At 35.3% G+C, this 144,179-nt stretch overlaps 2 long non-coding RNA genes across 11 annotated transcripts; one reads left to right on the forward strand and one right to left on the reverse strand.

Annotated features, from left to right (window-relative positions):
* Positions 1-13,711: 13,711 nt before the first annotated feature.
* On the reverse strand, positions 13,712-34,775 carry LOC112678806 (uncharacterized). Of its 3 annotated transcripts, none has more exons than XR_003147883.2 (5): positions 34,073-34,669; positions 27,833-27,890; positions 26,696-26,736; positions 23,885-24,002; positions 13,712-14,577 (listed from the first exon to the last, which is right to left on the reverse strand). It is a non-coding gene; the product is annotated as an uncharacterized LOC112678806 (long non-coding RNA). The 3 variants fall into 3 exon arrangements; XR_003147884.3 differs by lacking the exons at positions 13,712-14,577; positions 34,073-34,669 and adding exons at positions 22,580-22,780; positions 34,676-34,775; XR_003147882.3 differs by lacking the exon at positions 13,712-14,577 and adding an exon at positions 22,580-22,780.
* Positions 34,776-34,993: 218 nt separating this feature from the next.
* LOC112678744 (uncharacterized) lies at positions 34,994-91,226 on the forward strand. Of its 8 annotated transcripts, XR_004808191.2 has the most exons (8): positions 38,559-38,616; positions 45,360-45,597; positions 48,307-48,443; positions 58,100-58,213; positions 60,310-60,418; positions 60,876-61,059; positions 89,723-89,846; positions 90,961-91,226. It is a non-coding gene; the product is annotated as an uncharacterized LOC112678744 (long non-coding RNA). The 8 variants fall into 8 exon arrangements; XR_004808196.2 differs by lacking the exons at positions 38,559-38,616; positions 45,360-45,597 and adding an exon at positions 34,994-35,146 and having other exon boundaries at positions 48,310-48,443; positions 90,961-91,223; XR_004808193.2 differs by lacking the exons at positions 38,559-38,616; positions 45,360-45,597 and adding an exon at positions 34,996-35,146 and having other exon boundaries at positions 90,961-91,223.
* The last annotated feature ends 52,953 nt before the right edge of the window (positions 91,227-144,179 follow it).

Below are 144,179 nucleotides of genomic sequence, written 5' to 3' on the forward strand. Positions count from 1 at the left end.
CCTACACTGGAGTAGTAGTTCAATTTCCCTTGGAAGTCAGAATCATTCCCCCCAGTCAGTACAGCATCTTCCTTATTTGCCTGATGATTCAGAGGCATGAGAAACTCAAACTGCTTGAGTGGCAGTCTTTACTTTTAGTTTAACAGATTATTTTTGTGTCTCCTGGTAGAAGCATTCCTCCCCCTAGGACTAAGACTTTTGGGACAGCAGAACATAAATTCGTGAGAAAAGCAAAAATTTTTGCTGCTTCAGGATGGTGGGGAACATGATGAGACCGGTGAATTCCATGAGCCATGTGGCAGCACATATTTTGTGGTGAAGTGAGTTCTCATGGTTAAGCATTCAGTCTCTACTAAGACCCAATAGCAGGCAAAAGCTATTCCTCAAAAGTAGAATAGTTATTTGCTGAGGATGACAGTTTTACTTCAAAATCCTAAGGGTCTGTCTTGCAATGCACTTAAAACAGCGTGCCAAGGGCTTCAAAAGCATTTCTATCTGCCACCAATTCTTAAAGCACCATAGAACTGCTGGATCCTATGACCCAAACTACAGAAAATCTTGTTCTGTTGCAAAGCCTTCTCTTTTTCTGGGTCCCACTCGAAACTATGAGATTTTCAGGTCCTTTGGTAAATGCACCGGAGTAACACATCCAAATGAGGAATATGTTGCCTCCAAAATCCAAAGAGCTCCACTAGGCATTGTGTTTCCTTTTTGGTTGTAGGAGGGACCAGGTGCAACAACCTATCCTTCATTTTAGAAGAGATATCTCAACATCACCCATACCAGAGGGCTCTTGAAAATTTCACTGAGGCAAAAGTTCCCTGAACTTCTATTGGATTTTTCACCCTTGATATGCAAATATATCACTATTAAGTCTAGAGTAGTCGCTCCTTCTTGCTCACTAGCTGCAGTCAGCATGTCATCAGTGTAGTGCACTAGTGTGACATTTTGTGGAAGAGAGAGGTGATCAAAATCTCTGTGAACTACATAATGACATAGGGCTAGTGATTTGACCTAATCCTGAGGTAAGACAGTGAAGGTGTATTGCTGGCCTTGTCAGCTAAAAACAACTGCTTTTGGTGGACCTTACAGAAAAGGTAGAGAAAAAGGCATTTGTCAGATCAATAACTGCATACTAGGTACCATGGGATGTGTTAATTTGCTTAAGCAATTAAACTGCATCTGGTACAGAAGCTTCAATTTGAGTCTCCACCTGGTTTAGTTTACAGTAATCCAATGCCAATCTCCAAGATCCATCTGTCTTCCACACAGGCTAATTAGGAGAGCTGAGTGAGGATGTAGTGGGAATCACCACCATCTTTTAAGTCCTTGACGGTGGCACTAATCTCTGTAATGGCCCTGGGAATGGAGCATTGCTTCTGTGAAGGCTGAGAATTCCCATAATCTGCTGTCTGGAAACTGGAGGCCCAATAAAGCCAGTAGTATAATTCTAGTCTGAGTCCAAAGGCCTAAGGACTATGGGAACAAAGGGTTTTATCCAAGTCCAAGAGCAGAAAACTAATGTCCCATCTCAAGCAGGCAGGCAAGAAGGAATCATGCCCATCCGTAGTGCTGGGGAGGCATTACGGAGTTCAGCTGTTCAAATGTTAGTCTCATCCAGAAATACCCACACAGACAACTCAGAAATAATCTTTAAACTGTGTACCCTGTGACCCAATCACACTGACACACAAAATTAACTATCACAGTATTTTAATGGCTATACAAATGCATAATTTAACCAGTTTTCCCAGCATTTAGGGGGAAAATGTATTTAACCAATGTCTAAAATAACTGTACCCTTGAAGTGGAACCATACTAAGACATTACCTGAAATGGTTACATGTCATTTTGCAATTGCACATAAAATCATATTTCTTAAGTGTCTTGTCTAAATTCAGTATTTGAACGTGCCACCCTCACCCTTGAAATAAGCTATACTCTGACTAATGGAGACACAGTAGCCATCACACAGACAGGCTTTTCAAATGAGGCTCATGTCCCTGCAAGTTTGAACAGCTCCAGTGTGTACAACGAAAGGCTTGTGACCTTTGCTATTGGGGAAAAAAAAAAAATGTCTGTTGACTCTTGTGCTCATTATTTCACACATACAGCCAGTTGGATTAAGGTTTCCTAGAATGGAAATACCAGTTTTCAACACAAAGTGATTTTTTTTCTGTTGCAGAAATGTGCTCTTTCTCTTACTGAGAGCCATTTTTTTTTAACTTCTGTGTAATAAACTTCAAAACTACAATGTATCTTCAGAAATAGGAATAGATAATTCAGCTTATCAAATCATATTTTTCTATGACTTCCAGGTCAGATAGTAATGAGAGAAATCAGCAGGTTCATAAAAATAATTTTACTTCACTTATTCTAAAATTTGTTTTAAATCTCTATAAAAATCCTGTGCTGCTCTTTTCAAATATACATACTTGAAATATACATATGTATTTAACATATACACTTTATGTTTTTTTCTGATAATTCTCATTGTTTTTAAAATGTATATTTTCTGTTTCCCTTTGTTTACAAAATGCATACTGTATTGATTCCCAAATGAATAGTACAGTTTTTTTCTTGTGGGAATCCTAGAGATTCTTTCCCCTGTGGATCTTAAAACATTTTCTGAAACATCCGAGGGGAGATGTTTCATCCTGGATTATACAAATATATAAGAGAAAACCTATAAATCGTATTTATGAACTGATGATAAAGAGGCATCCAGTTGACTGCAAAGATACCCTTAATTTCTTTCTACATGCAGATTGAAAAAAAAAAAAAAACAATGCCAATATTGTATACAAAAAAAAAAAAAAAAGGAATCCTAGCATGTGGTATTATTTCCAAAATAGCAGCTGCTTGAACAGAGGTATCCAGTTCTCTTATTCCAAGATCTCTGTTGAAATACCAAATGTAATTTTCCAAGAAAACAAGAAAAATCCCATTTCAGCCATAGAAACAGAAGAAAAGTTTGTCTCATATCCCAAAACCTTTGGGCTTGAAATGAAAATGATAGCAGAGAAAATACTGGGGAGAGGACTCACTCTCCTGACATAAGCACCAGAGAGGAATCATGGAAAATGAGGGAAGAAAAGAGGAGGCTTTTGTGCAACTTCAGGTTCACCACTTTTTCAGTTGAAATCTACATACACACACCCTTGATTTGGAAGGAAAAGCTCAGGGAAGTGGTCCAGGTATAAGGAATGAATCTCTTGGGATCTCAGTGTGCAGAAACAGCTTTTCTTGCAGGTCTACATTTTGTGTGGTGGCTATCACGTTCAGGAAGCTGGTAGATTTTGTCCAGAGCTACCTCTTGATGTAGTGGCCTTGTTCTGTTAGCCTAATCAAGAAGGAGCCTGGATGTGGCCAAAAATGAAGAGGCTAGGACAAAGGATGGTGAAATATCTAACGTTTCCTGGCTCTCTCACTTCACCAAACAGAAATAAAGATTTTTATGCTGTTTGGAAAGCTCATGGCCCTAAACCATTCTCCTCAATGTTTAATTTACAACAAGTAAACCATTCAGCTTAATGCCTATGTCTACATTTCTGAGAACAGTTAGGTAAAAAGGGAGAGGACAAGAGGGAAATAATTCATCATATTGATGAGTTAGAATCAGGTCTGAAGAGTATATTCTTTGTTTAAACATGAGTAAGCAAAAAGAATAAGTAAAGAGAAAGTGGAACCAGTGAATCATGAGAGTGGAGTCTCAAGGAAGCTAAGGAAAAAGTGTTTCAAGAAGAAAACTTTTCCTGGCCTGCATGGGTGGCTCAGTGGTTGAGCGTCTGCCTTTGGCTCACATCGTGATCCTGGGGTCCTGGAATCGAGTCCCACATCAGGTTCCCCGCAGGGAGCCTGCTTCTCCCTCTGCCTATGTCTCTGCCTCTCTCTCTTTCTGTGTTTCTCATGAATAAATAAAATATATTTTTTTTTTAAAAAAAGAAGAAAACTTTTCTTCTTACAAAGAGTTGTCAACTGATTCAGATACTGGGAAGGATATAAGGACTAAACACATTTGTGCATTTAGGGGAACCAGATCCATGGTAATTTATTCAGGGGGGGTTTTAGTGGAGTGATAGGAGCAGAAGCTAGGTTAGAGAGAATTAAGGAGTTGGTGGGAGGTATGCTGGGGGTTAAAAAGTGCTTCTCTCCAAGATGTCCTGAGATTAGAGATTTCTACCATTTGGAAATGTACTGTTTTGTTAAAGGGGGATAGCTCACAATGTATACATATGTTGAATGATCCCATTGCACACTTTAAATATCTTAAAATGTTATTTGTCAGTTGTACCTCAGTAAACCAATAAAAAAGAGGAATAACTGTTGGGTGACCAGAGATATATGTGGTTATGAATACATGAGTGCATATATGCATATAATTATATGTGAAAATATAAACATGTATAAAAATCTAAATTGTTTTAGTGGAACACTTATTTCCTTGAACGTGCTTTAGTAAAAAAATCTTTTTCATCTATGCTTTAGAATAACAACCAACAAAGAATAAAAGTAATCTGCTCAGTTATATATAGTCATAAAAATGAAACTAAAGCTACTAAACCCCTCTTCTACTTACTTCTCATGGTGTAAGGCTCTCAATTAGTGGAAAATCCACCATATGCTTATATCCTTCATTTGAGCTTAACTCCTATTGTGTCAAATTTATAAAATAAATTTAATTTAAAATTTACAGACCATATGTTGAGTTAAACTTGAAATCTCCTAGGACGCCTACAATAAGATAAATATTCAAATTGGTGAAGTAAGTTTCCACAGCATAACCCCTACTTCTCCTTATTGCATATCCAACCATTTTTATCCAAGCTGCAGTGCATAAAATAGACATCATATCATCCTAGGCCTGCCAATCATTTTGCTCTAATTGTTGCAGAAAACTTAATGTGAATTTACCTCTGCTAAAATTGTTACTCCACAAAGAGTTTCTCAAAGTACTTTATCAAGATTCTGTGGTATAGAACTTGACGATGTAAAATGACATTCTAAAATAGAGTCACTTCCTGAAGAAGCAGAGCTTTCACCCTCGTTTGAGTTATCATCACTCAAAGTTGAGAGAGAAAAGCAAAAGAAATAATTATCTTGCATGAATGAGCAGATTTCTCTTATTTAGCAAACTCTATTGGTGACCTCAGTTTGCCTACATTTTGCACACAAATGAGCTGAGTACCTTCTTGCAGGGAGGTGTTGGGAAAGTAATAAGAAATAAACGACTGAGGGGATCTCGGGGTGGCTCAGTGGTTTAGCATCTGTCTTTGGCCAGGGTGTGACCCCGGGGTCCTAGGATCCCGGGATCGAGTCCCACATTGGACTCCCTGCGTGGAGCCTGCTTTTCCCTCTGCTTGTGTCTCTGTCTCTCTCTTTCTCTCTCTGTGTCTCTCATGGTGAAATAAATAAAATCTTAAAAAAAAAAGAAATAAACAACTGAGGGTTAGGGTAAAGAGAACTAGAGGTGGAGGTAAAGAAAAACTCCCTCTTTAGACTTCGTAGAAAAAAAAATCTTAAACCAATCTGATACCTTTTTCTGATGAAAATAATATATTTCTTTGAATATAGAAGCTGTTACAGTTGCTAAGAGAACACACTTGTATTGTTTTTGAAAGAATACAGGAAGTATCTGTGTGAGGTCTTTCTTCAGCCAATCCAAGCTGCAGGCAAACTGGCCTATCACTTGAGTTTTATGTACTGGAATTTTCTGGAATATATGGGTATTACAGGAGCCCCTGACAAATCTCAATATGATAATCACAGTGCAGATGTCTTGGACTTTGGGATAAGGCCATGTCCTCCTCAGGAGATGCTATTCCATGGTTGAAAAGCAGCTCCATGCTTGCAATGGGGCCTCGACAGAGCCTAAATGCTGGACCATGGGCCACTACACAATGACAATATCCAAACAGCCCACGGTGGTCCTGGTATTATCTGATTTTACAAATTTGAAAAATAAATAAAAAACAATGAGAGTATCAACTGTTTTTTCGCTAAAAGGATAATCAATGTTTTCCACTGAGTGCTGCATTTCCTCTCACTCTGCCTATTTTCCCCGTTTCTATCCTACAAAAGAGTGTATCAATGGCAGCCAATGTTTCAATTTAGGTGTTGGGGTAGGATTGTGGTTCCATTGACATCAACCAGGTATAACATGATGACTAATATACAAAGAAATGTGTATCCTGAGGGGCAAAAGGAAGAATTGTACTTACCTATTCTTATTTTCCATTCCAGATCCACTCTCCATTGTTCTCCACAACTTTCTTGGCTCCTAGAAGTGTCCTCTATCTATAGATTCAAATGAGTTCCCTTACCTTATAACCGGATGGATTCAGAACTCCGCTCTAGCTATACTCTCTGAGTTTAGAGCTGTGGTGGCCACAGCTTTGCATGGCTGCTTCTTGTGGAATGTTCCAGCAGGCCATGTCTTTCCTTTAACCCTGCCTAAATATGTGTGAAAGCTCCTTTCTTAAACTCTCCTTAATTACCTTTTGAGGGTACCATCTGTTTTCTGATGGTCTCTAACAGAAGCAGCTGTTTTGATACAGCTGTAACAAAATGGCTGGTAAAAAATGTAAAGAAATTGTTCTTATGAATTACATCAGATACAAACTGCACATCCCCTTAACTTCATGGTATCTCCAAGCCTTGCCCTACTTCTTACACTCCACTTCTTCTCAGACCGTTGGCCCACATCTCTCCACACTATAAGCTGTCAAGAATTCTCATTGCATCCTTGATCCCAGTGTTTCTGAGAGTTAGGGACGTGATGAACATGTAGTGAGGGGAAATTCAGGAGTGCAGTGAGGATGTCTGTTATGTACATGACATGGCCACTTAAAAAAACTAAAAAACTAAAAAAAACTTAATTTTTCAAGGTCTAAGCAGAATAATTCCAAGCCAAAGTTGTCGCTGTGCCAAAACAGCGACATCCAAATGTCACATACTATACTTAGAAGTGTTTCAAGATATTATTATCCAGGAACATAAATAGATAGACTAACTTCTATTAAACATACTATGAAATCAAGAAAAGGGAAGTTTCAGCCTTCAATTATGGCATGTAAGCTTCTAAAGAAGAGTAGGATTGTGAAAGGGTCTTGTCTGATGAGAATACATTTTCTTCGCGGATTTTTGCTGGGATACAAATCCACCATAACACCTTGATAGTATTAGAAATGCCTTTATTTACTTTTCAATGTTTATTTGATCCTGACTGCTTAAAAATTCATATGCACTTGGTCAAGCATATGCAAGAAAAAAAAAAAACAAGTTTAGAATAGGTGAGTAAACACGGAGCATGTGAACTTTTATAAAGCAGAAGATGTGTTGAATTTAGATCAACTCTATTTTTGTAAAAGTTTATAACTATTTGCCAGCTTCTTTAAAAGCAAACACAAGCAAACATACATTTTCCATAGTTCTTATTAAACTTTGCTTGTACCTTTCAGGTGAGTTTATCATTTTTGTTTCTGACAGGTGGTATCTGTGGAACCATGATTTAATTGCATGCTTTTTAAACTGACAACCGATGGGCTGAAAGTTAGGGCTTGATAATACAGAAAGATCTTTGCACTCACTTTGCTCTGAATACCAACCTAACTTTTCTTTCTTTACATACTTTAAGCTCTTTCACTATACAATTCCAGTTTTGTGGCACAGAGCAATAAAACCATTATAGGCATATCTGCTTTCTTGGAATCTTTTTGTTAGAGTATTTGAGGCAAAATTTTTTTTTCCACACATGCCATTAAAATCAATTCATGTTTCTGTGTACGGTTGAAATTGGACCTCAATCGACTCTAAATAACAGTGAAATGGAAAGCTGATCTCCATCCACCATTTTAAACTTAATCTTTTTAATGGGGTCTTTGATCTCCTTTTGATCTTATTTTTTTTTTAGAGTTCTGCATTTGTAAACCACTTTCCTCAGTGCTTGATTTGACATATTTATAAAGCTGAAAAAAAATAAGTGCTGCGATAGAGAAATAATTGCCAGTAGCTTAACTTTTTTCTCCTCAAGTTTGTCATGCTTTTCCTCTCTCAATCCAAACTTACCCTCCTAGGCTTGCTCTCTCTCTCTTCTCTCCCTTCCTCCTTCCTGCCCGTAACTCACTCAATGTTACTCTTACTCTCTCTGTTACTTGAGTAAAATTTCACTTGTATGAGGATCCAACTAATACTATAGTGGTTGAGTCTGATGCAAACATGAGACATATATTTCAGGTACCTGGATCACACTCCCTCCTCCATAGTCTTCTAGTTCAGTGAAATTTAGAGGAAATTACTAAACTGATATTCACATATAATTCAATACACATCTAAAATAGATTGAAGAACTATTTACAAATGGCTCTTTTTCCTCTTACCACAGTTGTTTTAGTTTGAAGACTAGTCCTATAGAGTTCACGGTTAAACGTTCTTAGGACCATGCCACATTTTGAGGAATTTTTACCTGTGATTAATTTTTATGTAATTGTTCAACAGATAGGAGTCCTCCAAAAAAATGTTTTTATATGTAATTATATGCATAACTGTATTAATTATAGCACATAATAGATGCATAATAATGTATACACTTATTATAGATAATTAAATTACTGATTAAGCACATCATTGTATCTCTAGCGATCTCAAAATAAAATTCACTTTTATTATTAAACGATTCTAGGGATGCCTGGGTGGCTCAGTGGTTGAGCATCTGCTTTCAGCTCAGGGCATGATCCTGGAGTCCCAGGATCAAGTCCCACATCAGATTCCCTACTTTTCCCTCTGCTTGTGTCTCTGCCTTTCTTTCTATGTCTCTCATGAATAAATAAATAAAATCTTTATAAATAATAAATAAATAAATAAATAATAAATAAATAAATAAATAAATAAATTTAGTCACGTACAAATTAACCAGCAGTGTGGCTTTTAACAATTGATAATTCTCTTACCTTCTCAGGGTTTCCTGATTTGTCAACAGGGAATAATGTGGGTCCTATGAATTTATTCGCTGAATTTAAATACAGAATATATGTGGCCAATTTTTGCAAAACGTCTGCACAGCTGAGCACAAACTAAGTGGTGGTGGCGGTGGTGATGGTGGTGGTGGCAGTGTATGTTGTCCTGATTTTGGCTCTCCATCTTTCCAGCAACTCCCCAAGGTAATTTAGAACTGAAGAGATGGATGTTTCCAATTGCTGCTGTAATAAGTGACCACAAACTTACTGGCTTAAAACCATTCAACTTTATTATCTGTAAGCTCTGAATGTTAGCAATCTAAACTGGGCCGTAATTGGACTAAAATCAAGATGTCAGACTTTTATTCATTCTGGAGGCTGGAGGGGAGAATCTGTCCCCTTGCCTTTTCCAGCCTGTAGGGGCCGCCTGCATCACTTTACGCATGTCGCTATGCTCCATCTTCAGGCCAACACACCTGGATCTCTCTATGCCTTTCTTCCAGACTCATACCTTCCTCTGACTCTCTCTTCTGCTTCCCTCTTCCACTTTAAGGACTCTGATTACATTAAGTCCACCTGAAGAATTCGGAATAATGTCTGATCTCCAGTCCTTTTACTTAATCACATTGGCAAAGTCCCTTTACTATGTGAGGTAATATCTTCACAGGTCGCAGGGATTATGAATAGGTGTTTTTGAGGGATCATTTTGTCCCAAGAGACCTCTCCCAGCTTACAAAAACTTCAGCTGCATCTTACATTGTAAGATGTAAGAAATGTAGAAATTTCATTTCCTATGAAATGCCTGTTTTTATGTTTTGCTTGATATGTCTATTTTTCTTATTTATTCAATTATTTATAAATTCTGGATAGTAATCTTATTCCAGTTACAACTGCTTAAATGTGTGTTCCTAGTTTGAAACTGATCTTTCAATTATCTTCCTTGACAAAAGATTGTGAAGTCATTCTCCTGTATTTTCTTGTATTTTAAACTTTTGCCTTCATTATTTAAGTTTTTGCCTTCCACTCAAACCTACAAAGACAAGATAAACACTACAAAATATCTCTCTAATCATGCTGCCAGAAGAACCTTAGTCTTCCAGACTTGCATACAAATTTGTTTTGTGGAAGATAATGAAATGAAGATCCCTGATTGGAAATGAACCTAAACATTCTACTTCCTGTTTTTTTTTTTTCTTTTTCTATAGAGGGGCATACAGAATACCATACTACTGATGTATTGAGTGAGTCAGATGACCTGAATGAGTGACAGGTGCTACAAAGACTGTCGAGGTAGCCATCAGCACACGGGTTAAGATGTCCTGTAAATAGATGAGTTCATCAAGGAAAATCGCGAGAAGGCTGAGAAGGAGCAATCAAAGAAGGCGTAAGAGAAGATCCAGAAGAGCTTAACATTGAGAATGCTAAGGAAATTTTGGGTTCAAGGAAGAGGTTGTGGTGTACAATATTAAACACTCCCTGGAGACTTGACAAATGAAAACTCAGAATTCATTGCATATAGCAACAAAAATTTAGTACTAGTCTTCCCAAAAGCTCATTCAGTGAATGACTATGAGATGACATTGATATTGCCATGATCTGTACAATAAATGGAAAAAGAGGAAGCAGATATAGGGACTTGGATGTCTTTTTCAAGTAGCTTGGCAGTGCCAGGGAGTAGAGAGGGAAATAAAACTGGAGAAAGCTTGAAGTATAAAAACAAATGGAAAAGATATTAGGAGTTTGCAAAAATGCAAGTAGATAAAGAGAGAACTTATGGGAAAAAATAGGAGAAGTTCTAATAACTGGAATGAAATTCTTGAGGTAGCATTTATGGGATCTAGAGAACAAGTGGAGGAGTTAGCTTTAGTCAAATGAGACATTTACTATCACAAAGAGGGAAGTTAGTTATAATTCACCATCACTTTTACAGATGGGGTGTCAGAAATTTGAAGGAGTTCTTATCTGAGTGTTTCTATATTTCTGTGAAGTGGGAGACAAGATTTTCTGCTGAGAATGAGTGGGAAGGTATTAGGTTAGGACGGTTGAGGAGATAAGAAATGGTTTGATCAGATATTATGGAAAATGGAGAAAAACCTTATCAGAACAGAGAATTGGTGAGCCGGGTAAATGGCCCTATTGAGCTCAGAGAACATTAATTTATAGAGGCAATTTTCTGAGGATTTTGTGATTTTCTCCAGTTGGATTCAACTGCCCAGGTATAGGAACAAAGAAATCAGTCTGTTGGATTGCTTCAGCTTTGGTTTGTTAGGTGGGTTCCAAAATGGAAATTGAAAATGGAATTGAAAATATTAACAAAGATGTGGTTGAAGAAATTAATCAGAGTGTATAGGCTTACAAGGAAGAAAGTAAAGCTGACATATAAGATAGACAGTATATCACAGAAGTGAATCCAAATTAACCTGATTGAATAAAAATAATGCTTGTTTTGGATACACTTACTCCCCTTGGTCTATTTCTAGAAACATTAGAAAATTAGGGAATACTGAAGACACATGTATGCCTTCTCTATCAATTTCTTTGATTTGTTTAGTCATGTTCTTCCTAATGTCCTTCTGATGAGAGAATGTGAGTACATATTTACAAAAAGCATCATGACATATTTTCTAAACTATTAGTTCCTTTTCCCTGGATCACTAATCAATGCTATATTGTCCTTAGATCTTCCTTCAGCAAGTTTCTTGTGTGACACTTTTAATCTGGCGTTCAAGCTCATGTAACCAAGAATACATATTAAGGGGTAACATAATTTTAGAAAATCATTACCCCCTTGATCGACAAAATCTCATAACTTTAAATCAGATTAATGTCACTTCTGACATTTCTTTGTGAGATCAAATGTATTTTGGTCATTTATTCTCATTCAGTATATATTCTTACTCTCCTATAAACCCTTGCTGAAGTTTAGTTGATTAAGGTAGTGATTCAGAACTCACTGTAAGACACAGGTAAGTGTTGGAGGCTTCACATAAGATCCTTAAATTGGCTTGCACAGCAGTGGGAAGCTTGCTAGGACAGGACTCAGCTTACTGTGCGGCTGAGAAATGGTGCAAGAACAGAGGATTTTACTAACATTGCCCTTCAAAATCCTTACCAAGGTGTTAAATTACTACTTCTAAGGAAGTACCTTTGCTGTTGTACAGGCAATATCTTCAGATTGTGATCTGTCCTTCTGATTCCTGTGATGTTATTATACATTAACCAAACCAATTCTGATTTTATTTGCACGCTCTTGCACAGATTCCATCCCACCAGTATAAACAGAGAAGCCTAATGAAAACTGTATGATTTACTCTGGAGTTGAAAATATCCTCGCCCTCACATTTTGTATCTTCATCCTTCTTACAGATTATGAAATATTCAGTATTTTTATCCTGAGACACATTGCTCTTAACATATTTGGCACAGAAGGTTATCTTTAAAATCCCCTCTAAATCTCCCAAATTAATGTTCTGTGTAGTGAGCACCTGCCAGCTTTGATACAGTTATGGGATTAGACATTTTTGAATGATTTTTGACTCTGAAGGTTGTTTGCATGCTGTTACCAAATCTGGCTGTGTTTCAGCTCCAGTATCTTCTGTTTCATAAAGGATTTTCTGTGAACCTAATAAATGTTTTCATCTAATTTTATAATTATCATACCTAGGAAGTGCCTTTATTAGAGCTCGACACTTTCCTGCATATAAACTGTGGCCCCTGTAATTGACTTTAACCAAGTAAGTACTAATCCACAGTATTTCCTTGGAGGTGGGCTTGGTGGCTGGGGATGCTCTTTATTAAACCTCTTTTTCTCAAATAAAATAAATAAAAGTTTATTTAACTTCTATATATCAAAGTAGATGTCATAATGAGACAAAGTTAATTCAGCATCCATATGCTGTAACAGGTTATAATAATATTATTAAATGGGGAACTAAAACTGTTCAGAGAGAAAAATGTTAAGAAAAAAACACTAAGTCTGATGACAACAATACATTGTGTGTAACTTGCACATCACCATTCAAAGACTCTCAGGCCCATGTAGGCATATGGCTCATTCATCTTGCTCTATTTCCTAAACTAATGAAAGAATGTATTTTACTTTCTGAGACAAATTTTATCTCAAATAATCTGTATAAATTCGTTTCATGGGGTTTCTGGATCCTCTTGTAACATGGAAGAATTGTTCATCTGAAGACGAGTGCTCTCACAGTCAATCTGCATAATATTTTCTTAATAAACATTGAATATATTGAAATGAATATGTATGTTATATGATAACCAAAGAAAAAAAGAAAAAACTCATTTAGCTCCTTGTAAAAAAGCTAACATTAAAATATATGTAAGTAGAAATTGAGAATGAACATTAAAATTTTATTTGTAGACTCTATTTCTTGTATATCTAAAAAATATATTCAAAAATATTCCCAACTCCTTTATCAAAGCAGGTGGTTAGACCAGAGAGAGTATATCTCTCTCACATCTCCATTTAACTTAGTGGGACTAATTTCCCCCAATTTTATTTCATCAAGATTCCATTATCTTTAACTTATGGCAACAAGTTTTTAGTTTTGATTCTTAAACTATGGATACTGAGCTCTCCTCAAAATTGGTACCTGCAATTGAAGCTACCATATATGGAGTAAGTAAAATAACTAATTAAAATTTAATAAAACCAATGTCGTAAATTCAAGTAGGGTATCCCTGAATATCTGGGACAAATAAGTGAACTGGCAATTGCACTATAATCTACAATAAACAATGAGTATAATGGGGGTAAATAATGTGATGCTATTAGAGCATAAGAGATTTTCAACCCACGGTACAGGGATCAGAGGCAGATTAGTGAGGAGGTGGAGTCTTTGCTGAATTCTGTAGTAGTTGTCCAGGTGAGGGGCGGCCAATTCTGATCAATAGAACACGCCGAATGATCACATGACAAGAAAATCAGCTTTGTGCAACAAGATAGTTCGTAGATGCACCTTTCATTGAGATGGGAATCGATACACGGTAGCATGAAAAGTGTGTGAATTTCCTTAAACTATTTTAGCCTGTAAACATTTAGAATGTGGGAATCATTGGGTCTCAAATCCCATGATGCTACATCTGAACTAGAAAAAGAAATGACTGCAAAGTAATATTTGTTACCAACATACCCATTTAAATTAACGATGTGTTGTTGTTTTCCCATCATACCAATTTCTTCCCTGCCCCTCACGGAACAGTTATCTCAATCTGTATTTATTTTGCTCACGCTACTTCCTAGAAATGATCACCCCTTCTGAACTTGTGCAAAATGATGCATATGCATACACACGGTTCCTGTTAGACTCGAGTCCAGTTCTAATGCAGCCATTAACGAATCTTCAATTCTCACAGGTGAGAGCTTTGTTCCCCCCAACCCCACTCTTCTATTTCTCTCTTGCCTAGTGAAAGAGGACAGCATTTGAGCCATGCTACCACTCCATAGGTGATGCTAGACTCTGATGACACAGAGTAGAAAACCAAAAAACCTCACTCTCCCACATGGTTCCTTTTGGCCATGAGGTGTGCCATGAGGGGTCCATCCAAGTCGCTGGAGAGCTTTCCAGAACTCTCATGCTTCAAGCCCCAGGCCTGGGAATGTCTGTTAAGAAATAGGGTGGAAATTTGAAAATAAATAAATAAATAAATAAAAGTTCTCCAAGTTATGTTAATGTATTCTCCTTCAGTTAAGCTCCTTCTAACAGTTTAAGAGCCACTGGTTCTGAGCTGCAGAAACATTTGGAGAGCTACGCGTCAAGGGTCATAAACTTAGACGGTAAATAAGAAGGAGAAACCACAATTTGGAGTAAACATTCAAAGGTCATAATCTAACATTTATTTTTGGATCAAAGTGTAGTAGGGACTCATTAGAAGTCTGCAAAGAAAGAGGCAACATGAATAGCCATTTTAGGGACGTGGTGTAAAATGTCATAAGCAAAGAGAAAGCTATAGTTTTGAAAGCTTATTATAAGGCAGAGATGGACCTCACCCTGGGGAAAATGCTGTCAAGTCAGGAACTTTACAATACCATAGTAGGTATATGAAAATAGTAGGAGATGAGTTTGTTTCCAAAAAGATTTGAATTTGAAGCCCGGTCCCTTTGTTTATATGCCGTGTGACCATGAACTAACTACTTTCCTACTCTGAGCTTGCCTTATAACAGGTTAGACATATTTAAATACACGTCACAATACTAAAATCAGATCATGCATATTCAAGAAATGGGAGTTTTTGTTAAAAGCTTTATTTTCAATATCCTGTGAAAAATAACAATAGGGCCATACTAGGAACATTGGACGATAGAAAAGTCATAAAGGGTATGCTTCATTTTGCACAACTTAAAATCTCTATGTGGGGACTCAACACAGACAAAACATCTAATCCTGTTTTTAAAATATGTTGAAATACGCAGTGCTCTCAGGTGTCACTGCCAGCACCAAAGCCATACAAACAATTATTTCAGGTATGGATCATGGTGGAAAAGGATGGGCAGTGAAGGCAGATGGTCTCTGGTTCAGATCCCAGACTCCCAGCTTAGTGGTTGTGTGGCCAGATGCAAAACGCTTCTTCTCTTTGCACTTGGTTTTCTCCCCAGTGGAGAAGGGAAGATGCTCCTTTTCGGATTGCTATAGGTTATAGAGAAGTCAAATACTTAATCTTTCCTGTCTACTCTATTCCCACCTAAGTTTAGCCCTTATTTTCTTTCAAATTATTTATTATAAGACACTTTCTTTTTTTTTTTCCATGAGAGATACAGAGAGAGAGAGAGAGAGGCAGAGACACAGGCAGAGGGAGAAGCAGACTCCCCACAAGGAGCCTGATGTGGGACTCAATCCCAGGACCCCAGGATCCCACCTTGAGCCAAAGGCAGATGCTCAACTGCTGAGCCACCCAGACATGCCTACAAAACACTTTCTAATTAGTCTCTCCAAACCTCTAGTTTTATGTCCATTTGCTTCTTCCTATACCTATGTATTGAGTAACTACTACATGCCTGGCACTGTTTAGGTACAGAGGATACAGAAGTTGCTCTATCTTTTTGTTGTTGGGGCAGCCAGTCTAGCAGAGGAGACACAGCAAGCACATAAGCAAATGTGAAGTACATGGATGTACAGTATCTAGTCTAGGATGATAAGAGTGATAAATACAAATTGAGCAGGGTAGGAGGATTGAAAGTTAGAAGTTACCATGGAGTGATTATTTATAATAAAGTTAGGGGAATTGGAACAGACACTTGAGAGAAGTGAGGAAGTGAGCCATGCTTAATTCCAGGGAGCCAGTGTTCCCTCCAGCAGGAATAGCAGGACAGCATGTATGTGTGCTCTGGGTGCTAAAGGAGCAGTGTGGGTGGAGCAGAATTTTTGAGAGGGGATGGGGGAACAAATGACAAAGATCAGGAGATAATAGGGACTAGACCTGGAGTCTTAAAGGCCAGAAGAAGGATTTTGGCTTTTACTCTGAGTTGAGAAGCCACTGCAAAGTATTAATTAGAGAAATGACACCATCCAGCCTCTACTTTAGAAAAACAAAAAACAAAAAAACAAACAAACAAACAAAAAAAAAACACCAGTCTATGCTGTTTTTAAATGAAATGTTTCTAGCTTCCTTTCCAAGATACAACATCAATGAAGCTTCTTTCTTACTCATAACCCAACAGTACCTCATCCTCCCAGCCCACTGGTTTCAGCTTCTTTGTAGTAGTGGCAATTGTGTCAGTGGTGATAGTGGTCAGAATAACAGTTCCCACTCCATGACCACTAGCCCTATTGATCTCTTGATCTACAGAGTTTTTGGTCTTTCACAAATGTCATTCTTCTGGAGAATCCTCTATTTCTAATGGAATATCCATTTTCATCTCAATAGACACTGATTGTTCTTCTACACAATAGTTTTGGAAATCCTGTTCTGCAGAGTTAAGATAAAACTCTTGGCATTCATCCTGTTTTCGTTCCTTTTGTTTTTCTCCCAGGGGATGGACTTCTTTTTATCCAGATCCTATAACTAAGTTCTTTCGTTCTTCAAATTGCTCAAATTCTACTCTATCTAGGAAGAGTTACTTGATTTTTCTTCTTGAAAGTAATCACTTTCTCTTGTGATCTCCCATGATACAGATTCATACACTTTTTTTTTTTTTAGCTTAGTCTTACATCCTCTATGGGGGTTAAATTCATGACCCTGAAATCAACAGTTGCATGGTCTACTGACTGAGCCAGCCAGGTGCCCCTTGTACCTTTTTATATGCCACTTAATACTGGTTATATTCTGTCCTGCACAAGATCATCCACATCTTATTTCTAGAGCAAGGATCCATAGGGGAAGGCTGTGTGCCTAATTCATCTTTATTCCTAATACAGTGTCTTAAACTCAACAGGAAAGAGATGACTATGTCAACAGTCAGTTAAGTCTTAATGTGATCATATCTATTCTGATTGTGTTTATCATTTATCTCCATGATTCAGTTGTAACCTCTTTTAAGTAAGAACGTACATTTGTCCCTTTCATATGTTCCTCATGTGCTCCATGTGGACATCTGTTGCTTTCCTTCAAGTCTTCAAAAGTTTATCAACTGAATAGTCAATTAATCCTCCAGGATGGAGAAATTTGCCAGCGCATTAAAAGATTTAAATCATCCCTAGAGCTCCATGCTGAAAGAGAGACTTCTTAGTTTCCAAATGTTTGTGGAATGCCTCGTGCACTGAAGAGAGAGAGCCAGATAGTGAGAACAGGTTCAAAGGCGTTCTCCAGTGGCTCTCTAAAAAGCTGAGATGCCACAATTGGGGTCAGAAACCTTAATCTTTGCTATCAGAGTTTTTATTGCTCTGGCGTGTTTTGATGCACTCCAGAGGGAACTGTCATCTTGCTTATTCCACAGGTTGGGAAACAGGCTTGTAGAGAGTATGTTGAAATAAGAGAAAGAGGTGAAATGAAATCTTGATTTTATTCAGTCTTAGAATATCATATGAAAGTGTAATACCTGGATTATTCAATTTTAGAGGTGTAGGTAAGTTGCAGAAAAAATCAATTAATTATGATATATAAATATATTTTTAGCTTTGATATTTTTACATTTCGTGTACAAACTAATGCTGTGTATCAAATAAGTTTAGCATAAAACTAAATAAAGGGAAGCCCCAGTGGCTCAGAGGTTTAGCACCACCTTCAGCCCAGGGTGTGATCCTGGAGACCTGGGATGGAGTCCCAGGTCAGGCTCCCTGCATGGAACCTGCTTCTCCCTCTGCCTCTGTCTCTGCCTCTCTCTCCTTCTGTGTCTCTCATGAATTAGTAAATAAAAAAATATTTTAAAAAAATAAATAAATAAAACTAAATAAATACAAAGTAACGTTTTCCTAAGACATTACATCAAATAATTAAGAACAAAACCTACATCTCCATAATGAAGTTACTGCCAACCTGCAAATAAACACAGGTAAATGATAATGAAAATGAAAATGAAAATGAAAAATGTCAGTTCGTGGTTTAGGTAGACCACAGCCTAATCATTTTATGTACAAATATTAGCTTTACTATTTAAGTCATACATTACTATAGTCTTATTATTTGCTCATCTACTGCCATACATCTCCACTTGACCACTTAAGCCTTGTTTGAGATTCAGCCAAAGGGATGCTAAATGATTCACTGTCAGGTTTCCTGCATCCAGGAAAAAGTCAAAAGGTGGGATAGAAGGCAGATGTAAATTTGGAAAAGATTGAGAGATTCAAGAGTTCAGTCTAGATCATGGAAGTAAGAGCACAGATGAGAAAGGAAAATTTATTCAAAGATGCTTAGAGCAAGTGAGAATGATGCAATTTTTGGTCCAAGTGGTAAAATTATATGTCCTAGCAATGTCGGTCTGCCAAAATATTAGAAGTTTAGAAGTACTGTACTTTTTTTCTCCTTTAGAATCATTTGGGTTTACAATTCCATTAAGAGAATCATTTGGGTTTACAATTCCAATAAGAGAAAAATAGGAGTTTATTGAAAATTTGAATGGCGTAACTTAGTTCTTTTATAATCTAAGGGAGATAGCAATGATTTTTTTGGAGCAGAAAGAAAGGATAAAATGTATTTCATTTGATGGAAGTAAACTTAGAAAGGAATAACTTTACTAGAGTTATAAGAGAGAAGAAATTGGCTTATACTTAGCACAGAAAATAATGGGAGTATTAAAATACTTTTTTTTTTAAGAGAATGAAGGAAACACTAAATCTCTTTGAATACTTACCTTTGGATTTATTTATCTGATCTATAATGAGGCTTCATCTTGAACTTGTTTCTCCTAATCTGGTAGTCTTTTTTCACTTAACATGCTGGTATCTTGTTATCTATAATTCATTAAACTACTGCTGTGTAAATATTAACTAACTTTTTTTGAAAGCCCTAGAAAACAGAAATAATTCTTCCTTATAATAAAATTCATTGGCTGCTGCTTTTTACTTTTTTCCTACTGTGTTCTTTCAGTTCTGAAAAAAATTAAATAAATACATAAATAAAGTGCCAGCGTATCTCAGGGTAATGTGGGAAGAATAAAAGACAACTGAACGCTCTGCTTTTTCTTGTCCCTTGTATGAAATGCAAATTTGTCCCATTTATCCTTGTAATTTTAGAAGACTAAATGTTACTTCGGTATTCCCCATTGAAACTTTTTATAAAATAGCTTTTTTTTTTCTTAATATTATGGTTTAGAGATTTGCATCTGGTTCTAGAAAGGCAGCATGACATTCATCTTGCATTCTTTAAGGTTTAGGGTACTCCTAATTTAAAAGGAGACTGAAGTAAGGTAGAAACAGGGGTATCGATATTTTTTAAATTTTTCTAACTTGGCAATTATTCAATAATGGTTATTCCCTTATCTGTAATTTTGAAATAAAATAGGAAAAGAAAATAAGTTTAAAAATAATTTAAAATGATGTGTTACTGGAAATTATTTTTTGTCAGTAATATAAATACATTCTTTACACTAAGTTAGGTTTTTATCAGATAAGACAGGCACTTTTTTTTTTTATCTCAGCAGTAACCAGACAATTGTTATCTACAGCAGTAACAATTGTCTGGCCTTGAAATAAATTCATGGTAACTACAGAGCATTACAGATGATTGCATATTCCTAGGGTTGGATGTGAGTCCTGGGCTGGAGAAGCTTAGATTAGAAACATTTCTCCAGAAGTGCGAGAGTGCAAAGTGGGAGGATTCGAGTCTTCATAGGTTGTGCTGGTTTAACGTGAAGGCTTTTTCATCCTGAGCTTATGAAACTGTGTACTAAGAATTGAAATTTCTTGAAATGTAAGGAGGCTAGGTTGGTTATGAGATTTTGAGCCTATGAAAGTTCAGATAAATATAGGAGATAAGTTCAAGCCAGCCAATAACAGATACATACTTAATGATTGAGCTTCTCTTTAGGCAAAGTCCTGTGCAAGGTGCTGGAGACCATCACAGATGAATGGACCATTTTCCTTCTTAGAAAGCTTTAAAATTGTTGAGGGAGACAACTCGGAAGGCATCAAAACCCAAAAGAGGGTGCATAGTAAAGATGCACTTAAAAGGCATATACAATCCATTTTTGCATATAAGCAGTCTTAAACAATATATCATTCAGTAGCGTCTTCTGAAGTAAAAGGAATGTCAAGTATAATTCTAAACACCTAGAATTTTAACTTTAAATTCTTTTTTTGTGTGTATGGAATAAAAAAAAAAAAAACTGCCCTCTAGATTTTTAACATCCTATCATTTTTTAGTGTTGTCCTTATCATCATCCATTTGTTTCCCCTTCTATTTACTAGGCTTCTCTGATTCTCAAGTCCCTACAGGAAAAATGAGGAGATGATTATGCTATTTGTAACACTTCGACAGTGACAGGGTAACTAATGGCACGAAAGAGTTAATTAATCGTGTTCTCTGATGTGCCTTCTGATTTCGAAAGTGTTGTTTCGGATTTAATTATTTCCCATTATGTGATTTCATTCATTTAGGGAATAAGTTGAGAAGACTCATGCTTAAAATCTATTTACATAGACATGTATGAAGGGAAAAAAACAACGCAAGAAAGGGCCTGATTAAGCACAAAAGAAATAATGAAGACCATTGAGAACAAAGACTTCCAAACCTTTCGCATCATGGAATCTTTTCAAATACCTATCACATCATCTGTGAAAATTGTAAGTAGAAATTCCTTCGCTTGTATCCAGAAATATGGACAGACTTCAGATAGAAATAGAATAAATTGAGTGAGTTGGAGAGCTAACTCTCTCACTCCTCTCTCATCTTGTATGACAAGGGACAATGATCTTTTATACCTTGTCATACAAGAGCTTTTAAATGATCTTATAGCAGATCATTTTAATTTCTCTCTCTCTCTCTATTCACCACTATAACATTTGGTATTTTATGTGGTTCAGTTTCAAACAACCTCTATGTAGGGAAAAGGCTAAAGGCATTTTACTGGAGAAGCACAGGTGGTCTTTATGCTTTCATTCGCTAGCTTTCAGGGAATCCTAAATTCTGTTGAAAAGCATTTTACGATGAGGGGTGCTCTTTGGGAAATAAGTTTTCTTGAGGGACACAGCTGATTTTGAAAAAAAATATTATTTAGCCCATAAAATTAAGTATAGATCAAGTGTTATGCCAACAATGGATCTACCCTCTGCGGGTTTTTTTGTTTGTTTTTGGTTTTGGTTTTTTTTTTTTTTTTTTTTTTGCTATGAAGTCTTTAATTCTGTGTTTCATGTGTCTAAACCCAGAGAGACACATTGGGCCAGAATATCAGTTATCATTTGCAGTTAGTGTGATTTTAAAAGAGAGTCAAGAAAATCAAATTCTTTAGAATGTGCATGTAATTTTATTTTATTTTTTTAAGATTTTATTTATTTATTCATGAGAGACCCAGAGAGACAGAGACAACGGCAGAGGGAGAAGCAGGCTCCCCATGAAGAGCCCAATGTGACACTTGATCCCAGGACCATGGGATTACGCCCTGAGCCAAAGGCAGATGCTCAACCACTAAACCACCAGACATCCCTGTACATGTAATTTTAGACTAAAACAATTTTACTCACTTTCATCGTCTACCTTGTTAAATGTGTTAGGGCACAATTAACTTTTGAATTCTTCAACATTTTAAATGTTTATTCAGAAGGCAAAATATGATCAATAAAGGTTTGTTTTACTTTGAAACCAGAATGTTTGGCTGCTGCTTCTTCTTCTTCTTTTTTTTTTTTTTTTACTTTTTATTTAAATTTCCATTAGTTAACTAACAGTGTAATATTAGTTTCAGGTATTCAGTATAGTGATTTAACACTTCCATATGTCACCCGGTGCTCATCACAACAAGTGCACTCCTTAATCCCCAATCATCAATTTCACTCATTCCTCTGACCACCACCCCTCTGGTAACCATCAACTTATTCTCTATTGTTAAGAGTCTGTTTCTTGGTTTGTCTCTCTCTTTCTCCCTCTCTCTCCTTTCCCCTTTGCTTGTTTGTTTTGTTTCCTAACTTCCACACAGGAGTGCAGTCATAATGGTATTTGAATGGCTTTAAATCTCAGCTATTCCATGTTCTGTAAATTCAGGCAATTATTTTTTTTAAGATTTTATTTATTTACTCATGTAGACAGAGAGAGAGAGAGAGAGAGAGGCAGAGACATAGGCAGAGGGAGAAGCAGGCTCCGTGCCAGGAGCCCTATGTGGGCCTCAATCCCAGGTCTCCATGATCACACCCTGGGCCAAAGGCAGGCGCTGAACTGCTGAGCCACCCAGGGATCCCCGAACTCAGGCAATTATCCTAAATATCTGTGATTCAGCTCTGTGCCTGAAAAAAAGATATTGGAAAGAATAATAATAATACCTATCTCACACTTTGAAGATGAAATTAGTGTGATTGTGTGTGAGCAAGAAAGAGAAAATACATGTATATGTGTATCAGTATATTTGAGGGAGACAGAGAATGAGAAAAAGAATTTACAAGAATACAGACACAGAATGAGCTCTAATTTTCATTGAAACTCTGTAAAAAAAAAAAAAAAAAAAGCCCTAAAAACAAACAAACAAACAAAACAAAAAGCCCTGCTTTTTTTAAAAAAAATGCAAATTAAATACACGAATTGATATTGGCAGTCATTCTCTAAAAGAGGCTTATTCTGGTCATTTTAGTAATCTAATAATGTAATCTCTCATTCTATAAATTTATAAGAATCTTTTTATCCTTTCCTACCAGAAATATGTTGAAGGATCTACATTATGTTTATATGGACATATACATAAACATATACATACTATTATTCTTTTTACAAAAATGAAGCCCTTTCTGGCATAAACCTGTATATTGATACCTATATCTACTAATATCCACATTTCAATATCTCTATACATATTTTTCCTACTGCTGGATAACAAATTACCACATGTTTATCAGTTTAAATGTAACACGTTATCACAATGTGTAGATCAGGAGTCTATGCATGGCTTAGATGAGCCCTCTGCTCCCGGGAGTAAACAAGGTGCTGATGGGGGCTAGGGTCTCATGTGACACTCAAGATTGTCTTTCAAGCTCGTGTACTTGTTAGTAGAATTCAGTCCTTGCTGCTAGATATCTCATGGTGGCTTGTTTCTTCAAGACTGACAAGAAAGTCTGATTTTTGATCTTTTCACCCTCTTTTAAGGGTTTTGCCTGATTAAGTCAGGCCCACCAGGGATAATCCTTTGATTGTGTTAAAGTCAATTAATCAGGGATTTGACTTACATCGAAAATTTTTTTCAGCTTTGCCATCTGATGTATCATAATCATGGCAGTAATAGCCCATCACCTTTGCCCATATGATATTGGTTATCAGTAATTGAAAGTTTCTACCTACACTCATGGGGAATGGGATTATACGAGGTCGTGGATCATTGAGGATCTTAGAATTATGCCTACCAGAACTTTTCCGCCACCTGGATTAGCATATTTGAACTTCTTGTTGCTTCACTGGTTATTGAGTTTGTCACTCTGTTCTGACTCAGCTTTCTTCTTTCTTTTCCAATTTTGATTTAGGCTTTAAAAAAAAAAAGATTTTATTTATCGACTCATTTATTCATTCATTCATTTATTTGAGAGAGAGAGATAAAGACAGAGAGCAAGTGTAGGGTGTAGGGCGACGGGGTGAGGAGCAGAGGGAAAGGAACAAGCAGACTCCTTGCTGAGCATGGATCCCCACCAGGAGCCAATCCCACAACCTGAGACCACCACCTGAGCCAAAATCAAGAGTCAGATGCTTAACTGACTGAGTGACCTGAGCATCCCTGACTTAGGCTTTTGAACGAACATATAAAAATGGGATCCCTGGGTGGCGCAGCAGTTTGGCACCTGCCTTTGGCCCAGGGCGCGATCCTGGAGACCCGGGATCGAATCCCATGACGGGCTCCCTGCATGGAGCCTGCTTCTTCCTCTGCCTGTCTCTCTTTCTCTCTCTTTCTCTCTCTCTCTGTGACTATCATGAATAAATAAATAAAATCTTTAAAAAATAATAATAAATAAATAAAATTACATAAGTAAGAATCCTATTATAACATATGTGCACCATATGAAATGTTTGAAATGTTAGGCAAGACTCAGCTATGTGTGTCTGTTTTACATGTGCTTATCATGGAGTAGAAGTCGTACAGTAACATGTAAAAGTAAAACAGATTATGTCACTTTCATATTAGATAATTTTAACAATGATTGTAAACTTTTGGTGCTTTTTGTCTGACTTTTTTGGTAAATAATGAAATCAGTTGTGAGGTATTATTAGTGATTTAATTACTTAGAGGCAAGCATTTGTTGCTATCCTCTCAAGCATCTAGACCAGTTTAATTGAAGAATATATTCAGTTTTCAATGAGTCCTGATAAAAAGAAATACCATTTGAAACTACTTATCTCTGTGAATCAGATTTCTCAAAACTGCAGTTCAAACAAGACCTAGAAATGTCTGACCTATCAGCAACAATAGTTCGCGAACGCTAGGTCCCTGACGTGGCCATTATTTTCTAGTTATATTATTCACTACAAGGATTATAAGTATAACCTTAAAGGTAAATATATGATCATAAGATTTGGCATATATCAACGGCAGGGGCAGTGAATGAGATGTATATTTTGAATGAGATATCAGTTGATTAAAGGGTCTATTGCTTTAAAAATGTTTGAAAGCCATAAAAGAGTTTGAACAATGATAGTATTAGAAAGACAGGATCCATAGCTAGTAAACAAATCTAGGAAAGTCAGGGGTTCTCATCAAATAATAATTAAATTCAAATATCTCTTTGATGGGACTTATGAAAGCTATTTTATAATCTGACCATGTCCATCCAATCAGATAAAAGGACTACTGATATCATCTTACTCCAGCTAAGGGCTTCATGGCACAATTAAGGCCCTGTTGGTACTCATGCTCTCCTACAATGATGTATGATCACGTATCTTGTGTAGCTGAGTAATCCATATATCTAAATAAATAACTCTCCTACCACCAAGATCAGACTGTATGCATTTTATCAGGCAAGGTCAGGTCTTTCAGCTGTAGTTTCCAGTCAGCATAGGGTTTGTGATATGATTTTCCAAACACAGCAAATCACTTAGTATATGCTTCATAAGTGACAAATACTCCTGCCCTGGAACAGAGCCAGTAAAGCACCTACATCTAAACATCCTAAAGTTGTTAGGTTTCTTACTGTGCTTCTGTTTTTCAGTCTTATTGAAGCACACTAAATCACACACATTTAGAGAGTACAGTTTGATCAGGCTTGACCTATGTACATTCCACAACCAAGAACACAAATATATCTAGCAGCCTCAAAAATTTTCTTGAACCCTTGGTAATAGCTCAACCCACCTCCTCACAGAGCTACTGATCTATTTTCTTTCATCATAAATATTAATGATTAACATTTCTGGACATTTATATAAATGAATCATAGCATATGTGCTTTTTCCGTGCCCAGCTTCTTTCACTCAGCTGCTTATTTTAAGATTCATCCACATTGTGGTAAGCATCAATAGTTCATTCCTCTTTATTGCTGAGTGGTACTCCACTGAATGGATATAAAACATGTTTTACTATTTTTTAGGATATATCTTATAGATATATTTTAATGTAAACATCCAGAAAGCTACCTGATTATTTTGTAATGGATGCAGAGTATTAAATAGCATGAAGATACCCATTGTAATCCCTTGGTGCTGCAATAAACTTATTAGTACACAAATCTTTGGTGCATGTGGACATTTCCATAGAACAAATGTCAGGGGGTGGATGGGTTATCTCAAATGGTATGCCCAATTGAATTTAGATAGATCATGTAATACGACTTCAAAAAAAAAAACGTGTACTATAAAAAATTCTGTATGTACTCTTGTCTCTAAAGGAATAATAACCAGAGTTTTAATAGTCATGCAAATGCATTCATGACACTGTATGGCATGGGATCAAATGAAATGCAATCCGAAGGATGAGACAGGGGAGTATTTTCTTTCTTTTAAAAAGATTGAAGTGGAAGCTCTAATGAAATACAATGGAACTCTAGCACAGTGATGATCAATAGCAATTATGTTTATAAAATGGCCCTAAAGTACTAAGAAGTTCTCTCAAGTGTCTTCTGAATATTCAAAGGCATTTAATAATAATTTAACTTAGTTTTAATATTCATTGCATTTCAAATATTTTTAGAATTCTTTTGGAATTTTATTATTTAAAATAATTGACTCACGAGACTTTCTGGTTAATCTCTTGCCGTTGGTCAACAGCCAACTGTTTGGAAAAAAAGATAGAAAAAAAAAAAGCAAACAAATAATATGAGAGGTTTTTCAATTTGGCTATATTTTACCAAGTTGGGACTATTTGATTTTGGGTGATTTCTTGTACTGTTTTTTCTAGTCTCATGAACCAATACAACTGCATAAGGTCAAAGTCAGATTTATTTAAATTACTTGGGTTAGTCAAACTTATTTGTCCATCTAGTGAAATAATTGTTTTTGACACACTTTTTTTTTTTTAATTTGAGACAGAAAGGGAGAGCAAGTGGGGCGGGGGGAGCAGAGGGAGAGGGAGAAGCAGACTCCTCATCACACATGGGGCCAGACGGGGGGCTCCATCCCGCAACCCTGAGGTCCCTCACTGGGCTGAAACCAAGAGTGTGTCACTTAACCGACTGAGCCATCCAACATATTCTTAGTAATTCTTCCTATGTGTTTTTTATTAGGCCTATCTCTGTCTCTATCTCTTTGTATCTATCTCTGAATCTCTGTCTCTCTGTCTCTCTCTCTCTCTCTCTGTCTTTCTCTCACACACGTTAGGACCATGTGTTAGTCCTCTGTCCAGTGGATGAGTATTCTAAGACTTTTGTTTAGTCCAATGGGGTTGACAATGTCCCACCCCTCTTTGAAAACAAAATGACATCCTAATTAAAACTCCAGAATAAAAAAAGCATTCACTTCTTATATTTCTCTTTTTCTGTTGATACAGGAAAGAGACAGTTTTCCAGTATACTATCCTCTGTAGCATTTGGGTGGGCAAGCAATCAGTGGTCTTTGTTTTGTATTTTTTGACAGCAAGGCATTATATGGGGGAGATAGACTCCATTCTAATTCCTTACCCTTTCTCCAAGTTTTATAACTAAATAACCTTTTTAAATAAAATATTGCAACAGTCCTGCATTTTGAGGATGAAAGTGCTGTTTTCTAAAAGGTCAATTCAATCTGGGAAATGTTTTCGGTTTAGACAATACATTATACACTGCAGAAACCCGTGGCAATTTTCAGCACCACTAACAACGGGAAGTAAACTTCAGTCATTCACAGTAAGATGGCAATGTGGTGACATTTGAAGCCTGGACGTGGCTTCTTACATTCATTGTAGGTGACTGATGCTCTGTGGCAGAGGCCTTTTCCAACGGCAGATGAATTCTAGATATAAATGAAAAAAGATGATCAGAACAATTTACAAAATGAGTGAGACCCCATCATCTGAGTGACAATATTCTTCCTTTACAGCAGGCAAGGATTAAAATACATCAAATTAATAAATCCCTAGGAAACCAATAATCTCACATTTGCTGAACAATTGTATCTTCTAGTAGTTATTATCTTTGAATTACAGTGAGCCACTATCTTTGTTTCATTTTCCAGATATATGTCCTTGTCCATCAAAAACTATGGCAGTTGTACTACACAGCTAGGCAATAAATTTATGAAACATCTCTCTGAAGTGCATGCTTGTTTCATAATCCTGATTCCATATCTTTATTTACTTCAAAATATATGGAACTGTCAGCATGAGGGTCAGAAGATTACAGCACTTTCTTTGTTTCTTTGCTAGTGTTTTTTATTTAACTTGAAAAATAAGCTGCAGCACCAAGGGAGTGATGAAATAAAGGATATATAGAGTCACAATGGCATAAAAACGGTAAACACACAACTGCAGATAAACCGTAAGAAAGATCATTGTATCAAATCATAAAAAAAAAAAAACATGTTTACTTCAGTAACTCACACAAAGAACTCATAGAGGTAACTCACACACCACTTTTTTTAAATTCATAGAAAATAGGAAATGATATATAAGAGCTTTAACATGAACAGACAAAGCTTTCTCTTTTTTCTCATGGTATTGCCTGGCTTCGATCTTAAGACATTGTGAATAGGATTCTCTTTGATATTTGGTGATGGCCTAATTTAGCATTTAATCTACCTGGGCTTAGAAACAGCAACACTCATAAATTAGCACATCACTTAAATAACATGAAAAAATTATCAATAACTAAGTAGGCAATTTTAAATTCAGGAGCAATTCCTTGTGAAACCAACAGAAGTGGGCATACAGATGGGCACCAACAACACATTCTTACTATAGAGTGCTTTGATTTGGAACTACTTACCATTTTAGAGTTCAAAATATCCTTTAGCTTAATTCTACCAATTAAGAAAGCAGGCTTTTTTTTTAATCTTCTTGACATATATGATATTGCATGAATTAAATATGTTGAAATCAATTTTATTACATGGTAAATTTCCCGAGGTGATGGAAACATATCAACTCTACACTGCTATGATTAATTTCTATAAATATTTGATGGAGTGTGTGTGGGGGGGGGAGACCGGGGAATATTTGTTATTGTTTTATGTCATTTGATTTTTAAAATACTGCTGTCATTATCCATAATTTACTAATACACAATTATGACTTCTGATTTTTCATCCAATCTGTATACATCCAAATCTGTGTAACATTTTGCCAATCTTTGATTCATCTATACAATTTTTAAAAGATACTGGCTTTTACAATTTGCCAAGGATTTCCATAACAAGAGTAAATACATTAAACATCCTTCAGGCTCCTCTGATAATTTATCAGCATTTCCCTAGGACCGAGGAGAGTTATTCAATTTCTTGGAGCCTTGGTTTGTAAAGAGTCTGGTTCACAACCTTATTATCTGGTTTCACCACTTACATTATGTTCCGCGTCTTTGGGGAAGCTATGTTGGGCATTCAATACACTTAGAGGTGAGTATAATTTTCATTCACAAGCAAAGCACAAATACGAAATGCCTGGAGGCTCTTTGTTCTCCATACTTAGAACTAAGTAAAGTGTTCAGAGAGTCTTAAGAGACTTTCAGGTCAAAGCTTCACTGATAATATTTTCTGAGCAAAATGCAATTGGTTTAGGAGCAGTTACCACTGCTACTAATTAATAATGACCTTTTGCTCCATTTTTTTTTTTTCTAATCGGTTATATTATTCTCCGGAGCTTAGTCCTACCATTTTAACGTTCCTAGTTTGCAATGGTCTCAATGTTTGTGTACTCCCAAAATTTATGTTAAAATCTAATACCCAAGGTGAGGATGTCAGAAGGTGGAGCTTTTGGGAAGTGATTAGATCATGAGAGTCCAGCCCTCATGAATGGTATTAGTATCCTTTTTAAAGAGGCTCTCCTTATTAAAGAAAAGGTCCCTTGCCCCTTCTATCACCTAAGAACACAAGAATTCTGCAACCTGGAAGAGGTCCCTCACTAGGCCATGCTGGTGCTCTGAGCTTGGGTTTTCAGCTTTCAGAACTGTGAGAAATAAATTTCTGCTATTGATAAGCTATTCTGTTACTTTGTTGTAGCAGCCTGAACAGACTAAGACAGTTGGATAACTAACTAGCATTTGAGACATAATGAAATGCAAAGAAAACTAATGACTCTTACTTCCCCTCCCCTATGTCCATCTCCTATCTCCTGACCTTTCACAATCTCAGTAAGTGGCATCACCTTTATTTACCAGATCATTTTTATTCTGCCCTTTGTCTCATATCCCATACCCAGTTCAACAGTATATTCTTTGGAATTTATTTCCAAAATAGGTCTTAAATTTTATTGTTACCACTGTCCTGTTCAAGACACCACCATCTCTCTTCTAAATGTCTGCAATGGTCTCCTGACTGGTTTCCCTTTGTCCATTCTTGCTCTCTTCTGGTCCCTCTGCTCTGTCTGTAGATTAAACCCTACCATGCCATCCTTCAATTTAAAACTCTCTAGCAGATCTTCATTATTACGAAAATAAAATCCAAAGCATTTATGGTGCCAAGTATCTCTTTTACCTCTCTCCTCCATCTCCCATTCACTGTATTCTGGCCATGGGGCCTCTTTTGTGCTTACACACATGGAGTAGGGCCCCCCTTACAGGACATTTGTAATTGTTGTCCTTTTTAGAGCAGCTTTAGAATTCACTCTCTCACATTACATTTCATCTTATTAGCATATATCTGCACTTAGTGCTATGTCTTATTAGACTATTTAAAAGATATGTAAACTCCTTGAAATCATCTATCACACTCTACATTGTTTATATAAAACTTAGAAGATGTTGAGTAAATATTTGTTGACTGAATGATTAACTCACAAAATTCATCTTGGGGCCATTTGGGAAAAGAAACATTGTCTTTCAAAACATTGCACGTGTTCTATTTCGGGAAACTAATAGATTTAAGGGAAAGCCTATTGAATTGAGAAATGTATTATGTTGGCAGAGTTGCATATACATCTCTATAGAAAAACTACTTTGTAATAAAAGGAACCAAAAGTATTAAATTGTTAATTCCACTCTCAAAATTATATTACTGTTTGCAGCAATGCATTTGAGTTTTTAAAATAATAAACATAGTAAAATATCTTGTTCAGTAGAAAATAAGTGTTTTCTTATGGAATATGTTAAATTGAACAAACAGGAAAACCATCTTTATGTCTTGCATCTGGGCTAAAGAATATATTGACACTTGTAACTTGTATAAGCTATTGTTTTGGTTTTGGTGGGGTTTTTTTTGGGGGGGAGGATTTTATTTATTTATTCATGAGAGACACAGAGAGAGGCAGAGACATAGGCAGAGGGAGAAGCAAGTTCCCTGTAGGGAGCCTAATGTAGACTCGATCCCAGGACCCCAGGATCATGACCTGAGCCAAAGGCAGATGCTCAACCACTGAGCCACCCAGGCGTCCCAAACCATTGTTTTTTAATTTCCGATTTTGTCAATAACATGATTAACCATACAGTCTTAAGTTAATGCTGGATCAACACTTATCTATTTAAACTTGCTAGTTTTTAAAAAATAAAGAATATTGCTACTGAAGGAAATATTTCCAAAGAAAAAAATACAATTATTATATAAATGTATCAGCACAAAAGGGTGTGCCTTGGCTCTTGGCACCTACATAATAAAGAATTAGAGATCTCTGCCCAGAGCAAAAGTAGAAGACAGTTTTATTAAAGACAGGATACTCTCAAGGTGGGAAAATGGACAGGCCCAGAGGTGGATCTTTTCCTTTTATGTGAGTGGGGGTCTTGTGTCATGGACAGGTTGGTCTCTAATGGAGGCAGCTTCCAATCTTTTGGGGGAGTCCTCCTACAAGTTGGGAGGGGGACTTTTTGACCCTACACAGTTTGTACAGGAATCATCATGGTAGCCTTCTTCCATGGTGCGGGGGGGAAGGGCTATGACCTCAAGCAATGATTATAGTGAGTGTAGGGGTTACCCTGAGACAGAGGTGGAAAAGGAGAAAGCATACTCTGGACCTGTGGCTATTGTCCTGTTAGCCCCAGTGTCTTGGAAGCCACAAGGTCAGAATGTTATAAGTCACAAAGTCAGGGTGTTGTGCTCTCAGGCTTCTGATGAGATACCTATACATCACCATCCTTGCTTCCAGCTGGTGTCTAACCACCTACTTTACTGTCCCCCCCTCAAGAATTTAGGACTCTATAATCTCCCTGGTCAAGAGATGAAGGTTTCTTAGGACTTTCCTTCCACTGCTCATACCTAGCTTCTTCTACCTAACAAACATAGTATATACTAGATAAAATGCATTGTTGAATTTTGTGCCTAAGATATCTATTTCTCATAACTTCATTATGAATCTCTTTTGAAGCATAACTTTTTTGCTTATCTTCACGAAATTTTTCATTTATCTCTAAAGCAAATCATGCTATACTGAGGATTTTAAGATGGGCAATATGATGAGAATATCTAATCCATGTTTATAACACCATATGTATAATACCATATATGTATTGCATATAGACAGTACGTCTATCACATATACAATGGTATTATGTAGGTAAATAATATGTATAAAAATCTTTCTACATAGAAGAATAACTGAACTCAAAACACACTAATCTCTGTACTGAAATGAAGCATTTCATTTTAACATAAATAAAAATCATACTTAAGGAGAAAGTTCCAGCTAGATGAATTTAAAGTGCTGAATATGTTCAATTCAAAATAATATCTGGATTTGAGCCTAAAGCATTTTCAGCAGATCACATATTGGACAAAATTCTATAATCACCATACCAATGCTTCTTGGTATTTTGTTCATCTAAGAGGGGGTGACATATATTGATAGTGTCTATCAAATTGTCACCATTAACCAAATAATTAAATTCGATCGTATTTTTGTTTTTAAAAATTTCTGCTAGCTAACCCATTATTATTTAGTAGCCATATAAGAAGTGTTAATCATAAGCTATATTGTTTCTCATACTGTCAGCTCAAAACCTGTTTCTGTTATAAAATAATCCAGACATTTTCCTTTACCCGATGAAGCCTTACCCTGACCTCACCCTAAGCCTCAGGTCACTTTCTGAATTTGCTACTTTTTGCTTTGAGGACTCTGTGACAATGAGCTAGTGAAGGGTTTCAATTGTCCATTATAGAAACTGACATCAACCTTTACTCAGCAGCTACCAGTTTTTTTTATTAGACAAGTTGAGTACCAACCGATTTGGCCATTCATCTGTCTTGACCTTAGGAATCCCATGATCTATTAGACATTGCCACAGAACTCTGTAGCTGTAGACACTGATTGCTCTTGTGGTTTTAATGCCTATTATAGTATAGCAATTATGTCCCTTTTGTCTCTAATAGGAATTCTAGGGAGTTTGTGTTTTGTTTTCTAACATCTATGAAAGGTAACTCCAGCTTACTAAGGTCACTTACCACAGTGCTTCTCAAAAATGCCAGTTCCTCTATTCCCTCTGTTGGTACAATTGATATGAGATTTCTGCAGGGAGATGGTCTGATCCTTCACAAGAGAACCTACTTATATGGCACATTTTGGGATCTTTCATAAAAAATCAATTCTGATTCTGATATATATATTTTTTTCTGATATATATTTTTTCTGATATATATATATATATATATATATATATATATATATATATATATCTTGATATAAGCTATTTGCCCAACATGGGGCTTGAACTCATGACCCCAGAGATCAAGAGTTACATGCTCTACTGACCAAACCAGTCAAGCACCCCCAATTCTAACAATCTTATATTCTTGAGACTCCCTATACATCTTATAACTTGCCAAAAATATCTGGATCTCTCTCCTAACTCACTATGGCTCATTGTCCCTCTGAGGTTTCAGAGAGCCATCCAACAAAATCTTGAGACCAATTTAGGTCCCCATGCTAAAACTCTAATTTCTGAATCGTGTTTACATGCTCCCAAATTTGTAAAACTTCTATCAAGACTTAAATTCTTTGTGACTTGGTAAAACATCCTGTGATCCAATACCAAATATATTTACAGGGTTACTAACATTACCTTTTGGTTAGGTCCTGAAATTCTTTCAGCATGTGGGCTATTCCTCTCAGAGCTCCGGTTCTGCAAAGACTTTGCTGTGGTTACCAAGCTGGAAACACTAGGGGTAAAAATTTAGAATCCAAAGAGAACAAGAATCTCCAGTAAGGGTACGCCTTTAGGAGAAAAGAGGCCACTCTGCTCACTCAAAGTGAAGAGGACTGTTCTTCCTGGCCAGGAAGATTCAGATGATGTAAGGAGCACATGAGTTTCAGGCTCAGCCAGTCAAATATTCCTACATAGAAGATAGAAATCTCCAGGATCTTTTTTTTTTTTCCTAGTAGAGCCCTGACTTAGACAGTGGAGGCTTTTCAAAGCTATATATTCCGTTTCCTTTGAGGCTCTTTGTAGCTGTGTAAATAATGGGTTCAATTTTAAGCAGTTTGGCCTGTGCTTGCAAGAAATGAGTTTCTCCTTCAGAATTGCCCGTTTTCACAGAATATCTTCCTTAGCAGTTGGCTTTCCTGACCATCATATTCTTTTTCAAAACCTCCTAATACTGTCATAAGAATAGAGCACAATTTATAAATAACCATTGTCTCCATATCATTTAATCACCACAGTTACCTTTCATGATGCTTCCTCTGTCACCTGCAACTCATTGCAATTAACCTCAGGCAAAAGCATAGTAATTATGATGTCACTGCATGTCAGGTCTTATCACAACCTCACTGACCACCAGCAATTAAGTCTTTATTGCCATTGCATTGGTGGGCAGTCTAACTTCGATATGGTTCTATGTCAGCAATTATCATCAGTGCTAAGTAGAATCTCTCATTATCATAAACAGAGAAGCCTGAGAATGGGAGACACAGGGTGAGAGCATAATGTGAGGCATTGTGAGTTTGTACTTGCACAGTTAATCAGGGCCCTTACATTTGTGAAACAAATACAGTTGAGGCAGATAGAATATGAAGTGGTGCAAAAGAGGCACCTGATTCAGTTAGTATCTCAAAAATGTCTCGTGAGTGTATTTGAGGAGACATGATAATAATATGAGGGATTTTTCATCTTATAATGTCAAGTGAGGAAAAGCAGGTATGAAATTTCATGTACATTTAATATATATTGGAAATACTAACTGCTATTTTTGTTCCTACCAAAATGACCTCATTGTACCTTCACTATCAAAACCGTTTCTTGAGCTCATTCTTTCATCGAATTAAAAGCATTCAATACCAAAAGATAATGTAAAATAATCTTTACAGACATAGCAGGGTCACATTTTTTGAAAGCTGAGATTTCTGAATAGCTACCATAGGTATTTGAAAATGAAAATAGCTAAACCCTGGAGGAAGCTAAATGTAGATTTCAAGCAATTAATAATAAATATGAGAGAAACTCATATTCCTCATTTTGGACTTGACCAGCTTTTTCTGAGCTGGAGAAGAAGGAGCTTTGAAGTGGTAGAAGGAAGTAAAGACATAAAAATATGCAAAGAAAAGAGATACCTAGAATCATCAGAGTGATTCCACCAAGAAGACATCTATCCTCAAAGGTGTGGCCAAACTTTCAAGTTTTGCAATCAGAAAGTAGAAAGTAGCTAGCTATTTCTATTTCAGCCTGAGTCAGGCTGAAACTCTAGGAAGCAGCATACCTGAGGCTATGGTTTATAAGTAGCATGTTCTATCTGAAGTTAAAAGAAGGTACCAACTACTGGCAACAACTGCATATCACCTCCATATTACCATATTACCTTTCAACAAAGCAGAATACAGTGGCCAGGTACCACTTTGTATGTATCTGGGGCTGTCTTATGGAAAGTCCCTTCAACTGAGATTGAGAAGCAACGAGTTGTTTTTTCCTATTCACTTTAAAATTGAATGGGAGGGAGGTGGGCGAGGGGTGGGGGTGACTGGGTGACGGCACTGAGGGTGGCACTTAATGGGATGAGCACTGGGTGTTATGCTATTATGTTGGCAAATTGAACTCCAATAAAAATAAATAAATAAATAAATAAATAAATAAATAAATAAATAAATAAGAAAAAAATTAAAAGCCAAAACAAACAAACAAACAAAAAAAACCCTAAAAAGTCTGGAGACAAGACTAGATATACTGCCTTTGAGAAGTAAAAGTTTGAGCACGAATAGAGGCTGGCATTTAAGGTTTGATGGGGAGGTAGTGGTGGCAATGGCCTGGGGAACAGCCACCATGAGGCTGGAAAAGCCAGTAGGTGACACATTGCCTGCCCAGGGTCTTGCATGCTCTTTTTGTAGGAATCTGGGCTTCAGCTTAAGGGCTGCACAGACTCCCTGAAGAAATTTCTATTCTGTTTAATTTTTAAAAATATTTTAATAGCTTTTGTTAGGTAAAATTGATGTATGATAAACTGTACATACTTAAGTGTACAATTTGATACATTTTGTCATGTGTATACACCAATGAAGCTGTCACCTCTATCAGTAATGAGTATATCCATCACTCTCCCCCAAAATAAATAATAAAATAAAATAAAATGAAATAAAATAAAATGGAATGGGTATGATTCTAATATATTATTAAACTTAACAGAGTCTTTCCCCTGGTGAAACAAGACCTAAGACAGAACGGCTATGTCTTAATAGTTTTCTAGGGAAGTTATAGACACACCCACTAGTTCTAACCAAACCAATAGCTTGGAGGGCCAAGGGAAGTTAGATGCCAGCCTACTGAAAAAGAAACTTGGATTGACTTGTCTTACCCAAAAGGGACCAAGTACAAGCCTGAAATAAATACATCAAATTCTCTGTCATCAGGCAGGACAGAGGCTAGAGTTAGAAGTGCAAGTCTGTTAAGGAGAAATAAAAAAAAATACAATTATTTCACACTTGAGTTCGCATGAATGTAAAATTCATATTTGCTACATTTAGTGAGATGTCAACTATGGAAAAACATGCATATTAAGATATAGGAGAAACTACAACTGAAATCAAGAGGTTGCATTTATCTTCCAAATTTTTTAACGCAAATACATTCATTTTATTATCAGAAGAAGGTTTTGTAAAGAACTTTGAATATGATTTTATTTTTTTCTTTGAAATATTAAAATGCCTGAGGAATTCAGCGTGGTTATAGACTGTGCTAGTTATTTTGGTGCTCCACAAAAAAAAATCTAACATTGGAGGGCACAAGTAAGTTTAACTTTACACAATTTCAGGACATAAAAATCATGTAAAATTTACTAAGCAAGGCCATGGAAGTCCCCACTGGCATGATGGATTTTTATAATGATATAATCTTTAATGAATTATACTTCCAGTTAACAAAATTTTAATAAGAAATTTCTTTTGCTTGCATTGTTATTAATTCTCTCATCTGAATTGCCTTGGGCATGTCTGCCGTAAAATTGTTCAACGTAATATTTCTTTCTGTGTCAATCATACAGTACATGCAAATCTCCCAACCATGAATAAAACAAACTTCATTTTCTTCAAAACACATACCTAGCTTTCAGAAAAATATTTACATTGAAAATTAAGATGTGCCGAAAGAAAACCATGACTCGTGTTTAATGGACTAATAGAGTTCTAACCACAAACGCATTACCTTATACTACTTTCTGCTACTTTTTAGAAATGAACATAGATGGAATCTACATTTTACTTTTCACATTAACTCCCTTTTTCGATCATGCATTTGTTAGCTTTAATTTAGTTCATACTTCTATGAAAGCATTTGTGTAGCTTCCATTTCCATCAATGACTAAAATAGACCACAGAAGATTGTAGAACACCTGCCAATAACAAAAATAGTGATGGGAGAAAAATTCAGGAATTGTTCATTATCGTCTATTTTCTGAGTCCTAACACTTTAATTTACGATTCCCTGTCAAAAGTTCATATCAAACAGAAGCAAAACCAGCGAATCACTTAAGTAGTAATTAGTGAAAGCTTATTGCACACACACCAAAAGACAGCTTGCAAACTGGGAACACTCAAACCAAAAAAATGAATGAGGCGCAGAGGTATATTGTTATAAGGCAGTTTTATAGTGTGAAGGCAGTGAGTGTTTAATTTTTTCGGTGATTGGTTACAATATTAGAATTTTCTGACATGAAAGAGAGTCAATTAGTGGTGACTTCATATCAATTTGGAGGACCTATTTAAGTTTTGCTAATGATTGTCAGACACATAAGCAAGAAGAGACTCAGGTCAAGTTGACTTCATTTGTCTTATAAAATAAGTGGAATTATACTTCACTTATATGACTAACTGGTTTTGTGTGCATAGGGAATTTTTAAGTATGCTTTTCATTTGTATTTAACTTTAACAGTGTCCTCGTTTTGGTCAAGTTCTCAGCAGGCTGAGAGCATGATCAACCAGTAGCATTGCTCTCAGTTACCCAGTTGGTGTAGTCTGGGTGAAGACTCATGTATTAGCTGTTGCCATGAGATGAGCTGGAGGCTTAGGTGGGAGGGTCACGTATGCAGTCACCATCTTCATTGTTTATGTGGTGAATGTCGACTTCATCCAGTTGCCTGATCCCTATGGACAGATGCCATTTGGTGTGTGAGTGGCTACCAACAGGTATTTAAAAAACCCTCCAGAATGCACAAAGGAGAGGTTAATATGAGGTCTATAAGGAGAACACTTGCCAAGAATTTAAAAATTCCCCAGAGCAGAGGTTACCAGGAGCCAAGGTTGGACAAATTGAACTAGATCTATAGAAGAGGTATCATTTATCTGATGAAAAAAATTTTCTAGTCTTTAAGATGCTTTAGATTTCGGATAACAATTGTGATAAATGATTTGTCAACATAGAAACCTTTTTCACCAATTATAGCACACACATCTCTTTGTTGAGCAGTAAGGACATCAAGGACTCTCCTGTTTCAGAATATCACTGAAGATAAACCATTTATTTCAGTTTGTACTGCTTGGAGAGCATTTAGGGGATTGTTGAAGGTTTTTTCAGTAGTTGCAGAAATATTAATAAGTGGCGTTTCTAATTCATCACCTTCTAATTGAGGAAAAAGCCTTCCGGCAAATGTGTAGAAACCAGAGCTTTTTTGAATAACAGGGTTTGGAAGCTCATGAGACTCTCACTTATGAGGAGTCATTTTATATACAAATGATCCTGAGTTTAGAACCTGGCCAGCATTTACGGATTCATCTCTAGTCATTTGAGGTGCAAGATAACCTAAATCACAGTGTCCACTTGAATAGGAAAACTGTGTATCTAATTACCACTGAGGATGAATAATCCAGTACTGTTAAGAGAGACCATTAGCATGGATCCCGTGACCCGCTAATCAGAGAAGAGGTGGAGGTCATAGCTATTCTTTGTCATATAGGTATCAGCACACTCCCATCTTAAAGGGCTGGTGTTTAAATTTTAATTGAAACAAGAACAGCAAAAAATTCCTATGAATTTGGTCTAGCAGTCCATTGTCATATAATTGTTTATAAATGATTGATTTTGTTTCTAATGGTGCCCTCAATATTGGTCTCTCTAAAAAGTGATTATTACTTATACTATAAGTGATTATTACTTATACTTATTACTTATAATTACTCTTATTACTTTATATAATGGAGGCATTATGGAAGCATTCCATTTATCTAGTGATTTTTCATTGAACCAGTGTATAGCTTCACTAATTTCCTTGAAAATTTAATTAAAGGTATATTGTTGTCATTATCTAATTGTAAATATGTTCCATTGTATATAGGAATCTAGTCTTCTTCATCTGAATCAAACTATGGGGTTTGGTTACAGAGTGAGTGTGGAACATGCTCCAGATCAGTTCCGGTACCATTAAGGTTTTCTATTAATAAGGACAGGATACAAGCAATGAATTTAACAGTGGTTATGGCCCATGCCTTGACTTCTGAGGCTTCTTCCCAATATCAGATTAGTCAACCATAAAGTTGCATGGCCAAGAAAAGTATATTGGACCTTTTCATAAAGCTGTATTCCTGAATTAGTCATCCAAATATATATAGGAGCTTGTTATAATATTAATTGGGATTTAAACAGCTACAAGACCAACAATCATTTTAACTAGTAGAAAAGCTACTCCTTGACTGGTAAACCTCAGTGGGCATTCAGTCTAAGTGGGAAGAGTTCTCAACATAAAGAAAAGCATAAATTTAAACATTTTGAGTTACTTTGCAAGGCAGTAATAACATAATAATCACTGTAAAATTAAGTCCTGGAAAAAAAAAAGGAATTTTACAGAAACTTGTTCCATGATCTTGGACAGAAGCTGTCTATATTATGTTATTATTTTTTTAATCCTTAATTTCAAGTCAGCTGTAAGGTGGCAAATCCAAAGTCCAGGGACGCTCTCTTTAATTGAGCGATATGGACAAAGTTAGATGGACCCGATAATTCACTATGTGACAAGTTAAGAAAAAAACTAGTAGGGCCCTTGCCACCAAGACTCAAGTGCTATTTTTCATTGATGTCTCTTCCAGAATAGCCACCCTCCAGGTTTCAGTGTACACAGTATGAAGTCCCCAACATGTGGGGATCTTTGAAAGCCTCTAAGACCTATTAAAAACAGGAGATCCCCCAGGTGGCTCAGTGGTTAGCACCTTCAGCATGGGGCGTGATCCTGGAGTCTCAGGACTGAGTCCCACATCAGGCTCCCTGCATGGGGCCTGCTTCTTCCTCTATCTGTCTCTGCCTCTCTCTCTCTCTGTCTCTCATGAATAAATAAAATCATAAATAAATAAATAAATAAATAAATAAATAAATAAATAAATAAATACAAACAGTATAGTGCTTTATAGTATTTGGGTCAAATCAGAATTCACAAGAACAGGTTGTATATGGGTTCTATCATTAAGGACACTGGTCCCCAGTGATGATCTCATATAGTGTCAATTTATGTTTCCCAAAAGGTGCTGACCTTAAAGTCATAAGGGCTAATAATAACACTTCAAACCATGGTGATTCTGTGGTTTCAGTTGGTTTGCTGATTTCAGTTTCAAAATACCATTGGTTCAATTTCCCCTGAAGACTGAGGATGACAGGGACAATGATAGTGCCACAGTGTCTGAATAACCTTGTTCAACTGTTTTATGTCCTGTTCAGTAAAGTGAGTGCTTCAATCACTTGAAATTTTGCATGGAGTTCCCCATAGTGGGAAAACATTTTCTAATTTCTTTGCTATGGTAGCAGCATCAGCTTTCTGACAGGAAAAGCTTCTACCCATCTAGAAAATAGACACAACATTATAAGTACATGCTGATATCTTATATTAGGAGGCAATTGAATGAATTTCAATGGTAAATGTTCAGATGGTCCTGATAGGGAGGGACCAATGCCCGGAGGTACTTCAATAGTTTTATGTGGGTTTGTGGCTGACAGGTTGACTGATTATAAACCTGTCATGCCAGATTAAAACAATCACCCCACAATTGTTTTATATATAAAACAATCATCTCTCTACTGATAGATATATTTAAATATATAAATTAAGTAGGCTCCACGCTGGGTTTGGAGCTTGAATGTGAGGCCTGAACTCACAACTCTGAGATCAAGACCTGAGCTGAGATCAAGAGTGGAATGCTCAACCAACTGAGCCACCGAGCCACCAATATTTTCTATAATTTGGGTCATATTGTTAATTACATGGTGGGTTGTCATGTGAAATGCTCATAAGAGTGGCAATGTGAGAGATTCGGGAAGCAACAGACAGCGCTTTTTTCATTAAATTTGCAGCCTTCTGGGTGCCATTTTTGTTTTTCGATATCTGACACAATTTTTCATCTGTTACACAAGTTGTCAGAGTAACCTGATTTGGATCTATCTTATGAAGTTCAGTTAAATTACAGAGTTTGGGTGCATCAAAAATGTCTCAGCAGCCTTCCCATGAAAGTCAGCCATAGCATTTGCCTGATACTCTGACCAGCATGCATGAACCTCAATTTTGATAACAGCAATTTGTGAAGGTAATAACAATGCAGAGAGGAGATCAGCAACCTAAGATCCATTTTGATAGGTGCACCATTTGATGTTTAAAATCCTTTCTGTTTCCAGAGGCATACCAAAGTCATAGACCACTCTGAAAGCATACCTGCTGTGAGTGTAAACACTTGAAGCTTTGTCTTTTGCTAATTCATGCTTGAGTGATGGCAAAGAATTCTGCAGGCTGAGCTGAGTTAAACTTTCTAATAATTCATATTTAGTAGTTCTAGCATATGCAGCTTGATATTTCCCTTCAGGATTTTTGGCCTAAGAGCCATCACTATAGATTACTAAGTCTGGATTAGCTAAAGGAGTTTTTTGTAAGTCTAATAGAGGAGTCCGATTTGGGGAGACCAATTCAACAGTTCCTGATTTAGAAAGCAGATTTCTTCAGAGGAATTTGCAGGAGCAGTGTCACCCAAGAGAAAGGCAGGGTTTTCAGAAAAAGGGCTGAGGACAGAGGTTATAGGTTCTGATAAGGGGATGCTTTAAACTCGATTGGCTGGTCCCACCACTGAAAGATTTTTATTACTCCCAGGAAACTCTTGATATATCATGGTGAGTTTTTAAAGTGGAAAGAATCACTCTCGGACCTACTAACACAGTGCAGGCCTCTATATGTTTCAAATTCCATCCCATTCTCTTTCCCACTTTGGCTATTCCACAACTTTATCATTCTTCTTATGTTTTCCTTCATTGCAGCAGACAACAGTGTTTTCTTCATAGAGCTATTAAATTTTTCAAAAAAAGTAATTTCCTGTGTTTCCACTTTCAAGTGAACCAATAAAAATAATGATAAAATCCTTACTTTTCTTCCAGTTTCACCAGTATTTTCCTTTTTCTGTTCCTGGCCAAGGAGTTCTTCTAACCAGATTTTAATTTCCTTCCCCTCCTGTCACAATTGTGTTTTTTCTTCCCCTGAGTTAAATCCTTTTTATTTAAATGTACAACTCTGATACATACTACCCTTCAAGTTAAATATTTCTCAAACTTTTATAGAAAACAAGTTAAATGCACCATTCCTTATTTTCAGATAGCTCTTTAGTTAGTTACTGCCCCAAATCTCTTCCTCCTGTTCAACCAATGTACTTGATACGCATAGTGTGTTTACTATAAACTTCTCTTTATCCACAAAGAAGCCCTCTGCTACCTTATTGAACTACACAGTCAGTTTTCCACCCTTACTGCTGTATCTGTTTGTGATTGACTCACACTGTCCTCTCTGCTCAAAATGCTCTCACTTCCTTTCTCAGCCTGGCTAATTTCTTGGTAACCTAGATATCCATCTGGCAAACACTTACTTGGCATGCCTTGGGGGGTAATCTACTACATTCCAGACCTGTCTTTCTTTGGTTGCTGTCCTTATGAGAGTCATTTAAAAATCTATAGTACCTGGGACATATATGACAGTTAATAAATATTTTTAAATGAATGGAGGGAAATGCAATTCTGATACAAACTATGAATATCCGTGAAAACATTTTGGGGGAAATGACATCTAAATTGAGACCTGAGGCTTGAATGGGAATTCATAGATGTAAGGAAGAGTTTGGACAGAAAAAGTTTCAGAGGGAAAGCATGTTTGTGGGGCCTGGAAAAGAGAATAATAAAAGTGATGTGTTCAAGAAATTGAGCTAGATAAAGCCAATTGTCAAGAGCTGTTTAAAGGAGACAAATAAGAGTTGTCTTTGACAGGGTGTTGGGAGCGAATAGAGGGCTGAGTCAAATAGGTTTGAAGATAGAGAAATGATTCATTCAGTTTTAAACATTCTCAGTTTATGGAAAATATGCATTAGAGATGTAGAAGAGGCAATTGGAACTATGGACATGCAGCTCTAAAAAGATGCTTGAGCTATTGATCTAAATTCGGAAGCCATAGGCTTATGCTTAGAGGGAAAGAAATTTCCAGTAATGAGGAGATCAAGGGTGTGGCCAAAATGTCATGTATAGGAGAAAAGAGGAGCAATTCTTCCAGCTTTTCAGAATCTCTTTTACTAATGGAAGGATCAGAAGCCTTAGTGAGAGTATGACTTTTTTACTTTTACCCAGATAATGCTGGGCTAAAGTGAGAACTTTCAAAACTTTGATGATGATGACAATGATGATGATGATCTCAATGATGATTTCTTACTCTAACTTCTACATATCACAATCAAGATTTTTTCAAGCTTCATATTTTTATTATCAGTCACAAAGAAGTCTAACAACGAAGAGACCAATGAGCCACATGGGTCAGCTACCTGGTTACTGAAGTTGTTCATCAAAAGATTAGACTCAAACATCATTTATCAAACAAATTCTTCTCTGTAATCCCTGGTATTAAATAGGTATCCTTTCCTCAGGCAACATTATTATTCTCTGCTGGCCATTGCCAGAGTGTTGGCTACTTTTTATTCTAATTACTCCTCATTGATGAGGGATCCTCCCAGACTCTGTGAAGGCAGGGACTCTGGTTTTCTCCTTACCATCCAGCCAAATGGTTGGCACTAGGTAAACTCTTATTAAACCGATTAATTTTAGCTCTTGATGTCCAGCATATCCTAATGCAAACAGAATCAGCCACCATCAGCCACCCGTCTTAAGATATTTATTTATTTGTCCTCCATATTTTTGCCTTTTAGGTCTTCCATTGAATTTTCAATCCAGTGCTATCACTTCCCAAGACTTCAAAAATTTTGTTTTTCCATGTAATCTTTGGGTCTTTTAGTTTCTTAAGCATATATTTTTTCTTAGTTAATATAAATCATTCCATGATAAAAGACAATTTTTTTACAATAAGGTGAGGTAGTATCAGAATGAAGAAGAGTAAGAAGAAGGGAAACCCCAAAGGCAGAAGGGATAGCTACCTTCCTCAGTCCTGCAGTAGGGTAAACATGCTCTATCTAGTGGGCTGAAGCAAAGCGTTCCTCCAATTTTAGGCAGATTTTCCAATCAGAGAAAAGTTCCTCTATCAGAGGAACTGGGTTGAACAATATAAAGCAATAGGAGGGAGTTACTGGGAACGCTAGGTGGCCCCAAGGTCCAAAAGATCTTAAGTGAAGGAAGCCAGGTGACATGATTTTCTCTGCCACAAAGAATGAGCAGCTGCCAGAGAAGCCAGTGGCAGGAGGAGAAATTTGAAATGTAGGCATTGTAGACCTAGAGTCCTGACACCAACACCTACCAGATTGTGACGTTAGTAAATAATTTAATCTCTGTAAACCTCTGTTGAGGTTTACTGAGGTGATCATTTTATTTTTGCAATAAATAATGTTTGCATTAAATGTTTGGCTACTATTAGCATTGATAATATGATGACTAACATTTACATGATGAAAAAATAGAGCTTTCTGTCTCCCTTCTTCTTTTCCAGCCACCAAGATTGGAATCATGGAAGAGTAATTTCAAATTCTATTTGCTAATACAAAGAAAAGTTATGATATTCCTGTTGAACACTGTTCTCATGGAATTTGGCATAGTATGGAGTCCTGTGTTGGTGTCAGTACAGTCACCACCAGGAGCTAGGAAGAGGTCAGCTCTGACAAGTAACTGAGATTGCAAGGACACTGCCTTCACCCTCCCCACCAAATGCCCTTATTAACATGCACAAGGTCTGCAAATTCTTTCATAGAAATTACATTACATTAGCGGCACCTTGCGGATTTTTTTTTCCTACTCTAAAAGCACAAGTAACTAATCTTATATGATTTTCAGTTTGTCTTGTTTTTTCCTCCCTCGCCAGCAAACATTATTTTATCCTGTTTGTTTATGGCTACTTTTCCAAACTTTTGAAGTTATTTTGATGTCTGATATGGTGCTGTCTTTCCAAAGTGTTACCCATTTCACCCAACTTGAGCTAATCAACACTTTGTAAGCATATGTTTTTTATGAAATCTTGTTACAACAAAGAAGAAAGTGAGAAGACTGAAAAAGGTTTCTGAACATCAGACAGATATATAATCATAAATAAAATTCTGCAGCACTGTTTCAAAAATATATCAGTTTCTTTAGAATAGTGGAACATTAAGCACTCTTGTGGCATTGTGAGATATCTACTTTTGTCCAAGCAAAACAGTATATAATCAAGTAAACACCTACACTCAGCTGCAAGTATTTTAATGCTTGATTCAAAGTATCAATATTTAAAAATCCAACTTTCTTTTTTAGTATATGTGCTGCCAAAGTGAGCTCTAAAAATCCAACGCTTAATAATTATGTGTATATAGACACACACATACACAAATACTTACAGATATATAAAATTTTCAATTCAACATTAAAAGAATGTGTGTGTGTTTTACTCTAGTGTTTAAGCATTCCCCCAAAATTAAAATGCTCATTTTCATACCTTATTCCTATCTCTCTTTGACTTACAAGATAGAGGAAGAAAAATATAAGGAGAGAGCATACCAAATTTGGTCTCAAACACGCTTGCCTTTAAATACTGGCTTTAGCACTTAGCTGAATGACCTTTTTCAAATTACTTAACCTCTCTTATCTTCAGTTTTCTCATCCACATGTGGGGATAGTAATACCTTTCTCATAGGGTTTCTGAAAAATTAATTAGATAGTCTATCCACAGTGCCTGCCACATAATAGGTACTTACGACATGGAAACTATAATTATTATTAGAAAAAAGACTTCTGGAGAATTTGCATAAGCAAGCCATTTGGCAACAATACAATTTCATGGTCTTATAAAACTTATCACAACAGTTATCAGCTAGACAAAAACAAAGTCAACCCTAGTCAATCAATTTTCTGACATAACACTTTATTCAAAATGAAGAAAATAGAGAATGAGTCTACAATTGGAATATTTTCCTGCTTTGCTCTCTCCCCATAAACAATGATAATTATTTTGATTACATTTCCGTATAGTAGGTGATTGTTATTTTGGCATGATTTTAGGCTCAAAATCCTTCCTGACCCAAAAGATTTTCTTCTACTTAAAATTTTCTTTTTTTCTTTTTTTTAAGATTTTTTATTTTTATTTATTCATGAGAGACACAGAGGGAGAGAGAGAGAGGCAGAGACATAGGCAGAGGGAGAAGCAGGCTCCACGCAGGGAGCCCAATGTGGGACTTGATCCTGGGACTCCAGGATCACACCCTGGGCCGAAGGCAGGCGCTAAACCACTGAGCCACCCAGGAATCCCCAAAATTTTCAACCATTGTATTATTGTTTGTGATTAAGGATTACTTCAGATGAAATTTAATATGTAAAATACATTATAAAAAGCTAGAATTATGACCAGGATCCATAATAATATATGCATAGAATTAGATGAACAGATTTTTTGAAAATGTTTCCTAGGGCAGACAAATTATGGTGACGGGGTAAAGATGATTTTTATTGTTGGGGGAGGGGATAATGGAGGAGGAATTGATATTCACAATCAATAATCACACCAAGGGAGGATGGTTAACTATATGTTCCAAAATTATGAATAACAAACTGGCCTAAGAAAACCACTAAGAATTCAGACTGAATCCTTTACCTCCATATACATAAAACCTCCAGATGACCCTGTTAATTATAATGAGATACCAAGAAGATAAATTTCCAATTACACCAACAAGCTAGGTCCATATATCATAATGACAGAACCAAAGACTTGGTACTTTTGGCTATGTAAAACTTAAAAACAAGCATTTTGATGTAAAACATCAGATATCAAAATATGAAAATAAACTTTATTATAAAAATGGCAGCATATCCTATACAAGAGGTAAAACTATTGACTTGACTAATGAACTCAGCTTGAGTAATTTATGAATAAATGCAATTGGAATACCTTATGCCCTGATAAAGAATAGACGAGATAGCCTAGATCCTACAACCTTAACAGATATGAGATGGCTGTATTTTTACCTGGATCCATAGAGTGAGGATTAATTTGTAAAGTTATTGTTTCATTGTTAGGACAAATCTATGAAGACATAAGTAAGAATTAAAATTAGACTAACAATCAGAATTAGAGTAAGGATGAAACAAAATATCTAACTTAAATCTATGATGTCAGCTTTTTTAAAAACTCACTTTAATATGAAGGTAAAAATCAGCTTTAATTAGTATATAGTGATGTTTCTATATTTTTTAAAAGATTTTATTTATTTATTCATGAAAGACAAAGAGAAAGAGTCAAAGACACAGGCAGAGGGAGAAGCAGGCTCCATGCAGGAGCCCAATGCAAGATTCGATCCCGGAACCCCAGGATCATGCCCTGAGCCGAAGGCAGAGAGGCTCAACCACTGAGCCACCCAGGTGTCCCATAATGTTTCTATTTTGAGTGCAATTGATTTTTTTTTTTTTTTAAGAAGGCTCCACACCCAGCATGGAGCCCAACACAGGACCTGAACTCATGACCGTGAGATGAACAATGTATCTGGAATCAACAACAGACACTTAATTGACTGAGGCAACCAAGCACCCCAAGTACAATTGATTATTTAAGGTATCGAAAATGTTTAGTGTTTAGTACTACTTAATGCTAATAAATTGTACATTAAACAAAGTACAGAAGAAAAAAAAAGAAAAGAAAAAAACAATTGAGTATCTACTTCTTATCATAAAGACTTGGAAATTAAAAAACATATGTTCAATCATTATAACTTACAACATGACTAAGTTATATGTACAAAAATTTCTACCTGTAGAATTATTTCCATAGAATAAATTATCAGATAGAGGTATAAGCCAAAGATATGATCAGTATTGGAGTTTTTGTTTTATATTGCTAAATAGTTCTCCAAAAATCATGTTTTCATGTGTAATCTCCCAGCTGTATGTAAACCTACCTAATTTACACTTAGCTTATTCCTGACCCTTACTAGAACTTACTTTTTTGGAGGTGGGGGGCTTCTACATCGGTAATCTCCTCTCTCCTGGCCCCTTTCTCTGTTAGCAACCATCCTTAAGTCTTTCCATCTTGAAAAGGGAATCCTTGTCAGACCACCTGTTTCTCCCTTTCAGAGTTGGCAAATGCATCTTTGTTCACTGTCTCTACTTCCTTACTTCCCTCAATTCTCTATTCAAACCATCACTATGCCAGTGAAATACCCTGAATGCTCTGGGACATTTTTGTCAAGTTTGGTTTGACTTCTTAGTGACTATAGGCTCCCTTAACCATTTCTCTCTACTTGAAATGCCACCTCACTTTTGTTCTGTGATGTCTTTTTTCTCCTGGTTTAAGAAGAAATGCTTGAGGAATGTTTGTCAAAAGATCAAAAAGGTCTTAATTTACTAATTTCTTAAAATTAGTATTTTAAGCTTCACTTACAGATACTTAATCCCAGTTATCTTGTCAAAATTGGAATAGTGAGTACCTAACTATTTATATAAGTGATTTGCAAATAGTAAATGCTGAAGTGTTGCAGCATCAAAGTTTCTCAAACTGTGTGCTGCGGAAAATGAAATGAATAATCCATGCTACATTAGATGATGTCTTATAAAGGACATTGTTATAAAATAAGTTTACGGAATGTTGAGTTAAACAAGTAAGAGCAGATTTCTTTTTCTTTAGGAGTGAACTGAGCCTTTAATATGCAAACACCCAATTTACTATTCAGCTTTTTTGTTCCCCTAAACTAATTTAAAAGTGCAACCCTTATTGCATGAAACTCATTGTAATTATCTAGTTAGTAATGACCCAGGAAACCAAGTTCTGCAAACGTTGATCTAGAAGAAAGAAGAAATTGTGTACACGTAGGTTCATATCCTAACTTAGCCTATTTTTCTGGCTTTGTGATCTTTGGTAAATATATTTAACTGCTTAAAGTTTCAAGTTCATTATCTCTGAAGGAAGGCTAATAAGGGATAGATTAAAAGACTGTAGTGAGGGTTAAATTTGTTAATATAATGAGACTTGGATATAATTATAGTGCAAAGAAATTAGTTTCTTTCTCTCTTCTCCACACTATGAAATGGAAAATTTTTGAAAATAGGTTTAACATTTGACAAATTTGATAAGAAAGTAAGCTGATTTTATATTTTGTTTACCCTTTCTATTTCATTTACCCCTCACTCTATATATTTCAACCCCAGTCTAAGCACAACTATTCTTAAAAAAAAAAAAAAAAAAAAAAGATAAAATGTAGTATTTAATCTCAGGACAAATTTATAATGATGTATTCCCTTCTCTAGAATGATGAAGTATTTAATTTTGTTCAATTTGTTATAACATCTCTTGTGCAAGACTTTCACAGACCCTTTGGCAGACACCAGGTAAGAAAAAAAAATCAAAGTGAGTGAGCCCTCACGCGTCAGGAACAATAATCAAAAATATAAATTAAAAGATCGATTCCCTTTAAGAGAATAAGAAGTAGTCTTTTGATGGAGCAGAGAACATGAGATTCATTTTTCCTGGTCATCTTAGTACAGGATTATGGAACAAGTAGAAGAAAAAGGGAAATGGAGAAATGTATAGACTACCACCGTCCTCACATTCCTGCAACGCTGGCGACTTGCCCCCATTAACAAAGCAATGGTTTTCACAACTGCTTTAGTAATTGCAGAATTTTTTTTTTTTTTAGTAATTGCAGAATTTCTGATTGAAAATAGTCTTATCTCTATAAGGAAAAGGCAATGCTGATCTGATTAAAACAGCAATGGGGTGCCTATAGCCAGGCCTACTTGCCTTCCCAGTCTGAAATACATGGCCTGAAGAACAAAACTAAAACTCCATAGTATTCAAGGTTCCTTCACAATCTTTCCAGTCTATACATTTAGGCTTATCCCCACTCTCCTCCTCCATTATGGCTTTTAAAAAGCCAGCTGTATTGAGGTGTAAATGGCATGCAATAAACTACACACATTTTAAGGACACCATTTGGTCATTTCTGATTTGTTGCATGTATGAAACATGGGTTCTTTTATTGCTGAATAATATTCCACTATATGGACATATTGTATTTTGCATCTTTATTCATCTGTTGATGGGCATTTGGGTGTCAAGTTAGGTTTTAGTTATTAACATAAACGTATATGGACCTTTTAATTTAAAATAGATCTTTTCAGAATAACATATTATGGAACTGTGTTTCCAATTTTTTGTACCTGTTCTTTGCTCCCTTGTTTCTCTTTTCCTGCCTCCTTTTGCATACTTTTCAATCCTATTTTATTGCATTTGTTGGCCTATTCATTATAACTCTCTGTTGTATTATTTTAGTGGTTGCTTTAGGGCTTAGAGTATATATCCATAATTTATCACAATCTACCTTCAAGTGATGTTATATTACTTAAACTGATATGGTTTTATCCCCTCCCAAGCATGGTATACTTGGTGTCATACATTTTATTTCAACATATATTTTATAGTACCTAATATATTTTAATAATTTTTAAACAGTTGACCATTTCAAGTTGATTTTAGTAATAAGAAAAAAATGTGTTTGTGCACATTGTTACAATCTCTAGTGCATTCTATTTCTATTTGTAGATCTAGAACTATCTCTGCTATAGTTTTGCTTCTGTCTGAAGGACCTACTGCTACATTTCTTGTTGTGTAAGCATGCTAATTATTTGAGCTTTTGTATGTTTGAAAATTTCTATTTTTCTCCCCTGGGCAAAAATATCACTATATTGACAGTTTGAGTTTTGAAGTTTTTTGTTGTTTTTGTGTTAGTTTTTTTTTTTTTTTTAACCTTTTCATACTTTAAAGATGTTGCTCCACTGTCTTCTAGCTCATATTATTTTGAATGAGAAATATGAAATATGTTCCCATCCTCATCTTTTTCCTTTGTGTGTAATATGTCTCTTTTTCCTTTGGCTGGTTTTAAATTTTTTTACAAATGTGTATAATTGCTGATTTAAAGCAATCTTTTTATGATGTAACTGTATAATTTTCTTCATGTATCTAGTTACTGGGAGTTTTAGAGCTTCTCAGATCAGTGCTTTTATAGTTTTTATTAATTTGGGAACTTTTCTGCCTTTATTTCTTAAAACACATTTTCAGTTTGCCCCTATTTCTTCCAACCATGCTGCGTGAAGTGGTCCCACAACTCACTAAAGCCCTGTTCACTTATTAACACTTTTTTTTCCCTCTGGGTTTTATTTTGGATAGGTTCTACAAGTTCACTCGTTTTTCTCTCTGCCATGTCTATTCAAGCACAAATTCTATCCAGTATATTTTTCATTCCAGATATTGTAGCTTTCAGGTCTAGAATTTTGTTGTGGAACTTTTTATACCTTCCATGTCACAATTGAACATATTCAATCTTTCCCCTAGCTTCCAGAACAGGCAAAATTGTTACATGAGTTAATGTCCTTGTCTACTACTAATCCTTTCATCCATGCTGAAGGGGTACAGGATGAGATACCCCCAAATGTGCCATTTAAGCACATAAATTGTTTCAAATTAAAAGTAATTAAAACCCAGAAGACAGAAAAGGCTCTCTGCCTCCCCTGTAACTGCCTGAATTTACATTGGAAAGGAGAGCCTGTACTGGAAGAGAGCTATTAGTAGATGCTCCCCTTTACCTAAGAAACTTACATTAAAAATTTAAAAAAAATGGGGATCCCTGGGTGGCTCAGTGGTTTAGTGCCTGCCTTCAGTCCAGGGCATGATCCTGGAGTCCTGGGATCGAGTCCCACATCAGGCTCCCAGCATGGAGCCTGCTTCTCCCTCTGCCTGTGTCTCTGCCTCTCTCTCTGTGTCTCTGTTTCTCTGTCTCTGTGTGTGTGTGTCTCTCATAAGTAAATAAAATCTTAAAAAAAATAAAAATAAAAATAAAAAAATGATAAAAAAAAGAGGGCGGCCTTTGTTTTTCAAAACATCTTTCATCTTCCTGCTAATGGCCTTCCTCCCCTCTTATCCTCAGACCCTCCCCATCTCTTTAGCTCCTATAAGCTTTCTGTTGCCTCACTGTCTTTGGAATTTCTGGCCTGTGAGAATTCCCCAATTGTACATCTATTAAATTTGACTTTTTCCTATTCATTTGTCTCATGTCAATTTGATTCTAAATCCAACCCTAAGAAGGACCTTAGGGCAGAGGAAGCCTTCCTCCCTGGTAATGTCAATCCTGAGTCAGTATCAATTGACTGATTTTTCTCCTCATTACAGATAATAATTTCCTTCTCTGCATGTCTTCTAATTTTTGATTGGATACTAGCAATAGGGACTTTGTTGTATACTGGACATTTTTGTATTCCTAAAATTATATGTATATATGTAGTCAAGTTACTTGGAAACAGTTTGAAAATACATTGATGTCTGAGAGTTTAATCCTTCAGAGTCTTGCTTTTAAATTTTGCTATTTAAGAGAATGAGTCTTGGTCTAAAATGAATTTTCCCCACTAGTTAAGCAATAGAAGTCTGATGACACATTACCCTGAGAATTACAAGGTTTTCTACACAGGCCAGAGAAAATAGACACTATTCCCCAGTACAATGTAAGTGCCAGAAACTGTGACTTCTAATCCTTGTGGTTTATTCCTCCTACCCACCCCCCACCCCCAACCTCAGACAATTTCTTCACTTCCTGTAGTGATCAGTACTGTGCGAAATCCTCAAAGGGAGCTTGATGGAGTTCCATCCCTCTATTCCCTGAACCAGCAGGGTTCTGCTTGGGTTGCTCCTTCCTGCACTACAGTCTGGGATTATAAATTGCCAACTGGGACAACACTGAATTTCACCACATTTATTTTATGTCTCTCAGGCATCGTGTACTTTGTTGTTTTATGTTTAGTGCCTTTAAAAACTTATTTTCATTATATATTTTGTCCCTTCTTTTTAGTTTTTTCAAGCTATAGGATAATTTCTGTCCTTGAAAATTCATTTTTTTCCAGAAGTGTAGGTCTCCTTTGCAGCCTAAAATCTAGTCAAAACAAACTTTTAGCCCACTAAATCTACCTTGTTCTTATACCCGCAGAAACCAGCATACACCCTGTGCCCCTCACCACTCCCTCTCATACACCCTTGCTCCTCTCTCTGGATTAACATCAACTGAATTTTCAAACTGCACTCCAATTCTCTGATTAGTTTTTCTAAATGCTCTCAGGCACAGTTATTCCTTCTTTCCCTGCTCACACTGCACTTTACCCATTATTTTTTTAGCCCCAAGAACAGTTTTATAATTATTTATTTAGTTTTCTTCTCTTCATTCAATTAAACCATATTATACTGTCTTATGTATTCAGAATATAGCACAATGTCTGGCTCATTAACAGAACCTAGTAAAATTTGTTGACTAAATAATACATCCAAAGCGTTGCATCTTTCCTCTGTGATCAGGAGCTCAAATAGCATAAAAAAAAAGGAGAAACTGAAGCAAGATGTGTACATTTTTCATGACTCCTTTAAGTTTCAGTTTGTTATAAAATATTCATTTATTGGTAAATAGTAGTCAAATATATGTGCCTATTGTCTAGGAAAAAAATAATTGTTCACTTAGATTTTCTTTTTAAAAATTGTGTCCTGTTTCCATATATTTTTTTGATTTCTGGTATACAGAAAATTTGCATAAATTTATACAAACACCAACATAATATATCCTTCTGATTTATTAAAGCTATCACAGGCTGAAATATAAATATACTATCACGCTATATCATACTATACATAATAAAATATTTGATTAATGATCAAAAAGTACTTGGAGAAATATGTCAGTTGCCAGATAAATAAAAGCAGTTTTTAAGAGCATGATATTCTAGTACCATGACAAAATAAAGGGGAGGGAATATTTGATGAAACTCCCACAGAAAAGTAAGAAATGTGCCCTGGCATATTATTTGAGTGTCTCTGCTCAATATTACAACACTGAGCTAATCATTCCAAATCACTCAGATCAGTATTCATATTTACCTATATCTTGAACTATAAGCTATCTGTAGGTGTTCACTATCAACCATGCCTTTGTTCTTTGATTTACATTTTTTCCAATATCTTCAAGTAAAAAAATAGAATCCTCTACTTCCCCACCACCCATTCATATTCAGTATGTTTATTTTGGGATCTAAAAATCTGTTTTCAAAAGCACCATAAACAATTCTGATACAGATAATCTGGAAATAAGTGTCTGGAAACACTGTCTGCCTGAGGTTGATAATTTTAGAGTAAGTCCTACAAAGGCCACACGGCAATATTTGGGGAACTTACCCTCTAAGAGCAGTGAGAAAGGGTCTTGATTGAATTGTTAATTTAAAATTAAGTGATTGCTTATTTCTGCATTCTTCCTAACTTATGTCTCCATTACTGAATATTTTGTTTATGTGGGGTTGATTGAAACCTACAGGAAGAGAGTATTTCTATTAGAGGACTTCCTAGATATGAGGACCACAACATGAGTATGTGAGAAAGGGCATTTCGTGCTTAGAGATGATATCCTCTATAAGCTTTGAGTCACAACCATATGTATACATCCAAGATTGGAAAAGAACTCACAAAACTAAAAAAAAAAAAAAAAAAAAAAAAAAAGAATTCACAAAACTAAAACTTTCACAAGATGACAATTTAATGATTTAACATTGCCATTATCACTCACTAAAATTTGCCCAATTCTTGCCTACGTGATTCTAGACCATCTCTGATTTTACCACAGATTGTTTTCTCTTCAAAGAAGAGTTTACATCTCTCATTGCTGAAAATCTCCATATTCTGTACTGGTGATATTTCCTGTCCATGTCTGTCATTCAAAAAGTTTTAGATGGTCGGGCAGATTCTGTTATATATATTCCATTAAAATCCCCAAATGTTAGTCAAATATATGTCAACTTGGATTCTCAACAGCCTTTTGAGAGATTTTGGTCAGAAGACTAATTTCTAAAAAGTAAAAATATTGTGTAAAACTACTTGCCCTTCATTCTTCCTCTTGGCTGGAATGTGGATATAGTAGCTGAAGCTCCAGTGGCTATTTTGTACTTTGCAGAAAATGACCATAGCTGAATAGTGAAACTAAAAGTTGTAATGAGTCAAGTTTCTTGCAACTTTGTGAAACTTATATAAGTCCTTGATTGCTGATCTTTGACCATATTATATGAAATAATAAAGTCTTGTGTGTTTAGGCCATGGCTAACTTGAATCTACTTTTGTCTATAGCTGAACCTAATCGTAACTGATACCCTGGGGTACCATATCATTTTACCTTTGGTCAAATCTTAAGTCTTTATAAGGAACAAGATACTCTAGCGCATAGACTCTGTCAAATAATTGGTGATTATTGTGCAGATATTTTACTATTATTACATCAATTACTGTTACTATTACCATTACATGGATTGACTTTAGCTGCTTTCACTAATGTAATCACTAATATATATATGAATATATTTGAATATATTATATATATTATATTATATTGGATATTTCTGCTTTTGTGTTGACATTGGAAAACACAAGTAGTTAATTCAGTATAAAAAGCCATAATATTATATTATATATTATATATATGAATATATTATATATATTATATATAATATATTATATATAATATATTACCTTGTATTGCATTTCCAATTTGTATTGCATTTCTCTGCATTTCCAGGCAGAGATGTGGTGGGATAGGCGTGAGGCTCAGATAAACAAACAGAAGAGGGATATGAGCTCAGTGGAAATATTCTCAGGACATAAGGCTGGGTGGGGATGGGCAATTATTTTAATTTGCTAAGAAAAAATAAGGAAGTCCCCAGAAGGAAATGAAATAGTTATAAACCACAAAATTTGTCTGATATCTCACCGGATTCCTGATATTCCATGCATCCTCTCGGGTTCAAAGCAGATTCCAGGCATGGGTGTTGGTTTGGGGGCTTCCTAGCCCTTTGGTGACAAAGAGGCCAGAGCTGGAGGTGCTGGCTATGATATCAGGTCTTATGGAAGCTTTTTCTAGAATCCTAATCCTATCCTTTTTCCAGAATCCTTGAATTCAGTGAACTATCTAGCTAGTTTTTCATTTATAACTGGAACGCTGATCATTGCTACAAATACAGCTAAGGAAACAACATTCAACAATGCAACATATACTGGACACATCATGTGGTCCAGGATGCAAGTTACAGGTCAATACAAAAAGGAAAGACACTTGGAGGACCAGATAGTGTTTGTATAAATAGCCAGAGACTTGTGACCACATAGCTAATCATATTCTAATCATAGCTGTGTGTATTTAACAATACATGATCAATGAAAAGAACTTCATGCTAGAAAGTAGAAGACAATGTCCTAGTACTTTCTCTGTCATTATCTTAAGATAGAATTGTTTTTAAAGATTTTATTTATTTATTCATGAGACAGAGAGAGAGAGAGAGAGGCAGAGACACAGGCAGAGGGAGAAGCAGGCTCCATGCCCGGAACCCAATGTGGGACTTGATCCTAGAACTCCAGGATCATGCCCTGAGCCAAAGATAGATGCTCAACCACTGAGCCACCCAGGCATCCCAAGATAGAACGTTAAAATTACTTAGCATCTTCAGGCATTGCTCTCCTCATCTGCATGTCAAATGTGTCACACTAGATTATGACTGAGGTCCATTTTTCCTCTGAAACATTTCTAGTATAGAGAGTTTAGATAATGATTTACTTTCTGCTTTTGTGTTGACATTGGAAAACACAAGTAGTTAATTCAGTACAAACAGCCAAATCTTGTATACACAGCCGGAATGGGATGTCCATTCCAGAAACAGGTTTTGATAGGCTTAGTATGGCTATTCCATATAATGAAATAGTTCAAGGCTTCAAATTCAAGCACCCCAGCAGGAAGATGCAAGTATCGTAATCACATACATCTTGACCTTATGAGAGGAGGAGGTGGAGGTTGAAAACCAAACTAAAGTGACTCTACAAGTCAGGAGGCATTACTGAGTCATTTTCTGCAATGGCCATCAGAAATTGCTAAGCAGAGTTCCTATTGTACTTGAACAGTTTCCAGCATAATGCATAGAGATTTTAAATGAAAATGTACCAGGCTTCATAAATGAATAGTAGCTAGGCTAAAATCACTAACAGCATATTTTTCTTGAGCTGTCAATAGGAACAATCATCAACATTGATTTTATTTGTCTTCAAATGATTTCCACCTTCCTAAATTCTTATTATTAGCTGGTAAATTACTAACAATATGGTTTAAATGCCATAGGCAACTAGAAGTCATTTGTATCTCTTGTATATCTCAATGACAGGAATGTCAACAACCTTGATTTCTTTCCTGAACCTATGGAGCAACAGTAACAATCTCTGATTCACTTAAAGGCACTTGCAGATTTTTCCCTTCTTCAGCAACCTATAAGCAGCAGGTGGGTTTCATCATTTATTCACAACTTTCTTTGCATCCCATGAGCAATCTCAATTAAGACTGTGGAGAATCTATTCCTAGAATAGATACTAGAAATTGGGCGAATGTTCTTAAAGGACAGATCTTGATCACCAGCAGACTTAAATGGTGTGCATGGGCAGGCTATTGATGACAAGATTTAGGTCATGAGTTTCTACTTGTAAGTTTTAAAATCTAGTGCAGAATTTTATCCCTTAAGGTATAAGTCTGTTGCTTTAGTAATCTTTGTTTGTTTATTTATTTTAGTTCACCTCCAGAGAATACAATGGCATATCATCTCCAGTCTGGTTTCGAAAAATCAAAGTAGATTTATTTAGTCTTTTTCATTGGAACACTTTATGTTATCTATAGTTAATACTATCTTTCAGGTACAAAAGAATTTTTATTTTACTTTTGTTTTCTGAATTCAATTATGTTTGGCTTTTCTTGAAATTCAGTTAATAAATAAATGTCTTGGGAATCCAAAGCAAGTTGGGAGAAAATCAAAGAAATAGACATAGTTTCTTTTCTCAAGAACTTTGCAAACTTATGGAGATCTATCTATCTACATAGGGAGATATAAAGATAGATATAAACACATATACATATATATACAGCTATAACATATAATAACATCACAAATACATTGGCCAAAAGAGACATTATATTACTCAAGGTTTACATTTTTTTAAAGATTTTTACATTTATTTATTCATGAGAGACACTCACAGAGAGAGGCAGAGACACAGTCAGAGAGAGGAGCAGCCTCCATGCAGGGAGCCCGATGCGGGACTCAATCCTGGAACTCCAGGATCACGCCCTGGGCTGAAGGTGGGTGCCCAACTGCTAAGCCCCCCAGGTGTCCCTAGGTTTACATTTCAGAGTCCTAATTTCACTATTTACTAGCTGTATGAGCATGAGAGAATTATTCCATTACTCAATTCCCCCTCTGTGAATGGAAACTCGGTAGATATTTCATAGGATGATAGGAGAATTGACTAAATAGGAATGAAGCAGCTAGCGTAGTATTTGAATATAACAACTTTTCTCTGTCAATTACAATTATATAGATAATCTATACATGAGAGGAGAGGACTATGGGTTAAAAGGTTAACACAAACTAATTTAGATTAGCTATGGGAGAAAGCAATACATTCAGATTTTGATCCTCAAGCATTAGAGAATAGGACACATCCTTCTTCTTTTGCAAGTGACAAGAATAAAGAAAAATAAACCAAAGGCCAAGGAGGCATTGTAGCAATTATGACATTGACATTCTAAATACCTACCTTAGGCATATGCAATAGACCCTGAAGTGACCACTCAAAAGAACCTTTGGGGTTACAAGGACACCCCAAAGTTTAATCACATTTCTAAGATCCCATAGCTCCTCCCATAGATCAAACACTAATGCCTTCACAAATCACATCTCTGTCAGGTTTGATTCAAATATACATGTCTTCTATGTCCTACCCTTCCAGATAACATTTCCAGGAAAATGCCTTATCAGCCCTTTTTCTCCCTCTTTTCTTGAACCAACTTCCCTTGCAAGTATTTTGTTATGTGCTTCTTTAGCAACCTGGTCTTTCCTGTGAAATAGCACCTATTACTGTGCACTATGTTTCTCAACTCATAGTTTGTTTCTCCAATAAACTATAATCCCCTTGAAGCCAAGGATAATATTTTGTCATCATAGTGCACACCTAGCACATAGTTAATTCTTAATATTTGTGTAAAAGAAAATAGCATCTTCACTTTCTCATCATTTACATCGGTATTCTGTTCATAGAGGAACAGGTCCCTTAGTTTTAACATTCTAATAAGATACTAGTCACAGTCATAATAATATCTTAAATTAATGTAGACATTCTTTTGGTTTTACTTTTCAAAAATGCAATCATAGCTAAAATCTGTGTTCCTGCAACATGGCCTATTATAATGAAAAGTAGAAAAAAATCACAAGAAGATTTAAGAAGACTGGAGACACATTAGAAACTTTTAAATTACTTTCTGTCTCAGATTCTAAGAACATGTATTTTATTACTTTAACACTGCTGATATTTGAAACTAATTCCACAGATATGGATGATATACATGACATCATTTTCTGTATTATCTACTGAAAACACAAAATGTCCTTTGGTTTCCAGAAGCAGACTAAGGGAAATTACACTAATTATCCTAAAGGGTAAGTACTTGCTTCTCATTTATTGGGTTTGCTTCATGTTACATATGTTATATTTGGCATAAAAGAAAGAATCTTAACCTGAAGGCATCTCTGTGATTGATACAAAAATAGAAGTTCACATTAGCCTTCACAAAGTATTTAAGCTTTATTGTGTACTGAAAATTCTTCCCAGATCAAACAGAAAATATTTTTACTGAGACATTATGTCAAATGTTTACAAATAATATCAATTTGTTTATTTAAACTCTGTTCTTTAAGGTTGGTATTTAAATATGTCACGTTTCATATATGTCTTCCTATATATGAAATAAGTGCAGTTGAATATCTTGGAAATTATGGGATGTGCTCAGTGGATTTTGAAGTGTATTTTTAATACTCCAGAGCAGCACTATCCAATACAAATGTAATAGAAGCCACAGATAATTTTAAATTTTCTAGTAACCACATTTTTTTTTAGCAGACAGAAGGAGAAAGAGAGAAGAGAGAGAGTTGGGAGGGGCAGAGAGAGAGAGGATCTTAAGCAGGATCCATACCCAGTGGGCAGCCTGACACAGAGCTCAATCACAACCCTGAGATCATGACCTAAGCTGAAATCAAGACTGAGCAATCTAGGTGCCCCTCTAGTAACCACGTTTAAAAAGGTAAAAATGATCAAATGACATAATACATTATCAATCCAATAGGTGAACAATAAAAAATATTTGTGATATCATAAATTCTTTTTTTCCTACTTAACTCATTGAAATCCAGTGGGCATTTTATCCTGACAGTACATCTCAATTCAGATGACCCCCATTTCAAATATTTAAAAATGCATGTAGCTAGTGGCTACCATATTGGAAGTAAGTGTAGAGCACAATTCTATATATATCTATATAGTAGCAGTTTACAACCTATTTTCCAAATATCTAGCTATCATCCATGTGTCTATATACTATAGTATGTACAGTGGAAGCATGAAAAGTGACATTAAGAAACTATATTTTCAGAAGGAAATGTTATCAGTGACATTGAAATTTTACAATTTCTAAGTATATTTTCTTTACACTTGAAAATGACAATGCATTTTCTTTACAATGAAAATACACTAATTTTTTAAATAAGGTGATAGGTAATTAAGGTAATAAGACTTACAATTAAGACTATAAGATAATAAGATTTATAGTTTTGGCCCCTCTTTACATCAGTATTTTTACAAAATCATCAAACACTTCTAGAATATATGAAATTCACACTGGATGAGCATGTGGAAAATATGATATCCTGATTCAACTATATATGTCATCCATTAACTGGTTTGGTTGATTTAATTATGTCTTTAGAAAAGCTGCCATTCTTTTCCTCTCTCCTTGGCTCAAGGAAAATAGCACTTGCTTAAAGAAAAATATTTTCCAGTGAAAATGGGAAATGTGTTCTTACTCAAAGAAATAATATCAAATGTTTACATAAAATAATAATGTGGGTTTTTTGCAATGTGTTTTTGAAGTATTTAAATATGTTTTGAAATTCAGAGGAGTTACTGGCTTCATGCCAAAGACAGTATTTATTCACATGCCAAGAAACACACTGACAAATCTATAAATACCAAAATGATAACTTTTAAATTGTATTGAGATACACTGTAAAGTTCAATAGCCATTAGGCACATGTGTCTAATATGACTGATAATTTACTTTTTTTGTTTTAAGTAACTTGAATGAATTTTTTTCCTAGCTTCATTGAGATATAGCTGACATAGAACATCCTGTAAGTTTAAAGTGTACAGTGTGATGATTAAATACGTGTATATGTTGCAAAATTATTACCACTGGTAATAATTAGTTTATACTAATTATAATGGTAATGGTTAGTTTATACTTCCACCACCTCACATAATTAGCATCATATTTATTTATTTGTGGTGAGAACATAAAAGATCTACTCTTGTTGTAATTTTCAAGTACATGATACATTATTATTAACCAAAGTCACTGTGCTATACATTAGATCCCCAAAAGTTACCCATCTTCAACTGGAAGTTTGTACCCTTTGACCAACTTCCGACCAATTTCCCAACCAGCTGCTACTGGCAAGCACAATTCTACTGTGTGTTTCTGTGAGTTCAGTTTTTTTTTTAGATTCCACATATAAGTGATATCAGACATCTGCCTTTTTCTATTTGTCTATTTGTCTATTTCTATTTGTTTTTTTGTTTGCTATTCAGTTTAAGAGTATCTTATATGCTTTGGATATTAACCCCCTTATCAGATAGATGGTTTGCAAAGATTTTTACTTACATTTTAAAACTAATCCTCCATTCAGTTTGATTGCTGGAAAACTTTTAAATATTTAAGGAGAATTTTTAGCATATGAATCTACTTCTTCACTCTAAATTTTATGAAACCTAAGTACAGATCAAGTATTTCCAATGAAAATGTCATGTATAAATTGAGATGTGTTATAAGTATAAAATATACACTTAGTACAATGAAAATTGTTTATAGGCTCATTAAAGACTTTTATACTGATTACATGTTGACAATATTTTGGGTTTATTGGGTTAAATACAATGTGTTATTATAATTATTTTTTTCTGGTTTCTTTACTTTGCTTAATGTGGCTTCTAGGATAGTTAAAATTATATGTGGCTCCCATTATGGCTCTGTTAGACAGCACTGGCATAGGGCATCACTATCCTTTCCATAGATATTCATTATCTCAACAAACAATGATAGACTTCATGAAGAGAAGGGTGATTTTTCCAAGACAGAATTATCTTCAAAGGGCACTAATTCAGGGCACTATTATGTGTTAAATTATTCAGTAAAATGGAAATAAGAAAAAAACAATTCTATAAAATAGTGTCATGTAATTAACATAAAGAAAAATCAGGTTACAGCTAATGGCTGACGATTACAACACAGTTAAGCAATAAAATCAGAAGTCACTGCTCACCATTGTAGCCTTATTAGAAAAGAAAAGAAAGCATAACGTGTCATCAATCAAAGCATCTTTTATCCACAGCTATTATTAAAATGTTTCATGCCTATTTATTGTTTATTTTCAAGGGAAAGAAAAACATACAAAATCATACTATTTTAAAGATAATATGTAGCTTACAACATGTAACCACATAGTATGATAATGATACTTTGACACCAAATATAACATAAGAAACATCAATATTTGGCATTTATTTAAAACTACCAAAATCCTATTATGTGCAAAGCATTGCAGTAGACACTTCGGAAAGTTAAAAAAAAGGAAAGGCCAGACTTCTGGAAGATAAAGACAATTAAAGCCAAAATAATTTTGCATGTTGTGTTGGAGGTGTTGTATTTTGGGAAATATTTTGAGCTAGAAGAATTGAAGACGGAGTCAAAACTAAAGTGACTTCTTTAGTTGCATCTTACTCTTAGCATATTCTATGTCTGCAAGATAACTTTTATAAATTAAATGTAGTGTCATATTTAATGTGGAGATGTATTCAACGCTTTAATCAATTCTTCTCCAAGTGTGCGTGTCCCCCAAAGGCTCTTTCATATGGTCCCTAAGGTCCTCCTTTTCCTCATTTACATATCTGCATAAGCCTTGATTTTCATCAGTTACAGAACCTGAAATGGCATACGATACAGGTCGTATCCAGGACCTGATATGAGGACCCAACTGTGTTCCATCAAAGGAGATGTTAGAAACATCTTTTCATTTTTGGGAGTGGTTGTGGTGGTGGTAAAACAATACCTCTTTTTCTGATTATTTATTTATTCAATTTATTTAGTTGGCTTGGAAATGTTTTTCATAAAAATGTATTATTTATGTTAATGTAGTGACTTTAGTATTTTTTTTAACAAATAAACATCTTTTAAATTCTAACAGGAAATTTTGACAGATATAATCCATGTAAAGATAAGCTCTTAGAGGTTCCTTATCATTTGTTTAAGTTTACAAAGGTCCAGGATGAAAGTGATTCACAACTGCTGCTTTCAGATGATTCTGTTTTTACTATGTGGTTATCGGGGTGGCAGAAGCCATGGAGGTCCACTGCTCCGATCTCCTTTCAAGACAATTTGCTGCAAAAGGGTGGGTGCCAGCCAGCTAGCCTCCAGCTGCTGCGTACCTTTGGATCATCCACAGCACTCATGCCAAGGCAAAACCTCTCTGGGCCCCAGGCAGTGAATGTCCAATGCGGTACTCAACACATGTGGATATTCTTTGCTTAGGCTCTTGCTAAGACTTTCTCAAAATTAAACTGCAGTCTGGACCCCCAAACCTTCTCCTTTTTCCTTTTATAGACATCAGGCTGGCCTCATGGTCTAACGATTCCCTCACCTACATCCTCCTTACCCTTCTATTGTTCATAGACATCCTACCACTAAGTGTCTTGCACATTGAATTTCATCCTGTCTGCCTCTTGAAGACCTTGAACTGATATATAAGGTTGGAAGGGAAGCTACTTATAATTAATGATTTTACAATTTTTACATACTAAGAGTGTAATATTATTTATGTAAGATAACTGTTCTCCACTTTTGCCATCTAGGATTTCTTGTATATTTATATGGAATATATGATTGAAAGTAGAAAACATTTCACTTCTTATAGGCTATAGCTTATTTACTTTGTATCCAAACACTATCTCATTATCTATGCCTCAATGAAGTAGTTTCATATTGTTTTACTTTTATTTGTTTATGTTCGGGGCTTCTGAGATGCATCTTCAGGAGTGACCATTGTTGAAAAAAATAAATAATGAAAGAACAAGACCTTAGTACGACAGTTCCATACTTCCTTTTCCAGTCCAACCAAAGTGGCTCTTCTTTATAGAATTCATAAATTTGAATTTGAGGAAAGATTTCATTTTAGGTGTGCAAATGCTAAGAAATGAATGAGTAAAAACACTGCCAGCTTGATGCGAATTGTACATTTTTAATAAATACCTAATATTGGTCTTTACTTTTTTAGACCACAGTAGCAAAATGTCAAACCTACAAACACAATTTAATTCCATTATGATTTGATTCATGGAAGACTGTATAATTATATCCATTGCCTTTTGGCCTGAATATGAAACATTCTCATCATTAGGATGAAAGTGTGCTCCTAAGTGATGCATAATGTACAGCCGGAAGAAAACTTTCTCCATGTGTGCAAGAAGTGAAAGAAATAATTTGTGTCATTTGACAAGATTGTCAAAATCGTTTAGTATTTTTTTCTTAGATGGCAGTGTGGCAGTTAATACCAAAAATCAAAGGATAAGCACAGGGAAAAGTGCTAGATCCTTGAGTTTAACTAAAATTCAATATCCTGACTAAAATTGGAGATGCAGAACGACATTGGTGGTTTTTCTTTTCCATCGTCTTTGATAAATGCATCTGAAATCTACTTCAGACTTAAAATTTTTGCGAGAATTTCAATCAAGTTAGAAACCTGTGTAGTTAATTTCCTGGAAACTTAATGAGCAGAGGCCTCTCGGTGAGGGCCTTATTTGTACACAGAACATATGTGCAACTTCTAATGATATTATTGCAAAAATACAAGTGGTTATATGATAGATTTTTAGTATTATAAAGATATCAATGCAGGGATTCATACTTAGTAGATGATCAAGAATGACACAAAGCAAGAAAAAAAGGAAAGATTACAATATGCAGGAAAATTAGACAAAACACATTTACTGATGATTCTTTTTGGTACATGTGTATCAAGTGGTTAATTGCTCAATGTGAAAACTTTCTATTCTTGTATCCAGGAGATAATTTGTCAATCTTCATCTGACCCACTGGTTACTGTTTAAAACCACTGCCTGATAATGCAGAAATATCTGTTTATTTCTAGTTATCCACAACAGAGAATCATAAACAAAAAACCACAGCTATTAGAATGTTAAAGGGACCTGGGATTGGAGCATCTGACTGTGGGGCAGCAAATGAATATGCAGTAGACCTGGCCATTGTGAGGTGGATGCTCTCAAGATCACCAAGTTGCAATAAGAATGAATGAATCAGCAGCTATTATCATGAAAAAGAATGAGTAAATATGGCACACAAATATAGGAAATACTGTTTAGCCACAGTACTAATCAAGTAAATGCAATTTAAAAGAACACGGCAACATTATATCTTTTCAGCAAAATTCACAATCATATGCATAGACATGAAATAGGTAATCTGAATACATTACTATTGATTGCTTAGATTTGGATGTCATTTCTGAAGGACATTTGAAAATTGGTATTAAAATTCTAAAAATCGATCGGTGCTACAATTTCATTTCTTGGAATGTATGTTAAGGAAATTATTTTTAAAAAATGGTTTGAATGAATAAATGCAAAAATATTCACATGGCACATATTTGATAGGAAACACTCTGTACAATTTAAAGTTCCAAGAAAAGGGTCAGAATTTGGGGCACTGAATTTGATTTTCCTCCTGGCATATGCATTCTTCCTAAATGTCTTGATTCTTTTGTATTACTTCTGTGATTGTGTTCTCTACCTCCCATTCACCTTACAACCCACTCTACCATGACTTCTGGTTTCACAACCTTCCCAAAACAGCCCTCCTGTCTTCATTAACAAGTATTATTTGTCATGTAAAGAGTAATACCAACCTCACTTGCAGGTTCTGACCATTACTTTTCTCTCCTGCCTTGTCTCACCCATCCCAAAGAGCTTTTATCTCCATCTGGCTCTCCTGCTCACCATCCACTGTAGTTCATTTGCTTAAGAAATCTCTTTCAGGGGCACTTGGATGGCTCAGTTGGTTAGCATCAGACACTTGATTTCATCTCAGGCCATGATCTCAGGGTCGTAGAATAGAGCCCTATATCCAGCTCGGCACTCAGAGGGGAGTCTTCTTAAGATTCTCTCTCTCAAAAAAAAAAAAAAAAAGGTTCTCTCTCTCTCTCACTCTCTCCTCCCTCTGCTCCCTCTCTCAAATAAAGAAACATATCTTAAAAAGAGAAATATCTTCTATATCTAGGCGTGTTTGTATCTAAGTTTGATTTACAGGGCTCTAACACAAGAGTATTTTCCATTGGACTTCAGATAAAGCACAGCATCCTTAAACTGATTGGCAGGACCCTTCCATAGCATGATCTCTTCCTGCTTATCCGATATCTTCCAGTCACTTTCTTTTACTTTCCCATAATAGCTATCCTTCAGTTTCTGGAACATGCCCTTTTCCTATCAATATGGATCTTCTTCACACACTCATTCCTTCCTTGTGAAGCTTAATTTTAGGTCATCCATTTGATCAGTGATCTCCTTCTTTTGCTGTGAACAGCAGCTAAATTCTGATTTATTTTTAATGCATTTCCTGATCCTCCAAACTAGGTCAATTTTCTTAGTTACACTCAATAGAATCATGTTTTCTGTTCCTCTTTGCCCTACCTTTTCTGGGAAGTAGCTCACTTCATAATTTTACAATAAGCCTTGGATTAATTGATTAAAATCTATTTAAATTATATATTTAAATATGTCTAAATTTTTACGCATATGGTTATTTGATTAAAATCTAACAGAACTAGAATTACTGTTAGAACTGATGTTTTATTTTTATTCAACATTTTATTCCTAGTGCCAAACACATAGTAGGGGAACAAAAAATATTTTTGAGTATCTTTTCCTTAGTTAGTAAGCTATGGACTTTGTTCCATGCACCAATGAAAAATAACTGCTTTTGAGGCTTTCTTTTGGTAAATTGGAAACATGCTCAGTTATCAATATAAGGACTATTGTAATTTATTGTCATGATTATAGCTGAGGGCACTAGCAGAAAGTATATAGAGATTTATTTTTATTTTTAATTTTATTTTTAGTTATTCGTGGGAGGCCTAGAGAGAGAGAGAGAGAGAGAGAAGCAGAGACATAGGCAGAGGGAGAAGCAAGCTTCCTGCAAGGAGCCCAATACAGGACTCGATCCCAGACCCCAGGATCATGCCCTGAAGACAGATGTTCAACCACTGAGCATCCCGAATATAGGGATTTATATAGGGGTTGATAATTTTGTGATTTTCTTCCAATTCTCCGTGTCCTAACTAAACTTAGTACTGCCATGGTCATTCCTTGACTGAGAAGATAAAAACTTTACCAAACTCTTACAGTGTTATGCCTACCAATATTATCAAGATCTCCTAAAGAAATAAGAGACTAATAATGTGAAACACTACCCTAAATGTTCACTAGTGTGTAAGAGTTTGTGTGTGAATGTGTGCTCCTGTTTTACTTCATCTTTTCTTTCTTTCATACTATTGCCTCCTGGAATAAAACTTTTTTAAAAAAAAAAAGATTTTATTTATTTATTCATGAAAGACACAGAGAGAGAGGCAGAGACACAGGCAGAGGGAGAAGCAGGCTTCATGCAGGGAGCCGGACATGGGACTCAATCCTGGGTCTCCAGGACCAGACCCTGGGCTGAAGGTGGCGCTAAACCGCTGAGCTACCTGGGCTGCCCAAATAAGACTTTTATAGAAATCACTTCTTTTTTTTCTTTTTTTAATGTTGTTGTTTATCTTTTATTCCTGTGATGCAATTAAAAAACCAAGGAGGTGAAACACTTTAGGGCCATAGAGACATCTTCAAAAGAGACAAAGACAAATGGAAAACTGATTTGTTTTCATGAGTTTCAAATGGTTGGGGAATATGATAAAAGTGCAAATTTGATAAAATGTACATTTACAGATAATTTAAAGTATGTTCACATTAACAGCATGAGCTTTATCAGAATCTTAGTGCTTCCTCTGATTTCCTGAATTTTAACAAGCATAAATTATATTTTCATTTGATCACTATCACAGGCACAAAGTTTTTTTAAAAAAAATCTTCACGGACTTCAGCACATTCAGAAATTTCACATCAGCTCTTGGGTAAAGCTGACTATCCAAGCTAGAGTCCCCATATGCAGGTCTTCATTGCTGCTCAACGTGTCACAAATATTTAATAAAACCTTTCAGAAAGAGCTAACTGCATGTGTAAGGAGAACCCGAAAATGCTCAGCACTTAAAACATCTGAAAGTTTATGGATATGAAAAAAATATATATCTCCTAGGAAATATGTCCCCTACATAGGGAGGTTTTAACTTAAGCAGTTAAACGTTATAAACAGATGGGATCACAGTGGCTTCTGTTTCAGGACACCGTGTCATTCTGAATGTGTCACTGTGCTACAGCATTTTCTTCCCACTAGCCCACTCATGCCAGTCATTCACCTTCTGCTACATCAGGGTTTCATTAGCTCATAACTGCCTGACCTTGTGTCGGGCACAAGTCGACAGGTAGTTCATAACCCTTTGCTGTCAGAATTAGCATTCATGATACTTCTTAAACTGTGGTGCAAATTTAGAGTTCATTATTAAATGATGCATATGTTACTACACTTATAACTGATTCCGTCTAGTTATTTTTAGTTTGACCTTTTCTGTATTCATCAAATCAGTTTTGAAATAGACATCGAGGTACCCTTTACAGTTCGTTATAAAAATTTCTATGGCTGATATTTTAGATAGAGTTTTCCAGATTCTCAATGGCTCCATAATAAATGTTAGACTTCAATGTTAGTTTAAATAAAAGTGAAGTAAGCATGGATCCCCAGGATATTAATGATCTTTTTCTCAGCCCTAGAACAGCTTCACTCTCCAAGTATAACTGGATTTGAAAGAATATACCTTCCCTTAAGTATTAAAAGTGACAAAAGTAGAACTAAAAAAAACAATTTATGATATGGATTATTATAAATTATTAATTCTTTCCTGACTTTCTCTACCTTTCCCTCATTAAGCTAACATTGAAAAATATCAAACCCAAAGAGACAGATAATATTCGGCACAAGGTATTACAATTCTTCTTCTTAACCATGGCTAAACCACATCTTAATATTTTAATTAGGAATTTCAAAAGGATGATTCCTAGAAATTATTCCTGGAGCCAGAAAACAGGACTGCAAGGAGCTCTGTTTCATCAAGGATGGAGTCTAAGAACCATAGGAATAAAAGCCAATGACAAGGGAGAAGGGGACCCAAGTGCACAATACAGGAGAAAGACAAGATATTATGATAAACGTGAAGCAGAAGATACAAATCTTAAAGGGTGCCTTTGGCCTTCCCCTATTTTTAGTGAAATTAGTTACAGATGCTATAGGGAAAGTGTCGAATTTTGCACCGATTCCCTACTTTATCAATTGTATGGATTTACACTCGCTTAGTAGCAGATCATATGTAATAGAAGTTGCATGCACCTAATTATTTTACTACTTTTTTCCTTCTTTACTATTATTGTACAGCAATTTAAATATGATTATGTGGATTTTATTATGCTTGTTACTAAATGAAACTAAAGGTGATGTTTGCAGCCTAGGGAAGTTCAGACAGCCCCAGGAAGTATTTTTAGATGCTGTAGGTGAATTCTTCAAGAAATAAGCAGATGGAGAGAATACTTCAAAAGGCAACTTTTCAGATAATAACATGACTCGATCTCAGTGCCAGCTTACTGAAGTAGGATCACAAGAGAAATGTTACTAAGGGGTCAGTAACAGGCCTTGGCTTTTTCTTCACTTGCAAAGTTACCAGTAAAGGACAGAATATTTGTTTTTAAACTTGCAAGATTTTCTTGCATTTCAGATAATGCATTGTCCATTAAGTTGGACACAGACACATAAGAAGGGCTTACTAATTCCTTATCAGTTCAGATGCTTTAAAATACACTGTGTTTGGAAAAGGAGTAACAGTGAAACTAAAATGGCAAGAACTGGGCGTCTCTTGTGAACCTGATTTGAAAGGGTGAAAGGGTCTATCGAAGTGGTTTAAATCTTCCTGCTTTTAAGGGTATGTACATTTTCTCACTACTCAGTTCTCCATGTTTGTTTCTCTTTGTAATGTTCATTGTCTAATATTTCTTTTCACATTATCCTTCCTGCTTATTCATGATGCAAAATGCCACAGCTTCACAAACACTGAAATCTAATACGAATAGTTTCGCTCTTCAAAATGCTGCACATTTGCAATTGTTGTATTTCCTTACCCTCTTGGGAAGGTTACTTTCACTTCAAGCTCTTAGTCCTTTTAACATCACTCTGAAACAGAAATTATTTTTTGCCATAACCCAAGAATTTATAGGGTGCACTGGGAATTGGTTTAAGGTTATCATGAGCCGTTTTACTTTAACCTTGCAAGAGGCTCAAAAACAACTTCTTAAGTATCAGCTAGATACAGTGCACACAAAATAGGGTAATTCAAATGCCACAAAGATGAGGTGCACTGTACAGTTTAAAATACTAAAATCTATTATGTTCTGAGATGATTTTTTAGGGAGCTAATGTTTTAATAATTTCTTCAGAGACAGAGATATTTCTAAACTGATAGTAAACTTCTCCATACCTGCCTAATCTATGCTTCAAGCCCAGGATGACATTATGGAATATGTTTCTTGACCATGTATCACTAAAGTCAATTTACTCTACTCAAAAATTAAGAATAATAGGGACACCTAGGTGGCTCAGCAGTTGAGCATCAGCTTTCAACTCAAGGCGTGATCCTGGGGTCCTGGGATCTAGTCCCACGTCGGGCTCCCTGCAAGGCTCCTGCTTCTCCCTCTGCCTATGTCTCTGCCTCTCTCTGTGTCTCTCAGGAATAAATAAATAAGTAATCTTTTTTAAAAAATTAATAATAATAAATGATTTATTTTTTATAGATGCCTGATAGTCTCCCATTCCCTCTATTTACATTACCTACAAATTACATGTAAAATGAAGCTGATGTTCTTTTTCATATAGAAATATGTAATAAATAGACTTTAATATTAAAATATATCCTATTGAATCATATTTTGATATTAAGTTGGCATTTTTATATTGGCAGAGAGACTCTAAAATCTCCAGTATTCCCTGTTTACATAAAACTTTAGAGAATTGATAATCACCACCTTTGTTTATTCCAGAAGTGATGATTCAGAGAAGTTTGCCAAATTCCTAGCAATTTACAAATCTTCTGTTACTCATTTGATACATGACAAAGATCCTGCATTGTTAAAATATATTCTTTCTTGAACACCCATGCTCATTGTAGTATTCTTCACAATAGTCGAAATGTGGAAGCAACCTAAATGTCCATTGATGGATGAATGGATAAAGGAATTGTTATATATATATGGAATATTATTCAGCCTTAGAAAAAAGGAAATCCTGTCACATAATACAACATGGACGAAACTTGAGGATATTACCCTAAGTAAAATAAGCTAATTATAAAAATCTATTTTTATTTTTAAATAAATTATTACTGTAATAGATCAAGGTAATCTGGCTCATTGACTCTATTTATATTCTATGAGAAATAAATTAATTGAACAATCAAATTTCAAAAGTATGACATAATATCAACATGTGACACCTTGGCCTAGAAATTGAGATTTTTGCCAAACTTACCCAAATGCCAACACATACATACACACACAACTTGTTTTTACCTGTTTATCCCCATCATCTGACTAGAAATCTTTTCCTAAGCACCATTATCTTTGATTCTTTTCAGCTAATCTGATTTTAATCACAAAAATTTTAAATGCAAGAAAATAACCTAAGTGTTTTTAATATTGTAAAATATAAAATAATAAATATTTAGCTGCATAATAAAAAAAGAAAAACTGGCCAATTTTGTACATATGAAATGATTATTTTAGCTTGTATTACTGAAGCAACAATAATGATAATATCAATAAAGCTGGTGATGTTTATTTTTAACTCCTTCCCAATTCCTCTTTACTCAATTTACCTATTTTTTGTGTAAAGCAAGTTGAAGGCTTTGTAAAAATTGTAGAATAATTTGTGTATTTGATGTAGAAAAGAAAAACTTCAAATAAAATCTATAATGTGTTTTAATTCAGAGACTAATTATGAAAAATGTGCATTTTTTATTAGATCTATTACCATGGCTAAGTTATAACTGTTATGATCCTTCCTACCTCTCAAGTTAAAAAGGGAATGATACTAAACTTAAAGGGCTTTTATGAAGTTTAAATGAGATCCTAGTTACATGTGTAACATGAAGTTTGTTTTTGTTTCTTTATTTCTTTTCCAAAAGTGAATATTAGATTTGATGATTTGAAACTTGGAGTATAGTTGCTTATATAAGATGCAGAATAAATATTTTATATTATAATAAATATTTATAATATAATAAATAGATACTTTTTATTTCAGATCTTCACAAAAGTAAAAGATCATGAAAAGATACCTATTATAATTATACAAACCACTATATAAAAACCACTGCTATGGAAAATCATTTCCAATTCATATATAGGACACTAGATATTTTTGTTTATGTATTATTTGTAGTTCTATTTAGATCACTGTCTATATGATGTGGTAGTAGATAAATACTTATAAATATTAATAAATCATTAATTCTATACATTTGCAAAAGCAGACTTCTTAATCAAATCTTAAGTTCAAATTCAATAATTATTTAACTCAAAAAAAAAGAAAAACAAAAAAAGACCTCAGACTCTGATTCTTAAGATACCCTTTTCCTCACACAGATTGATGCTAAATCCAGGGCTGTGAGTCAAGAGCAAGCTGTACATGAAATTGCAATTATGACCATGAATCAATTTACCAGGTCATTAAGCCTAATAATCACAGCTTCACTTTTTATTATTATTATAATATAATTATTAATATGATTCTTAAATAATGTTAAATATTATCATTAATAATTCCAGGTAACAACGCAATAGAATGTGAGTTGTGGTGTAGCCCTTTGCTGATTTGAAACAATTTGGAGAATGCTAAGGATTGTGAAATAGAAAGAACTTGAGTCACTGACCGCATTCATAAGCCACTAGATCCTTCCTAGAATGCCTCCTCCCAGAACTTCTCACATACATAAACACACATACACTTCCAGCATGCCATGCCAAACTGTACTTCCCCTTGGAATTCCATATTTCAAAATTATCTACCTCTACTTTAGTCACAATTTTTTAATGTATTCAAGCAGTATATCAGTAGTTATTGCCAAAGAAACAAACCCTATATTCAATGACTTGAAAGAATGAATCACTTATTCTCACTCATCTGCATATTTGCATGGGATTGGCTAATCCAGCCTGGCTAACCTGATGGCTCTCTTGATCTCACCTACACTTCTTTTGCTTTTGGGGAGTTGGCTGTCTTCAGCCAACTTGTTTCTGTTCTTCCCACAAAGATAGTAGAGGCTGCAAAAGAACAAGACGAATTGTGCAAGCGCATTTCAAATATCTCCTTGTAATAGGTCTATTAACATCCTGTTTGTGTTACAGAAAATCATAAGCTTAATCCATCATCAAAAAAAGTGAGAAAGTTTCATTTCCCAGGGTACTGAAGGGAAGAAAGTGAATATTTCTGAGCAATAATCTAATCCTTCTTTAGCATCTTCACATTAATATAAGAAGTGGTTAAATTTGTAATATGTATGTAATAAAGAGAGCATTAGACCTCCAGGTATTTCCAGTAGGATCTCTGCTCTGGCTTCCATACATCTAGGAGGAAAAATGGGGCCCTAAGCCATTCTGTGATCTTAGCCATAACTCCTTACCACTTGCTTGTACCTGGGTAACAGTCATCTGTTTAACTATCACAATCTGCTTGAGATCCCAAGGATTAACTTCATTTTGCCCTTTGTTGGAAGATTCCCCATAGGCCTTTTGCCTTTCCAAACATCTTGTGAGTAGAGTCACTGATTGCATTTGTTATAGATTTTAGTTACCTTTTCTTTTTTGCAATCATTTTTCAGTGAGGTTCACTTTCCCTCAATCACTGTAGGTTTTAGATTCTTACTAATTATAATTTTACTGAAAACTCTTTCTGCCATTATGCTTGGTGTTTGCAAAAAAAACACATAGATGCTTTTTTAACTAATGTGATCTCTCAGTAACTAGACCTCTATTTCGCTAACAACTTTCATAAATTCAATTCTATGAATCTGACTTTTTTTTTCATTTCCACTCTATCCCAGTTTCCTACCGGGCTCCAAACTGCTATTTTTTATTCCATCTAAACCTTTTCCCTTTTATGCTCCTCATTTCCTTCAGGTATTCATTTGCATCCTTAACTAGCTTCAATTCCTCAGTTCATAATTTAATCTGTGTTTTCAGCATCAATTCCCTCATCATGACTATGCTTCCTTTTATACTTATCCATTGTTAGAGCCAATTCTTTACCTACTCTTGAAGTTTTAACTGCTGCTGAAGAAAATCAAGTCCTGTTTAGTGGCTTTATTTTAATTTCGTGACTATTAACATCAAGTGGGCCCTTAGTGCTGCCAGGGGGACCTCCTACATTTCTCTAGGCATTCATTAGCCTGCTATTTCCCATCTTGTCCTAACCACCTCATAATTCCAACTAGTTTCTGCCCCATTCTCACCACTAGCTGATGATTTCACTTCTGAGAAAGAAGCAATCACAAATGGTATTTTTCTCACCATGCATATGAGCCGTATGTTCTGTGTTCCCATCTATGGTCAGGGATGAAAAGTCTGTAATCTTTCTGAAAAATTACTCCTCCACTTAAGTACTACACTCCACCCCTTTCTAAGATTACAATTCCATCCGTTTCTCCCTGTCTTCACTATCATTTCTCTCCTGGACTCCTTCAATCAATTCCATTAGCATACAATAATGCTATACATCCCCTTCAAAAATACAAAACAAACAAATAAAAATCTTTTGATCCACATATTGCTATAGCTACCGTCTTTTTACATAAACCTTGTAAAAGAGTTACCCACACTCATTGGTTGCAGTTCTTTTCTTTCTTAACCACTTCACTGAAGCTTTTCCCTTTACTGCTCTTCCAAAAATGTAAGTCTTTATCTCTGGTGATCTACACATTACTAAATCCAACAATCATGTCTTTGTCAGTGGTGTGCTGGTTGATATTAACAACGACTCTTAGTGGGAGAAAAATTCTCTAGTTCTGAGTCTGCTGATGCTCATGGTATAAATACTCCAACCAGGCCAATTTCAAGCTTCTAACATGAGGCTGATGAACACAGCATGAAGAAACATACAGGATTGGCTCTCATTTGCTAGTAGAGTAGGTTCCACTACCCAATGGGTTGATCTTAATGAATGTTACCTTACCTGCAATATTTCATGCAAAAAAAAATCACTCAAGACTTTTTGACTCAATACTACACACATTCCTGGAAAACTACTTTCTCCTCCTATTACTCTTATATTGTGGTTTACCTCTATACAGGGTCTTTTGTGGAACATGTTCATACCCTTGACCTCTAGATGTTGGAATTCTCCATTGCTATATATTGCTAACTGTTTTCTTTTTCTTTTCTTTTTAGTTTTTTTTTTTAAGATTTATTTTATTTATTCATGAAAGACACAGAGAGAGGCAGAGACACAGGGAAAAGGAAGCTCCTTGTGGGGAGCCTGATGCAGGACTCGATCCCAGGACCTCAGGATCATGACCTGAGCCAAAGGCAGACGCTCAACCACTGAGCCACCCAGGTGCCCCTCTTTTCTTTTTCATTTACAAACTAACTTGAAGATCTTCCTCCAGGCCTTGAAATTAAATAGCCCCAATATATCCAAATATCTTGTCCAGATTTATCTCAAATTATCTGAATTCATATTTTGAATTATGAACTCAATATATTCACTTGGATATTGAGAAATTAAACATGTCTACTATTAAACTCAAGGCATTCTTTTCCCAAACCTGCTCGAACCACAATATTTTCCATTCTTCCAGTTGCTCAGTCCAAATTTCTGAATGGCCTTCTTGACTCCTCTTTTATTCTCACATCTATATGTCAATCTTGAAATCTTTGTTTTCAAGCAATATTCAGAATTAGCTGCATCTCAGCATCTCTATTATAACCACTTTGCTCCACATCGTCATCATGTTTCATACACATTTCAATTTGTCTTCTAGTCTCCCTGCTTCCACCCTTTCCTATATATTCTAAAAACAGAAACAAAAACCAGCATTCTTTTGAATAATATGTCCTATTATACCACTGTTTCGTTCAATCTTTACAATGGTTTTGTAGCTCACTCAATGTTACATCTTTACATTGCCCTAGAAATTTCCATGTGGTCTGACCCTCCCGATCTTGATAAGCCTCATTTGCCATCACTCTCTTTTTTCACTTATGCAGCCTCAGTTAATCCGGTGCTGTGGTGCTCAAAGCATGCTCTCTTTCAAGTACCTGAAATGTTTTTCCCTATATATCCACATGGTTCATGCACTCGCTTCCTTAAGATGCTTGCTCAAGTGTCAAATTCTCAGTGACACATTCCCTGACCACAATTTAAAATTGTCACACATCCATCCCAAGCCACTTGTCATCTTTTAATATAGCAAAAACACAAACATGTACAACATACACACAAACAACATAGATGATAGATGGATGATAGATAGGATGGAGATATATATATATATATAATTTTTAATCTGAGCCTACTGGACTCTAAATCCTATGACATTAGGTACTTTTTATATTATTACTATTATTTTGTCTACTGATGTATCTCAAACATCTAGAAAAGCACCTGGACATAACATAAATAGGAACTATAAGAACTGTATTGAAAACATTTTAAAGAATAATTTAACAATGTTTCATGCACTATGATAAATGCTGTTGCTATGTCATCTTACATACCTCTCACCAATAAAGAAGGTAGGGTGCACTACTGAAATTTAATGTTAGTTCTGCCTTCCAATCCACAAGTGTGTAATAAAAATGTGGTCCTTGATCGTCCATGACTCTTTGTGTTAGCACATTCAGCAGTTCATACAAATGTGTCTTTATGTGTATGTGATTATGACTGTTTTCTTTTACTGTGTATTCTGCAAACATATCAACTAAATATTTTTATATTCTGCAAGCACAACAACTAAATATTTTTTATTCTGGACCTAATAAGCCAAACTATTAGGATTAGATTGTCATATGGTCTAATCAACTTTTATCAAATCAATATGCTTTTCCCCAAAACATCCCTCCATACAGGCAAGAATATTTTGGATTCAGTAACCCCATAGTTTAACATTTTAACACCAAGCATTGATTGGGATTCATAGGCTCATGTATCATAGAGAGGTTGTTATTTGCTTAAACTTACCATCTTCTAATTCAGAATTTCATCCCAATTATCCTTTACAGTAAAAATAAGAAAAAGACTTGCCCCAGTCCACCATACCATGATTTCTTTCCTTTTTTTTTTTTTTAAATTTTTTTTTAATTTTATTTATTTATGATAGTCACATAGAGAGAGAGAGAGAGGCAGAGACATAGGCAGAGGGAGAAGCAGGCTCCATGCACCGGGAGCCTGACGTGGGATTCGATCCGGGGTCTCCAGGATCGCGCCCTGGGCCAAAGGCAGGCGCCAAACCGCTGCGCCACCCAGGGATCCCCCATGATTTCTTTCTGAGAAGATTACAAATCTGGGGATCATTTTCATTTCCTTTTAATTGGTATTTATCTGTGAACTTGATCTCATTTTCATTAGCTTCTCTGAATGTATGTTGAGGAGGAATGTGCTGAGAGGAGATAATGTTCACGTTTATAAATCCCTACAGCTATATGGATATGGAAGACCTTATGATCTACCATTGCATAAAAGCTCTGGTTCCTTGAATGTAAGGTTAAACAAAGTTTAATGGGAAATATAGACTATTGTTGTTTTCATGGCTCAAAAGTTATGGTTTTTAATTATAATCATTTATGCTATGGAGAAAAATATGGTTTAATAAAAAAAAAAGGTTTTTGTTTTGTTTTGTTGTTTAATCATCAGGTTGTCCAGGAACCTATATTACCTCCTGAGAGCAAAATAGGTCCTTAGAGAAATGAATTGACTCTTTCAGTCTACTAAGATACAGCTTTGTAACACTGTTGAGCATTCTATTAGCAGGCCAGAGGAGGAAACTGATATATAAATACAGAGAAAGGAAATTAATATGGAAGAGAATATAGAGACAGAAGGAGGAAGTCTGAATGTAATTAGGGAAAATGTAAATGAGATATAGGACCAAGGGTTGTGATCTCAATAACATATTTCTGTCTAATTCTCTCCTTTTTTGAATCTATGTTTTTTCTACGCATAGCTTTTTTTTTAAAGATTTTATTTATTTATTCATGAGAGACACTGAGAGAGAGAGAGGCAGAGACACAGGCAGAGGGAGAAGCAGGCTCCACACAGGGAGCCTGATGCAGGACTCTATCCCAGGACCCCGGGATCAGCACCAGAGCCAAAGGCAGATGCTCAACCATGGAGCCACCCAGGTGCCCTTTCTACACCTAGCTTTTGACCATAATAGGATGGTACAAAATACATTTCTAAGAAACTGACATCAGTTAAACCCTATTCTGCAAAATCCAAGCTAAAAATAAGGACAATAACATATGGACTTCTATAACAAATGAGCTTGCGTGATTATTGTTTTATATTCTCTCACTGTGAATGAACAAAGAGCAGAGAAACATCCATGGGCAATGGTGTATAAACAGAGGTGATGCAGAGTAGACTAGATCATACAGATGCAGCTGGAAGAAAATGCAATAAATTAAGCATGAGTCCACAGATCATGGTATGCAACAGGGAACAGAGGAATGATTTATTGAAATGTTATGATTTGGCAAATGTTATTAAGCCACAAGTCAACGTTTTGTATAAGATTATCTTGAAAGTTAAGCTGGCTCTCACTTCCTCATGTACTATAAAAGAAATTCATTTTAATTAAATTTGGTTGATTCATTGACTCACTCTACACTCATTCATTCATTCATTCATTATTAATTAATTCAAAGTATATTCATTAAAAAACTACTATAAGCCAGATACTTTGCTAGATATGGGGAGACATGAATGGAAAAGCGGAATAGGTTCCTGCCCTAATGTAAAGACATAAATAAGATGATTTCAGATAGCCATAAAAGTTATGAAGAAATGAATTATGTGCTGAGATAGAGAGAAATGAGAAAGGTATGCCACTTTTTTTTTTAAGATTTTATTTATTTATTTATGAGAGACACACAGAGAGAGAGAGAGAGGCAGAGACAGCCAGAGAGAGGGAGAAACAGGATCCATGCAGGAAGCCTGACATGGGACTCGATCCCAGGTCTCCAGGATCACGACCTGGACTGAAGGCAACGCTAAAACACTGAGCCACCTGGGCTGCCCGAAAGTATGCCTCTTTAATTAAGACAGTCTGGAAAGCCATAAGTGCTGGACTTTTTTAACATCAGCTTGCTTATCCAGGACCTTTAATAAATGGTAATTGTGAATGTGCCAGAAAAACAAAAACAAAAGATAAACATGAGGAAAACGATTTAGGTCAATATTAATCTAAGTGTAACAATTTTTATGACACAGCACTTGCAGTTGGATAGAGAGTATTGGCCACCTGTACTCGAACTACTTGTGACAACTATGCAAAATTATTTAGAACCATAACTCAGAGACGTAAAATTACCTTGAATATGTTTCTTAACAGGTCTTTGTAGAGCCTAAGCTCCTCAGTTTTTAAATTGTATCATGTGTGTTAATTTCACTTGGAGCCCTCATTATAAAAGAAAATGTTGGTAATTTTATTGTTGCTTGGATTCTAACATGATCATAATACCATGTTTTTAAATCCTAGAAATCTCTCAAAGAGGAATTTTATAAGACGTATAATTTCTACAGTGTGAAGACATAAAAAGGTGACATTGGAAAATTATGCCAAAGAAGGGAAAAAAGAGGGAGGCATCTTCAGATTCACATGTTTAGGTTACAAAGGAAAATCAATTATGTAGAAGGGGAGAATTTTGAACCAAGTGTTGGTATAATTTGTAATGCTATGCAGGCCTTAGACTTAAAAAAGAAATAGTCAACCTATCATTGTTTCTAAGTCTTCTCAGCTTACTTTATTATTGTTGTTGTTATAAATGACTACCTTAACCTCCCCTTTCTTTTAATATCTAGGTTAAGAATCATTGCCCATATGTGTTCTTTAAAGTCATCCCACTTTTGTCTTGCTGTCCTTTTCATAGCTGTATTTCCCATTTGAATTCACATAAGTGTTATCTATTTGCTCTCTGATTTCTAAACTTACTCTTTGGATGACTTACTATATTTCTATAATAAAGCCCTGACTGTTTACTGTTGTTTGTGCCAAAAATTCTGTTAATGATGCTGATGGTGCTGATGACGTGTGTGTTAAATCTTTACCAAGAGAAGAAACAGGATGGATAGTACTTAGTGATTTAAGGTGTCTACTATTCAGATAAGTGATGAATTCCTGGCACTCATTTATTAGGATTTATTTGTTAGGACGAGTGAGCCCTTTATTGTCTTTCATAGAAGTTGAAAGAATGAGAGGAGGAACTGCTTATGGAAAGTTTGACTTGCTACAGATGGTTATTGGCTGAATTGGACAAGTTTTGGAGAAGAAGATACAGATAGAGATACAGGAATATGTTTTTCCTTCTTACAATGCTTTTACACATTTTTAAATTTAAAAAAAGATTGATTTGGAACATTTGGGTGCATTTTGAATAATGGCTATTGCTATGGATAGGGCAACAGATGGTCAGAATAGGATGAGGCATCTATGTGCCAGGGGAGGTGGTTTGTGGTAAGATCAATTTCTAGCTAAAAAGAAAGAAATGAATAAAAATGCACTTAAACTTGGAGATGAGTGGATTCTCCTGAATCTAATAGCCTATCTGCAATCTAATAGGCCAAATCCTAAATATTCGTTTTAAAAGTGAGAGATTCCCAAATAAAACGTTTTACGTAATGGAGATCTGGATACTTCTTTGGATTTTTCAAAACTACCCAGATACTTCAACAAATCTATATAGGTTGCTAGGTAATTTCACGTGTATTTTTCTTTTTATCTCTTCTTTCCTCATCTCTTCTTCCTGAGCGTAGTAATTCAGAACCAAAATGAATTAAATAAATCTCCTGGTATTGTCCAAGTTTTGACAGAGACACTGGCTTCTCTAGAGTTGGTTTTTGTTTTCTGTAGAAGGAGGAACATTTCTGCAAGGAAGATACTGAGGTTATTTTCATAGAAGGAATACAATTTAAATCAATATTGATAGTCTGTGTAGTGGCACTGGGTGCTTTAAATTCTACTTTCTGTACCCTGTCTTTGCAAGTCTACTTTTACTTTTAAGAAATGATTAGATCTAAGGCAGTCCTGTATCCATTTGGAGATAGATCTATATGTATCCTGAGGGCTGAACTGCGGTCTATAGAAATCATACCTTCAACCCAAGGTATGATGCCTTTTGTGACAGGTTCTTTGAAGTCTTTCTTCAATCTTTCTTTAAAGAGAAAAAAAATAGTTCAAACACACTTTTTTTTTTTTTTAAATTCAGAGTTAGGTTTAAAAGTTTACCTGATCATAAGATGGGGGGAAGGAGGAAAAATTATTTTTTCTTAATGACATTGGTTTCTCTTTGAAGTCCAGCTTCTAGACAAGTCACATCAATATCAAAGAATCCATAAGCAGATTCAGAAAAGCTCAGATTGGAAATATCAGGATAAGTCAGTTTTCTGTCTCTGAGCTTATAAAACTTTACAAAATCCTGAAGGTTTTTGGTATTTTAATTAACAATAGATGAATAATATTTTTATATTAACATCATTAAATAAATATTTTATAGATGAAAATACTTGGCTGAAAAACACAGATTACCACATAAATTAAAGCTTTTGATCCTTGGCTTCTCCTCTTCCTTTAGTAAAGCCTGCTGAAGTGAGTCAAACTCTTCTCCTTTTAAGAAACACGGAATCTAGATGCAGAAAACAGATTTAGGATTCTAATGCCAAATTGTTCTATCATATCTTACTACTAATCAGTTTATCTATATTTGAAAAATCCAAAACAAAAGTTCAACTTATTAAAATTCTAAAACCCCTTATTTAAGGTTTGTAGCAATTTTTTAGAAGGTATTATTACTAAGCCCATTAGGTAAGGGAAAACCTATGTGCATCATTGATTACAAAGAAAATGTCAAAGTCTTAGAGTTATTAACTGGAATTTGAACCAAAGATAGTTTAACTCCAATGCACATGCTATTTCCAGAATACAATGACTTTCTCAAGCATATTTAGTTTTCTTACCATGTGTAGTCTTCCAGTTTCCCCAACCTATCTTACTGACATTTTCTCCATGTTGATGTGATATAGCAAAAAACTTTAAAGTTGGATTAAAAATTAAAAGTTAGAGTATTGGCACGAAGTATTTCGAGAATGGTGAAATAAAGATGTGTGAATGTCTGTACCTCAATAAAAGCAATGACAACAGTGGTGAAACAGTCAAAATTAACATTTCCAAAACTCACTTATTTAACCAAAAGCTTGCAACAATTCTTGGACAATCAATCCAAGATAAATAGCTAAAGCAGGGTAAGAATTTAAGTGCTCTGGCATTAATGCTCTCCCTATTGCCATCTCCCCTGTTCCCAACAGGCTCTGTGGCAGCCTTATAACACCTGCAGCCTAGAAAACACAATAACTGTTAAAACCAGCAGACAGAATGTTTTTGGAGTTCCCCCAAAAGCCTAATCCCCTGAAATATCTCACTATTTAATCTGTCTGGCAGTTCCCTGGAAAAGCCCCCATTCACAGGGTTTTGCTTGGAGATGACTCAGAGGTCAGTAAATGAAGAAAACCCTTATCCCCAGGGCATATATGAGTGGAAATTGCCTAACATTGCAGTGTGTATATGATGCAGCACTACTAGAAGGGACAAACTTTTAACCATTCTATAGTCAAAATCGTAAAAGGAAAACCTTGAAAATGAAATGTCCATAGAAGGCTTTGAAAGATATATAAGGCCATACACATATGCAGAGCTGTGCATATTCTCAGGAAAGACTGGAGAACGCCAGAACTGCTTACCACTGACTGATTTTAAGGATGCGTGCAAGCAGAAAGTCACAACTAAGACAGAGATGTAAACTGCCTGCCTGAGCCTTGAACACATGGGGCCCTTCATCAAACAGTGGGAGATTTACTAGGTCCAGGAACCTAAAGGAAGATCTGCCCAATCATTAGTGGACAAGTAGGCTAACTGGACAGGGACTTCAGAGGCCACTCTCAAACAAGAATAAACTTTATAGAATTAGTCTAGGAAAGACAATAAACAAAATAAAACAACATATGGGAAAAAACAGCTAACCTCAGCTAGGGTAAAATGTGATTCTCAGAATTGCCAGATTTTTATTGTTTAAAATGTCCAGTTTTTACAGAAAAATATTTATGAAAACTTAAAAGAAATATCAAAGTATGTTCCATACACAGGGAAAAAAAAGTGCAGTCATTAGAAACTGACACTGAGGAAACTCAGATGTTGGGCTTGCTAGACAAATACTTTAAACAGCTGCTATAAATGTGTTCAAAGAATTAAAGGAAACCTTACCTAAATAATTAAATTAAGTAGAAAACTATGTCATGCCAAATAGAGAATATCTATAGATAGATAAAAGTCATATGAAAAATAGATATTCTGGAGTTGAAAAGTAGACTTGAACAGACAGAAAAAAGAATACTTGAAGATAGTTAATTTATGTTATTCAGTCTCAGAAACTGCATAATAAAAGCATAAGAATCTGCATAAGAGAAACATAAGAGAAAAAGGGGAAACATGAACATTTCTCAAAAAAAGCGAATTATGATTAAATGTATGTACATCATCAAGAGAGTTTCAGAAGGAAAAGGGAGAGAGGAAAGAGTGGAGACAATGTTTAAAGAAAGAGTGGCCTAAACTTCCTAAATTTAATGGAAAGCATTAATCTACACATCCAGGAAGCTCAACAAACTCCAAATAGAAGAACTCAAAGAGATCCATAACTAGCCACATCATAAACTCTCAATAGCCAAAAACAATGAGAGAATCTTAAAAGTAGCAAGTGATAAATAACTTATCAAAAGGGATCTCCAGCAAGAATATAAGCTGACTTATCATCAGAAAGCACAGATGCCAAAGGCGGTGAGATACCATATTCAAAGTGCTGAAATAAAAGGACTATCAAGCAAAACTTTTGTATAGAGCAAAACTATCTTTCAAAGAGGATGGCTAATTAAGACAATTACAAATAAACTTAAAAAAAAAAAAGCAAGAGAATGAATGTAAAAAAGACTAACAATGCAATCAGTAATGAAAAGAAAGCATGAACTGCTGCGCTAATATCAGGCAAAATAGACTTTAATATAAAAATTGTTACTAGAACTAAAGAAGGGTGGTTTATAATCATGAAAAGATCAATCTATCCTGAAAATGTAATAATGATAAGCACATATTCACCTTTCAGTACAAACCCTAAATTCATGAATCAAAACCTGACAATTGAAAAGAAAAATAGACAATTCAACAATAATTGTTGAATTCAATGCACTTCTCCCAATAATGCATAACATAACTAGACAAAAAGCTAAGGAAAGAGAAGACTTGAACAGCACTATCAACTAACTTGACAAAACAGGTGTGTAGAACACATCAGCCAACACCCGAATACACATTCATCTCAAGAGTACATGAAACATTCTCCAGAATAAACCATGTTAGGCAATACAAAATGCCTAAAGAATTATACAAAGATCAAAATTATACAAAATATGTTTTCTGACAAAAACATAATTAAATAGGAAATATATAAGAGAAAGAAATTCAGGAAACTTATAAATATGTAGATATTAAACAATACACTCCTCAATCAATTAGTTTTGCAGGAGCTAGTGGGAATAGGGAACGACTGCTAAGGGGCATGGAATTTCTTTTTTAGCAGATGAAAATATTCTAAAATTAGGTAATGATGATTGTACAACCATGAATATTCTAAAATATTCTATTCTATCAATATCTGAATATTCTAAAAACCATGAATTATATAAATCAAAAGCTTATGTTTATAGTTAAACTATATCTCAGTAAGCTAGATAGATCATAGAGAGCTAGAGAAAAAAATAGGTAGATGATAGATGATAGATAGATAGATAGATAGATGATAGACTGACATTTGTGAACTATGGAATTCTGAAACTCAACCTGTCTGAAATTCTTAGCTGTAAAGTGGAAACATGAATGCCTTCTATTAACTCAGAGACTTAAGTGTCATGATAGTTAAAAATCTATGCAAATATGCTTTGCAAATTGTGGCACCTTCTTACAAAAAATTTAAGCTATTATTATGTTTGACCAACCTACCATATAAATACTCTTGTATTCTCATTTGCATGCTTAAATTTCTTGTGGAATGAATTTGTTCATGTATCATTTATTTATCTTAGAAAAGCATAAACAAATTTCTTTGGACTTTCATGAAACTGAAAGTCATATATATGTGAAGCCTTTTTGAGTCGATATCTTGATTAAAAGATATTTATTGAGTTTCTGTCTCAGACAATATGTAAGAACTGTACTCCTTGGTGGTTATAAGTGAGTTCAAATACAAAATATTAGACATACATATATATCTTTATACATATGTTTATACATACCTATAAATACAGATAATAGATAAATGAGAAGCACAAAATTAGTACCAAGCCACTCAAAAAACTTATGTGAAAACTCTTATGAATATTTAAGAGGTTGTTTTGTGGGGGGGGGGGGATTACAGGCAGAGACACTTTATGACTTATTAAACTTTCTAATTTTCCATCCATTTGATTGACCTAACAATAAAAAGCTAAAACAAGTAAGTACTGATAATTATATTGAACATTGGAAAATCATAAACTCTATTGGTAAGTATATGGTTTTGTACAACTACTTTGAAAAAAATTTTTGCTTTATCTATTAAATTGTTTATCTATGCCCTATGATGTTGCAAGTCTCAAGAAATAGGATATACATTCTTTATATATCCTAGAGAAACTCTTCATAGCAAAATAAAATTACTTGTACAAAAGTTTTTATAGTGATATTATGTATAAGAACAAAATATTAATAAACCACCTACATGAGTTTCAAGGATTGGACTCAAATTGGTGGTGTGGGAAATAGGCATATTTGAGCACTCATAAGTCTCAGAATTTAAAAGGGGAAATTTGGAGGGATGGTGGTAGTGCAATAACAGGGTATATAAAGGTGCTGTAACAGGTATATATAACAGGGTATTTAACAGGGAATATAAGGTGTCTATAATGGGGATATATAAGATATATAACAGGGCAGCACCTTGGTGAGAGTTTTCAAAATATAATGTCTCCCAAGGCACAGCTGGATGTATGTGACTGATAGTAGTTATTCCTTCTGTCTTCAGACTCTGCTGTGTTGACAACCTTTAAGTCTCAAACTCTTATAAAGAAGTAGCGGACGCTTGAATGGTGATGGGCAAGTAGAATGTTGAATGTATGGAATTAGATTTCAGGATCAATCTCAACCAACGTTTGTGGATCTGCAATTGCTTTAGTCCTTAGTCCTGACAGTGCCCAAACCTCTATTTTTGTACTCCTCAACTTTCTTCCGTGGTTTCAGAGGGTCCCAATTACTTACTGCCTTTTTTTTTTTTTATGTCAAAGTTAATTCAGTTAGAACTGTTGAATTAGGCCTTATTTCAGTCAGGTTCATTTATTTCTAAATTCTACTCATCAGAAATATGGGCTCTTTTTTTATTCATTCAACTAATTTACTGTGATCCCAAAAGTATGATATTATCCTTAAAAATATAGGTTGAAATAATATAAATTTCTCCAATGCAGTGACTTGAAACTATTCTTCTTGATTTGGCTTGATCTTGACAATCATCTTTCAAAAGACATAGGGATCCCTGGGTGGCGCAGCGGTTTAGCGCCTGCCTTTGGCCCAGGGCGCGATCCTGGAGACCCGGGATCGAATCCCACGTCGGGCTCCTGGTGCATGGAGCCTGCTTGTGTCTCTGCCTCTCTCTCTCTCTCTCTCTCTCTCTCTCTCTCTCTTTCTCTCTGTGACTATCATAAAATAAATAAAAATTAAAAAAAAAAAAAGACATGTATCCCATAAAGGCCTGTGGACTTCTCAGGTGTGCTATTTATGATAATTATTCTGTAACTCTTTGTTAATTGTTTATCTGAATTATATTTAATACAGAGGCTCTGAATAATGTTCATGCTTTTGAGAAATACATAATTTACAGCATCTGAATGCAGGTCAGGATATGCCTTTGCAAATTCTTCACATTATTTCATAAAGATTAGTTTTTTAAAATGTGAAAATAAAAGTGATTGGACTATTTTTTTTACCAAAGAATATATAGAGATATATATTATATATATGTATAATTTATTTCCCTTAAATCAAATAAAGAGCTACTGAAGAACAGGCTTTGGATTTTTGTTTTGTCTGACTTCTTGAAGTCTTTTCTGTGAGTTTATTTCAAAATAATGCAATCTTCAACCTCATTTGTTGTTCCCACCTTGTCTCATAATATACCTAACTATATGAGTCGACTTTTCCCATAGCATGTCTGTATAAATGTGACATTCCTTAATCTCTTTGTCCCACAGTGAATTTTGGAGATTAAAGAAATAAATGGGATGCAGTTTAGAGATTATTTTATTGTGATTGTATGCACACCCTAGTACACTCTATGAAAGCAGAAGAGTGTATTTTTAAGCATTCTTTGAACTACCTGTCAAAGTTAATTTGTGTCAATTATACTGCTGTTGATATACACTTTCAAGGTGGAGAATCATACAGCATATTTTAGTTTTTCAGGACTTACTTTTTTTCAAGGAAAAGTATTTTTCTAGCTTATTTGTTTTTTAACTACTGAAAGTTGTCATACCTTGATCCACACACCATGTGAATATAAATGCAGATTTTAACGTATAATTACTTCCCAGTACCTTGTCTTTGTAGCCTCTTTGTGTCCTCAGGATATAGTGCTCAAAAGGTTGTTTTTTTTTCCTCAGCATAGCATCCCCAATTCTGAAAAGAGGCAGAATTTCTGAGAAGGAAGAGATATCACTCTCTACGAAAAACACTTGATAAGAACTCCTCGCATTCGAGGTTGGGAAAAGAAAAAGCATTATTTTTGGTCTGAAATATCACCCATTCACAACGTGTCAAAAGAGACCACTGCTGTCTGCATTAGTCAATTTTTTGGAGCCATCTGCCCTCACTGTGGGATATAGTATAGCCAGAATGAGCACTGCAGGTACCTGAGAAAATGCCAGAAGTGGTCTCAGTCAAGATAATTCATTGGCTAGTAGAGAGAGAATTCCCTGGCTTTAAGGAGATAGAGATTGAAAACTAAGAAAAAGTTGCCCTTTAAAAGAGTGTAGTGTATCCCAGAGTTCCTGTACTTGTCTTTTGGCTCATAAGATTTGCAATTCTCTCTCTTCAAAGTGTCAATAAGGCCGTGGAAAGAATAAAACATACTATTTGGTGGAAAGAGCTAACTATCCTGCTGCAAATGAACACCCTATGTATCTCTGACTAAATTGACTACATAATAAAAGCAAAGCAAATGGTGAGGAAAAGCACATTATATCTCTTTCAGGCTTGTTGCCTGATTTTACTAACTACAATATGTTTCCTTTTAATCTTTTAGTATATGTATTTATTTTTAGAATACTCAAAGAAACATTTATGTCAACCAATTAAAAATATTATTAGCAGGGAAACCTCTATATATTGGTTTCTTGACAAGTAGATAGCCCCAACTACGTCCTACATTTTAGTTACAAAACACTCCTGAAAAGAAATGTATGTTAATATGTTTACGCAGTTGTCCCCCATAATTAATTATTCCAGGTTATTTAATAGCTTGGAGGGATATCTTGTTTCATTAATTTACATTAAATTAGTTTAACAAGTATATCATGTCAATCTGAGCCATATGCTTTATTACTATCTTGGTATTAGAGAAGTAGATAAACTATTTCTGAGCTCAGTGAAATATAGTACATTATATTAGGTATTAGAGGTATTAGATATCTGTTTGTTAAGTGATTTACTCCCTTCCTGATGCTTTTAGAGGTAAGAATTTTATTGCTTTGTTTTTGTTTTTGTTATTATTTACTTTGTCTCTGTAGTGCTTTGGGAACTAAAAGGAATGCATATAGAAAACATAAAACATTATTCTCTAGATCTTACCACTTTATTACTGCATTGAATGGTCTAAAATAATATACTAAAATATTATAGAAGTTTGAAGTTTGTAAAAAATAAATATAAATTAATATTTAATATTATATACTTGTACTATGGGTTATCATTTCTATATAAGAAAAGGGAGATCATTCCTAGCAAAGAAAATATAAGATGATTTTCTTGGTAAATGGGCAACTGCTCTGAACTTTCACTCTAACAAAATAGTGTACATTTAATGTTAAATATGTAGTTTGTCACAGTTTTTCTGTGATAAATTACTCAAGATGTTTTTAGCTACAGGGTTATATAAATCAATAGATATTTGACTTTTTTCAAATCTTTGTATAAATGTATTAAATCTAGATATATAAATATTCTATATTCTACATCATACATTATATAACATAGAGTCTGTGTGGGTGTTATGTATGTATCATCTATTGCTTGAAAACATACTTTGCAAAGGATCCTGATCATTTTATTTTTCTTAGTTGACAGATATTGGCTGGAAAATATGTCACGTAGAAAGGGGATTTCAATGTGCTTCACTACTGAAAATATTTTGCTGGATTTTGAACCAAGAATAAGCTAAGTCTGAATGATCTATTCAATTGTATCAAGCCCATCAATTTCAGAAAACTTGCTCTATTTCTATTGTTGGCAATTGCCAACACTAAACTCCTAAACTCACAAACTCACAAAAATTAAAGAGATAACCTTTCTCACACAATTCCTTTAATTAATATAACTGTAAAGATATTGGCCCCAAGGAATAAATGTTATTTCCTTACATACACTCTACCTGGGCCTAACAGAGGGTATGGTATCTCAATTTTGGTAATTAGGAAGTAATACCCACAATGTTGACATCATTCTTTCTTCTTTTTTCTTTTATCAAGTTTGATATGGAAAAAACATTTTTATCAAAACAATGGCAAAGATAATAGTTGGTTACAAGTGCCTAATGGGTTGAATAATGTTTTTCTAAATTCATGTCCTACTTAGAATCTCCAGTGTAACCTTATTTGGAAATAGGGTCTATGCAGATATAATGAAGATAAGGTTTCATGAGGGCCCAAAATCCAATGTCAGTGCTCTTATAAGAGAGAGAAAAGGACACACAGAAACAAAGAAGACTATGTGGAGGCGAAGATTATACAGTGATGAAGCTACAAACCAATGTACACCAAAGATTACTGAGGGGTCACCCAATGCAAGGGAGAGGCAAGGAAGTATTATCCCAGGAAGAATTTTTCCCCAGGGACTTTATAGGAACACAACCCTGACAATACCTGGATTTCAGACCTCTAGCCTCCAGAACTGTGAGAAAATAAATTTCTGTTGCCGTAAGCTACCAAATTGCAGTAATTTGGTATAACGGCTGGAGGAAACTAAGAGTGACCTATTTGGCATTGTGGGGGTTTTGATGTCCCATTATCTGAATCTAATCATCTTTTATGGTTGAACTATATAGTTTTATCTACTGCTCCACCTGTGTGCCCAGTCCTATTTCCATTAGTCTCTATAAGAACAGGGTTCCAGCAACCTCCTTGCTTTTACTGAGCTTTCCTATCTACAGGACCCATCTCCTTAACTATAATACATCCTAAGAAAAAAATGGAAAATACTAAACCCATCTTTTGATTTCACATTGCTTTCCAGCTAATATTTCTTCTTTCTGCTCCTTTTATATAAAATTGCATCTATATCCATTGTCTGTAGTTTTCTTCTTCCCATTTTCCCTTGAGTGACTTTAATAGTTAAAATAGGTAAGCTTGTCCACAACATTCTAGTAAAAAGATCCTTTGTCAGGGTAATTACCACATTGTCAAGCCCCCTGGTGAATTCTCAGTACTTCTCTTTTGCTCTCTCAACACCATTTAGTACATTTGAATGCCACTTTGAAAACATTTTTCACTTTGTTTTGAGGAATCACACTCTCCATGTTCTTTTTATTTGGCTATCTTCTCACTAGCCAGAAATCTCATCTCTTGACCCCTAAATGGTCAAACTTCAGTCCCTATATCTTTTTTTTTTTTTTTCATGGTAATTCCATTCAGTGTCAAGACCTCTAAATATCTTCCATATGGGGGTGCCTGGGTGGCTTAGGTTGGTTTCACCTCAGATAGTGATCTCATGGTGGTGGGACGGAGCCCTTCACTGGGCTCTGTGCTCATCAGGGAGTCTGCTTGAAGATCCTCTCTCTCTGTCCCTCCCCCCATTCTTGTGAATGCACTTTCTCTTTCTCTAAAATAAATAAATAAATCTTAAATAAATAAATATCCTCTATATGCTAATATTTCTGAAATTTAAATAGCTAGCATAAATGGAACTAACTATAAATGAATAACCAAATAAGTGAGTAACAAATGAATTTTGGGGGTATAACCTAATTAAAACATTATAAGTTATATTGAAACTATAAATTCAGGTTTCTAGCTAAGTTTGTAATGACATGCCTGACCATAATTTGTTAAATTCTTTCACTTACTTATGGAGATTGATGTGATGAAAGGAAATGGAAAAGGGTTCTGGGATTTCATAGTTCTTAGAGATTTTAATTATAACAGACTGCAGAATTCTTGTTTTTCTACTCAGTGAAGGAACTTTATTTTTGTTTTCAGGTTTAATGCAAATAATGCAAATAACTGTTACAAGAATACATTTCCCAATCTTCTAGAATGTACATATGACAAGTGACTATGAAGGCCAGTGAAATATAGCTAACTTCTGTATAAAAGAAAGAATAAATCATTTCTCTTTTCTTCATCATTTCTGCTGCCTTGAATATAGATAAAATGCCTGAAAGATTAGCATCTGTCTTAGCTCAGGAAGAGCCATGAGGATGAAGGTCATGGATAGCTCACCAAAAAGAAATAGAGGGAAGTAGTGACTGTGATAAACTCAAGGAGTCCCTATGCCAGCCTTGAACTACTTCCTTGCCTGGTATGTCTGTATTACTGTCCTTAAGTCTCTATTACTTTAATCCAAACCTAATATTAACTGGCACTTTACTTATATTTGCAAGTAAAGTGCTTGAGTGTAAAAATACTAAAAATTCAGTTTGGTTAAATAAAGGACTTGAGACATTGGGAGATTATAGGACAAAAAGCTGGGAAGCTTTACCAATCTGTGATAGAACATTCTACAAGTAACTTACTATATACTATTTCTAAGAGCAATGATTGAAGAAATAATGAAATTTGGTGTATGTTTGCACTTCTTTATCAATAAAAATCTATGAGATAGATAAAATCAGATTGAAGCCAGAAGGTCTTCAACAAAGATGGATAAACTAAGTTAAGCCTATTTATAGCATGCAAAGTAAGTTAACTGAATATTCTATAATTGGGAATTCTGAAGGCTGAAAAAGTCATCAGTTCCTTAAATTAAAAGTGTTATAATGGATGGAGGTAAAATCACAGCCTTTGAAGATGTGAATGACATCCAATCATATAAAGGTCTGAGAAAGAAAATGGTAGCTGTGTTGGCTTTGCATTCAAACTATTATTTTAAAGGTCTCAACACAGCTACACCTTTTTTGAGAACTAGATTGAAGCAGAATATACAGACAACTAATACAAAATAATGATGTTCAAGATTAAAACCTGTGAGCGTGTAGAGAAAATATGTTTCATGATTCTGCACAGTGATTGCTTTTGGAGCAAATTTTACTGAAACTTAAGTTTCCTGGAACTTTTATCTATGACTGATTAGCAAATGGGGACTCCAAAGAGATTTACTTTCTTAGATTTCTTTCCTTAGAGAGATATTTCAAGAGAGGATAAGATTTGGGACTATGAGACACTATAGATTACAAAGCTGGAGACACTTATCTCTTCTTAGGAAAAATTTACTTATAATCCAAAGGATCACAGTAACAACTCAGAATTATCCCCATTGTGTTTCTAAAGAGACTCTCAGTTAAGGAGAAAGAACAATTGACCCTTTTTTCTTTATAAACACCTAGATTCATTTTATTGATATTCATTGCCTATAGTAATGAACCCATACATGGAGAGTGACAGCTGTCTTTCATTGCCTCGGGATAAGAATTTGGGCACAGAAGAACCACATAGTTATTATTTGTATTCAGCAAATAATAACCTATTCTACACCAAAAACCTTGTGTGTACACTTAGGATATTACCAATAAATAAAGATACTAAAAATGTAAAACAAATATCTTACAAAAGGTTTGATTGTCAAATTTTCCTGTGGAACTTATAAACAGCAAACAGGTTAGAAATTGGTTGGGTTTTTGATGGAATTATAGTGTCAGAGAAACCGAAGGCTGCCCTGAAACAGACCAAGACTATTCAATGTTTAACAGAGCACAAGATCTCTTTCTCCTATTAAGAAGTTTGCTGTTAGAGCTTTGAGGCCCCCAGGTAGCATATACTCTCTAAACCCAATCCAGATAAGGGCACAGAAAATAAAGGACAGGTAAATCCTTCCCAGTAAATGAAGTAAAGGCTGCAAAGAAAGTAGGAAAGATCAATGAAATGAAATATAAAAATCATATGATTATCTCAATAAATGCAGAAAAAAGCATTTGACAAAATTCAATACCCATTGATATGCCATGATAAAAATTCTCAACAAACTGGGTATAGAGGGAACATGTCTCAACATAATAAAAGCCATATATGGCAAGCCCACAGCTATTACCATACTCAATAGTGAAAAATTGAAACATTTTCTCTGAAATTAGAAACAATACAAAGGTGTACATTTCTTGTAACTTCTCTTCCACATTATACTGGAAATCTAAGTCATAACAATTAAAGAAAGGAAAAAAAGATTCAAATTGGAAAGAAGGAAGAATTGTCTCTGTTTGCAGATGACATGATTGTATATACTGAAAATTCCAAAGACTTTACTGAAAACAAAACAAAACAAAACAAAATGAAAAACCCAAAACCTGTTAGAACTAATAATTTGATTCAGGAAGTTTCAAGAGACAAATCAACACACAAAAATAAGTTGCATTTCTATATACTAATAACAAAATCTCTGAAAAAGAAACTAAGAAAATAGTGTCATTTATAATACCATTTAAAATAATTAAATACTTAAGAATAAATTTAATAAGGTAGAAGATCTGTGCACTGAAAACTATAAAATTTTGATGAAAGAAATTGAAGAAGACACAAATAAATGGAAAGGAATTCCATTTTTACAGATTGGAAGAATTAATAATATTAAAGTAATACTAACCAAAGAGATCTACAGATTCAGTGAAATTCCTACCAAAATCCCAATGGGATTTTTCACAAAAAAGGGAAAAATAATCTTAAAATTAGAATGAAACAACAAAAGATTCCAAAAAGTTAAAGTAATCTTGAGCAAGAAGAATAAAGTCATAGACATTATACTTTCTGATTAAAACTATATTTCAAAGCTATAGTAATCAAAACAGTATAATAAAATAATATAATATAAAATCAAAACAGAGACACCTGGGTGGCTCAGCAGTTGAGTGTCTGCCTTTGGCTCAGGGTGTGATCCCAGGGTCCCAAGATTGAGTCCCACATTGGGCTTCCTGCATGAAGCCTGCTTCTCCCTCTGCCTATGTCTCTGTCTCTGTCTCTCTCTCTCTGTGTGTGTCTCTCATGAATAAATAAATAAAATCTAATTTTTTATATTTATATTATATATATATATTTAAATCAAAACAGACACATAGATCAGTGGAACATAATAGCCCAGAAAGAAACACACATCTATGGTGAAATAATTTTTTAGAAAGCCACCAAGAATATATAATGGAGAAAGAATTGTCTCTTCAATAAATGGTGTTTAGAAAACTTTATATCCAATATTGGAGCACCATGATTTGCATATTCAATAGAGTACCACTGGATCATGCAAAAGAAGAAATTGGACCCTATCATTCATACATAAAAATCAATTCAAAATTGATTAAAGACTTAAAAATGAGATATGAATATGAAAACTTGTAGAAGAGAACAGTGAAAACCACATTGACATTGGTTTTGACAACGATTTTATGAATTTGACACCAAAAGCAAAGGCAACAAAAGTAAAAATAAAAAAGTAGGGCTATGCCAAACTGAAAATTTCTGCACAGCAAAGGAAACAATCAACAAAATGAAAAGGCAGTCATAGAATAGAAGAAAATATTTGCAAACCATATAGTCAGTAAGAGGTTAATATCCAAGATATATATAATGAGCACTTACAACTGAACAGCAAAAAAAAAAAAAAAAAAAAAAAAGTCAAATTTTTAGACAAACAGAGAATTCAGCTAAGCACCTATCCATATTGAATTTGTCAATGGACATGTAATTGACTTGAACAGAGGTTGCATCTTGGTTAATTTTAACAAATTTATTTAGAACAAGTAAATGAGAGCATGAGGGAAATTGTATTTATTTCCAGTTGGTCTATTATAGTTTCTTAGTTGGGAAAATTACACATATCATTTAAGTAATAAAGCAACATATTTTTCCCCTCCTCCCAGTATATTTTCTATGCTGTAGTCAAAATTTTATTTTTAAAGTTGAATTTAATCTTGTCCTACTTCTACTTAATGCCATTCAATGTCATCCAATTGCACTTAGGATATACTTTTAAACTGTTAATGAAATCTATTAAGGATTTTGCCTTTCATATAAATCTGGCCATAGCTTCTCCTTAGCCTCATATCTTACTCCTATCTCCTTTGCACTACGTACTGCAGCAGTTTAAATATCTTTCAATTTCAAAACACACTACTGTATTTTTCTTCTTATCCATTGCACATTACTCTTTTCCACTTGTTCGTTGGCTAATTCATACACATTTTTCAACATCAGTTTAGATGTCATTTACTCTGGGCAGGCTTTTCTGACCCTAAAGTCAACATTATGTCATTCTTTTCATATACTGTTATAATTGCCTGTCCATTTTCCCTCTAGATTGTAAACACCATATCTTATTTTCTCCCTGTGCTTGTTTCCATATGAATAATTGAGGATCAGAAAGGTTAAGGTAATTGATCTAGTTCACACAGATAATCAGTGGCAGAGTCTGGCCCTTTCACAGATTATTTAATATATATATATATATATATATATATATATATATATATATATAACTGTTAAACCTCTCCTAGTTTGTACACAATTTTTCTTGTATTTCTGATAGCTAAATATATCATTTGCTCTACATGTTTTACAGTGTATTTTATGAATATGTGTTTTTCACACTTGTCTTATGATCATGATTTTAAGTATATGGCCAAGAAATTTATCATTACATTAAATAAAATGCTATTTTTATGAGAATTTTTATAAAAAATATAGAGCTCTTTATCTTATCATGAAATCATTTGTGTTTTCCTAAATACATTATAGCTAATTTTCCATAAATAAATATTAATTACACATTCATTGAATTGGTTAGGAAAATTGAACTCTAACATATATGTTAAATTTGAAAAATCAGAATTTTTAATAGGTTGTTTAAATAACTTTTATTGTGAATTCATTTTTCTTAATTTATTCAATATATAGTAACATTAGCTTCAGCAAAATATGTCACTTACTCCTTAAGTTTTTGTCTTTTTTAATATTTTTTGTAAATGTAGTGTTTAGAATATAATAAACCTGCATATGATCCCAATTTTGGCATTTAATGACTAATATTATTTATTGACAAGAAATTCCATGTATTAGAGCCTCAGTTTCTCCAAATGTAAACTAGTGACATATTGTTTAATTGAAAATTTATTTGAAAATTATTTGAAGATTAGTAAGCACATAAATTTGTAAGCTATACATAATAATGGGCCATAGATAACACCTATTCAATTAAAGTTATCTATATTTAGAAAAAATAAAATAAGATATATAGATTTCTATTTCCTTTTTTTTTAATTTATTTTTTATTGGTGTTCAATTTACTAACATACAGAATAACCCCCAGTGCCCGTCACCCATTCACTCCCACCCCCCGCCCTCCTCCCCTTCTACCACCCCTAGTTCGTTTCCCAGAGTTAGCAGTCTTTACGTTCTGTCTCCCTTTCTGATATTTCCCACACATTTCTTCCCCCTTCCCTTATATTCCCTTTCACTATTATTTATATTCCCCAAATGAATGAGAACATATAATGTTTGTCCTTCTCCGACTGACTTACTTCACTCAGCATAATACCCTCCAGTTCCATCCATGTGGAAGCAAATGGTGGGTATTTGTCATTTCTAATAGCTGAGTAATATTCCATTGTATACATAAACCACATCTTCTTTATCCATTCATCTTTCATTGGACACCGAGGCTCCTTCCACAGTTTGGCTATCGTGGCCATTGCTGCTATAAACATCGGGGTGCAGGTGTCCTGGCGTTTCATTGCATTTGTATCTTTGGGGTAAATCCCCAACAGTGCAATTGCTGGGTCATAGGGCAGGTATATTTTTAACTGAGGAACCTCCACACAGTTTTCCAGAGTGGCTGCACCAGTTCACATTCCCACCAACAGTGTAAGAGGGTTCCCTTTTCTCCGCATCCTCTCCAACATTTGTTGTTTCCTGCCTTGTTAATTTTCCCCATTCTCACTGGTGTGAGGTGGTATCTCATTGTGGTTTTGATTTGTATTTCCCTGATGGCAAGTGATGCAGAGCATTTTCTCATGTGCATGTTGGCCATGGCTATGTCTTCCTCTGTGAGATTTCTCTTCATGTCTTTTGCCCATGTCATGATTGGATTGTTTGTTTCTTTACTGTTGAGTTTAATAAGTTCTTTATATATCTTGGAAACTAGCCCTTTATCTGATATGTCATTTGCAAATATCTTCTCCCATTCTGTAGGTTGCCTTTGAGTTTTGTTGACTGTATCCTTTGCTGTGCAAAAGCTTCTTATCTTGATGAAGTCCCAATAGTTCATTTTTGCTTTTGTTTCTTTTGCCTTCGTGGATGTATCTTGCAAGAAGTTACTATGGCCGAGTTCAAAAAGGGTGTTGCCTGTGTTCTTCTCTAGGATTTTGATGGAATCTTGTCTCACATTTAGATCTTTCATCCATTTTGAGTTTATCTTTGTGTATGGTGAAAGAGAGTGGTCTAGTTTCATTCTTCTGCATGTGGATGTCCTATTTTCCCAGCACCATTTATTGAAGAGACTGTCTTTCTTCCAATGGATAGTCTTTCCTCCTTTATCGAATATTAGTTGCCTATAAAGTTCAGGGTCCACTTCTGGATTCTCTATTCTGTTCCACTGATCTATGTGTCTGTTTTTGTGCCAGTACCACACTGTCTTGATGACCACAGCTTTGTAGTACAACCTGATGAACATGGATGCAAAAATTCTCAACAAGATACTGGCCAATAGGATCCAACAGTACATTAAGAAAATTATTCACCATGACCAAGTAGGATTTATCCCTGGGACACAAGGCTGGTTCAACACCCGTAAAACAATCAATGTGATTCATCATATCAGCAAGAGAAAAACCAAGAACCATATGATCCTCTCATTGGATGCAGAGAAAGCATTTGACAAAATACAGCATCCATTCCTGATCAAAACTCTTCAGAGTGTAGGGATAGAGGGAACATTCCTCGACATCTTAAAAGCCATCTATGAAAAGCCCACAGCAAATATCATTCTCAATGGGGAAGCACTGGGAGCCTTTCCCCTAAGATCAGGAACAAGACAGGGATGTCCACTCTCACCACTGCTGTTCAACATAGTACTGGAAGTCCTAGCCTCAGCAATCAGACAACAAAAAGACATTAAAGGCATTCAAATTGGCAAAGAAGAAATCAAACGCTCCCTCTTCGCCGATGACATGATACTCTACATAGAAAACCCAAAAGTCTCCACCCCAAGATTGCTAGAACTCATACAGCAATTCGGTAGCGTGGCAGGATACAAAATCAATGCCCAGAAGTCAGTGGCATTTCTATACACTAACAATGAGACTGAAGAAAGAGAAATTAAAGAGTCAATCCCATTTACAATTGCACCCAAAAGCATAAGATACCTAGGAATAAACCTAACCAAAGATGTAAAGGATCTATACCCTAAAAACTATAGAACACTTCTGAAAGAAATTGAGGAAGACACAAAGAGATGGAAAAATATTCCATGCTCATGGATTGGAAGAATTAATATTGTGAAAATGTCAATGTTACCCAGGGCAATATACACGTTTAATGCAATCCCTATCAAAATACCATGGACTTTCTTCAGAGAGTTAGAACAAATTATTTTAAGATTTGTGTGGAATCAGAAAAGACCCCGAATAGCCAGGGGAATTTTAAAATAGATTTCTATTTCCAATAATGGCAGAGTAGCTTTTACTGGATTAACTTTCCTACTAGGACAATTCCAAACACTGGCAAACACATTTTATTTTTATTTTTTTAAGATTTTATTTATTTATTCATGAGAGAGAGAAAGAGAGGCAGAGACACAGGCAAAGGGAAAAGCAGGCTCCATGCAGGGAGCCCGACATGGGACTCGATTCAGGGTCTCCAGGATCAGACCCTGGGCTGAAGGCGGCGCTAAACCGCTGAGCCACCTGGGCTGCCCAGCAAACACATTTTAAAAACTAATAGTTTTGAGGTCTTTGTGAGTGACCAAAATCAGACAGAAGCTCCACTAATTTAGCCATAAAGGGCAAACAAACAAAAAGCCCCACTTCACTTGATAAAATGATGACTTTGTCCCGAGGACACTCCCAAATTTGAACAGTTAACAAAATCTGGTTTTATAACCATTAAAGCAAAATCAAATTGGCCTGAATAGTCAAAGGATGAGTCAGGATTGCAAAAGAAGCTGTAAATTGGAAACCCAAGAAATGAGAGAGCTACAGAGGATGAAGACCCCAAATCTTTCTTAACTCTTCCCAAATGCTTGGATGAACCTTGAAATGTTAATGAAAGGGCAGGGGTCCAGAGACTACAGGGAAAAATGAGAAGAACAGGGAAGCTATTTCAGTCACTGCTAAATCAGAAAAGACATTCAGTATCACCAAGTAAAGGTGACTTTGCAAATAACTTAGGTTTTCTATGAAAACAACACCAGTTCTATGCCTTTAAGGTAAAGATCATCTGCAAGCACTAAGGGATTTGGCCAAGGAAAAAAAATCAATTTTAAGGTGCTCTGCTAGTATTTTAATTAGTTACCGGATAGAATAATACTTAGTAGTATTAAGAGACAAATATTAAATGCATGAACGTAATGTCCAGAGCATAATAAAGATTATTAGGCACACAAAGAAAAATATGAACTATAGTTAGGAAAAGTTAGCAGACCAAGAGTTAAATATATATTGGAGATTCTAGAGAAGAAATAAAGGATATAATGTGTAAGGTAATGATCAATTTCAGGAAAGATTTGGTTCAAAAAGAACCAAATGGAAACGGTAGAAATGAAAATATAATATCTGCAATTAAAAGCATTTTATAGGCATTAATATCAGCCTGGACACAGCAGAAAATATAATTAGTAATAACTGAAAACAGATCAATGGACATTATCTGCATAAAAACACAGAGAGAAGAAAGATGAAAATAAATGATTCTACACTAACAGTAGTAGAGCGTAACTTCACACTCTTGAATTGAACACTTGATACAATGACTTTGTGCTCCAAGACTACAGTACCTGCAGGAGGTAGGCAAAATGGTGAACAAGGTTAACATCATCAGCCACATGTGATAAATAAATAAATATGTGTGTGTGTGTGTGTGTGTACCTTTGATATAATACAGTGAGAATGGCACCTTACCTTTGTGGACTTTCTTCCAAAATTTCATAACTCTAGTCAAAAAATAAGGAAAACAAACAAAAAATAAGGAAAACAACTGTCAATCCCAATGGAGGGATATTGCGCAAAAATCTGACCAGACCTCCTTAAAACTGTGTAGGGCATCAGAAACAAGGAAAGCCTGGAAGCTGTCACAGTCTGGAAAAGCCTAGGAGGCCAAAGACTAACTATACTATAATATCCTGCATAGAATTCTGGAAGAGCAAAAGGACATTCATTTAAAAATAAGACAATCTGGGTAAAGAGTAGACTTTAACTGATAAGTCAATAGGAAAAGAGTGCTAAGATGTTAGCAAAAGGGAGACAGGGTCTGAGGTGTACAAGAACACTATGTGCTACCTCTGCAGCTCTTTTGTAAATGTAATAATATCCTAAAATAAAAAGTTTATTTTAAAAAGCAAATGAAGAAAGCCAGTGCCTTGTGAGATAGAACAGAGAGAAAATAGGGCACCAAAGTGGTTTATTGTAATATTGGCTTCAGACTTGCCAAATATGAACAAAAACATTAACTTCAATATCTCATACACCGAGCAGGTTAAATAAAAAACAAAATAAATTTTGAAAACCTAGGGCCATGCTGTTCAAACTGCTAAAAACACAAAGATAACAAAAAAAAAAAAAAAATTTAAAGCAGCAAGAAAAAAAAAAAGCTGTGTGTTCCGGGAAACAATGATAAGTGACTTAATGTCACTTAAACATAGCTGACTCCTTTCTAGAAACAGGAGAAGCTAAAACACCATGGATTGGCATATTTAAAATGCTTGGGGGAAAACAGAATAAAAAATCAAAGCAAAATAAGGCATTTCCAAATATACAAAAACAGAGAATTTACCATTAGCATCCACACATTAGACAAGAAAGGAAAAAATAGATTCTTCGTTAAGTCCTTCCTATGCCATGGAAATGATATGATGGAAATTTGGACTTATAGAGAGAAAGAAAGAACTAGATAAGATGAGTAAGCGGATAGTAAATATAATAGACTCTTTTCTTTCTTTTATTAAATTTATAAAACTACTTTAAGCAAAAATAGAAGCAGGGTATTAGAGATACACATATGAAGTAGTTTAAAACGGCACAAAGGATAGAAAAGGAGTATAAATGGAAACATAGCATTATACATTTCTTACAGATCAGAACTTATAAAAATAATCCAAGATATAAAGAGAAACTCATAAAGAAAAAAATAAAGAGGTTAAAGAGGTGTTGCTAAACCCTCATACAGAAGCTTGAATAGAAGAATAAAAATACTCAACTCATGCAAGACAGGAAATGAAGAACAAAGGAAAACAATAATTAATGTGTTAAACAAAAAATCTGACATATCAGTAATTGTATTGGATGTGAATAGACTAAAGATGCCAATTAAAACAAAATCTTGTCGTATTGGATAAATAGGAAAGGTCCAATTATATGCTGACTTGAATTTTATAAGGCATAAAATTTTCATAAGTGTATTTTAAAAGTAATATAATGAAACAAGGGTGATAGAAAAGCCAAACTAATCTTGAAAAAGAAGCACAAAATTAGAGGATTTATATTACCTCATTTTAAAAATTACCGTACAGTTACAGTAATCAATACTGTGTGGGATTGCCTTAAGCATCAATAAGCAGGCAGCAGAAATATAGTACAACAGAAAAGAGCCCCTCAAAATGTGAACAATAGATAGCTGAATGTTTTTTGAGAAAGGTACAAGACAATTCAATTGAGAAAGATATTATTTCAACAAATGATTCAGGACCAACTAGTTATCCATATGAATATTGATAAACCTCTTAACATTTACACACATGAATTTACAATGGGTGGTAAACTTCTTTAAGAAGACATAAACAATATGGCTTCTCACACAAAATGGGTAATTTTTTTACTTTTGGGTAGACAAAGATTTCTAAGACACAAAAGTCACAGCAAAAGAAAAAAACTAATAAATTGGACTTCAGCAATATTAAAACTTTTGTTTTTCAAAAGACACCATATAAATGGCTTATCTATCAAGAATGCTCTCATTTGTAGTTTCTCTTTGTTCCTCACTGAATGGATAAAATTCAAGAATGATAACTTCAAGTATTAGTGAGGTTGTGGAACAACTAAAATATTACATATTTGCTGGTAAGAGTAAAATCAAACATAACACGTACATTAGAAAACAGTTTGTTAATTTCTCAGAAAGTTTATCTTTCAATGACTGTATGACAGGAGAATTACACTTCTGGGTATTTCTCCTAAAGAAAGGAAAACTGCTGTACAGAGGAACTATTTGTAAAGAAGTGGTCAGAACAGCTATATTTAATGTTGCCTCGACCTGAAACAAAACAAATGACTATGCACAGGTGATTAGATAATTAAATCGTGGCAAAGCCAAAGTCATGGATTATTACTCAATATGGTCAAAGCAATAACATTAACTAGTCTTAAAAAACTGGTGAGCAAAAGAACCCAGTGAGAAAAGAGGAGAGAATCTTAGTTGTTGAGTCTTAGAACAGGCAATCATTCTAGAAAAAGTGTATTGGTTTGATCTGGACTGGATGTAATGGTGGTTGACTCAAAAGGCTACCAGTGAACTCACTTACAGATTTGATGGAAATGTTCTATACGTAATTGGCATGTGCTTATACAACGAATATATTCATTATATTGCATCTAACTATCCAGTTTCAAAACTGCATTTTATTGTGTATAAATTAACCTTCAATCTAAGAAAAACTCTATCAACATTATTAAAGACTTGCTCTCTTTTTTTAAAGATTTATTTATTTATTCATGAGAGACACAAGACTGGGAGGCAGAGGGATAGGCAGGCTCCTTGCAGGGAGCTGGATGCGGGACTCGATCCCCACCCCGGGATCACAACCTGCGTTGAAGGCAGGCACCCAACTGCTGAGCCACCCAGGGGTCCCTCATTTTTCATTTTTAACTACCTTTACATACATAAATATATTATCACTGTAATTTTAACATCTGTGCAGTATTCCATTTATTTTATTTTTTAAAAATTCTATTTATTTTGAGACACAGAGAGAGAGGCAGAGACACAGGCAGAGGGAGAAGCAGGCTCCCTGCAGGGAGCCCAATATTGAACTCCATCCCAGGCCTCCAAGAACATGACCTGAGCCAAAAACAGAAGCTCAACCACTGAGCCACCCAGGCTTCCCTCCATTTAGTTTAAATGGCCACATTTATTTAATCTTTCCTCTAGTGGTGAGTGAGACATTGAACACTGCTCCTCAGACAGGCTATCCTAGCCGATCCTTAGTAGATGCTAACTTTATGAAGCTAGCAGGTGTGTGTCTGGTCTTCACAATCTCATCTGTATTTACATCAACCAAGGTACGCAGAAAATTCCTCGTAGTCGTTGCTGCTGCGCAATGTCGTGCCCCTTGTACATACATGCAGTGAAATGGAGTGCGGATTAAGGAGGTGATGGACACAAAAGTAAAAGAGGGAATTGTGGATAAGGAAACCAAACTGGGGGCTGTCCTAAGCCCTAAAGGAAACTATACAAGTGCCTTGTACATTAGAGGCTCTTCTTTTTGCTCATTCCACCGAAGTTGTATGAAGAGTATAGAATCCTGACATCTTACAAACCAAGCCTTCCACTGTGTGCCTCCATAAATGAGCTAAGGGAGTGGTAAAGCTCGGTGCTAACTTTATCTCATTCAGAATGAGAAATGATAAAATAGTTGAAAGGGAGCAATTAGAACAACCAGAGATGTCAGCCTAAGCAGAGAAAATACTGGAAGGCACAGATCCGCTTTTAATATGTGTAACCAACATCCCACTAGTGGGTGAGGTGCTGTCTGAAGACAAATGGCAAGGGAGCACCCAAGAGCAAGAGGAGCTGCAGCAAATGGGGCAGTGCAGAGAAGCAGTAAGTCACAGCAAGGGATTTGCTGCATCCTGGGTGGTACAGCAAGCTGCATTAATTGGCGGAATATAATGCAAATATAATGTCTCAGCCTCCAGACAAAGCAGTACAGGTAGGTGGTAGGTGGCAGACAAGGGATAGTGGTCCTGAGGTCAGGCAGTTCTTTCCATTAGAGAAAGATGAATAAGTATCTTGCACCACGGGACAGTGGAATCCGAAGTATTTTGTCATCTTTATTACTTCAAAGAGCTTCTCATATGAAAAAAAAATGTTAGAGAACAATTATATTGGTGTATTCAGTTGAGAAATTATAATCACATGAACTCATGGTATATGTTAGAGGAAAACATAGGCATTTAGGCTTTCTTTTTTGGGTATGTATTATTTTCATTTTTCCACCAAATTGGAGTTTCAGCATGGAGATTAGTCTTTTTTGTGGAGAAAGAATAAGTGTGTATTCGAACTTAAATGTATGCTTGACAATACTTGCATCATATATAGTCACTATTGTAGATTCATACATGCATACGTCTAAAAATGTGTATATATGCAAATGTGAGCATTGGGTAACCGCGCTAGGATTCAATGTCTTCTTATTTGGCTTGCAATCTTATCTCCAGTGGGATTCCTGTTTTGCTTGTCACCTCTTGTAGCTTCTACTAAGTGAGAAGATAGAATCACTGATTAACTTTTAGGTGTTGTCACTTAGGAGCAAACTGTAAACACAGGATGTTTTCGAGGTTTTTCGAAGGGACTATTTTTCCAGAGTTTAAAGGACCTGTGCTACCTTTTTTTTTTTTTTTTTTTTAATTTCCTGCTAAACTTTTTCCATAAGGAAAAAAATAAGTTTCTTACTTTAATAACACCTGAAATTGGTGTGAATAAAAGCCAATTAAGCTTTCACAATGGAATCCAATGTTAGTAAGCCAGAAGATAGCACATCTTCACATCTGAAAATGCTAATGAGATTCATTGTCATCATTAATAATAGTTTACTTAAAATATCATTATTTTAGGGTCAGACATGTCAAAGGAAGCATAAAATATTTACTAATATCTAAATCAAACAACAGTGCAAAATTTGCTTTTTTATCACCTAAATTTTCTTCTAGAGAACCTAAATGTGTCAGAGACTCAAAATTGGGATTCAGTCAATTCTCTGAAAACCTCCTATTATGCTGGCATAATGGAACAATAGCACTCAGTTGTTGAGCTCCATTTTAAATGGTACATCTATTATTATACTAATGATTACAAACCATATGGTGTAACCAATAGGGCTGTCTTTAAATACACTAATTACATCAAGTGCAGGCAATAAAACAGGTGCTAAAACAATGTTCTCACACACTGTTTTTCATTTACAGCTCCATAGAAGACCTTTAGTACAGAGATTGGAATTCCAATCTATTTCCATAGACTCCCATTTGACGTTTAAAGATCCTGCATAACTATCCAGTCAACACCGATTAAAACAACAAATATGCTATTTGTTAGTAAACCTAGATATAGATTTTTGTTTTTTTTAATGGAGGAGAAGAGCAATCTAAAACAAATAATGTCAATTTTTATTGGGAGTTTTAAAGCCAATTTTATCTATTATATGTTGTGCCATTCTGCATTTATGGAGTATCTAATTTCTTACATATAGGATAATATGTAAATAATCCAATAAGAGACAATAATAGTGTAATGGCAAAAGCATAGGGCTAAGTCATTGTCTCACGTCTTCCAACAACCGAGTGACTTTGGGCAAGCAGCTGCACATGAATGTTCAGCATTTTTCTCTCTAGAGAGGATGGGTTGATTCAAGTTATTTCTCAGGTCCTCTCAATCTATAAGATTCTATTATTATTATTATTTTTTATTTTTTTAGAGAGAAAGAGCACACACACGAGCACAGGAGAGGGGCAGAGAGGGAGAAGCAGACTCTCTGCAGAGCAGGAAACCCAATGTGGGGCTCCACCCCAGGACCCTGAGATCATGACCTGAGCTGAAGGCAGACTCCTAACTGAGTGAGGCACCCAGGTGCTCCTACAATTCTATTATTCTTGTGGTGAATTTGTTGGATGCAGTTAGTTTGGTTCTATCAGGTTGCCTAGAGGCCAGCAGAAAGGAAGTCAAGGCCAGCTGTGGGAAAAGTCAGAAGCCTATCCCAGCAGCACTCCAAAGCAGAGCCATAAGAAGCCAGGTCAGACCAGATAGGCCCAAGATGACTGACAAAGTAGGCTGGAAACCACTGACCAGATAAAGAAGAAAAGGCAAGGAGTTTTGCTTCTAAATCTCTGCTCCAAGTAATGAATATTCTATCTGCAGTTAACAACTGTCAATAAAAGATATCAACCCAAGCCTCTGGGCACATAGCCTTCCCACCCTGTACTCACATCTCAAGAGAGAATTTGGCTTTAATAAACTTTCTTGCTTGTGTCACTCATCTGCTGTGCTGTGTCTGTCTTTGAATTCTTTCTCATGACAATACTAAGAACCTTCAGCTATATCTTCGGGATGGGTTGGATGATGTCTTCAGGGCACAGGGTGGGTGGGCAGGGGTCTCCCCAGTTCACCTGGCAACACATTGATAAGATGCTTTATTTGGCCAAACTTTAGTTAGGGCCCTTTAAGACCTTTTCTTAACTAGGGCTCAACCTTGGCCTCTATCCCTATCAGGCCTACATAGCTCAGTTTTAGCAAGAATCTTGCTAGGTCAGTTTAAAGGGAATCCTTCCATCCTTGATATCCGATCAAACTCTTCATTCCCCACCATTGATACCTGAGTACCCTGGCTTGCTCTCAGTAAGAATCTTAAATGAGTTTGGCCTGAATTGCCCTACTCTTGATGTCTCCTCTTAGTATCTCCCATCCACTGCACTCCACACCACAACCTGCACTTTGGCTGTAAATCCCCACTTATTATTGTATTTGAGTTAAAAATGATCTCTCTTCTAATGTCAAAGTCTTGACATCTACCACAATAGTTGCAATAAAATCTTCCTTATCATGTTAACAAGTGTCAAAATAATTTTTTCCCCTAACAAAGTTAGTGATAGTATTCTTGAAGCCCAAATGCCAAATTTTCCCAAAGCAGTGAGTGAACCTGGAATAATCAGCTTGTGGTCAAATTCCACTCTTGCCTTCATTTTTATAATCTATAAATCGTTTAGAATATTATTCAGTATTCCCTGCCTCAGTTTCTTCACATATTTAACACACTAAAAATATGAATACCTATAAATATATTCTACAATAAAAATAAAAAAAAGTTAGCTAAAAAATGTATTAGAACAGAGAAATTGGGAAGCCTGGGTGCCTCTGTGGTTGAGCATCTGCCTTTGGCTCAGGGCGTGACCCCGGTCCCTGGATCAAGTCCCACATCAGGCTTCCTGTGAGGAGCCTTTTTCTCCCTCAGCCTGTGTCTCTGCCTCTTTCTCTGTGTGTCTCTCATGAATAAATAAAATCTTAACAACAACAACAACAACAAAAAAAAAACCCAAACAGAAATTGTGGATGACATGCTATCTTTTTTTTAAAAAAGTAATATTTACCTAAGAGCTTATCCAGATGCATTGTGTACATATATATGTGTGTGTGTGCATGTGTGTATATAATATTTTTCACCAGCAAATAATTTAAGGTAAAACATGTACAGTCTAGATTGAAAAAAAAAATGTGCTTTAAAGAATTAGCAAACTAAATTACCTATTTGCAAATTACTGGTTGGTGTATGTTAGTGGCCTAAAATGAAAATTGGTTCTCAAATTACTAGTCTTTAATGAGATAAGAACTTTAATGAGAGAGTAAGTAGTTACCAGCATGTTGGGGAATAGGAGAGCACAGTTGGTCAAAAATCTCTATTAAAGGATATTTCTGTTTATTTAGGCTGAAATGACACGATAGGGAGGAGGTCATGGGGTTTCTGGCAAAGGGATGAACTTTCTAAGCCTGCCTCATCTCTGGCGTCCATGGGTTTGCAAGCATTCCTGCAGGCTTTGCTTCTGGACATGATGGTGCCTCCAAACACAGCCTCTCTTGCAAGCAGAGCCTCAGCATCCCTTTTTTCAGACCTGCCTGACATTGACCTCTTCCCAATGAGAGATGAGAAAGTAATCGCTATGTCAAAAGAATATTCATGGAAAATCCATTTAGCTGAAACATTAAGTTAGTAAAATGAAGCTCCAGAATCGTATTAGGAAATTAGAAGTGATTGTCAGGGTTTAGAAATTTCCAGTCCATCAGATGTCAGTTAACACGAAGTAGCAGATTCAATGAACTTCCAGAACACTATGAAATCACTTTATGTGAGGCAGCAGCAGGAGGCCCTTCACTATCTTTTAGCCATATTCTCAATCAGCAGGTAATATAATCAGCACTGCCAGTATCTTCTTTCCTTCCTTCTTCTCTCTCTCTCTCCCTCCCTCCTTCCTTCCATCCTTCCAATCAGTGCTACTCCCTACATAAACTTTTTCATAACCTCTACGCAAGTTGCCCTCTGCCTAATTACACAGCATCATCTATAAACTGCTCTTGACAATATCATCGTTTCTAGCCATAGATCTTTTTGTCTCTTGAACATGTAACTTAGAGTCTTTGTATTTTGTATTATCTGTCTTGAATATTCTTCCCCCAGAAATTTCAGTTGAGGTCTTTTTAAAATTTAGGACTCAATTTAAAGTTTATCATCTCATAGAGAACTTATTTTCTCCCCCCAGCTTTATTGAGATACTATTGGCACAGACGTCTTATTTGGTTGCACTCTGGAGAGAAGCTCACAAAATCAGAGCACAAAATTAACAACAATGAGTAACTTCCTCTCAAGCACATAATTAATTCCTCTGTGCTTGGTACATAGTAGTTATTCAATGATTATTTGTTAAATAAATGGTTTTTCTGCCATGCCTTGTGATAGCACCGAATAAGCACTATGAATAAGTTAGAAGTAAAGCTCATAGTTGAATAAAAACAAGCCATATATATGTATGTATACATATATACATTCATATACATATGAATATACATACATGTATGTATATAATGGAATATACATATATTCCGTTAAAAGTAACAAGTGTAACAAAATAAATAAATTGAGAAATAAATTGCTGGAGTGGAGAATCGAAAGTTAATTTTAAACAGGGAAAAAAATGTATGAAGAATTTAAGTTAATACTTGAAGATTCTTGGCCAGCCACCCAAAGAAAATATTACAAGGACAAAAACAGCATGAGCTAATTCTCTGAGCAGATAAAAGTTTAGTGCACAATGGAGAAAATGATTCATAAGCATGAGGAAATTTGCTTCGGCAGAACAATGCAAACATTTGGGGCCTTGTAAGCCATGGAGTAATGTTTGCATTTTATCCCAACTGCAATATGAAAATATCAAAGAGTTGAAGCTGGTGAGAAACTGATTGAATTTTCTTTTTTTGTTTGTTTGGTTTTTTGTTTCAAATTTAAAAATCCTTCTGACTTCTGTATAATGGAAGATAAATTGGAGGCTAACCATGATTGAAAGAGACAAACATGTTGGGGTTCCTGGCTGGCTCAGTCAGTAGAAAATGTGACTTTTGATCTCAGAGTTGTAAGTTCAAGCCCCACATGGGTGCAGAGGTAACTTAAAAATTAAAAACAAAAAACAAAACAAACACTTTTTTTAAAAAATGGAGGGAGAGCAGCCCCGGTGGCCCAACGGTTTAGTGCTGCCTTCGGCCCAGGGTGTGATCCTGGAGTTCTGGGATCAAGTCCCACGTTGGGATCCCTGCATGGGGCCTGCTTCTCCTTCTGCCTGTGTTTCTGCCTCTCTCGTTCTCTGTGTCTCTCATGAATAAACAAATAAAGTCTTTTAAAAAAGAAAAGGAGGGAAACATGTTTAGAGGTCACTGCAATAATGTAACCCAGATGTCATACATATAGCTGGAGAATAGTGATTGGAAGAATCAGCAGAAATTAATGATAAATTTGATAGGAAGTTTGTGTTAAAGGGAAGAATGAGGAACCTCAGATTTCAAGCTTGAACAAATAACTGGACATTGGATAAGGGTGCCTTTTATAAAACAGAAAAGAATTTGGGAGGAATAGATGGGGCAATTGTGAGACAACTTATGAAAATTTACATTTGAAAGAGCAGCAACTGGTCAAACAGAAATGTCACGTGAATGATTGAATACATATGACCAAAGCTCAGAAAAAATATATGGGCTTAAAATATAAATGTATGAGTCATTACTGTATTGATATTTTTAGAGCCAAGGGAGGTATGTTATCACTTAGGGGAAGGGTATAAAGAACAAAAAGAAAAGTATTGGGCCCAAACTTTGAGGAACATCAATATTAAGATTTAAGTTGCAACACAAGAACAATCAAAAAAAGATGGCAAAAAATAAACAGTAAGAGAATATCACATATTGTAAAAGAGAAAACTGTCTCAAAAGTGAGTATGTTATGAAATATTTGAATAATTTTGATGAGGTACAAAAAGATGAGAGTATAAAAGATTCCCTTGGATGTGGTAAATTTCAGAGGATCTATGAAGACGGAAGCCAGATTGGAGTCAGTACATAAATCATCCTTTCCCAAAGCATGGCTTTGAAGGAAGATAAAGAATTTAAAGGGCTGAGGAAAGGGAAAATTGGAATCATAAGGGCTTTTTTTTTTTTTTTTTTAAAGATTTACCACCCCCTATCTCCCAACCATAACAATCTATAATTACTGTTCTGTTTGAAATGCTACAGTTGGAAGAACGGAAAGCTCAGATAATAGTGCTTTAAGCCATAGAGTTACTTAAGAAGGATTCCTGATGAGGGTAATCTGAGGCTTGCTCAGCAGCTCAGTATCACTATCAAGGACTTAGTTTATTTCTATCTTTCTCCTCTGCTTACATTGGCCTGTTGTCCTTGAACGCTTTGTGACTGCTCATCATACACTTCCAAAGACCTGATATCACATCTACTTTTGAGGCAGGAGGAAGGGAAAAACTCAACGCTTTTTCCGTTTATAAGGAAGCAAACGACTATCTTCTCGAGCCTCAACATGGACTTTCACTGGGGTCTTGTTGCCCAGAACTTCGTTACACAGCAATTCCAAATCTAGAAAAGTGAGTGGCATTCTTAGCTTCTCATTTATTATGGAAATAAGCAAGGGAGAAAAAAAAAATACTATTGATTAACAAAGAAAATCTACATCAGCTGTGTCATAGAAAAATATCAGCAGAATGGAAAAAGTAACTTTAAAAATTGGAAGATGAGTTTTATATATTAATATAAAAGGACTTTTGAAACATCTTTTTTCTATAGGATTTTTTTTTTTTTTCTATAGGAAGAAGAAAGCATTTATCAAAAGGGCTTGTCTGTGGGGTTCTAGTCAGTATGTTTCACCTATGGGACATACTACCCAAAAAGATCAACATCACTTATTTTGGGAAATTTCTAAGAATTTTGAGGGCAGACACTAACTTCAAGCCCAAAGTGACCACTGTTTTTCAACAATGATGGCTGATTGATATAACTCACTAAACCCCCTGTACTTTTAGATTTGGTTTAGGCTTCCTTTTCTGTACTTCTGGATATTACATTTTATGTTTTATATTCTTTTTGAATTATTTCACACATATTCATTGTTTTCTCATCAACAATACTGGTTCCTTGTGAAAGTTCTTTATCTTGTGTGTGTAAGATTCTCTTTTATGCTCACAGGACACTTTATAAATCTCTGTCAGTAACTGAGAAAATGATTGATTTAATTAATGAACAATTCTGACATCACACTGCATATTTTAATTAGGTTTATATGTGAGCAATGGAGTTTGAAAAGCATGTTTTCATTATCCAAAGAAACACTTGAAATAATGACATGAAAAAGCTCCAAGGAATAAATGCTTATTATATTTCCCATGTTAAATTAACTGCTAGATGTCATATAATAAATGTTTTTGGACTTGCCACCAGAACACCAGCATATAACTTTGTATTTCTAGGTCCACTAGCCAAAGAAGGTGCATTCAAGGACCACCGTCTTCCCTGGCTTTTTCTCCATGTAAGGTCTACATAAATTGTCCACTAGCATGTGAAACTTCCTGTATGATTTTTATCTCACCAACGTGATCTTATTTGTTTTGCTGTGGTTGGAACTAGATAAATCGCTTAGACACATTATAGTATATCTGCATGCACAATAGTAATAGCAAATGAGCTCTCTTGAAAGAAAGAAAAGTTTTTAATTTGTGTTATTTGCTAATTTGTCTGCTATGAAACCTCCAGACATGATCAATTTCAAGCCAAGAATGATTTAACAATGGGCACGCCAAATTCCTGGCTATTTGACAAGCGGCTCTCCAGAGCTCCAGAGCTAGTACCAGCCAGATCCAGTTCAAAGGTAGTTCAAGTTCAAAAAAAAAAAAAAAAGGTAGTTCAAGTTCATTAACCCATATGGCTGTCTGTCAAACTCCCCAAGTTCTACAGGAAATAGGCAAATGCAACCGTTCATTTGTAAACACAGTCTACCTTTCAAGAAAAAGGAAGAATTGTCTCAGAAGCCAGAGCCATAGGTGAAGAACCTGAAGTCATGGGTGCAGAGGGTAGATCTTAAGCCACAAAGGATTATTTCTAGGCCTTGAGACCTAGCAGAATTTAACCCTGCTAGATTTTTTAATTTCTTAGGAATGGTGATCACTTTTCTCCTTCCATTTTCTTCCTTTTGAAATATAATCTATGATTATTATCCTATGCCTGTTTATAACTGTACTTTGGAAGCAACTAACATGTTTTTTTTACATTGACAGAGTCTACAGTTGGAAAGGAATTTTGCAACAGGATGGATATTACCCAGAGTGTCACCCATATGTGAATTAGATGATGAGAGTTCAGACTTTTAAACTGATGGTATTCAGATGTGATTTTGGATTTTAGTTGATGTTGTAACAGTTTGAGACTTTGAGAATGTTGGAGTTGAGATTAATCTATTTTGCAATTGGATGGACATGAATTTTTAAGGGTCAGAGTGCACTGTGGCCCGCTGGAAAGTGTCTCCTCAAAGATATCCATGTGAGTAAGGGACAGGCAGGGCTAGATATGGGGCCACAAAAATCCTTGAAATGTGGAGATGAAAGGAAATCAGGGATAAACAAACAAGACCATCCTGTCCCAGGTGCCAGAAGGTGGGGTCTTGTTAAAACAGCTACTTGTGACCAACAATTAATTACCTGATCCTAAAAAGGAAGTGTTAGGACCCCTCTCACTTCTGAAAGCTCTCTCTGTATCCTCAATAAACTTCTATCGCTTTACTCACTCTCCTTTGTCCCGGAGACTTATTCTTCGACTCCATGAGACAAGAACCAACCTCTCCTGCATCATATGTCTAAATGATGAGACTTGTGAGCATTACTTTGTACGGCAAAAGAAACTTGCACCTATAATTAAATTAAGATAAGATTATCTCGAATTATCTGGGTGGGCCCCCTAAGGGCAATCATGAATATCTTTATAAAAGGGAATCAAAGGAGGATTTGACACAGGAAAAAAAAAGAAGGCACTTAGTCAATAACTAAGGAGTTGGAGATTGGAAAGATTGGAATAATGTATCCACAAGACAAGAAATGCCTGCCTTCATGAAAAATCAGGAGAAATAGATTCTCTCCTAGAGCCTCCAGAGGAAGCAAATCCATGTCAATATAATGGTTTTGAACAAGTGAAACTAATCTGGATTTCTGGCCACCCAAATTGGAGAGAATAAATCTCTGTTGTCTTAAACTATCTGGTTTGAGGTAATTTATGACAGCAGCCACAAGAAATTAATTAAATGACTAAATATGATTTATCTCAAGAATACATGATTGGTTTGAGATTTGAAAACTAATTAGTGTAATTCACCGTATTAGTAAACCAAAAAAAGGAAAACCAGGATATTCTCAGTAGATGTAAAAAGAAAAGAAAATTGGCAAATCCAACATCCATTCCTGTTTTTAAAAACACTCTCAACAAACCAGAAATTTAAAGGAAGCTTCCTTAATGTGACAAAAAGCATTTATGTAAATCTACATTTATTTCTCCTTGATGAGAAAAGAATGAATTCCTGTTAATTAAAAAACAAAACAAGGGAGGGGTACCCATTCATCATTTCAAATCTAAGATTTCTGGCCATTGCAGTTAGGCAAGTAAAAGAAAAAAAGAAAAAGCATACTGATTATAAAGGACGGTACATCTGATGTAGTTTTGGCACATAGGTAAGGTTTGCTGGGCTGAGGTCTGGAGCTGATGGCCCAGAAAGAATTATTGAGCTTTCTTTGGTGCAAAATAGTGGTTTTATTAAAGAATGAAGACAGGACCTTTGGGCAGAAAGAGCTGCTGCCCCCGGGGTCCTGAGGAGTGGCTGATTATACACTTAAGAATTGGGGGAGATAAGGAAAAGGGAGGTTCTCAAAAGGATTTTCATATGCTAAAGAGGACCTACAAGATACTGGAGGCCTTGCCATAGTCAAGCTAAGGTCATTTTTCCCTGAGTAAGGCATTGACTTTAAGACAGTTGGGAGCTTCCTGGAGGAATGTCACACATGTCCCACCCAGGAGTATCAGGGAGGGTTTGTGGAGTGTCAGCTATGCTTTGTCCTCAGCTTGCCTTCAAAACAGCTGTCTTTATTTACATATAATATAAAATTTAATGTAGAAAATGACGATATCTAATATCTAAAAAAACACTGCTAGAAACAAGTGAATGTATCAAGGATGCTAGGCACAAAATCAATATATAAAAGTTTCATGTTTGTAACAAACAATTAGAAATTAAGATAATATCTTTTAAATACTGTCAAAATATGAACTATTTAAGAGGAAATGGTAACATATATGCAAGGCCTTTACATTTAAAACTACAGAACACTGCTGAAAGAAATTAAAGATGAACTATATAATGGAGAGTTATAGCACATTCATAGAGCAGAAAACTCATTATTGTTAAGATGTCAAGTCTTTCTAAATTGAAGTATAGATTTAATGCAATACCGAACAAATCCCAGGAGTACTTTTTTGTAGAAATTGATAAATTGATTCTAAAATTTCGTGGAATTGTAAAGGTCATGGCATAGCCTAAAAGACTTTTAAGAAGAAAACCACAATTGGATTATTACCTGGTTTTATGAAGTACTTTAAAGTAGCAGTAATAAAGGCAATGTGGCCTTGGTGTCAAACAGATCACTGAAAAAAAAGGGAGGGTCTAAAAAATAGACACATGCATAAAAGTGATGGAGAACCGAGGGCTAGCTGAGGACAAAGCTGATACCCCACAAAGGATCCTACCATTATGGGGTGGGATATGTGTGACATTCCTCAGGAAGTTCCCAACTGTCTTAATGTTAATGCCTTGTTAGAGGGAAAAACAACCTTTAACTTGACCATAGCAAGGCCTCCAGTATCTTGTAAATCCTCTTTAGGATATGATAATCCTTGGAAACCTCCCTTTTCCTTACCTTCCCCCAACTCTGTAGGTACATAATCAGCCACCCTCCCGACCCGACCCGGGGCAGCAGCTTTTCCTGCCCGTGGGTCCTGTCTCCATGCTTTAATAAAACCACCATTTTGCATCAAAGACATCTCAAGAATTCTTTCTTGGTGGGCGACTCTGAACCTCAGCCCAGCAAACCTCACTTATATTCCAAAACTGCATCAAAAGGACACGTGATTTTTGGCAAAAGTGCAAAGGTAGTGTAGGGGGAAAAGGATATTATTTTCAACAAATGATTCTGAAACAACTGACTATCCTCTACAAAAATTAAAATTAGTTTTAAATTAATGCACACTGCACACCATAAAAAAACATATTTCTAAATAAAAATAAAGAGGGGCACCTGGGTGGCTCAGTGGTTGAGCATCCACATGTGGCTCAGGCTGTGATCCTGGGGTGCTGGGATCAAGTCCTGCATCAGGTTCCCTGCAGTGAGTCTGATCCTCCCCTGCCTTATGTCACTCTATCTCTCTGTGTCTCTCATGAATAAATAAATAAAAATCTTAAAAAAAAATAAATGAAAACAAAGAAAAAATATAAACATTTTTATGACTTGGGATATATAAAGGTTTCTTACATACAATACATTTGATAAATATTTGTACCCAGAATATATAAATTCTTTCAAAACTCAGTAAGAAACAACTCAATTAAAATGAGCAAAGGGTGTCTGGATGGCTCAGGTCATGATCTCTGGGTCCTGGGATAAAGTCTCAGCGGCTCCCTGTTCAGCGGAGAGTCTGCTTCTCTCTCTCCCTCTGCCCCTCCCCACCCTTGTGCTCTCCCTCAAATGAATAAATAAAATCTTAAAAAAAAAAATTGGGCAAAAGATTGAACAGATACTTCACTAAAGAAGGTATATAGACAGATATGCACATGAAATAATACTCAGCATTACTAGTGACTATGAGTATACTTACTAACTCTGTAATAAAATCCCAACACACAACTATTAGAATGGCTAAAATTAAAAACATTAACCATGCAATGTGTTGGAAAGGATGTGGAGAAACTCGAAGTCTCATAAACAGCTGACCAGAATACCTGACAACTGCTTGAAAGCCAGTTGGCAATTGCCTAAAAATTTCCCATATAGCTAGCTACTCCATAATCCTATCATTCTGTATATCCATACAAAGACTCATATATTGAAGGTTCATAAAATTTTATTTGTCCTCTTTTGATTAGTTTAACTTTTTTTAGTTCCACGTATAAGTGATACCATGTGGTATTTGTCTTCCTCTGCCTGGCTTATTTTACTTAGCATAATGGGCACTCAGTTCATCCATGTTGTCACAAGTGGCAGGATTTCCTTCATTCTAGTAGTTGAATAATACCACAATGTGTGTGTGTGTGTGTGTGTGTGTGTGTGTGTATGTGTGTATGATATATATTAAATACATATATATATATATTTCCTTCTAATAGTTGAATAATATCCAATATATATATATAGAAGATGTGATATGTGGGATGCCTGGGTGGCTCAGTGGTTGAGCATCTGCTTTGGCTCAGATCGTGATCCTGGAGTCCCAGGATCCAGTTCCACATCAGGCTCCCCACAGGGAGCCTGCTTCACCCTTGCCTATGTCTCTGCCTCTCTCTGTGTGTCTCTCGTGAATAAATAAATAAAACCTTTTAAAAAAGGCATGATATGTCATATCACCTCTCACACATTACGTCTTCTTTATCGATGCATCAGTTGACAGACATCTAGGTTGTTTCCATATCTTTCTTGGCTACTATGAAATAATGCTGCAATGAACATGAGTGTGCAGAGATCTCTTTGGAATTGTGTTTTTACTTCCTTTGGACCTATAAACACTTTAAATATGTTTCAATTTAATTGTCAATTATACCTCAATAAAGCATTTATTTGTATTATCCCATATCTAGAAAAAATTGAAATGTCCTCCAATGGGTAAAGGTATAGATAGACACACTGTGTTGTCTGTACAATGGGATTCCACTCTATGATACAAAGGAATGTAAATACACATTACAGCATAGATGAATCTAAATGAATTATGTTAAGTGAAATAAGCACACACATACAAAGAACTGATACTGTACAATTCCATTTGTATACAATTATATGAAATATCAACTAATCTATAGGGACAGAAAGCATGTAAGTGGTTGCCTTAGAGTAGGGTAGGGAGAATGCTGGTGAGTTGGAAAGGGCATGTATATTTCAAACCATATACACTTTAAATATGTGTAGTTTAATGTCTATTGGTTATACCTCAATGAAATTTATTTCTTTTCTGAGTCACCTCATGAGCAGTGCCAAAAAAAAAAAAATCCTAGTCAACAAGAGAAGCTTGTATAAGACTCAAGAAGCCATTTCTGTCTCTTAAGGAAGAAAGATGTGAGGGCTGAGCAAATAGAATGGGAGATTAGATTGAGTCAGTTATGGATCTCAGGTTGAAGAGGAACAGTGCTCCAAATTTAAGAGTGACGGAAATATTATCGTAATTCTGGTGATGGTTTCATACGTAGTGATATCTTAGTGGTATATCCTTAAGAGCTCTACTTCGTATATTCTTTTTCAGAGAGTGATTTTGTGAGCTTGGTTTTGTTTCATTTGTTTGTCTCATATTTTCTGTGCTTTACTTAAAGAACCCCCCGGACTTTAGGTTGTCCCATTGTCACTCAATGACAATTTCTCACTTAGCATCCAGCTAGGGTCTGTTGAGAAACTGGAGGGAACTGGGTCAGAACAGCAATGTCAATGCGCTACATATTATGTGAGATAAACTCTTGGTGGAGGCTAAGACCTCACCTTGAAAAAAAAATAGGATGACTTTTCTCTCTCTGTCATAACCTTCTAGAAATCATGTTTCTCTCATTTTCTTTTTAGTGTCAATTTCAAATTGTTGTTATTTAAACACAAATATAGCATTAAAAGGATGTAATTGTCAAGCATAATATGACCATACTCCAGTTAGGACACAATTATGAATCTCTGTGAATCTGAAACATAAATGCATTGCTTACTATATTTTCTTTATTTTATTATGAATCACTAATTGTCCACATTGTGTTTTGTCACCCTCTGTAAATTTCCTATCAAAACTTATTTCCATTTAATATTGCAAGATCTATACACACACACACTGTACAAACTCTTTCCCAACAACACACTACAACTACAAGATTTCATACTACATACAGTTCAACATTGAAAATAAACTATGCATTTTTCTCAGGTGCTGATAAATATATGTAAGGCACTTATTACAATGGGAAATTTATCAGCTACAATACATTGCAAAGATAATGTGGGGGCATCTGGGTGGTGGTTAAGTGATAAACCGTCTCCCTTCAGCTCAGGTAAGGATCCTTGACCCTGGGATCAAACCCCATATCTGGTTCCCTGAACCTCTCCCTCCGCCTGCCACCCCTGCTTATGCTCCCTCTCTGTCAAATAAATTAATTAAATCTTAAAAAAAAAACAAGTTATTGTGGAGACCCAAGAATGTTAATTGGAAATTAGACCTGCTGTTGAAAAATGGGGAAAACTAAGCATGAATTAACAGCTAATGAATCTATAAGTGTATTTATGTTACTATATACTAATATGACCATGCAATTAATGAGAAAAAATAGCTGTGGTCATTGATTTTATAGAGCCATTAGAATAGAGTGACCGCATTGAAAAAAGAAACTTTCTTTCCTTTTGTTTTTCTTGCAAAGATACACAAATGCAAAAAGGAACAAAAAGTCTTAATGGAATCCATAATACCAGATCTTAGGAAAGATCAGCTGTATGTATTCAACGTCACTGTAATTGCTAGAGTATACATTTTTAATCACTTTTGAATTGGATAAAACAAATATCCATACACATAATGACATCACTGTTACTTAACATTGCTAGAATATATGTTTATCATCTAAAAAAATCTTTTTTTAAAGATTTTATTTATTTATTCATGAGAGGCATAGACATAGGCAGAGGGAGAAGCAGGCTTCTTGCAAGGAGCCTGATGCAGGACTCAATCCCAGAACCCGGGGATCACACCCTGAGTTAAAAGCAGATGCTCAACTGCTGAGCTACCCAGGCGTCCCTCATCTAAAAAATCTTAATGCAGAGTCAAACACATATCCTATAAAATTGCGTTTTCACCTACACTGTTTATAGCAGGTGCTTCCATACTTTTACCAATGACATATAATTAGTTACCCATTTGTTCTTATTTTGTTTATACAGTAGAGGTAGATAAAATGATTCATTTAAAGAAGCAAGAAATGAAAAGAAAAATGGATAATTTTTTATGAATGGGACAATTTATTTACAAAAGCAACAGATAGCAATGAACAATACCTAAAAGAAAAAAAAATGTTGGACATCAGCAAAGAAATACAAATTAGGTCACTGAGATATTTTCATTATTTAATATTTTTCAGTGTTATTGAATAAGCAAACACATAAATCACCCATCTCAGTATTTATAGTAAGAGTATAATTTAGTTACCTTGTTTAGAAAGTCAATTTGGGAATAGGAACAATGCTTTTTTTATAACACAATCATCTTATTTTTTTAATTTCCTTTTATCAAAAATTCTCATGTAAAAGGAGCAAATGGTTGAAAAGAGGTTAAGAAATAGTGTTTTGGACTTTTTAATCTCTAACCACTTTCTCTCCAATGAAACAATTATTTTTTATAATACAATATAACAAGCACAACTATTTTTCTTTCAGGAATTTCAACAACAAATGTACTTTCTATATTTATTATACATTTCTTCTTATAAGTCAAATGTCACTGAACAAATCCACAGTTTTGTTAAGGTTAAAGAAAATAATTATTATTGAGCACAATTTTCCTGTGCTTGATATAGAGAAAATATAAACTAGCAAATCTTTAAGAAAAAACTGGTTAAAATTATGATGTGTTATGCAATATGATAGAATATCATTGTCAATATATTTTATTTCATGTGAGCATATTTTTACATAGTGTTTGCAACATATTAAAATAAAAATGATGTCTCAAATATAGAAATAATTTATAGAATTTTGTAATATATACTTATTTGTACATTTATTGCTTTGCATAATTATATCAATAGGTATTTGAGACAAGTACATAAAAAGAGTAGAATAATTTCTACCAAAATATTAACTGAGCAGTGGTTATAAATTGACTATGAATTATACAAAGTTTTCACTCTTTATGCTTTTCTAACATTTTCCAAGTATTTTACAATAGGTATATACTATTTTAACAAGTAGAAAACCTATGCATGGGACGCCTAGGTGGCTCAGTTGTTGAGCATTTGCCTTTGGTCAGGTCATGAGCTCAGGGTCCTAGGATCGAGTCCCATGCCAGGCTCCCCACAGGGAGCCTGTATCTCCCTCTGCCTATGTCTCTGCCTCTCTCTCTCTTTCTCTGTGTGTCTCTTATGAAATAAAATCTTTAAAAAAAAGAAAAAACAATATTTGTACTCTATGTTATACATGCAGACACACACACATTCACACAGAGTTGACCCTTGGACCACACAGATTTGAATTGCATGGATCCACTTAAATGTGATTTTATTACAGATGAGCAGTATAAATCAATTTTCTCTTCCCTATGACTTTCTTAATAGTTTCTTTTCTCTAGCTTACTTTATTCTAAGAATACAGCATACAATACATATAATAGAATGTATGTGTTAATCGACTGTTATGTTATTGTAAGACTTCTGTCAACAGTAGACTTTTAGTAGTTAAGTTTTCAGGGGGTCAAAAGTTATATGTGGATTTTCTACTGTGTAGAGGGTCAGTGCCCCTTATCCCTGCATTAAGGGGCAACTGTATATAGTAATGGGCAATGAATTTCCTCAAAAAAAAGAAAACTCCATCTAGGATTAAGTCACATATAGTTTTAATTTATGTCCTCTAACTCATCAGCAAATATTTATGTGGAACCCATTATATTTTGGTAGAAAATGAAACAAAATTTTTTTCTCTTGGTATTTGCTATTTGGAAAATTTAACAAGCTTCAGTTTATTTATTTATTTTTAATAAATTTATTTTTTATTGGTGTTTAATTTGTCAACATACAGAATACAAGCTTCAGTTTAATTCCATTTTTCATTGACAGCCTAATATTTCCATAAATCATTAACTTATTCATTATAAATCTTCCTTCAAGAAACTTTTTCCCAGACTTAGAACTTCTGTGTAGGCTTCCATGCCTTCCTGGCATGTTCTTCCTTTCATTCTTCTTAAATAATTCACATTCATCCTGTTTAAATATCTCTTCCTTATACTTTATGATAAATCTTCCCTTATCAAAATAAATAGAACTTCCCTCATTATAGTTCCTTTAACTTTCTGGTATGGCATATATAATGTTTAATAATTATGAATTTATTCATATCATCATTTATTTACTTTCTATTCACCACTATTAGACATTTCATTTTGTATTTTCATTTATTCATTCATTCAGTTAACAAAAACAAAAATGAGCTTTTACTAAATTCTAGAGGGGGTTGTAGGAATTACAAATCTCTCAGTAAACAAAGCTGATGACATTCCTAACCTCATGGAATATAACTGTAGAGAAGAAACAAAAAAAAGATATATGTGTATAACTTTATTTAGTGATAAGTGCTCTGGAAAAATGAAAAGTATGGGATGAAGACTGATGAAAAGAACAAGTTCCTGTTATCTTCGGGAATGGCCAGGGAAAGATCACAAGATTGATGATACCAGGGCAAAAATCCAAATGAAATTATGAAATAGGGATATGTGGGTAGAGAGTTCCAGACAAAGGACTTCATTTTGAAAGGTCTCAGCAAGACAATATGTTTGGAAAATACTAAGAACTGCAAGAAGGTCATTATCACTGAAGCAGAGTGAGTCAGTCAAAGTGGTCTTGGATAAAGCCAGAGAAGTAGAAATGGATCACGTGTAAGGTCTATGCTGGCCGTGGCTAGGAATTTGTATTTTAGTTTGAATTATGATGGGAATCATTGGAACACTTTGTGGATGGAAATGACATAATCTGGTTTAATTATTAAAAGATTACTCTAGTTTTCATATGGAAAGCATTTAGAAGGTTGAAACAGAGACCAGGTAAATGGCTATTTTAATTGTCTACTGAAGAGATGATTCTAAGTGACACATCTCAGGTTCTATTACAATGCATAGACATTATTGGGACTCAATTCAACAATTTTTTTCTAAATGAACAAATGCAAAAATGAAATAGTCTAGTCTATGTCTGGTTCTTTCTTTTTTGATAATTTGCAAGGACTTTTGTTTTTTTTGTTTTTTTGTTTTTTTGTAAGAACTTTTTAAGACTGTGTTCTGAGGACAGATTACATAGAGTTTTGCCAGTTTCAGCTATTGAACATTGTTATCCCCCATGTCACCTAGTAGAGAAATCTATCAAGAATAGCATAAGGCCATTGACAGTTCTTATTGACTTTTTCAGGCCCTGTGACTTAATGTACAAGAATCATTAATAGGCTAAACTGTAAGAGCTTAATATTGACATGATAATTTTACTGAACTGCACCTAAAATCTTCCAGAATAGTCAAAATCAGGATGCAATCTCAGGATGAATCAAGTAATAATTTCCAAAATGCAGATCAGAGATTCCATTTCCAACCATCCCCAAAGCTTTTTACATTTTTCTTCCACTGCAGTTTCTCATAGTTTCTCATTACCCCATACTCTTGTGTAATGTGGTAAAAGATAGATACAGCATCTTATATAATGATAATACATGTTCTTTCTGTTGCTATCTACCAATAACCTAATAGACAATTCACTCTGCTATACAATTATAGACGTAGAGTAAATAGACAAACACATCATTTTGAAATATGTTCTCTAATATTTAATTAACAAAATGAAAAACCACAGTGGAGAAAATCAGTTCTTTAGATATATATGGCTATATTTTTCCAACAATTCCTTTAAATGTCTCACCATGTTAAAAGATGGTTTTATTTGGACTGTGAAAAAGCTGATGGCTCAATGCATGGATATTTTAAAACTCAACTATTTTCAAATATTTTACATTTCCATGACTTGCTGATTTGAAAGAATTGATGGAGAAAAACTATAAGAATCTCGTATCAGGAACAGAGTTCTACAGGTCCTGATAACACACACTTCTTTCTGTCTAATAATTTTATAGGCAGTCTCCCTGGAAAAGACTATTGGACCCTCATTTATCTATTTTTCTGTGAACAGAGGACAGTAACAAATTTTGGAAAACATTTCCTTTAATGATGGCATTTCTTTGGCTCGACTTCATGCAAAAGTGAAAACATTTTCTATTCAGCCTCTGCTTTTGAACCCTCCATCTCCAAAAGGAAATGTTAGTTCTCTCTCTGCTCAGCTGACTTTTAAGCCATATATGTCTGAACTTAAGAGTAGATAGGCTATTTGTAATCTAGTCCTTTCTCTTGGGAGGGGTCACCTCAAATTTACTGCCACTTGTAACATTAAGTTGAAAAACTAAAATGGATGGAAGATTCTGAAAGATCTTACATTCCAACTCTAAGTGGTTGAGTACCTACCATTGAACAAAGCTGGGACAAAGTAACATTTTTATTACTGCATTTTTCAATGTGTTTTTTGTTTTGTTTTGTTTTGTTTTGTTTTGTTTGTTTTCACAGAAAACTAACACTGAAGGGCACTATTTTAAAAAATGCAGTGAAACTCCTATTTACCATAGGAGCATTCTGTATGAAATCTTATGATTAAATTTCATTCTGAACTCAGATTTAGAAAGAGTTGTACTTCTCAGCAATGTGCTGTTTTATATACTGTGTGACTCATTACTACTCTTATATTTCCCTTTAGTGACAGAGAAAGCATTTAAGCTTTCTTGCCATTTGTCTTGCTGTTTGTCAGGCCCATAGAACAAGATAACACAGCATTCACTTGAAGCATTTAGTTTACTTCATCTATTTGACTAATTAGAATATATCCAGGTATTATTGGCTAATATCAGTAATCTCTGGTTGTAAGAAATGAGGAAAAGTTTGGAGGAAAATATCTGGCCATAGGACAAAGATCTGTGCTCCTTTTCCTTAGTAAGGAGTTGTACTTTCTACATTTCCTGTCTTCTTGTATTTCCTGGAGCCATGTGAATACATCTGGGACAATAAATTGTGAGCAGAAATAAAAAATTCTACTGAACTCAAAGGTGATTCCCCATCCTCTCTTCTTCTAAGTGCCAGCTGTATATTGAAACTCAAGATGACTTTGAGAGCTACACATTAAAGATAACATATTTTCTTCTATATTGGGTTCCTGAATGACCGTGCTGAGCATAGCACTGCATTATCTTCACCGCCACCACCAACTGATATTTACATGAGAAAATACAAACCACTGTGACAAATCACTGAAGTTTTAGGGTATGTTTGCTTCATCAGCTATAGTTACCTTAATTACATTAAATTGGCACCTAACTGGGATACTGCTATTTCCAAAAACTGTCTCATGTTATCTAGTGGCAAAATATTTGGTAAAGCTGACTGAGATTACTTGGGAAGCAGACTGTATATCTACTGAGACCACACTCTACTGGCATATATTAAAAAGCAGGAAGTCAATGTTTGCTGATTGTTACTGGTAGTATTTAGCAAATTGTTTGAAAAAGATGTGCTTAAGAAGCAATCAGTGGGTTTGCAAACCAAAATAGGTCAAAATAAAAAACTATCTAGAAATTTGGAGACTTGCAAAGTGGGAAATTCCAGTATTAAATAATTCTAATCTCCAAAGAGTAAATTATGAGTACAAAATGTCTGAGCCACAAATCCCAGTAAGTCTTGTCCTGTAGCAGAAAATTAAAATGTGATTCTTGATTTCTAGTTTTGGGATTCACATGCAGAAGCTTGGAAGTCACCAGTCTATCCTAACAGTAACTGAAAGAATGAACAGGCTGAAATAACTCTCCTTGGATCAATATGAAAGGGGAAGACACAGGACAAGCCACTGCTCCCAATATTGGAGAGATCCATAGGCAAATATGGGAGTCATGTCCTTCTGGAGCAAAGACTTATTGTGGGAAAACTTGAACTGTAACTGACCAATTATGGAGGCTGAGTGTGGACAACCCTGAGAGTTAAAAATGCTATGGAAACCAAGTCATAGGGATCCCACAACACTGTGAGATTTACTGCGAGGAACACAACTAGATTCCCACAGTAAATATTTGAGGAAAATCTTCTGCCTCTGGCAGGGGCAAGTGGGAAGAAGCCATTTTGAAATATGCCAGATAATTCTTTTCTTAACAAATTCTGCCTTAAGGAGAAACTAGTTAAGCAAAATCTAACCTATGGGGGTATTATCAAAGCTTAACTTACCTGGAGGGAAGGAAAATACCCAACTCCAGCTCATTCTAGCAATCTTGTTTTACCTTAACAGAAAGCAAAAAGAAACCGAGAAACACTTCTGAAATTCAGTCTAGAGGCACAGGCTCACTAAAAGTCAGACCTAATTGTAGGACTATAGATAGAACAGTGATTTTCCCCCACACAGTTTGCCACTACATCACTAGAGGAGAATTTAGAGCAATTCCTTTTGCTTGGTACATCATGTTTACCTATCAAGGAAAAATTACAAGGCATAAGAAAGGGCAAAAAGCACAATTCAAAACAGTTATGATTAGTATGCTAAGTGCTCTCATGGTTAAAGTAAACAGCATGCAAGAACATATGGGCAATGTGAGCAGAGAGATGGAAATCTTATGAAAGAACCAAAAGGAATACAAAAGATCAAAACACTATAACCTAAATGAAGAATGCCTTCGATGGTATTACCACTAACCTGCATGCAGCTGAGGAAAGCATCTCTGATCTTGAGGATATATCAATAGAAACTTTGAAAACTGGAAAGCAAACACAACAAAGACTGAAAAAAAAAAACAAAACAATAACCAAGAACTATGGGGACAATTACAAAAGTTATAGCATATGTGTCATGGAAATATCAGAAGAAGACAAAAAAAAAGCGGGGGAGGGGAACAGAAGAAATATTTGAAACAGTAATGACAGAGTTTTCCAGGATTACTAACAGATAACAAATTGCAGATCCTGGAAGCTCAGAGAACAGCAAGCAAAATAAATGTCAAAAACAAAACAAAACAAAAAACATCACCAAGGCATATAATTTTCAAACAAATTATAGAAAAATCAAAGAAAAAGAAAGAAGCCGGAGCAGTGGAAAGACTTTTTACTTATAGAGAAAAAAAAGTAAGAATTACATCTGACTTTTCCTCATATGCCATGTAAGCAAAAAGAGAATAGAATGATATATTTAAAATATTTAGAGAGGGGATCCCTGGGTGGTGCAGCGGTTTGGCGCCTGCCTTTGGCCCAGGGCGCGATCTTGGAGACCCAAGATCGAATCCCACATCGGGCTCCCGGTGCATGGAGCCTGCTTCTCCCTCTGCCTATGTCTCTGCCTCACTCTCTCTCTCTGTGACTATCATAAATAAATAAAAATTAAAAAATAAAAAAATTAAAAAAAATATTTAGGGAGGAAAAAAATATTGATCTAGAATTCTGTCCCCCATGAAATCATACTTCAAAATGAAGGAGAAATAGACTTTCTCAAACAAAGAGAAAATGTGTTTTTTTATCATCTATTATTTTAGATGGTCACAAAATAGCCACTATTCTCTCATAAGAAAGATAATTAAGGTTGAGAAAGCAATGGAATATATAGAACTTGAAAGCTATGTCTGAGAAAGAATTTTCAGGGTCATTGTGGCACATTATTTTAGGAAATTATATTACAAAAGAAACCATGACACTGTTTATATTCAATGATTGTTAAAACAACTTTGGCTTCTTATACATGCCAGATGGAAACAGGCTAGATGGATTTCAGAATAGCTGTCCTTTGGGAAAGAGAGAGTGTTATGGAGATATCTGAAGAAGTAACAACAAGATTATTTGGTGATCAGTGGAGTGGACCAATGAAGAGATACATTTTTCCACTAAGGATTTTTGCTTTCCTTCATGATCTAGGTCTTGTCCAGCAGATAATATTTTATATTCTCCTTGATTCTCTATGGGGTCATGTCACTATGTTTGATCAATGGAATATGGACCAAATTGATCTATTCTAAGTCTAGCACTTCTGCTTTGATGTTAGTATCCATGGCAACCTTGGAAGCCACATATTGAAGATGGTGGAAAATCCATTGCTCTTGGTTGCAAATAAAGCTCTGTTGTGTTTACCCACTAAAATTTGGAGATTTATCTATTACAGAAGCTATCATTAGCATTTCTGTCCCCAAGCCGTAAGTTTAGAATCAGGTGATGTGTTATCATATAAGTCAATCATAGACTGAATTCTATGAAATGTAGAAGATTTTTAGCAAGAAAGTACACAAGCAGTGATGCCACTGCCTTTCTGTCTTTAGGCATTTTGATAAATACCATAGATAAGATGTTGACCACAGGAAGATAAAGTAATATTCTCATGGCGGAATTAGCCAATACTGCAGTTGAATATTCTCAATTTTTCACTTTTGTCACTCCAACTTTGCTGGCTCCTTTATTCCCAAGCAATTATTTGTTCTCATGCCATCTGAGTGCCCAGCCATTTGGCGTGGTGTGCAATCCACACACACACACTCATAACATTGATTTTACATATCTTCCCACCTCTCCAGTTGTGTTTTGGAATGGAATTTTAAACTGACTAGTCTTTGCTTCAATTTTCTGTTCCCATTAAATAGATGATTTGTGTGTAATTATGTATATTTTTTTCTGGCATCTCTTTTGAGAAAATATTCTGCAGTAGGTTGCTCCATCTGCACCTCAAACATTCATCATTGGTCTCATCTTTCCATGAGAACCAGAGCCTAACACTGGCCACAGACATCAAATAAGATTTTGTCCACAGAGAAAACAGAAACCACCAAGTCTACTTACTGTTTCTCCTGAGTTTGTTCACATGTAAAGTTAGAAAGCTATACTTTATGTCATATTTTATGAACCATGTTGAAAAAAAGTGCCATAGATACAAAAATGCATAATATAAACTATGTCTTTCTAAAATGTGTTTCCCATACCACCACCTTAGAAAGTAAATATTCTTAAAAAATCTTTTCTTAAGGATTCAAAAATATGTAGCATTTGATGCTCCCTCCTTCTTCCCTTTACCATCAAATATGTGGATAGTGTTATATTTTAGTTGTGGGTCTGTGCTAACACTTTGTGTCTAAGAATAATTTGACCTAGATTCTAGATCTGTGTTTTATAATAGTTCAGTGGGATTAGCACAATCCCTCAGTTCATGGGGTATCAGTTTCTCTTGCTAAAATGAAGTAGGCAAAGTGCTTGAAATTAATTGGTAAGTCCTGTTCAGCTACAAAATTTACTATCTGATATTAGGATTTATCTGTGCTGAACTCACCATATACCTGTTAAAGACAATGAGAGTCAGATAGAAATTAAGGCAGTAAAGATAGACTTCATTGATAAAAAGTGTTACAATAGGGGAAAAGACTCCAGAATATAACTGGGCTGATTTCCAGATACAACCAGAACCAAGAGGCATTTATAATAAAGAAGTAAGTGGGCTAGGTGGGGGGACATTAACGAAAGGGAAATTACTAAGATGAGACTTCAAATCAGAGGGGATTCTGGAGATTCTAACCTAACAGAAACTTGTTGAAGGCACTCCAGAGTGTTTATATATCCTCTGATGGATTGTGGAGATAAAGGGACTGACTTAGCATGATTCTTGCTAAAAGTAGATTTCGACAAGAAAGTACAAGGATGAGTCTTATCGGAGAGAATGTTCAGAGGACCCTGACCAAAGTTTGGTCAAGCAAAGAATCTTTGTCATACCCTAGAATTAACTTGTGTTTGTTTTTACAGATTTCTGTAATCTGGACAATATCTTTTTATTTCAGGTACATGTCCTTCTCATGAAAGAGAAGAAAATATTCTGCTTATTAAAATCCCTTGTTAGTAATAATCAAGGTTGCCATGCTTACATGCTTACTGTGTACCAGTGTGGTGCTAAGTGTGTGTACTTTCAAAATAGCCTGTCTTGTGGTACAAGAGCAACTCTAAAATCTCACTGTCTTATGAAATCAAAGGCAGAGTCCTTACTCATGTCACACATCCACGCAACTCTGCTTTGTACCACCTTTACTCTGGTACCAGCTGATGGGCAACCTCTGTCTAAACTAATATCAATCTTGTGGAAGAGAAAAAAGAGGTATCATGGAAAATTAGGTTTTGATGATGTTTCTCAAAAACCCTATCCATACTCAACTACCACAGGCAAAAGCAGATCTATTGCATTGGCTTGGTGTCATGGGGAGGGGAAGTAAATCTTCCTTACCATAGAAGTATTCAATAATTGTGGAAAACAATACAGCCTATAAAAGAATTCTTAAATATATTATTTATATCAACTTTAAATCAGAACTGATAGTAAGGTTTTTTTTCTCTTTTAAATATGGAAAATCAAAGCTCATAAATGTAAAGTTGTTAAATTTAAAAAGCCTAGATTTGAATGAAGCTACAGATCTGCAGTTTTCAGAGCCTGTGTTTTTTTGGTTTTTTTTTTTTTTTTTGTATATTTTTTATTGGAGTTTGATTTGCCAGCCTATAGCATATCACTCAGTGCTCATCCTGTCAAGTGCCCCCCTCAGTGCCCATCACCCATTCACCCCCACCCCCCGCCCTCCTCCCCTTTCACCACCCCTAGTTCGTTTCCCAGAGTTAGGAGTCTCTCATGTTCTGTCTCCCTTTCTGATATTTTCTACCCATTTCTTCTCCTTTCCCCTCTAGTCATTATTTATATTTCCCAAATGAATGAGACCATATAATGTTTGTCCTTCTCCGATTGACTTATTTCACTCAGCATAATACCCTCCAGTTCCATCCACATTGAAGCAAATGGTGGGTATTTGTCGTTTCTAGTAGCTGAGTAATATTCCATTGTATACATAGGCCACATCTTCTTTATCCACTCATCTTTCGACGGACACCGAGGCTCCTTCCACAGTTTGGCTATTGTGGACATTGCTGCTGTAAACCTTGGGGTGTGGGTGTCCCGCCACTGCATCTGTATCTTTCAGGTAAATCCCCAGCAGTGCAATTGCTGGATCATAGGGCAGATCTATTTTTATTGAAGAACCTCCACACAGTTTTCCAGAGTCAGAGCCTGTGTTCTTAATATGAAATCATTTGGTCAAGTTTTGATAAAGTGATTATATTATTTGAGGGTCATCGCCTAAAAAAACAAATGAGAATGATAAAAGTATAATGATGATGATGATAGTGAAAACACAAGATTAACACTGAATTTTCTCTTTCAAAGATTGAGAATCCCATTGTCTCATTCAAGCCTATACTCTATATGGCTTCTAAGCATTAAAAACATTAGAGTGTTTGTAATGGAAAACTTTTATAGTGATCCAATTTTAAAATTCTGATTTTAGTGTTTTATTTTCTTAGCCAAGGATGTGGAGAAGCAGTGAGTCAAAGTCAAAGAAGTAGAGCAAGGAGAAAGGGAGGGGCAAGCATAGCACTTTTCATCACGCAGAAATTGAGAATTTAACAGTTGATTAGCTATTAGAGTGTCTTGGTGGTTCCCCTGTGTTTTACATTCCTTTCAGCTTAATTAATGACTCACTCTGCCTTTTAATCTGCCTTCCTTAGATTACCAACACAGTAGCATTGTTTATTTAAGGAGAATTGCAGGGATGTGGATGTTAAATAGTATAGGTTAGCATCTCATCCATATTTGAATGCCTCATAATGTCTCGCTGATTCATATCTAGACTTTATTCTGCATTTAACATGGTTCCATGGTCGGTATATAATATGGATTCTAAACTTTATTACCCTGGAATTTCTTCAGAAATTTTGAAATTGTTTTAGAAAAAAAGTTACTTTTTTAAGTTCCATAGATAGAGCATAAAAATAGAGTATGTTTCATATTCCTTGATCTAGGACATATACCTGAGGGTATATGACCATTGATGTAGAAAAGTAAGGTTCATATTAACTACCCTCAAATACACACGTAGAATGGTACAGCATTTAAGAAAACAAGGCATTGTTGAAATTGAAGCTGCTGCTCTATTATTGAATTATATTTACTCTTTTTTTAATCTCATGCATTCCCACAATTTCACTGTTATTAATCCAGGAAACCAAGAATTTAAGACTCTCTCTTCTTTTCTCCCTGTTTCTCTCTGTGTGTCTCTCCCTAGCTTTGAAGGTTACAATAAGCTAAGTTGAATTTATTGTATTGTATTGTATTCTATGGGACACTATAATCTCATATTCAGAGGTTCTACATTAGATTTAATTTGTCCTTCAAAACTGGATTAGAGAGAGATGCCAACACATATGGTAACTCCTGGAACAATTTACAGCTTGAACAACCTACAGGAAACCATGAAAGCCACATTTCCTGTCAGTACTGTGAAGCCAAAATCTGTGTTTGAAAATGAACTTGAGCATGTACCTAAAATCTGTGCAAAAACCCATTTAGTGATCTTATATAGTTTTAGAGGTGACATATCCTGAGTGACATTCCAATAAAAGCTAACAAAATCTTGATTGCATTTTAATGAGTGAAAGTAATTTCGAGTTCTACTTTGTGTTTTTTAAATGCGTACTATTTTTACAATTTTAAAATTCCACTCCAAATCAAAGTTAAGCTCAATTTCTTGTCTCTGATAGCCTTGTCTATGTGTTTCATTTATGCTTCATTTTTCTTCAAAAGACAAGAATACTCGAAATTTCTCTCCTTAATATAGTTTCCAGTTTTTCATCAGCACTCTGGTATTTATGTAAATAGTTTTATAGTTTTCTTGTTATTAGATATTAGTTGTGGAATAAGCCAGTTACAAGCTAAATAAATTTCTTAACATCTACAATATATTTGCTCTCTATGTGAATCAGTCCTTTGATCTTTCAGAGGGAACACAGTTGATAAGAAACACTGTAGCAAATTTCCAAAGCCTGAAAGCTTCTGGCTGTTAACAATTGGCACTTCAAAGAATCTTTGACAACAAAGATGGTGACAGCTAAGAGTGTATCATGAGGAGAGTTTATAGTAAACAAATGTCTCCTTTGATGCAAATTTGGTTTTCTAAAGACATTAGTTATTTCTGGATGGATTTTCAAAGGCTGCTCTACAAAGCCTGCTTGAGAAATTGCTCTGTGGCATTACACCAAAGCTTGTATGAAAGATGGTTCTTTTTTTTTTTTTCACTTGCGAATAAATGATTATATCTATAGGTACCTTCCATTTCTATAATGTACTGTGAGGATAATGTGTCATTTTGGACCAGAGAAAAATCTGTAATGCCATGATTGATGTTTTCAGTCATTGAGATAATGCACTGAAGAGAAGATTCTCCACACTTTGGATAAGCTACTCACTTCAAAGTCTACCTTCTCAGGGCTCAGCTACTCCACAGAATCCTTGCTCTCCTCTTTCTACAACCTCTACTCCCTGGTCTACAGCTTCACCTCAGAAACCTGGGTATTTGTCTCTCCTTGTATTGCTCTCTTCCATCATTAGTTTTCCCCAAAATAGAGTTGGTTATCTCATTTTCTTTCTAGTAAAGTTGGAGATTTCCTGAAATTCTCTTTTCATACTTGGTCTTCTTTATCTTTTAGTACTCATAACAAACAGTGATGGACAGTACTAAGCATGAAAATCAAATTTATAGCTGTCTACCTGCCAAGAAGCTAAGTTGAATAGACGACAGGTCAAAGATCAACAATAACTCAGGTGGGGATCCTTGGGTGGCTCAGTGGTTTGGAGCCTGCCTTTGGCCTAGGGCGTGATCCTGGAGTCCTGGGATCAAGTCCCACGTCGGGCTCCCAGCATGGAGCTTGCTTCTCCCTCTGCCTGTGACTCTGCCTCTCTTTCTCTCTCTGAAATACATAAATAAAATATATATTAAAAAAAAAAAAAACAGTAACTCAGGAATACAATGACAATGTTTTTCAGTTTTAAGGAAAAGAAGTACCTTTTGGTTACCAATCTCATTAATCATACATTAGCTATCTATCCAACTAGGCCTAAAATAATCATGGGAAACCACTGAGTTGGGTATTAGAAGTCACAAGGTAGTTTGTCAAGTCCTTCTGGTCCCTTACTGTTTGATAATTCTGTTTAAGGGACTTCATGCCTGAACTGCAGGTTATCCATCGAATCAGTGTTAACATGCCACTAACATAGATAATACTGTCAAATTTAAAATTATTGGGGGGCGGCAATTGTGGTGAGAAAGGTATTAATGAGTAAAGATATAGTGAAGATAATTTAAAAGCCTTATGAAAGAAATATGAACCCAATCATAATTTTACATTCTAACAAGTGAGTTTTTTCAAAATGATGCAAGTATCCAGATTAAATAAAGATTATTGTCCTTCATTCTTGGCCAAAATACAAATAAGAATATTTAGTATTAGATTAAAAGGGGAAGTAATTTACCTCTACCATCCTGAAGCATTGGTTTCTTATTCTTGTCTATGTCTGTCATTAGCTGTAGTTATGGTAAAACCAACCAAAGTTTAGTGGACACCAAAATTATTTCCCTTATTTGCTGAAGTATTTGCACATACATGTACATATGTGTGTATATATTTTTGTTTGATGAAAAATGTCACCATTCTTATAAGTAGCATACCATGACATGAAGATGAATTAGAATGATCAGTAGATTTATGTTTATGTTTAAACCATGAAATTAACCAAAATGATCTATTTAAAAAGCAACAGAGTAAAACGGAAAAAAATTTATCACATATATGTTAGAAAGATTAGTTAGTTAGACAGTAGTTAGGTAGTAGATAGTATTTATATGCTACTCGGTATGGATATAAATTGGTAAAATTAGCAGACAACCTAATATATCCTTAGGACAAAAGTAACAATAAACATTTAGTATAGGAAAAAGTCCAAATATATATTCAATATGTCTGTAAATGTTCACTATCACAATTAACCAAATAATTGTACATTAAAATTAGTTACCTTATCTTTTGCCTTTCAATTTTTTTAAAATTCCTTTTTTTAAAGGATTGAAACAAATAATAACAAAATAACAAGAAATCAGGGACAGGACATTTTCAAATGGTACTGGTGAGAATAAAAACTAGCCTACCTTTTGGGAAAGCAATTTGCCCACATAGTGGAATAACCTTTAACATTATTATTTTTATCCCACTTTTACCCTATTTTATAAATTTTATTCTGATAATTTATTCCAAGGAAACTGATATATATGTCCACTATATGTCCACTGAGTTGGACAGTGACATATATGTGAAAATGTGCGACAATGGTACTTCTAGCAATAAAAAATTTAAAATGGGGCAGTCCGGGTAGCTCAGTGGTTTAGCGCCACCTTCATCCCAGGGCATGATCCTGGAGGCCAGGGATCGAGTCCCATGTCGGGCTCCCTGCATGGAGTTTGCTTCTCCCTCTGCCTGTGTCTCTGCCTCGCTCTCTCTCTGTGTGTCTCATGAATAAATAAATAAATCTTAAAAAAATTAAAATTATGATTTTTGAAATAACAGGTTATAAAATCAGCCAAGTTTTGGCAGAAAAACAGTTATATCTAGAATCATTTGGCTTACATAGGTGAGATGCTATGAGTAGTGTTTAGGGACATTATAATATTACTTTTTGTTTTGTTGTTACTACTGTGAAGGTATAAAATAAGACATTTATTAGTCTTTTATTAGTCTGAGCTTCTACAAGCATTATCGAGCAAAGGTGTTCATGCCAAAGAGTAAAATACTTAGTGGGTTCGGGAAAGCAAAGCAGCATACATACATGAGGAATTGGGGTTAGGAGAGCAACCAGGACAGAATTTAGGTAGACAGCCAGGAGCCAAGAAGATACACATCACACAAAAATCAGAGCAAAACAGATGCGAAGAACATATAGGGCATTGACAGGAAATGAGAAATAGGTGAAGTCAAGTAGAAAAGTAAGCTCTTCGACCCATAAATGAGGAAATGCATCACAACTGAGGCACTTTTTTACCGCAGCCTTACTGAACTTTAAGCTTCTTGAAAGCAAGGGCCATGTTTTATTCCGACGCTTAGTAGAATGGCTGGAAATAATAGGTGTTCAAAAGTAAAACTGAAGTAAAAGACTTCTTACCCTTTAACCCTGAGACAGCCTATTCTGGAGGCTTTCAGCCACTAAATATAAAAAATAATTCCCAAGCTAAAATAAGTGGTAATTACACAGTTATATTCTGTTTGGAGGAAGAGTAGAAATAAGTATTTTGTACATGAAGGCAGATATTTGGGACTGAAGAGGAGCATCTTAGTGGATATTTTTGTGCTGTGACTTAATTTGCATGATATCTTTATGATTGCACTTGGGGTGCACTATAATGTGCATTTGTTTACATGTTCATCTCCTCTACTACACAGTGTGATAGCCTCATGGCTTGGAACATTTGCTCATCTTTAAATTCTCAGCTCAAGGCTGTGTTGATACCTCCCATTGTTTTTAAATTGATCTGAATGCTTTTCTCTTTTGGACACCCACTCTTTTCCTTCTCAGTCCCACGCTGTATGCTGAGTTAACTGTACCTTTGACTCAAAGTATGAACTTGCCTCAGGCCTGAACAACATGATCGTTTCAGAAATGAATTTATGACCCAAAGGTAGAGCTGGCCATTAAAAAGAAATCCTTGGGATAATTGCTGGAATTCTTAGATGAAGAGCATTCTTTTCTTTTGAACTTTAAACTGGAAGAATTATTTAAGCCTTATTTGTCCAACATACAGAAATCCCACCTGAGAATGACATACAGAGAAGAGAGCAAAATGGAAAGATAAAGGGGAGACAGGGAAAGAAAGAGAGAAAGAGAGAGATGTTTGATGGTGGTATTAAACGCCTAGACCACACTGTGCCTGAAGTCTACACTTTGTTATGTAAGCAGTACATTTCTTTTTTATATTTTAGTGAGTTTGAATAGGTATCTGTAGCTTATAAGTGAGAGAATCTTCAAAAATTCACTACTTGGTTTTAAGATCAGCTATAAAGAAGTTATTTTTTTTTAATTTTTATTTATTTATGATAGTCACAGAGAGAGAGAGAGAGAGAGAGGCAGAGACACAGGCAGAGGGAGAAGCAGGCTCCATGCACCAGGAGCCCGACGTGGGATTCGATCCCGGGTCCCCAGGATCGCGCCCTGGGCCAAAGGCAGGCGCCAAACCGCTGCGCCACCCAGGGATCCTATAAAGAAGTTATTGAGAAATTTGGGAACATTTCAATAGAAACTCTATGTTAGGTGATATAATTAAGCAAATATTCATTTCTTTGGGTATCATAATCATAGTGGGGCTGGATAAAACAATGGCTTTAGGAAATACACTCTCACATACTTAGGGATAAAGCATTATAAAATCTGCAAATTTTATTTTTAAATGGATGAGCAAAATAAATTATATATTAACACAGACATGGCCAAATGTTACCAACTAGTGAATCAGGTGAAGGATATATGTATGCACATTCATTGTATTCTATTAACTTTCGGTAGGTTTGAAATTTCTTGAAATAAAATCTGGGGGAAAACTCAAAATGCAACAATTGCTGAGTAGTGTGATTACATTATAATGTAATGCTCAGCAAAACCCATTCCTTTTCAACTATTACAAAATGTTATAAGCTTCTTCATTCAGTAGAAGAAATCACATCTAATCTAAATCAACAGTATCATGACTTTAAAAAAATGCTATCTGCACAGAGATCTATATAATAGTGTCCATATTTGGGAAATGAAAATGAGTTATATATCTGAGAAAACTGAAAGAATCAAATTGTCAGGTCAGCCTCATCTGAATCGGTTATCCTACTCAGGACCACACTTTAGGAATCATTTCATTAACATAACTACCAAACGCATGTGAAAGAAAGGAAGGGTTGAGACTACCAGTACACTTTAGTAGGTCTTTTATTGCCACAGTAGGACATTCTCTGTTCAGGTAAACATATTAAGTATCTAAGTATTATATGTGTCTGGATTACATACATCAAACAGAGTTGTTTTACTCCTGGAACATCCTCATTTTACACTTAATTATATAATTTACGTGTCATACATCATGTAACACAGCTTGACTTTATTTATTTATTTATTTATTTATTTATTTATTTATTGCAGGTAACATAGCTTGACTCTTCCAGGGAACTGTGTCCTCTACATTTTCATATTATAGATTTGTTTACTTTAAACAATTCTAGAGAAACTAGGTATATCCTGCTAAAAATCTTTCACAGGTAAAGAGTCTCTGATAGTAAATATCATTAGTGTGTTTGCCAGGAAGTCTGCCATTAGCATTTTTACAAAGGGGTTTGACTAAATTACCTTCCTTCTTTCTTTCTCTCACATGGAGAAAATGGATTAAAGAGCTGTTGCTGGTTATGTGTTCTCCAAGATCTCCTCTTCTCCCATCTCCAAGACATGCCAAGTACCTGTATTGGATCAGTCTATTTACAAATTTGCTTTTGAGTTTAAATAAAAAAACTAGATCAAATGGGATGCCTGGGTGGCTCAGTGGTTGAATGTCTGCCTTTAGCTCAGGTTGTGATCCTAAAATCTGGGGATTAAATCTGGCATCTGGCTCCTTGTGTGGAGTCTGTTTCTCCCTCCACATATGTCTCTGCCTCTCTGTCTCTCATGAATAAATAATAAAACAAAAACAAAAAGCAAAAATACCTAGGCCGAGATAGCTAGATATTCCATAGGACTAGAAATAAGAAGATAATCAACTGTGGGCTATTGAAAAGATAAACAGATAAGGAAATTGAGGGACCTAATAACAGGGATGTGTTAAGATAGAGGCACATTCACTGTTATATGGTTGACCATGCTTGAATGTGAAATATGCCATAATTTTATAAACATGTATAAAACTGACACAGAGGCAGTGCATACACATGCCCACAGTTAAACATAAAGTAATATTTATTTTTATTTATTTATGGCTTAGTGTTTTATGTTATTTGCAAACTAAAAAAACATTTGCCTCTCATTGAAATGTCAATTTTGTAATTGCATTTTCCCCTGCATTTACTATAATATTTTGTTTATGTTTCAGTTCTGGTGTTTGGTTTTATTGAAGTTAATTTGTTTATTGGTTATTGTTGTATGAAATCGATAGGAATATACATATATATACAAATATATATGTATAATATGAATCACTTCCTACCTACATGTTGAAAAAAGAACCACTTGGCAGGACGTATTAAAGGCCTATTTTCCTGAAGTAATACTACATGTATTTGTGGATGCATTTATACATGTGTATAATTTTCTTCTTTTTTATTTTTAAAAAGATTTTATTTATTTCAGACAGAGAGAGAGAGAGAGCATGAGTGGGGGTTAGGGGCAGAAGGAGCATTAGCAGAAGATTCTGAACTTGATCCCAGGACCCTGAGATCATGACCTGAGCTGAAGGCAGATGCTTAAACAATCGAGCCACCCGGGTGCCCACATGTATAAGTTTCTACAGCAGAGTTTAAACTCCTTGATAGCATAGCTTAAATTACACCCATTAACACATTTTCAAATATTGCATGATTTATGTGACTTTTGACTATTCTTTCACTTTAAAATGGGATAATTTCATGTTGTCTCTCATTCAGAATTACTGAATTTCATGTTGTCTCTTATTCAGAATTACTGCCATATATCTTGTATTTATCTTTGATAGAAATAGAAATGTGGTTGAATGACATGTGGCATGTCCTTACTGTGACTACCTAAGAAGAACACAGTTTATTTTGTCCCATTCTGAAAATGATTCAAGTGGAGTCCAAGGAGTCCCTGGATGGCTTTGCGACCTGTGCCCAGTTTTCTGCCTTGAAATGGAGAAGAGAAAAGCCATGGACATCTCTTCACCCCACACTTGGCTTCACTGTAGGATCACTAGCAGCTAGGCAGAGGGCCTGAGAGAACGGCCCGACAAATCCCCACTCCATGGTGCCCTGGCATGGAGAGGAGAGAGCTCAAAGGATTTCTGTCTCACACAACCAGGTGTGGAGCTTGGCTGGGAGTTGGACCAGCCCACAGGCAGTCCTGAAAGGGACTTGCAATTCTAGAGAGAACGTCAGGTGTTTAGAGCTGGTCTCTGCAGAGGACATCAGTTCATACAGACACTTCAGCAGCAGGTGCAGAGGGGTGAGAAGAACACACCCAAAGATAAAAAGAAGTGAGCTACATTTCATCGAAAACCAGCCCGAACAAACAAACCCACTCTTCAATTTCTAGGAACTGAAATCAGCCTAAGGAAAAAAAAAGCACACAAAGCAGAAAAGATTGTGAAATGACTCTTTACCTTTAAAAGTCTGAATTGTGTACTCTGAATTGCCTGAAACAATACTCAGCTGGAGTGAGGGAGCGCATTAAATTGGTGAGAATGTGTCGTCCACCATTTGGAGAGCGAAGACTGAGTTAGAGATAAGATTTCAGCAATAAAACGCTAGTTCTTTCATTGTGCACTTGAGTCTAATGGACTCCTGTGAATTTTATGTCCTCTGAATGTACATATTTCTACATTTTTGTTGTTGAAAGCACAAATGGGTTGTACACCATAATGTTGCGTTGGGCAGCCAGGATTTGTGTGTATAACCAATAAACATCTTTATTTTTCCACCCCGTTGTCTTTTAAAAATGTGTTTCATGATAAAGTTCTTCCTTTAGCCTTGGTTAAAAACTCAGGCAGTCCCCTGCTTTTTGGGACTGTAATAAAAGGTCTCATGGTTGTGTTAAGAAACAATACATTTTCTATTCAGATGTACACACCCGTAGTTCTTTTGGTTATCGAAACTCACACCTAATTGAAAATGAGATTGATCCTGTTTCTTTTGGGACATGCCACTTGCTAGCCTCCTGCCAGAGGAAAGATCAGTATTGCTCTTCATCCTGTGCTTTCACACCTCCCCAACCATTTAATTGAAGCCTATGACCAGAGTAGAGTTGAAGCAGTTGGGGGAGAAGGGAGTTAAGGGTGACAGGTAAGTTGTCACCTTATGCTGTCACGGACAAGCTTTACACTTTCAGGGCCTGCCAGATGTCTGAAACATACTCTGATTGATGAGAGCTATCCACTTCAGTTTTACATACTCTAGGAGTATGTGCTGTTTCCTACAGCAGCATTTCTTCTCTGCTTGCCTGTCATTTATCTCTGCTAGCCACTCCATTTATCTTGTTCCCTCTCTCTCTAGATGTCCCAGGTGGGAGGCAGACCCAAGTCTTTTGTGTCCCTTTTTCCCAGCATAGATATAATAAACTCTCTGATTCTCTTCATTAAGCAAAATTCTGCTCTCTCCACTTTGGGCCACTGGAGGGTAGGTGCTCACAAGGCAGCCCTCTCCAAAGAAATATTGGAAGAACAGCTTCCTTTTTTAAAAACTTCTTTTTCTTTTCTTTCCTTTTTTTTTTTTTTCCACCACCATGTGGATAACAGTCAGTAATCAATTTTGGGCTAATCATCATCTTCAAGGAGGCTAAGCTAGTCAATATTGATAGTTTTATTTTCAATATTAACTGTATTTATGACTCATCCAAAACTGAGGCAGAACCAGTTCAATATGTACATGCTGAGTATCTATCAATTATTCTGTCTCTATCACCATCTATCTGCCTTATAATAGTATGTGTAGGTAGTTGAAATGAATTCACTTGTATTCAAAAGAGAACTTCTCATTTGCAATGTCCATATCTAATAATTCAGAAAAGGGCCTATTTCTTCACCCATTACATGACAAAAATTTGGTTTACCACCTTTAGATTCTTCTCCATATCTGGCATTTAAATTCCTTTGTCCCTTGTTTCTGTGACTGATCCTTGATGGAGCAGGCGGGTAGTTATATAAACCGGGTTCTAGGAATAAAATTCTATCTTTCACAATATGGAAAAGCATGCAAATAAGTTTCAGTAATGAGTGTGCATAAGCTACACTGGGTTTTCTTCAATTTTCATATCGTATATACCAGCTCACTGTAGGTGCCAAGTTGCAGATACCCTAGTACATGAAAAGCAATTTATGTGTGAATGTGAGTAGTTGAGAATTAAAACGAGAGAAGTGGCTCAGGAGGCAAAATGAGAATTAAAAAAAAACAACAAAAACAAAAACAAAAAGACTGCAGGAGAGTCATAGCTTCCAGATTTGAGATAAAATCTCAAAATTATACATTGCACCAAGGAATTACAAATGTACATAATTTACTTTCTGATGCTGAGTAAAAGAAGTAAATAGAAAACAGAAGGAAAGTGAAAAATAAGTCTCACAAATTGAATAACATTAAGATGAACAGCTTCCCTTGTGTTTAAAAAGCGAAGATGGTTCATATTCCCGAATAACATGAGCCGCTTGGACATAAAGCGGGAACACAATTGTTTTATCTGCTCCCCTGATTGAATTCTATGCTTGTATGTGCTGAAGGACTTTTTAAAATAAACTGTTTTCCACCTACTTATTTCAAATTATAAGCATCCAAATAGAAAGCTCAAGAACTCTAACCTTTAAAAAATTACAAAACATAGACCTTTTTGTTTCCTCATTTGTCTTTTA

Source organism: Canis lupus, chromosome 22, assembly GCF_003254725.2.
Source record: "Canis lupus dingo isolate Sandy chromosome 22, ASM325472v2, whole genome shotgun sequence".
Lineage (NCBI taxonomy): Eukaryota > Metazoa > Chordata > Mammalia > Carnivora > Canidae > Canis > Canis lupus.